Raw genomic sequence first — 144,179 nt, 5'->3', positions numbered from 1 at the left:
GGTGGAAATCTTTATGTGATTTTAGCTCCCTTTGGCCTCCAGACTGCCCTCATCACCTCCCCAAGGCACTGTATGTGCAGCCTCCTCCACTCCCACCCCGATTCCATTCTCACTTTATTGTACAAAACAACTTTGCTTTCCCTTCCTTATTGGTCTTGGACTTGCTTTTGCACTTTCAAAATCTTGTGAACAGGTGACCACATAATCTATCATCCAAACTATGACAGTTTTGAGAATGAAAGGGGACCTAATGATAATTTTGCTGGGACCACAGTTGTACACCAGGAAAGTCCCCAACAAATCAGGGTACCTGGTCATCATACAGCAGTGCTAAAGACAAAGGGTTGCCTGCTCTTGAACTTTCCCATTATCAATAGAAAAGAAGGCAGAGGCTTGGAAATCTTTGTGTTTCCTTCCTACTTTCATCTCCCCTCTCCACTCCAGATGGAATGGAGCCATAGAATAGGTGTTTTCTTCATGATGTGAACCATGTCATCCTCAAAGATGAAAGTGGCTTCCATAAGCTTTGTTTTTAAATGAAATTTTCTTTTCTCCATTGCATTTGCATGCTAAGTTGCTTCAGTCATGTCCAACTCTTTGAGACCCTAGGGACTGTAGCCCACCAGGTTCCTCTGTCCATGGGATTTTCCAGACAAGAATATTGGAGTGGGTTGCCATTCCCTTCTCCAGGGGATCATCCTGACCCAAGCATCAAACCCACATCTCTTGTCTCCTCCATTGGCAGGCAGGTTCTTTACCACTAGTGGATTTTTAACTTATTCATCAGTCCCCAAACTTGTTTGTTCATAGACCTCATCTGCTCTCTTCATCTCTGCTGCTGCTGCTGCTAAGTCGCTTCAGTCATGTCCAACTCTGTGCGACCCCATAGACGGCAGCCCACCAGGCTCCCCCGTCCCTGGGATTCTCCAGGTAAGAACGCTGGTGCAGGTTGCCATTTCTTTCTCCAATGCATGAAAGTGAAAAGTGAAAGTGAAGTTGCTTTTACTCGTGTCTGACTCTTCGCGACCCCATGGACTGCAGCCCACCAAGCTCCTCTGTCCATGGGAGTTTCCAGGCAAGAGCACTGGAGTGGGTCACCAGTGCCTTCTCCCTCTTCATCTCAACACCCTTTAAAACCTCCCATAACTGAAAGAACACACTTTGGGAAATTTTCAACTCAGAGGTAGTGCGGACCACCCACACTGCCACCAAAATAACCTTGGGGGATGACAGGATTAGGGTGGGGCAGAGACTAGGAGTACTCTGTGAATGAGGGGAATATCTGGAGATTAGTAGATATGAGCAACAGGAGTGTAGACAGTGGTATAGCCAGAGGCATGCTCTCCAAAGGACCATTGTATCTATACTCACACTGCATGGAGCATTCTGTGGGAAACACTGCCTTGGAACAATGATTCCCAAACTCAGGTGCTAATTCGTTACACAAGCCTCAGGCCCCCAAACTGCCCCTCCTCACTCCAGACACATTAACATCCTTGATATTCTTGGACCATGTAAAGTATGCTTCCACCTCAGGGCCTTTGCATTTGCTGTTCCTTCTCCCTAACATGCTTTTCCCCATTTATCCTCAGGTCTCACTTTCTCACTTCCTTCAGGTCAAATGTCAGCATGGTTGCACCTGACCTTCTAACACAAAATAGCCATCACTCCCACCTGCTGTTCCCTACCTCCCAAGACTTACTTTATTTTGGTCCACAGCCCATGCTACTGTGTGACAGTCTGTATACTTCTTTGTTTATCTGTTCATTGCCTTGCCCCCCTCTTAGAAGGTAAGTGCCGTGAGAATAAGGTTTTGTCTGTTGTATTGTTGAACACTGCTGTATTCCCAGGGACTAGGACATGGTGGTGCACGTTTTTCAATGGAGGAAAGAAGGAGTGACTCGGTTGCAGAGTTTCAGACATCTTCCAAAGCCTCATGACCAGACCCTGGTCAGCAGTAACATGTACACACTTCCACTGACTGCTTCTTCCCCAGCTCCTATCCCGAGTGGCACTGCATTCTCTGTGGAAGCTTGGCAAGTTTCACTCCTCTAGAAAGAAGCACTTCACACAGACCTGCAACTCCCCCACACCTCCTCCCTCCACACTTGCTGCATGGTCCTGGAAAGCTTCTGTGAAGACATACATGATAATCAGCCAGAGACCTGAGTGTGATGCGTGCATTAACCTCTACAGGGTGTCAGTTCCTTACAGGGCAGAACAGCAGAGACAAAATCCAGGAGCTGGTCCTTGAGTGGGGTGAGCCCTGCTCCTCTGGCCTTATGAGGGGCAGGGGAGAGAAAGGACTCTTCTCTCAGCCAGTCTCTCTCAGGAACCTGCCTCTGGCTCAGAGTGGCTGAAATGACTATGTCCCTTGTCGCTCAGATGTCACTCCTTTCCATTAGAACTGCACCTTGCTTCCAATAAATTAGAAGAAATACCCAGTCATTTACCTCCATAAGAATACATATTACGCATTTTAAGCATGGGTGTGCATACACACACACACACACACGCGCGCATGCAAAGACACGCACATGCATGCACACACACATATCTAGAGCAAAAGCCGATCAGGGTATAGATAGGCACAGGTCTGACTCTCCACTCTGAAGCATCTCACTAGCTTCTCATCAGTGAAATACAATGGAGGCGTATTCCACGTGGTCTGGTGATGTCCTCCTGGGGTAGTTGAAAGGGGGCACGTTGGCATAGACAGCGAAGTCGTCCTCTTTCCTGAGGGCCAGGTTGATCACGTTGGAATATATGGCATCAGCATGGCAGGAAAGCTCCTTTAGAGACAGGATGCAGGTTAGAGACACCAGCAATTCCAAAGACAAAACCAGCTACCGGGGTCCCTACAGGACAGCAAGTGGAACCTTGGGTTCTTGCTGAGCAAGCTTTGATCTTCAAAAACATTTCTTTAAGGGCTGTTCTCTGCCTCATCACCACTATACCTGTGTGGCGCCTGCCAAGGAACAGCATGAAATCCTGGCAGAGATAACCGGGAGGCCCTCTAGGTATGACTCAGCCATTTCCTTACCAAGGATTTGTGGAGAAAGTTGCTCTGATGCTTCTGTTGTTTCTTAAATAGTCCTAGAAGAATCAATAAATTCAGAGTCAGTCTGAGTTGGGGTGGTAGCCATCTTTCTTTGACTGCTGGACTTAGGGTTGAACTTCAGAATGCAAAGCCTCCACGTTCAACCCGCTGGGCCTCCGAGACAGGGCTCAGTGCCCAGGAAGAGACAGGGCTCAGTGCCCAGGAAGAGACAGGGAGAGTGAACACTGCTTTACCCTTTATGATTTTGGTTATTATTTAGATATTACTTGGCATCAAAATTTCTTTTAATTGATGCATTTGAACCATGTCTGTGCAGATTGCTCATGTGTGACTTTTAGCATAAAGAGTTTGTACCATAAACAAATCTTGTTGCTCTGTGCTGAGTCCCTGGCAACTCCAGAGAACAGACCTACAGCCTCCCCTTCTCCCCTCCACCAAGGCTGTCCCAGAGGAAAGACACCCCATTCCTGCCCTCAGTTTCCCCCCCTTTCCTTATACTCAGCTCCAGGGCCAGCTGGTCAACTCACTCTCATGCCTCCATTTTTTCAGAGTCACGGACAAGAGTCCCACCAGGAGCAAGATGAGGGCCACGACACCAATGGAGCCAGAAACAGCTGTGGCCGCCGTGTTGAGGCTGAGGGAAGTGAATGAGAGAACAAGGATACTTCAGTGCCCCGGCTGGCTGTGGGGACCATCCACAAGGTGGTCCTGGGGCCTTCCCACTACTGGGCTTCCACCTCCCTAATAGCCAAGCATCTCCTGCCTCCATGTCGACCCTCTTCCCTCTGCCCCGATCTCCATGCCAAGGTCCCACCCACACCAATTCCCACACGGGGCCAAGCAGACCCCCTTCCAAGATCCCCCATGCTCCTCCAGGGGCCGACCCTTCTTTCACCCACCTGCTGTATAGTGCAGGGCCTGACGTTGAGGTGGTGATGTTCTCTGCAGAAAGGGAAAGGAGATTTGAGAGTAACTCTTTAACACATGCTATAGACTGAATGCTTGTGTCCTGCCATGACTCCTGTGTTAAAATCCTAACCCCCAAGGTGATGGTGTTTGAAGGGAGGGTCTTTGGGAGATGAGTAGGTCAAGAAGGTGGAGCCCACATGAATGGGATTAGTTCTTCTATAAAAGAGACTCCAGAGGGTCTCCTTGCCCACTTCCAGCCTGTGAGGACACAGCAAGAAGACAACCATCTAAGAACTCACCAGAGCAGGCTCTCACCAGACACTGAATGTGCCTTACCTTAGACCTTCTGGCACCCAGAACTATGAGAAATGCCTGTTGCTTACAAACCACCCAAACAGTAATTTGTTATAGCAGCTGGAACTGACCGAGACAACGCATACACAAATGAACTCTATGGGACCCTAAACAGTAATATTAGCTACCTTACCCTGGGGACTTGATATACGCCCGGCACATTCGTTATCTTATTCATTCTTCACAGACAGATAATAAGCTGGAAACAATCACTATACCCACCTTACAGTAAAGAAACCAGCCCACAGAGATCAGACTTGCTCAAGGCCATGGAGCTAGACAGTGGCAGAGATCAGACTTGAACCTGTATCTCTCTGACATGAGTCATACTGCGGTTTGCTATCAGGCTATTGTTGTACTCCTGAGTTCTGCCATTCTTACAAAGGGTTAAAGGTTACCAGCTATGGCAGGATGTCCAGAAAGAAGACAATCAGGAGGATACAGGCGAACATCCCCAGGGAGGGGCATGTGAGGGATGGGGACTTTTCAGGACACTGGGCAGCTGGAATGGAACCAGGCAGAGGTGACAGCTGTTACAGCCTGCCCATGTTTGGTGAGGAGGTGATGGTGTTATCACCCACACTTCAAAAATTTCTCTCATCAAGGGATAGAGACACTAAAGTTATCCCCTCTCCAGCCAGTCTGACCCTGGATTCTCAGAATTAGCTGCTGTTGCTGCTAAGTCACTTCAGTCATGTCCGACTCTGTGTGACCCCATAGACGGAAGCCCACCAGGCTCCCCCGTCCCTGGGATTCTCCAGGCAAGAACACTGGAGTGGGTTGCCATTTCCTTCTCCAATGTGTGAAAGTGAAAGTGAAGTCGCTCAGTCATGTCCGACCCTTAGCGACCCCACGGACTGCAGCCTACCAGGCTCCTCCATCCATGGGATTTTCTAGGCAAGAGTACTGGAGTGGCTTGCCATTGCCTTCTCCATCTCAGAATTAGAGGGAATCTTAAAACACATGTAACCCAACCCTCCTACTGTACAGATCCTCAGGGTCAGTTACTTGCTGCTACTAAGTACTGGAGTCCATGTTTTCAACTCTAAACTCAAAGCTTTCTTGCCTGTACTTAGGCCTCTTCCTCTTCCTTCCCCCTTAAAGTGGAGCTGTGTGGTTCAGCGCAGCTCTCCAGACACGTCTTAGGAGCTGGCTACTTGGATACCCAAATGCAGAGACTGCTGCTGGAGTGGGGAAGAGGGAACCTACTGGATCACTAGGGCAAGCTAATACCCACTGACGATACATAATATCTGAAGGTGGAAGTACTGCATCAAGAATTGCAGCTCCTGGAGCACTAAGGCTGGGTGGATTTGGGTCAGGCACCTCCATGGTTCACTTCCTCTTGGCCTTCTTTCCTGTCCCCCTTCTAAGTATGACAGCTGGCTCACCAAGTTTCTCTTTAACAGACCCTGCCCACTGTCTGGGCAAAGGGTAGGGAGGGGGCTTGGAAGCCAGATCTTTCAGTGCTCACAGCACCAGCAGGGATCACTCAAGATGAGATACCAAGACACAGGACTTGAGTGTGTAGGAGGCGGTGATTGTCACACAAAACCCCAGAGGGATGAGACAGGAGCCCGGGGTACCAGCTGGAGGGTGCTGGCCAGGCAGGGCACATCTATTCTCAGCAAGGAAGACAGACAACAGGAGAGTGTCCATCTATGGCCAGAAAAGGGCAAAGGCCTGTCCTGGGAAGGCCGAGGAAGGTCAGTGGGCATGAGAACAGCATGAAGGATGACATCATGAAAGAGTCTGAGCTTTAGGGTCCAATGACCTGGTCTCAGGTACTTCTAACTGTGTAATCTTAGGACAGTCATGTCACCTCTCCGAGTTTCATTTTCCTCATCTGTGAGATGGCCATAGTGTTGTTCAAGAACTAAATGGTCAAACTATTATTTAATAGTAATTAGTAGCCACTTGCCCAAGGCTGACTTTTTGCTCATCTTACCCAAGCCGAGCAACTGAGTGGTGGTGTCTAGGACTTACCGCTGGAGTCCTGGAACGTATGGTTGGTCAAAGTCATCTTGCCCAGGGGTCCACCCAGAGGTTTTTGTTCCATGTACTGATGTTCCCAGAACAGGGGGTTCCTATTAGCTCAAAGCAGAGTTTCTCAGAGGTCCTTAGCAGCCGCTGGCAGACACAGGCCCCTGGGAGCCAGCAATTCTCTTCTCCTCCCTGTGTTTCATTCCTCCAGAGGAACCTGTCTGATGCAGAGAACGTTAGACTCTCACCGCTGGAAAGGAGGGCCTCAGGGCCCTGAGATAACTTCTCTGTCTTAAAGAGGCCATCTTCAGACAGGTCTTCCCCAAGTGCATGGTCCAAAGTCAGCATCCCAGCTTCTGCCCCATCGCCCTCTGATCTCTTAACTAGAATGTGAATTTACCACAACCACGGATTAGTTTGCTTGCCTCCTGTCAGTCTCTTATCACAAGAACATAAGCTCCACAGGAACAGAAACCTTCCCTGTCGTGGTCATAACCGTGTCCCCGGGGCCTAGAACAGTGCCTCTCCGATTGATAGGTTCAACATACATTCGTTGAGTGAATGAATGAATAAATGCCCAAGATTCCTTCCAAGGACCCCTACCAGGGTCACTCAGCTTCTATCAGAACCTTGGCAAGTCTCTACCACAGACTTTCAATCCCTTAATTGATGGTAAATCTTCATCCTTTGAAGGAGAAGTTGATTTAAGACAGCCCAAAGTCATCTGAACCAACCAAACTGGATGATAAAGTAGGTGATGATTGATCTGGGAAGTGCCGATTGTGGAAGTTGAGGCACTTTTTCTGCAGAACTGAGAGCAGTGTCCCAGCAGAACCTGGAAGAGGCAGCCCCATCTGGGTGCTTGGAGAGCCGAAGGGGCCGATGTGCAGAGGACACTGCCCAAGAGCTGCCATCAAGGCCCCTGCTGTGGGTGGGAAGTGGGGAGAGATGGTGTTTAGCACCAAATGAAAGAGGATCTGTGCCCCTCCCCACCCCACCCACGGTCATACCCCCACAAAGAGAACTGCAGGAGCCATCAGGAAATCCCCTAACAAGGTAGGAGTCGGAGCCTAGAGCCCAAAAGACATAGATGAGTTACTAAGCCTGTCTGGACTCAGTTTCCCCCTTTGGGGAATGGGGCGAGGGTGAAAAGAATAAGGTAGGACTACAAAATGCATCACCAACTCAGTGGACATGAGTTTGAGCAGACTCCAGGAGTTGGCGATGGACAGGGAGGCCTGGCATGCTACAGTCCATGGGGTCGCAAAGAGGTGGACACGACTGAGCGACTGAACTGAACAAAATGACTAGTTCCTCCCCTTCTAGTGTCTTCTTTGGATGTGCCCCCCATGTACATTGTATTTTTTTTAAATAATAATCATCCTAATTGCACAAGTAATACTAAGAACTCCTCTGTGGATAATAGCCTTTCTAGGAGTTAAAAATTGTTTTTATTTTTAATTTTGAAAGAAGGAGGGAACATCATAATTTTTTTTGTTTGGGGCTTCTAAAAGTTTTTATTTTATTAGAAACATTCATATGACTATAAACTTAAAAGGTACAGAAAGATAGTCCTTGAAAAGATGCTTTTCTACTCTTCACCCCAGGCAGCTAGTCCCTCTCTCTGGAGGCAACCAGCATACATAGGGTGTACATGTTTGCTCATGAACACTTTATGTATATGAGCAAACACACACACACACACACACACACACACAGACAAACAGACGCACACATGCAATAGGTTTTTTCCTGTGGATGATAGCGTACTATATATATTAATCTGCCTCTTGCCTTTTCATGTGATACATTTTGGAGTTAATTTGTTATCAATATGTAAAGCTCTTTCTCATTCTTTTTTTCATCTGCCAAGTGTTTTACTCTATGGATGTTCATGGTTTATTTAACTGGTCTCCTTGTTGTGGACATTAAGGTTTTGTTTCCAATTTTTTCTCTTCAGAGGATGGTGCAATTATTAAACATATTCAAACATCATCTTCATGTGTGTGAATATATATGCAGCATTAGGGGAATGTTTGTTAAGGCAGCTTTGAAATCCAAATATTAAGAAGTCAGTGCTACTTTTTAAAAGTCCAAAAATGTAATGTTAGTCAACTAACTACCCACGTAATTCGGCAGATTTCAGTTTATGTCGCCTTTAGCTATTTCCCAAAATCAAAATGCTCCTCAAAGAACAAAAATCTGAAAGCACTAAGGATATTCATCAGAGCTGCCTCATCTTTGGAGGCTGTCCTCTACAAGAACCCAAATGCTATCATCAGAATAAGTGGAGTGTTTCCCAGGGTGACTATGAGGGTGGAGTAACTGTCAATGACACAGATATTTCCAAGTACTACAAACAAGGATTACTGAGACCCAATCCATACTCTGGAGTGCTGCAGTCCATGGGGTCCCAAAGAGGCAGACTTGACTCAGCGACTGAGCGACAATAACCCATAGTCTGCTTAACATAAGGAAACCGATGGGGTCGCGGAGAGTCGGACACGACTGAGCGACTGAACTGAACTGAACTGAACCAATGGTCTAACGCAGAGGCAGTTCCCAAAGTGAGGTCTGGGAATACCCTGGGGGTTATCCTGGGGGTTCCAGAGATCCTTTCTGAGGTTTGGGAGCATAAAAACTCTGTCGTCATAGTGCTAAGAGGCTAGGTGCTATTTTCACTGTGTTTCTCAAGGTCCAGTGGAATTTCCCAGAGGCTGCGAGACATGTGATGTGGCAACAGGCTGATCGCAGAAGCAGATCTGAGAATCTAGCTCTCTTTTACCAAGCTAGATATTAATCATGAGATGGGCAAAAATGTCAAGCAACACCTTTCTTCTCACTAAATTTTTCACGATTTGGAAAATATGGTTAATTTTTCATAGAAGTGTGTTAATTAATTATATTAATACGTAATGGTTATAGTACTTCTTTAAAAACTAGTTAAAAGTTTATTTTTGAACTGTCAGTTTTAATTCCCAATGTGGCAAATGCAGATAGACACAGCCCGCATACACGACAGCTCCTCGGGCTCCTTCATAATTTTTAAGAGTGTAAACGGGCACTGAGCCCGAAAGATCTGAGGGGGGCTGCTCTGGGCCTCTTCTCCACAGGCGGGGTGAGGGCACTTCACCAAGGGCGTGACCACGGAGCACAGCCAAAAGAGGCCGGTGAAGCAGAAACGGGCTTCTTCAGAGAGCCGTGCGTGTCAAGGAGAGCATCTCCTGGGAAAGAGACCTCTCTGGCCTCCTGGCTGGCACCACGGCAGCTGTGTAGACAGACTCTGCCAGAGACTACAGAGCTCTGGTGTGTGCGACAAGCTCCGAGGTGCGGGGACCGCGGAGAGGAAGCAGAGCTCTTGTGCCAGACTAAGCTGCCGACTGCATCCCCCTTGGTTTCCAGGGGTCACCTGTCCTGCCCCAAACAAATCCACACGGCTGGCTAGGGCCTGAAATTCTAACAAAGTGTTTCACTCTCTTGGCCAAAGGCAAATTCAATCCCAAACAACATTAGGTGTTCAAGCTTACACAAATATGGTTATTTAGATGGATTAGAAGGTTGCATTTTATTAAAACAAAAACGTGTATCCATGCCTGGTTTAGGGTAGTTGAGTGAGGGATGGGGGAGGGGAGAGCAGGGTGGAGGGTAGGGAATAAGTCTGGAGACCAAAAGTTATTAAATAAATGGACCATAAGAGCTACGCCTGGACCCATGATGGCAGAGCACCAATAACAGAAGAGTTTGATCAAGCTAATTCTGGGAAATTAAATCAAAGTGTCCAATCCAGCCAAAATTTTTAAAAATTTTATGGTATGCACCAAGCAGAACAAAGCAGGCTACAGGGGTAGAGGGGAATTAGACATGGGCCCTGGGCTCAGAGAGTGGTACCCCCTGTCCTCCCAGCCCAATCTGGCAGGAAAGGTCTCCACTGATCCCCCAACAGGTATGTGGTCAGTGCTCAAGTGATGTACCAACAAAGGGATATTGGATCAGAGAGGAAGGACAAACCATTCCTAACTTGGGCAATGAGGGAAGGCTGCATGGAGGAGGTGGCATTTGTGTTGATTCTGAACAATAGGAAGGCTTTCTATAGACGGTGCTGAGGCTCTGGACATATCAGTGTGCCAGGAAAAAAGGCAGGGCCATTGGAATATGTAGTCATTTCTCCCTTGGTGAACATCTGAAACTATTCATAAGAGGTGAATCCTGGACACCTGAGGCTGAAGGGAAGCTATCACCTAGGATGGTGGAAGGAAAGAGAGACAGAATCTGGGGAAACAGAGTGTGGGAACAGACGAGAACTCAAGAGCCCTTTGTGGACCAAGATCAGGTCTGATCGGACTCAATCAGCCTGTGGCCAGTGCCTGGAACGTAGCAGGCCCAGAGTAAATGCTTACTGAGTGAGGGAAAGATGGGACACACTCCTTTTCTCCAGGCTGGCCAGACATACTGCTGTAATCAAGTGGGGTCATCAGGAAAAGAGAGGGGAGGATGTTCAACCAACGTCCTCCTGGCTTCCTCTGATGTCACTATTCTCACCATTTCTGGGACTTTGACCGCTTTTCTGGTTGTTTTTGCAAATTTTCATTTCTCAAAATAGAAACCCTGTGTCCTCTTGAGGTTTATTACAGAGCCGTTTATTGGATGGGGGTTGCTGTAAAGATCATCTTTAGGTTTTCAGTTTGCTCCGTGGCTTATTTGCAAGCTTCAAACAGTTACCTTAACATTTGGTTTCCTAAGAAAATAAGAATGTTAACCCCTTAGGCTCCTACAGAAGTTCACCACAGGACATGTAAAATCAGCAACTGTCCACAGGTGACTTAACAGAAAATGATTTCAAATTCATTGGACTTACTGTCTTTTACTGGCTCTGCACATGTACGTCATTCGATTTTAAAACAATGCAATTTTTAAGGAAAGCATATTTTATCAAGTACAAAATGGAAACACATCTCTCATACACATCTCATGATTTCATTTACTATTCAGAACTGGGAACATCTCCCAGGCCTCCATGTAGCAGTCTGAAGGATTAGGCATACCAGTTATCCCCATTTGTAGATGAATTGACGAGGATTCCCATGGAGTGAGGAGTGAATTGCCCAATGTGTCTGCGAACCTCAGGAGGAGCATCCAAACACATGTCTCAGGATCACTTAGCCTTTCCTCCATTTCCTACACAGGTTGTTTCTCTGTATGCGGGAGCATTTTATTAGCTGTAACGGCCATAAAAATGTTTAGAGTAGCCAAGGATGGTTGCTCAGGTTGTTTATTGCTCAAGGTCATGACATCTAAGGAGACTACTCCCATCATAGATATCTTTGACTACTGATTCCAAAGATAGGTGATTTATATCCTTGCTACAATAATTTTCTGAAAAATAACAATAAATTATCTAATAAAAATCCATTTATTATGATAATTTTCTGACTGATGGAAATATAAAGACGTTTTCTAACAATGTTGACATTTACTTGCTTTGTAAGTAAAGCAGAATGAGGTTACTTGCTAATTGAAAACAGTTGGTGGGAATGCAAACTAGTGCAGCCACTATGGAGAACAGTGTGGAGATTCCTTAAAAAACTGGAAATAGAACTGCCATATGACCCAGCAATCACACTCCTGGGCATACACACCAAGGAAACCAGAATTGAAAGAGACACGTGTACTCCAGTGTTCATTGCAGCACTGTTTATAATAGCCAGGACATGGAAGCAACCTAGATGTCCATATGGAGATGAATGGATAAGAAAGTTGTGGTACATACACACAATGGAGTATTACTCAGCCACTAAAAAGAATACATTTGAATCAGTTCTAATGAGGTGGATGAAACTGGAGCCTTCACTGGAGTGAAGTAAGCCAGAAAGAAAAACACCAATATAGTGTATTAATGCATATGTATGGAATTTAGAAAGATGATAACAATAACCCTGTATACGAGATAGCAAAAGAGACACAGGTGTATAGAACAGTCTTTGGGACTCTGTGGGAGAGGGTGAGGGTGGGATGATTTGGGAGAATGGCATTGAAACATGTATATTATCATATGTGAAACGAATCACCAGTCCAGGTTCGATGCATGAGACAGGATGCTCGGGGCTGGTGCACTGGGATGACCCAGAGGGAGGATAAGGGGAAGAGGGAGGTGGGAGGGGGGCTCAAGATGGGGAACACATGTACACCCAGGGTGGATTCATGTCAATGTATGGCAAAATCAACCAATATAATGTTGTAAAGTAATTAGCCTTCAAGAAAAAAAAATTTAAAAATTAAAAATAAATGAAAACATCTACAATAACTAGTGCTTCCAAACAAGGAGCTGCTTTTCCAATTGTTGTTTTGATTTTTATCTAAAAATTTTAAAATTCTATGTAAGTATTTGTGTATTGGCTAAATTTAAAATTTTGCCTTATAATTCCTATTGTCCACCTGAAGAGCAGTTCAGAGTTGCTAATTTTAATCTACCAGATTTTAAATATGATATAAGTGACTTTTGCAATAATGAATGCTCATTTCCACTGCATATATACAAAGTAACTGTGTCGGTGCTCAGTCACTCAGTCATGTCTGATTCTTCAAGACCCCATGGACTATAGCCCGTCAGGCTCCTCTGTCCACAGGATTTTCAAGTAAGAATACTGGAGTGGGTTACCATTTCCTCCTCCAGAAGATCTTCCCAATCCAGAGATCGAACCCTTGTCTCTTGCTTTGGCAGGCAGATTCTTTACCACTGAGCTACCTGGGGAGCCCTACAAAGTAATTATGTATATTCATAAATTAGAGATTGCTGTATAATGATTACCATAAAATGGTTACCACAGTAAATTTAGTGAACGTCTATATCTCATACAGATACAAAATTCAAGAAATAGAAAAGAAATCTTCCCTGTGAAAATATCCTAAGTAAATCTTAGGATTTACTTACTCTCTTAACAACTTTCATATGTAACATACAGCAGTGTTAATTATATTTATCGTGTTGTACATTACACTGTAGTACTTATTATTTTATAACTGGACGTTTGTGCCTTTTGACTGCCTCATCCAATCCCCCCTCCTCCACCTCGCTTCTCTGGTAACTATAAATCTGATCTCTTTTTCTGTGTTTGTTTCTGAAGTGTAACTGATCTATAGCATTATGTCAGTCCCTGTCACACAGCACAGTGATTTGATACTTCTATATGTTTCAAAATGATCACAATAAGTCTAGTCACCCTCTGTCCCCAACAAAGATACTACCTGATTATTGACTATATTCCTTATGCCGTTCATTTCATACCCACGACTCATTTACTTTGCAAAGCAAAGGTACTGTGTACCTCTTAATCTCTCTCACCTATTTTTCTCCTCCCCTCCGTCTCACCCCTCCGACAGCCTTTTTGTGTTTGTCCTCCATATCTATGACTCTATTTCTGTTTTGTTATCTTTGTTAATTTGTTTTGTTTTTAGGTTCCGTATGTAAGTGAAACCGTACAGTATTTGTCTTTCTCTGTCTTACATATCTCGCTTAGCATAATACTCTCTAGGTGCATTCATGTTGTTGCAAATGGCAGGATTTCATTCTTTCAGCTGAGATAATAGAATAATAATATTCTATTAATTTCCTTCCTCCCTATATAGAAGAAATTTCTTTAGGACAAAAATTAACTGCAGTTAAATTTCATAGCTTGCTACATAATATTTTTAAGAGTTACACATTCTAAAATAAGAAACTAAGCTCATATATTATTTTTCCCATGATATTGGAAAGAAAAAAGATATCAAACCAAAAAACAGAAATTGAAAACCTGCCTACAGAAGGAAATAAATAAAATGATTTGTGGACTTCCCTGGTGGCACAGTGGATGGGAATCCGCCTGACAACGTAGGGGACACAGGCTCGATCACTGGTCAGGGAAGATTCCGCATGCCATGGAGCAGCTAAGCCCATGAAGCTTACACACTGCAACTGCTAAAGCCCTCGTGCCTAGAGTCTGTGCTCTGCATCAAGCTAAGCCTCCGCACCTGGACCCTCCTTGCTGCAACTAGGGAAAGCCCACGCAGAGCAACAAAGACCCAATGCAGCCAAACAAAGGAAAAAATGGTGTGTATTGTTGAAGAAAGCTAGGGGAAAATAGGTGAAATAGCAAAAGTATACAAATGAGGGTTCAGAGCCATAGATTTCAGGGAATGTGTCCCAGAAACGTGAGCAGGACACGTATCTACATTTTCATTCCATTGTCAACCACAACTGATAGATTTCAAGGAAAACTAGAAAAAAATGCAAAGAACCCAAATAAATAGCCTTGTAGTTTGAATGTGAAACAAAGACTCACTCTTGTTGAAAACTATCCATCTCAGGTAGGAAATGTTTACTTAAGATGATACAGGTTGAAAGTTTAGGGAAATATAATAGACAAAAATTTTTCTAAATGATGAGGAAAAAACACACTGGATTCTGTTTGCATACATGTGTGCTCAGTCACTTCAGACTCTTTGTGACGTCATGGACTGTAGCCCTCTATTCATGGAATTTTCCAGCAAGAATACTGGAGTGGATTGCCATTTCCTTCTCCAGGGAATCATCCCAAAACCCACATTTCCTGCATCTCCTGCATCGGCAGGCGGGTTCTCACTGCACCACCTGGGAAGCCCAGATTCTGGTTACTTTATTACATTTCAAAGGATTTTGCATTTTGCCAACACTTTGAGAATGAAATAAATCACCTGGAAAATAAAAAAGAACACAAAGATTGAGAGCATTTACCACTATTTTTGTGTGTGTGAAGAATCTGAAATGAACATTAATAGTAGTATTGTATATTCAAACTTCAAATCTGGAAAAAAATATGTAATTATTAATGCTGCAAAACAGACTCTCTATGATAAAGAAAATATTGGCATTCTCTTGTTGAACTCATAATAAACACAATTATGTCTTTAGCAAGACATTAGCATTCAGAGGCTCATCCAAGAAAATATATGAGTGTTCAAATGAGATTCTTCATTTACAGAAATCATAAAAGAATAATAATAGCAATAGAGCAGAACATTTATCCAGGATACAAACACCAAATAGCTTACACACTGATTGGTGAATGAAAAAACAAAAGTCAAATAATTAAAAAATAGTAAATTTGTTGACCAAAAGTTTTTTGAATATTCTTAAGAAATGTTAAAAATTAATGATGTTAAGAAATTCTTAACAAATGAATATTGTTAAAAATGCCTCCTGAGAAAACTATATCAGGTCAAGAAAGAACAGGACATGGAACTACGGACTGGTTCAAAATTGGGAAAGGAGTACATCAAGGTTGTATATTGTCATCCTGCTTATTTAACTTATATGCAGAGTACATCATGAGGAACGCTGGGCTGGAAGAAGCACAGGCTGGAATCAAGATTGCCAGGAGAAATATCAACAACCTCAGATAAGTAGATGAAACCACTTTGATGGCAGAAAGTGAAGAGGAAGTAAACAGCCTGTTGATGAAGGTGGAAAAGAAGAGTGAAAAAGCTGGCTTACAACCCAACATTCAAAAACCTAAGATCATGGCATCCAGGCCTATCACATCATGGCAAATAGATGGGGAAATGAAGCAGTGTCATATTTCATTTTCTTGGGCTCCAAAATCAATGCAGTGACTGTAGCCATGAAATGAAAAGATGCTTGCTCCTTGGAAGAAAAGCTATGTCAAACTTAGACAGTGTTTTAAAAAGCAGAGACATAACTTTGCCGACAAATGTCCATATAGTCAAAGCTATGGTTTTTCCAGTAGTCATATATGGATGTGAGAGTTGGACCATAAAGAAAGCTGAGCGCTAAAGAATTGCCGCTTTTGAACCATGATGTTGGAGAAGACTCTTGAGAGTCCCTTGGACTGCAAGGAGATCCAACCAGTCCATCCTAAAGGAAATCAGTCCTGAATATTCACTGGAAGGACTGATGCTAAAGCTGAAGCTCCAATACTTTGGCCATCTGATGCCAAGAGCTGACCCATCGGAAAAGACACTGATGCCGGGAAAGACTGAGGGCAAAAGGAGAAGAGGGTGACAGAGGATGAGTTGAATGGCATCACTAACTCAATGGACACGAGTATAAGCAAACTCAGGGAGACAGTGATGGATAGAGAAACCTGGCGTGCAGGAGTTCATGGGGCTGCAAAGAGTCAGACACGGCTGAGCAACTGAACAGCAACAGCAAGAAATGCTAAATGTTACGCAGTTAAACAACTAAGACATATCTCTTAATGTGAGCCATGTGAAACACTTTATTTTTAGATTTGTAAATGTTCAGAATGCCAATATATCTATATGACATTAAAGAAATTTTTTTCCACAGTAAATTATATAGCTAGAGGAAGATTTTTAGTAGACCATCAACACCATAACAAGAAAACACTGAATCTAGGCCATAATAATAATTGAGGGGCAGATATAACAATGACAAAAAAGTTATGACAAACTTAATGGATTTCAACATAAAATCCCCCAAAAGTTCTAAGGCTGCCCATTATTTAAGCCTAGTACTAAGTAATATAGTAAAAGTTCTTTCAACATTGTCAAATGCTGTTATATTATCCAAGAACTGTGAGACTTCAGAGAAACATTGAAGAGCATTGAAAACAGCGTAATCAAACACAAATTTGAGACAACCATCAAATAAGTGATGAAAATGTCAATTGAAAACATTGTGACTTGAAAAACTCAATTAGAAGCTTTATGGAAAAGTCTTTTAGAAATCATTGATATTAATAAAATTATAGATTTTAAAATACAAGCCAAAGCTATGCTCTTGAAAACATATTTTTAAAGATATATTTGTTCAACACTAATTTGGCATAAAATTCATGACAACATAAATATGAAAAAAGCAAAACTTAATGTACACAATATATTTGAAAACATCACAGGGATTTAAAAATGCTTTAAAAAAAAACACAGTTTAACCCAATTCATTAAACAATTAATGAAATATATATTATTGATGCCAAACAAATTGTAGTCTTTTGACATTGATGTCAACTTCTCCAAAGTAGAAAATATTAAATAAGACAAAGAGAAGACTCATTTTATCTGTGAACCTAGGACAAGTCCTTTTACAATCCAAAGGTCAACATCAAAATAAAAAATTCTCTTCTATTAAAATAGTGGAAACAGCAATAGCTCTTTAAAAGATGCAGTAATCTAGACAACGTGTATAATTTGAAAAAAATTATGAAAAGTATGAGCTTCTACAACCATTAAAAATACATGATTAAGGGAATTCTCTGGCAGGCCAGCAGGTAGGACTCTATGCTTCCACTGCTGAGGGCCTGGATTCTATCCCTGGTCAAGGAATAAGATCCAACAAGCCACACAGCACAGCCAAAGCCAAAAAAAAACAGATCAAAGTGGAGGACCATGGTAGCAAATGTGATAATGATGAGACATTGATGTTAGAAAAGTCTAATTGACTCACATGAAATGCCTCAATGTATTTGCATCAGTAATATATTGGGCACACTTTACTAACACCAATGTAGCTCTCAGGATATAATAACCTCGGCAATATCAGTCACCAGTGGAAAACATAGTTTCTCACAATGAAAATTAGTAGAAAACTACTTAACATCTGTCACTACTTTCACTTAACATCCACAGTGTCACAAGGAACACTGTCAAATCTAGTGACCAAGATACTGAAACGAGCAAGGATTGACGTTATCACAGAAAGTATTATTGTTGTTATCGGACATAAATCTGCTTGCTAACGGTCAGTGCCTCCCAGCGACTGCCAGCATATCATCCAAAGGCCTTATGCAGGCATGTGACGCCGGTCACCATCTGGCTGCCCACATCTCCAGTCTTGTCGCTTAGCAGTTTCCTTTATACTCGATACTACTACCAAACTGATCTTCATTTCCCAGACCCTGGGTCATCCTTCCCCGTACGTAGGCCCCTGGACATCTTCCCTGTCTTCTATTCTTCCACCAGGACTAAAGTTAGCTGTCCCTTCCTCCAGGAAGCCTTCTTTCTCACCAATCTCTACCCCTCAAGGTCACTAGGCCAAGAGACTCTCCTACACAGCATCTCAGACCACAGCACTCGTCACATACAGCTGAAGTCTTCTGTAACCTTGTCTGGCCTCCCCACCAGACTGAGACCCCTCCCCAAAGGATCCAGGACTCACCAATCCTTGCATGCTGCTGGAAACTCAGACTCGGGCACCTACCTCATGCTCAAAAGATGTTTAGACAAACATGCTTGCAAACGGCCAGTTGCATATATCTTTGAATAAGTACTATCTCACTAACAAATGAAGTAAGTTAAAAGCATATTTTTTAAAAATGAAAATTCTCAGTCTTGGCAAGTGTTCTGGACACTCTCTGGCAGATGGGCAAATTGTTACAATCTTTGTGAAGAACAATTTGGTGATGTGTATCAGAAAGTCCTGGAAATGACCATACTTCTTTGACCCAGCAACTCCACTTAGAGGAATTTATCCTGAGAAAATTGCCAAGGAAGTGTGCAGAGATTCAGCCCTTAAGACAGGTGACTGCTAAACCATTTACAAGGGCAGCAGTGAAGAAACATCCTTGATACTCAGGGATGGTGGATTTTTGTGTCAATTTTGGGACATCCATAAATTGGAATAAGATTTAACCATTGAAGTGTTCTGTGAAAAGATGCTCACATCGTATTGTTGAGTCAACCGAAGGCAGATAAACACAACAGAATGTCAAACACGCCTCATCAAAATGAATACATTGTGTGTGTGGGTCTGCATGTGTGCACTGCGTATTCTTCATTTCCCCACCTAGCAGTATATTATGGCCATCTTTCCAGGTTCACATCAGGGAAAGATAAACACCCAAAGTGCTAATGATGATTTTCTCTGGGTGATGAGCTTCCTCATGACTTCATAGTTTCCTTTCTCACTTCTCTGTGCTTTCTAACTTCTCTGCAGTAAACGTACATTCTGTTGAAAGAGAAGAGCAGGAAAAATACAGAAGAGGAGAGAGCTTCCCCCACTCCCCAAAGTATCAGGCCCTCACAGGGGTGATGATAAAAGGTAAGAGAGTTGGAATTAGGAGAGTTGGGTTGGGGGCCAGATGAGTGGAAAACTCCAAGGCCTCCAGTACCATGATAACAGAAACTTTGGGAAGTGAAGGTAGTTCTTTAAAAGAAGTGTTCAGAAGCGAATGGAATGCACAAAAGCAGCCTGAGCATAATTGAAGTTGCCTATGAACCCAGCAGCTGGAGAAAAAAAATTCTCCTGACAGTAGAACTTCTTTTCACAACCCCTAGTTTTCCCCTTCTATTTATGGAGCATCTCTCCTTGCATCTAACAAAGCTCTAATTTATCTTGCGGTTCTGACCTCTTTCTAGTAACATCTGCTACTTCTAATGTAGGTCAGTGAAGCAGTTTGCAGTGAACCTGTTTTTCTGCCAGGAATATATTTTGATATGTGATGAGCAAGGGTTAGACCATCTTCATTTTCCTGGGATCTGTTTTAAAACACATTTCAGTAAATGTCACATTAATCTAGTGCACCCAGCGCCTGAGCATCCCTGCAGTCAGTTTATTTATCTCATTTTGAAATCCAAAGCCATATGCAGAGGAGATGTTAAGTAAATACCTGTCGTGAAGCAGGAGGGACCACTGTGAAACAGGGAGCCAGGGAGGGAGCCAGGCAGAGCTCCATCAGTGGCTTGGGAAAACTCTGCTGCTGGAGCAAGGACTCGGGTTCTAGCTCCCGATCCTCCAGGCCTCCACCTCCATCATCCACCAGACACCCTGCCAGCTTTCCTGGCTCTTTCATCTCTGTGTGCATCCCAGAGGAAGGACTTGCCACATCACTGGTGCGTTGTTGGGGAGGGGGCGTCAGGATCCTACCAGGACCCCCTGAAGGCCTCGTGGCACCTCCAGCATCACCCTCCTGGGTGCTGCCTCTCTCCATCCCCCTTCTCACTGCCTCCCTCATCTTTATCCCCACCCGGCACGCCCAAGGGCACACTTGCCAGGATTTCAAGGTGCATTCAACTAGAGATGTGGCTGAGTCCCTAGAAAGGGGCGTTGACTTTCTCCCCATCGCTCTGTGGACCCCTGAACGGGCACGTGTGTGCCTCACTCCTTTCTTCCCTGTCTTTGAGGACGGAGAGCTCTTCCGTCAGCTTTAGGAGCAGGTGAGAGGGCTGAAAGTGGCAAGTCGGCAAAGAGGTGCCGCCCTGCCACATCTAGACCATTCAGCACTAAAGGAGCACCAACCATGCGCTCCCGGCCTTGAAAGACTCTCGCCCAGTGAAAAGCACACAGAAACTTCCCTCCGTGTTTTCTGAATCTGCCAAACTGCTCCCTGGAGGTAATGACATGCCCTTGTAGCCTTGCTAAGATTAAGCCTTGTCACTTTTGCCTTTGTTTTTTCATCCATTTTTCCCATTTCTGAAGGTTGCAGTCTTTTAAGGGCGCCCTGGTCTCGGACGGTAAAGCGTCTGCCTACAATGCGGGAGACCAGGGTTCAATCCCTGGGTCAGGAAGATCTCCTGGAGAAGAAAATGACACCCCACTCCAGTACTCTTGCCTGGAAAATCCAATGGACGGAGGAGCCTGGTAGGCTATAGTCCATGGGGCCGCCAAGAGTCGGACACAACTGAGCGACTTCAAAAAAATAATAATAATTAGCTTCAGCAAAAGTGAAAAACATCTTTATCTTGTTCTTCCCATCAAAGCTGCTGCCTCACAAGTTTAGGTTACGTACCCATGGTCTTTTCTTATGGATTCTTACAGAAACACTTAACTTGAAGGTAACTTTGACCAACTCCATTGTCAACATGCAGAAAGATGTTTTTTAAAAGCGAGTTTGTGATTTGTTTTCCAGAAGTAATTTATTAAACTTTTGCTCACATAAAATGTTTCCCTCCTTTAATTTACAGCCTCACAATGTTAGTAAAGGGTCCTGAACTGTGGGTCCCTGGAATATGTTGCGCAATAGACAAATCACTTGCTGCTAATAATTGCACTTAAGAAGGAAATGGGTTTTATTATTTCAAAAAGACACATAGCAACCCAGTGTTCATAGTGGCATAGTGACATTATTTACAATTGCCAAGATAGGGAAGCAACCTAAGTGTCCATCAACAGATGAACAGGTAAAGAAGATATATATGATATATAATAAACATATATAATGGAATATGACTCAGTCACACAAAAGAACAAAAGTTTGCAATTTGCAGCAGCATGGATGGACTTGAAGGCACCATGCTAAGTGAAATAAGTCAGACAGAGAAAGACCAGTACTGTACAGTATCACTTATATGTGGAATCAAAAAAATACAGCAAATGAGAGGCTGTAACAGAAAGAAAGCAGACTCAGAGATACAGAGAACAAAATAGAAGTTACCAGTGGGGAGAGGAAGAGGGTAACGTGAAGGCAGGAGAGTGGGAGGCACAAATTGCTGAGTATAAGGTACCCAACAAAGGCTCGTTACACAATGTGCTGTACAATGTGGGGAATATAGCCAGTATTTTGTAATAGCTGTAAATGGAAAGTAACCCTTAAAAAATCAAATAAGAATTTTTAAAAATAAAAAAAAATAAAAAGAAGTAGATTTTGAAATCCTTCCTAACAGTTCTTTCTGTCCCTTTTTCCCACCCCACCTTGGAACTCCAAAGCCAAGTTTCAAAGGGGTTTAAACAAAGGATTTATTCCCTGGCTCATTTTTTTCAAATGTCGAGGCTTCAAAGACTGTCAGTGAATTAATTTAATCTTCTGCCAAGTTGGAAAGATATTCACCCTGAAATCCATTTAGAAGAACTACCTACTGCAGGACAATTCAATTTACCCTTCAGAGACTGGGAACAAGAAATGGCAACTCGTTTGGAAAATTAGCCTTCCTAGGCCTTCTTGCAATGGCAAGCCACTCCAGTACTCTTGCCTAGAAAATCCCATGGATGGAGGAGCCTGGTAGGCTGCAGTCCGTGGGGTCGCTAAGGGTCGGACACGACTGAGCGACTTCACTTTCACTTTTCACTTTCCACTTTCATACATTGGAGAAGGAAATGGCAACCCACTCCAGTGTTCTTGCCTGGAGAATCCCAGGGAAGGGGGAGCCTGGTGGGCTTCCGTCTATGGGGTCACACAGAGTCGGACACGACTGAAGTGACTTAGCAGCAGCAGCAGCAGGCCTTCTTAGCAGCAATCAGAGGGCACTGAATAAAGAGGTTTGAGTAAGTCCTGAGTCGGGGGTTGGGGGCTTAGGAAGCTTAGCTGCCTAAGCTAAGCTTAGGGGAGCATCAGAGCTGCAGCTGGCCGAGCCCCGGGCTGGACCTGACTCACTCCTTATGATCAGCTCTGACAGGAGAGATGCTGTTGTCAAGAGGCCTAAAGGGAGACCTCCTCGGGGCACCTGGCTTTGATGCTGTTCTCATAAAACAGCTTTCCAGGGAGAACTAATAAGCAGGTTTTGGAGAGACTGGCATTCCTCTCTGATCTGCTAAACAGATAATGAGGATTTCTAGTCATTAGAGCAATGATACCAGATCAAAATTCCCCCATGACACGCACCAGCATGAAACCACTAGGAAAATGCCGGCCGTGTGGGAGGGCATCAAAAGCCCCCTGATCCTTGAAAATAATTTGAGGTTTCCTGCTCACCCACACAACGTGGATTCCCCATCCAGGTTTTAATTTTCAGCATATTCAACAGAAATTTGCACATGAGGGAGAAAAAAGAAATTTACACATGAGGAATTAAGAGTCTCTCAGACTGTTGGAAAAAAATTTTATTTAGAAAAAAGTCCTCTAATTTCATCAGTGATTAACTGACAAAGGCAGCCCAATTCTATTTCCCTGGGTAGCGGACCTAGGATCACAGGTGTAAAGGTCCTCTCGTTTTACAGAGGCAAAAGCCACTTAGGAAGTCAGGAGTTGATGAATCCAGGTGTTCAGAGGCCCAGTCCTGGGCTGGTTCCTCGCACCACCTAGAAATCTATGATAACGCATCATCCAGGGTCTTGTTAGTGAGTCCCTTTCAAGTTCAGGCAGGACCCACAGGTAGTGGGGAAACCCCTGTAGTTTCATTTTAAACGAGGCAAAAATGAAGCTTGTGCTACTGGTCAGGATAGTGTCTTGCACTTGAGCCAGACACACCAGGTTTCAACTTATGACTCTTCACCTCCTACTAGGTGGGTAATCTCGGGCAACTTACCAGAGCTCTCTAAGCCTCAGTTCCTTTATCTGAAAAAGTAAATATCTCCACCCCACAGAGCTGGCTGGAAACTAAGTTTAAAGGCAGTAACGTTAATGAAGCTGGTAGCCCTGAAGCCTAATAAAAGTTCACCCCCCTGCTACTTGCTGCCACCTGAATCCCTTTATCCTAGAACCAGGGGTCTGTTACAGACTGCATGCATGAGCAAAGCATTGCTAAGTGTAATCAGTGACTTAACAACTGAAAATACACAGAAGATCCTACTCTGGCCAAAAATAGATTCTGAAGACTTTAGTTTCCCAGGACAAAGGACATCTCTAGTCTGATTAGAGAGTTGAGGGGAAAAGGAAAAGGTGGGAGAAGGGAGACCAGGGCAGTACAGACCAGAGATGTCCAATAGAAATACAACACCAGCCATTTGTGTATTTCCAAATGTTCTGGTAGCCACATTAAAAAAGTAAAAAGAAGCAGATGGCATTCATCTTAATGGTACATTTCCTGAACCTAATATATCCAAAATAGGATCATTTCAACTTGTACCGATACAAAAATTATGAATATGTTATGGCTTTTTTCCTACAAAGTCTTTCAAATTAGTGTGCACATTACAGGAACAGCCCATCTCAGTTCAGACTAGCTGCATTTCAAGAGCTCACCATATTGGACCATGCAGGTGTAGACAAACGTCCAGGTGCCAACCACTGTGCTAGGTGAATAGGTCTAAGATTGGAGCATGGCTCCTGCCCTCAAGGGGCTTGCTGTCTAGTTTAGGATCCAGGACAAAAAGGGGAAATTTGTACCCAACAATATATATTTGCCTGCAGGTTCCCAAACTATTTACCATAAGGCACTAAACCTGCAGCTCAAACCTCGTCCTAAGAGACTTAGACGTGCTCTAACCCCTGGATGGTATTCCTTCCCATTGTCCACGGAAACAGCTGTCAGGTTACACATCTGATTTGGAAGTTTGGGGCGCACAGTACTCTAGGGAGCAGCGTCAGGGAAGCAGGAGGTGCCTTGATCTCTAATCCCTTTAGGCTATACAGTGCCCATGTTATTCTTGTGGAGCCCAGACGCCAGACCAGTGGGAAATGGAAAGCAGTCCCAGCCCTCCGAGAGCAGGTTACCTGTGTCCCAGGCCAGCAGCAGCAACGCGAGGAGCCATCCATGTCACAGGGCAGCTGCACTCACCACCCGCTCTCCCCACTCCTCCCTGGCCCCTGGGCCTTGCCCCTCCCTAGAGTGCCTCTTCATTTCCTCCACCGCCTGGCTGGGCTCAGAGGGAGACACGCCAACTGCTGCTTGCAGAGCTATCTTCATGCTGTGCTGGGGTGGGCCTCAGCAAAACCACAAAGAGATTTGCTTTAGATTCTCTAGCATTCTTTTTTTTTTTTTTAAGCTCATCCTCTCTGTAACTCCATCCTTGCTCCCATCCTGAGGCCCTTCCTCAACTATTCCTGCTGACAAACTAATTCATACCAAGCAGTTAACAGCTCAGTGAGCCATCTTGCCCAGCTGTATTTGCTGAAGGACCACATATTAATAAAAAGAATAGCTGAAATTGATCGAGTGCTTGCTAGCACCAGAGTGCTTAAAAGGATCTCTGGCTGGCTCAGCATCACTAATCATCATGAAAATGCAAATCAAAACCTAAACCTGACACCTGTCAGAATAATACACAAATATGAAATCTAGAAGAATGGTACCGATGAATCTATTTGCGGAGTAGGACAGAGACATAGGTGTAGAGAATGGACTTGTGGACACAGCAGGGAAAGGAGAGGGTGGAACAAATTGAGAGTGTAGCCCTGAAATACATATATTCCCACGTGTAAAACAGGTAGTTAGTGGGAAGTTACTGTATCACACAAGGAGCTCAGCCTGTGCTCTGTGACAACTTAGAGGGGAGAGATGGTTGTAGGGGTGAGGGAGGCTCCAGAGGGAGGGAATATATGCTTACTGATGGCTGATTCATGTTGTTATAGGGCAGAAACCAACACAACATTGTAAAGCGATTATCCTCCAGTTATATATTTTGTTTAAAAAAAAAGTCAACAAATAACAAGCATTGATGAGGATGTGGAGAAACGGGAACTCTTCTGCACTGTCAGTGGGAATGTAAGCTGGGGGAGACACTGTGCAAAACAGAACGGAGGCTCCTCGACAAATAGAACTACCATACGATCCAGCAACGCCAGTCCTGGACATGTGTCCAGAGAGAGTGACAACACTGATTAGGAAAGGGACATGCACTCCTGTGTTCATTGCAGCACTATTTACAGTCAGCAAGATACGGAAGCAACCTAAGTGCCTGTCATTAGATGAATGGATGAAATAGACGTGGTATATATACCTTCAATGGAACATGTGTGCCTGCGTGCTAAGTCACTTCAGTCGGGTTCGACTCTTTGTGACCCTACAGACAGTAGCCCGCCAGGCTGCTCTGTCCATGGGATTCTCCAGAAAAGAATACTGGAGTGGGTTGCCATGCCCTCCTCCAGGGGATCTTCCTGACCCAGGAATTGAACCCTCATCTCTTATGTCTCCTGCATTGACAGGCGGGTTCTTTACCACTGGCACCACCTGGGAAGCCCACAGCGGAATATACTCACCCATAAAAAAGAACGAACTCTTGCCACATGCAACAGGAATGGACTTAGTGAAATAATACGTCAGACAGAGAAAGACAAATACTATACGATTTTACTTATATGTGGAATGTAAAAAACAAATGAACAAACATGAAGTAGAAACAGAGCCACGGATATAGAGGACAAACAGGTGGTTACTGGAGGAGAACAGACAAATAAAGGAGGGATACTGAGGTACACATTTCCAGTTACAAAGTAAATGAATCATAGGTATGGAATACAGTGTGGGGAATACGCTTGTATATACGATCTTCGTATGGTAACAGAGGGTAACTATATTTATTGTGGTGATCATTTTGAAATGTATAGAAATATCAAATCACTGTGCTATGTCATGGGCTTCCCTGGAAGCTCAGCTGTAAAAATATCCGCCTGCAATGCAGGAGACCCCAGTTCTATTCCTGGGCTGAGAGGATCCCCAGGAGAAGGGATAGGCTACCCACTCCAGTATTCTTGGGCTTCCCTGGTGGCTCAGCTGGTAAAGAATCTGCCTGCAGTGCGGGAGACCTGGGTTCGATCCCTGGGTTGTGATATCCCCTGGAGGAGGGTGGCAACCTACTCCAGCATTCTTGCCTGGAGGAGACTGTTGGGCTATAATCCATGGAGATGCCAAGAGTCGGACATGACTGAGCGACTAAGTACACAGCATGTGCTATGTGACAGGAACTAACATAGTACTGTAGGTCAGTTATATTTCAAAAACAAACTCAGAAAGAGGTAAGATTTGTAATTACCAGAGGCAGTGGGGTGTAGGGTGGGGATTGGATGAGGGCAGTCAAAAAATGCAAACTTTCAGTTATAAGAGACATAAATGCTAGGAAAGTAACTTACAAAATGATAAATATAGTTAACACTGCTGTATGTTATAATTAGAGAAGGAAATTGCAACCTGCTGCAGTATTCTTGTCTGGAAATGTCCATGGATGGAGGAGCCTGGTGGGCTAAGTCCATGGGATTGCAAAGAGTTGGGCGTGGCTGAAATCATACACACACACACACACACACACACGTGTGTTATAATACATATGAAGGTTGTTACAAGAGTAAGTAAATCCTAAGTTTTCATCACAAGTTTGTTTCTATTTCTTTCATTTTGTATCTATATAAGATGATGGCTATTCACTAAACTTACTATGGTAATAATTTCATGATGTACACGGCAGATCATTATGCTGTATACCTGAAATTTACACAGTGATGCATGTCACCTCTATCTTGATAGAACTGGAAGGAGTATAAAGGACCTCTGGCCGTGGTCAGAGGGAGACCTGGCCATAAAAGAACGTCAGAGACACGCACCTTTGCTGGCTTTGAAGAGGATGGAAGGGGCCCTGAGCCCAAGAATGTGGGCAGCCTCTAGATGTTGGAAGAGCAGGCTAACAGATTCTCCTCCAGAGCCTCTAGAGAGGAACACAGCCCTTCTGACACCTGGCTTTTAACCCAGAGAAACCCAGATCAAACCTCAGGTATACAGAGCTATAACAAATTTGGCTTGTAATTTTAAGCCACTGCACCTGTGGCCATTTGTTACAGCAGCAATTGAAAACTAATAAAGTAACATAGTCGCATGATTCAAAATTCAAAAAGTACCAGAAGATGTACAATGACAAGCCTCCTTCTCACCCTGCCCCTACTTATCCAGTTCCCCTTCCAAAAAGCACCCAGTGCTACTGGTCTTGGGTGACACTGGCCTGCAGGGCTTGAAGCAGGATTTCAGTTTTCCTCCCAGAAGTTGAAGTCGCGATACGGCTGTGAGAGCACTGAATCCTAACCACTAAAGCACCAGGGACCAGTGACCATTGACAAGAAATAAATTTACACAAAGAGAAGGAAAGTAGTGAAGCGTTTCTCAGGAGGAAAAGGGGTGTGTGTGGATAGAAACACAGGTAGGCTCAGAGAGAGAGTTGCACCCTTGTGGTAGTTAGAATCACTCATGAAGAGCATTTCTTCCATGTTTTCTTTGGCCAATCATCTTGCTTTGCCTGGTTCTGAGTCCATATTTGGTTTATTTCAGGATTCTCTCATGTGTGTGCATGCATCTCTTAGCTAAGATGGATTCTAGCAAAGACAATTATGGGTAATTGACTACTTTTTGACTCTTTTTGACCTCCAAGGAGACTTTCTGTGCATGCATAGTCGGGAAGGACTCCTTGACCTCAAGAATGAGAAATACATGGCCTCTGTCTTTTATCTGTGTAGGGCTCAGCTCATCTCTCACTCCTGCTGTTTGGGTGGATCTGTCCTCAGGGAACAAACTCTGGCTGCTCACCCTGGGGCCCGTCCATCTCCTGCTTCACCACCAACTTTCTGGTATATTCTTCCAGAGGTATTTTATGCATATATAAACAAATGGGACTATATGTATCTTCCCCCTTTTATTATATAGCAATGGTAGTATACTGTGAGTACTGTTAAGGCATTTTTTTAACCCAAAAATATATACTAGAGATTTTTCTTTGGCGTTTTTTCATTGTTTTATTCTGGTTCCACAGCATTCCATTGCATAGATATACCATAATTATTCAGACACTCTCTTTTTGATGCCTGCTCCCAAGCTTTCAGATCACAAACAATGCTCAATGGAAAAAACAAAAACAAAAAACCTCGAACCAGCTGCACTGTGCACAGAACTAAGTAGGTTTGTCAATTTTATTTACCCTCTCAAAGAACCAGCTTTTGGCTTTGTTGATTTTTGCTATGATCTCTTTTGTTTCTTTTGTATTTATTTCTACCCTAATTTTTAAGATCTCTTTTCTTCTACTGACCCTAGGGTTCTTCATTTCTTCCTTTTCGAGTTGCTTTAGGTGTTCAGTTCAGTTCAGTCACTCAGTCGTCTCCAATTCTCCGTGACCCCATGAATCACAGCATGCCAGGTCTCCCTGTCCATCACCAACTCCCGGAGTTCACTCAAACTCATGTCCACAGAGTCGATGATGCCATCCAGCCATCTCATTCTCTGTCGTCCCCTTCTCCTCCTGCCCCCAACCTTTCCCAGCATCAGAGTTGCTTTAGGTGTAGAGTTAGGTTATTTAGTTGGTTTTTTTCTTGTTTCTTGAGGTAGGCCTGTATTGCTATGAACCTTCCCCTTAGCACTGCTTTTACAGTGTCCCACAGGTTTTGGGTTGTTGTGTTTTCATTTTCATTCATTTCTATGCATACTTTGATTTCTTTTTTGATTTCTTCTATGATTTGTTCATTATTCAGCAGCGTGTTGTTCAGCCTCCATATGTTGGAATTTTTAATAGTTTTTCTCCTGTAATTGAGATCTAGTCTTATTGCATTGCACTCCAGAGAGAAGAAATCCAGCTCTGCCCACCAGAACACTGACACAAGCTTCCCTAACCAGGGAACCTTGACAAGCCTCCCGTCCAACCTCATCCATAGCAAGGAAACTCCACATTTCATTTGCTACTTTGCTATTAGCAAATTTCATTTGCTATTAGAAACTCCACAATAAAGAGAACACTCCCTAACACCATACACAAAAATTAACTCAAAATGGATTAAAGATCTAAATGTAAGACCAGAAACTATAAAAATCCTAGAGGAGAACATAGGCAAAACACTCTCCGAAATAAATCACAGCAGGATCCTCCATGACCCACCTCCCAGAATATTGGAAATAAAAGCAAAAATAAACAAATGGGACCTAATTAAAATTAAAAGCTTCTGCACAGCAAAGGAAACTATAAGCAAGGTGAAAAGACAGCCTTCAGAATGGGAGAAAATAATAGCAAATGAAGCAACTGACAAAGGATTAATCTCAAAAATATACAAGCAACTCCTGCAGCTCAATTCCAGAAAAATAAACGACCTAATCAAAAAATGGGCCAAAGAACTAAACAGACATTTCTCCAGAGAAGACATACAGATGGCTAACAAACACATGAAAAGATGCTCAACATCACTCATAATCAGAGAAATGCAAATCAAAACCACAATGAGGTACCATTTCACGCCAGTCAGAATGGCTGCTATCCAAAAGTCTACATGCAATAAATGCTGGAGAGGGTGTGGGGAAAAGGGAACCCTCTTACACTGTTGGTGGGAATGCAAACTAGTACAGCCACTATGGAGAACAGTGTGGAGATTCCTTAAAAAACTGGAATTAGAACTGCCATACGACCCAGCAATGGCACTCCTGGGCATACACACCGAGGAAACCAGAATTGAAAGAGACACATGTACTCCAATGTTCAATGCAGCACTGTTTATAATAGCCAGGACATGGAAGCAACCTAGATGTCCATCTGCAGATGAATGGATAAGAAAGCTTTAGTACATATACACAATGGAGTATTACTCAGCCATTAAAAAGAATACATTTAAAAGAATTAGTTCTAATGAGGTGGATGAAACTGGAGCCTATTATACAGAGTGAAGTAAGCCAGAAACAAAAACATTAATACAGTATATTAACGCATATATATGGAATATAGCAAGAGGATAACGATAACCCTGTGTACGAGACAATAGCAGAGACTTGGATGTGCGAAGCAGTCTTTTGGACTCTGTGGGAGAGGGCGAGGGTAGGATAATTTGGGAGAATGGATTGAAACATGTATATTATCATATATGAAACGAATCTGACGTGGTTGGGGGTTCCCCACCTCAACACTCTGTGGATTTAGGAGGCCTTTCCTTCCGGAAGTGTATAAATTAGCCTGGGATAGAACCTGCACGCTGAATTTACTAATTAAGAAATGAGAAACCAGAACTATAAAGGTGGCATAGAAATACAAGAAACTATTCTTAAGTAATCTTTTAAAACTTTGAACAGAGTTACAGATTTTACCATTTGTTATAAACTGGTATATATAATTTAACCAGAACCATAAGAAAATTAGTATTGTGTGAGTTCTGAAGCACATTCAAAATGTTGTAGGAATAATGTGGACTTTCTTGAGTTTTACACATTCATAAGTGAATGGTCTGTATCTCGTGCCTTTGTTGGTTTTCTGTGAGCTGTAGTTTCTGGGAAATGAGCAGCTCTCATTCCTCTAACTCTTGTAATCCAGTCATTCGTGTGCCTCCTTCATGAGGATTCAGTGTGGCTGTGGTGCTGTTATCCCTCTGATAGGAACTCTAACTCGGTGTAAAGCCCCAAAGTTCTGTTACTTATTTTTATTTTATATTGTACTATATTTTATTTACAGTGTTGTGTTTGTTTCAGGTGTATAGCAAAGTGATAGAGTCATATATATATATATATATATATATATGAATTAACAAAAGCAGTCCCCGTCTTTTGATGGGGTGCTCATGGTTTATAACATAAATGGCATTATTTTGAGAGAGGGATAACTTAGATATGGTATTGGGTTTTTTTTTTTTTCTTTTTGCAGCTTGAGGCAGTTGTAAAATAACTTAATATAGCTTTTTACAACTGTGTATTCTATAGTATTTTTTTATTTGGTGAAATTTTAACTGTTAATGTTTTCAGCATTGTGCTTTGTACCATTTATTAAATAAAAATTAAAAAAAAAAGAACTAAGTAGGTCTGTGCTACAAATCCCAGGAGTCGTCCTAGTTGCTCCCTTTTCTCCATCCCCATCGAGTTCAGTGTCACATCCTGCGAGTTCTGTCTCCACTCCTTTCCTAGTGCTCCGTCTTCCTCTGTCCCAAGTCACTGTCATCTGGGCCAGCACAGTGGGAGTTAGGCACGGAAGACCCTCCACTCCTCAGCTTGCATCTTGCCCTCTGGGGGAAGAGCTCTCTAAGGGCCCTGATTTCTTGTCTCTGAAAGAGGGTCAGTAGGACTGGGTGTCCTGATTTTTGTGTGGATAAATGAACGGTGTTTGCCAAGACTTTTGTGATAGGGCTCTTCTTGGAGGCTCTCAGATAAAAGAAGCTTGTTACACCTGAAAGGAAGATTAGACAAGCATCTTTTTTTATGTATAGCTTTATTTATTTTTGGCTGTGTTGGATTTTGGTGCTGGGTGCAGGCTTTTCTCTAGTGGCAGTGAACTACTCTCTAGTTGCAATGCTCTGGCTTCTCATTGAAGTGGCTTCTGTTTATTTTAATATTTTCTTAATGTATGTATTTTATTGAAGTATAGCTGATGTACAGTGTTTCAGGTGTACAGCAAGGTGATTCAGTTATACATACACACATTTATTATTTTTGAAGTTATTTTCCATTATAGGGTATTATGGGACTTCCCTATAGCTCGGATGGTAAAGAATCTGCCTGCAGTACAGGAGACCCAGGCTCCATCCCTGGAGAAGGAAATGGCAGTCCACTTCAGTATTCTTGCCTGGAGAATCCCACGGACAGAAGAACCTGTCAGGCTACAGTCTGTGGGTTCACAAAGAGTCAGACACGACTAAGTGACTGACACACATAGGTTATTACAAGATATTGACTGTAGTTGCCTGTGCTATGCTATACAGTAAACCTTTGTTGCCTGTTGCATATCTATTTTTTTTAACTGGAAATCTAGCATTTTATTTAAGTAAAAAAACTGAAATAAAAGTGTCATAAATATTTTAGCTAGGCAAAAACTCTTAAGTTTTCTAAAATATATACATTAAATACACTATTTACATATGTATACAAAAGCTTTTCTGCTGTGCTTGATAAAGACTTGAGAAAGGACATTTTAAAAAGGGAAAGAAATTGGAAAACATAAACTAAATGAAATGGGGATATTAAATGTGAAATAAAATAAGTGAAACAAACTATATAAAAGTAAAAGATCATCATATAATCCAGTTGTTTTTAGACATGGGTGCTCATTAGAAATACATTTGGAGATGTGGAGAAAAAAACAATACCTGGGCATTTGTATTTTTCAAAAAAGTCCAATATAATTTTGATACGCATCTGAATTTTAAAAAGTGATTACAGGTTTTTCTATTAAATGTTAGTTTTAGTGATATAGAATTCTATCATTTTCTGTTGAACAATCATGATACAATGGTATTAACTGAATAATAGTTACATAATCACAATAGTAAAAGATGTTTATCATTTGATAGGGGACACGTGTACACCCATGGCTGATTCATGTCAATTTATGACAAAAACCACTACAATATTGTAATTAGCCTCCAATTAAAATAAATAAATTAATTTTTAAAAAAGAAAGATAATTATAATTGTAGGCCATTATGGAAAGATGATTAACCTAACAATATAAAATAATTACATACAACTTAGGGGGTTAAGTGTAGTGGTGTGGTAAGTGGCAGTGCATACATGCACGTTTTCATCTACCCAGCAACTCTGTGTCTTTTGGTTGGTGCATTTAATCCACTTCAGTTCAGTTCAGTCGCTCAGTCGTGTCTGACTCTCTGCGACCCCATGAATCACAGCACGCCAGGCCTCCCTGTCCATCACCAACTCCTGGAGTTCACTCAAACTCATGTCCACAGAGTCAGTGATGCCATCCAGCCATCTCATTCTCTGTCGTCCCCTTCTCCTCCTGCCCCCAACCTTCCCCAGCATCAGAGTCTTTTCCAGTGAGTCAACTCATCACATGAGGTGGCCAAAGTATTGCAGCTTCAGCTTTAGCATCAGTCCTTCCACTATTACCATTTTCTTAATTGTTCTGAGTTTATTTTGTGTAGATCTTTTCCTTCTCTTGTATTTCCTGTCTAGAGAAGTTCCTTTAGCATTTGTTGTAAAGTTGGTCTGGTGGTGCTGAATTCTCTCAACTTTTGCTTGTCTGGAAAGCTTTTGATTTCTCCATCAAATCTGAAATAGAGTCTTGCTGGGTAGAATATTCTTGGTTGTAGGTTCTTCCCTTTCATCACTGTAAACGTATGATGCCTTTCCTTTCTGGTTTGAAGAGTCTCTGTTGAAAAGTCAGCTGATAGCCTTATGGGAGTTCCCTTGTATGTTATTTGTCATTTTTCCCTTGTTGCTTTTAATATTTTATCTTCGCCTTTCATTTTTGTCAGTTTGATTACTATATGGCTCAGGGTGTTCCTCCTTGGGTTTATCCTTCCCAGACTTAGGTGACTATTTCCTTTCCCATGTTTGGGAAGTTTTCAGCTATTATCCCTTCAAATATTTTCTCAGGTCCTTTCTCTCTCTCTCTTCTCCTTCTGAGACCCCTATAATGCAAATGTTGCTGCATTTGATGTTGTTCCAGAGGTCTCTTAGGCTGTCTTCATTTCTTTTCATTCTTTTTTCTACATTCTGTTCTATGGTTTTTCTATTCTGTTCCATGGAGTGACTTCCACCATTCCATCCTTCAGGTCACTTATCCTTTCTTCTACTTCAGCTATTCTGTTATTGATTCCTTCTTGTGTATTATTCATCTCTGGTTGTTGGTCCTTTAATTCTTGTAATTCTGATTGTAATGCTTTAATTCTTGTAGTTCTTGTAATTCTTGTAAAATGTTCTTGGCAAACACTTCTTGCATCTTCTCCATTGTTTTCCCAAGATCCTGGATCATTTCACTATAAATATTCTGAATTCTTTTTCTAGAAGATTGCCTGTGTCCACTTCATTTAGTTTTTTCTGGGGGTTCATCTTGTCCCTTCATCTGTGACATAACTCTCTGCTTTTTCATCCTCACTGAATTTCTGTAACATAGTTTTTGGTCTAGCTACTGTGGGATTGTGGTTCATCTCACTTCTTCTGTCTGCACTCTGTTGGATGAAGCTAAGAGGCTTGTGTAAGCTTCCTAATGAGAGAGACTGGTTGGGGAAAACTGGGTCTTGTTCCGGTGGGCAGGACCTTGCCCAAAATAAAGCTTAATCTAATCATCTGCTGATGGGTGGGGTTGGGCTCCCTCCCTGTTAGCTGTTTGTCCTGAGGTGACGCAGCCCTGGGGTCTTTAGGGCTCTATGGTAGGGTTAGTGGAAACCTCTGAAGGGACTTCGGCCAGGAGGCGCCTTCCAGGACTGCTGCTGCCAGCGCCTCTGTCCCTGCGTGAGCCACTGCCAACCCTCACCTCCACAGGAGGCCCTCTAACACTAGCAGGCAGGTCTGATTCAGTCTCCCGTGGAGCCACTGTTTCTTTTCCCTGGATCTTGGTATGCACAAGGTTTTGTTTGTGTCCTCCAAGACTGGAGTCTCTGCTTCCCCCAGCCCTGTTGGAGTCCTCTAATCAAATCCCACTGGCCTTCAAGGTCAGATCCCCAGGCTTGGAAGCATGTTGTGAGGTGTCAGGGAATGTTTAACAGGAGGGTTCCTACGTGCTGTTTCTCCTGAATCCTCTGTTCCTTATTAGTTTCTGTTGTCAGAAACCAGTGGAGTGGCAAGCCGCTCCCAGGACTGAGGTCATGATATGAGACAGGCTTGAGCTCCTTCAGTAAACATTCTCCTTATGACAAAACTGCTTAGTCTCGATCCTCTTTCTTGAGATGTGGATTGTCTCCTGACCTTGTGACCATTATTAATCCCTTGTTCCCTTGGTAATGGTTGCTGTACGTTTGGTTTTCTGATCTTTATTATTGTCGAAAGAAATTTCTTGTACAACAGCCTATATGTGCTCACAGAAAGATCATTAAAGCACCTTTGCTCCATCAGGGCTTGGGTCCCCGTGTCTTTCTTTCTCTCTCTCTCCCCCTCCCTCCGGCTCTCTCTTTCATTTTCTTATCATTGACTCCAGACCACCAGGTTCCGGTCCATTAAAGGACCCCAACAAGTGGCACCTGAACAGGGACTCTAGTATACATGGCATTTCAGACGGAGTGACTCAAGGCCTATTGAGGTTGGGACCTATTGAGGTCAGTAAGTACTAAGACATGGCTGGAAAACCCCTACATTTCTCTACTTTACTTCACCATTTGTTTAAAGCTCAGGGACTTTTGGTCTTGTGCCAATGAATAGAGGCTTGCTTTCAAACAGTGGTTAAATGTAATCCTTGGTTCCCTGATAGAGGCATTTTGATTTACAAATTTGGCCCCAGGTCAAAGAAAATGTTGAACGAGCTGCCAGGCAAGGAAAAAAATATTCCAGTTGATTTCTGGCCCCTATGGGCTCTCAGTAAAGCTGCAATTCTACCATTTCAATGTAATTTCTAGCCTTCCCAATATTTGACAACAAACAGAAAACTTGTTACATGAATATAAATTAAATGATAAAATTTTACAAAAGGCCCAATTTAAACAACATAAAATATTTCAAAAATTTCCTACTAATCCTACCCTGGCTACTCCAAATGCTCCTCCTCTGCCAACAGGTGCAACTCCAAAAGTCTCTCCTTTGCTAGAACCTAATGTGAAGTCAAGTGGGCCTTAGAAAGCATCACTACGAACAAAGCTAGTGGTGGTGATGGAATTCCAGTTGAGCTATTTCAAGTCTTGAAAGATGATGCTGTGAAAGTGCTGCACTCAATATGCCAGCAGATTTGGAAAACTCAGCAGTGGCCACAGGACTGGAAGAGGTCAGTCTTCATTCCAATCCCAAAGAAAGGCAATGCCAAAGAATGCTCAAACTACCGCACAATTGCACTCATCTCACACGCTAGTAAAGTCATGCTCAAAATTCTCCAAGCCAGGCTTCAGCAGTATGTAAACCGTGAACTCCCAGATGTTCAAGCAGGTTTTAGAAAAGGCAGAGGCACCAGAGATCAAATTGCCAACATCCGCTGGATCATGGAGAAAGCAAGAGAGTTTCAGAAAAACATCTATTTCTGCTTCATTGACTATGCCAAAGCCTTTGACTGTGTGGATCACAATAAACTGTGGAACATTCTGAAAGAGATGGGAATCCCAGACCACCTGACCTGCCTCTTGAGAAACCTGTATGCAGGTCAGGAAGCAACAGTTAGAACCGGTCATGGAACAACAGACTGGTTCCAAATAGGAAAAGGAGTGCGTCAAGGTTGTATATTGTCACCTTGCTTATTTAACTTATATGCAGAGTACATCATGAGGAACGCTGGGCTGGAAGAAGCACAAGCTGGAATCAAGATTGCTGGGAGAAATATCAATAACCTCAGATATGCAGATGACACTACCCTTATGGCAGAAAGTGAAGAGGAACTCAAAAGCCTCTTGATGAAAGTGAAAGAGGAGAGTGAAAAGGTTGGCTTGAAGCTCAACATTCAGAAAACAAAGATCATGGCATCTGGTCCCATCACTTCATGGGAAATAGATGGAAAAACAGTGGAAACAGTGTCAGACTTTGTTTTTTTGGGCTCCAAAATCACTGCAGATGCTGATTGCAGCCATGAAATTAAAAGACGCTTGCTCCTTGGAAGGAAAGTTATGACCAACCTTGATAGTATATTAAAAAGCAGAGACATTACTTTGCCGACCAAGGTCCGTCTAGTCAAGGCAATGGTTTTTCCCGTGGTCATGTATGGATGTGAGAGTTGGACTGTGAAGAAAGCTGATCGCCGAAGAATCGATGCTTTTGAACTGTGGTGTTGGAGAAGACTCTTGAGAGTCCCTTATACTGCAAGGAGATCCAACCAGTCCATTCTAAAGGAGATCAATCCTGGATGTTCATTGGAGGGACTGATGCTAAAGCTGAAACTCCAATACTTTGGCCACCTCATGAGACGAGTTGACTCACTGGAAAAGACTCTGATGCTGAGAAAGGTTGGGGGCGGGAGGAGAAGGGGACGACGGAGAATGAGATGGCTGGATGGCATCACCGACTCTGTGGACATGAGTTTGAGTGTACTCCGGGAGTTGGTGATGGACAGGGAGGCCTGGCGTGCTGTGATTCATGGGGTCGCGGAGAGTCGGACACGACTGAGCGACTGAACTGAACTGAATAATTCTGATAACGACTCTCCTGAGACACCTTTTGACACCAAAACCTGCAATACTTTTTAAAATAATAATGATAAGTCCTTAACACAGACTCATTTGCAAAAAATCGGCACTAACTCGCTCTCCTCCACGATAGAGACTCTCTGAATTACTGGCTTTATCACAAGTTTCTGACGCCAATGCTTTCTACGTCTTTCCAGTTTTAAGAAATCCTGATGCTCATGGGCACATAATACCTCAATATGATGGTATTAATCTTTTTTACATGCAACAAATGAAAAGGCTATAACTATGTATGGCCCACATTCGCCTTTTACTAAAGAGTTTCTAAATGTTGTGGCATCTTCTATTGGAAACTTTACTCCTTATGATTGACAAATTTTAGTAAAAGCTCTCCTTAAACCAAGAAAATATCTTCAGTGGACAATGTGATTTCATGATATAGCCAGAGATCATACTAACAAGAATGCTCAAGCTGACACGCCCCAAAACCAAATTACTTTTGAAATGCTAACTGACATCGGACGATTTGACTCCATAAAAGCTCAAATACGATGCCCTTCTTTGTTGCATGAACAATTAAAAACAGTGGCCCATGAAGCTTGGGATTGAATTACTCCTCAAGGAGAGCCTACAGGTAGCTACACTAAAATATTACAAGAACCTAATGAAAGTTATGCTGATTTTTTAGCTAGATTAAGTAAGTGAAGTCACTCAGTCATGTCTGACTCTTTGTGACCCCGTGGACTGTAGCCTACCAGGCTTCTCCGTCCATGGGATTCTCCAGGCAAGAATACTGGAGTGGGTTACCATTTCCTTTTCCAGGGGATCTTCCCGACCCAGGGATCGAACCCAGGTCTCCCGCATTGGAGGCAGATGCTTTAACCTCTGAGCCACCAGGGAAGCCCTTAGCTAGATTAGAAACTGCTATTTCCCATACTGTATTCAGAGAAGAAACCAAAAAACAGCTAGAGAAATTACTTGCTTATGAGAATGCAAATCAGGAATGTCAAAAATCTATCGCTCCAATTCATGAGACTAGGACTATTATTGATTATTTGAAGGCTTGTCGCAATCTAGGATCAGAAACTCAAAAGATGCAAATGCTAACTGAGACAACTGCTGCTGCCTTTATTTATTTATTTATTTTTGTTAGGTTCTTGTTTTTTTTGTTTGTTTGTTTTTTGTTTTAATTTATTTTATTGGAGGCAAATTACCTTACATTAATATATTGGTTGGTTTTGCCATACATAGACACAAATCCGCCCCTGGTGTACATGTGTTCCCTTTCTTGAACCCCCCTCTTACCTCCCTCTTCCCCATATCTTCCAGACCAGGTCATCCCCATGCACCAGCCAAAAGCATCCTGTATCATGCGTCGAACCTGGACTGGTCACATATGATAATATACATGCTACAATGCCATTCTCCCCAAACATCCCACCTTCACCCTCTCCCACAGAGTCCCAAAGATTGTTCTATATACCTATGTCTCTTTTGCAGTCTCGTATACATGGTTAAGGTTACCATCTCTCTAAATTCCATATATATGCGTTAGTATACTGTATTGATGTTTTTCTTTCTGGCTTACTTCACTCTGTATAATAGGCTCCAATTTCATCCACCTCATTAAAACTGATTCAAATGCATTCTTTTTGATGGCTGAAAAATACTCCATTATGTATATGTACCAAAGCTTTCTTATCCATTCGTCTGCAGATGGACATCTAGGTTGCTTCCATGTCCTGGCTATTATAAACAGTGCTGCAATGAACATTGGAGTACATGTGTCTCTTTCAATTCTGGTTTTCTCGGTGTGAATGCCCAGGAGTGTGATTGCTGGGTCGTATGGCAGTTCTATTTCTAGTTTATTGAGGAATCTCCACACTGTTCTCCACAGTGGCTGTACTAGTTTGCATTCCCACCAACAGTGTAAGAGGGTTCCCTTTTCTCCACACCCTCTCCAGCATTTATTGCATGTAGACCTTTGGATAGCAGCCATTCTGACTGGTGTGAAATGGTATCTCATTGTGGTTTTGATTTGCATTTCTCTGATGATGAGGGATGTTGAGCATTTTTTCATGTGTTTGTTAGCCATCTTTATGTCTTCTTTTGTTTTTTTTTTCTTGTTTTAATTTTATTTATTTATTTATTTGCATTACAATAGTTTAATATGAACAATCAGAACTAATTAACAGTATAACAATATTTTACAACTGAAATAATTAAAATAAACTATAAAATTACTACATAAAACAGGTCTGATCTAGCTTATTTACTTTCTATAATCTCTTCAGTGCTGCAAAACCATTTATTTCTTTTTTTTTTTTTCATGTTTTAATAAACACTTCGTCTTTTTGTATTGCTTTTTTTTTCATCACAATAATAGAAATATAACATCATATATCACTGTAAAACACATTTCCACATAAATGCTGATAAGCACAAAATATTTTTCATCATTTACATTTTAACTGTAATAATATATGGCAGAATTAAAGCTGCATCCATCATGAGTCTAACTCACCTTGCTGTAATGAATTTTTAAATGTAATGGTTTCTGTCGCAAAGTAAAATCGTACATAATGTCTAGTGACACAGTACGCTGGTGGATGGGTGGATTTGGAAAATGGAAATGCAACTTCATTTTTAATTAGATTTATAAACTTCACCACCTCCACCTCCAGCCAGCTTCCCAACCCTCCCTCCCACCACCATTATTTATTTATTTTTTTAAAATGAGGCTTTTAATTAATGTTTGACAGAGCTGATTCAGGTTGAATAGACTAAATTTCTTTAAACAAACTTACTTATACTCCAGAGTCCTTTAAAAACTTAATAGCATTTATACATTGAAGGTATTTGATTTTCTTGTAACTAGCACTTCAAATGCAACAAGCATTTGAAGCAATAAGCATTTGACCCAACAAGTAAAACTTTCTACAGTTCATAACTTTTATAAATAAAATAAATTAAATGTACAGTGAATAAGTTCTCTGAAATATTTCAATATTTCTGCAGGTTTAGTAACATCGTAAAATACATTTCAACTAAAATTCACAAATCTAAAAACCTGTTAGGCATTTTTAGGCGTTTTAAGTTGGAAATGAAGACCAATGTTACATCATAATATGCTAATTACAAATAGCACTTCAAATAGCAAATACTACAGTTTGTCCCAAACTTTAAAAACTATTCATGAACTCAACACTGAACTATTGATGGCTATGAGAATTGTTTCCTAGCCTTTTTGAAAATTTCAACCCATTTACGTTTAAGGTAATTATTGATAAGTACGATCCCGTAGCCATTTTCTTTATTACTTTGGGTTCAAGTTTATACACTCTTTCTGTGTTTCCTGTCTAGAGAAGATCCTTTAGCATTTGTTGGAGAGCTGGTTTGGTGATGCTGAATTCCCTCAGCTTTTGCTTGTCTGTAAAGCTTTTGATTTCTCCTACATATTTGAATGAGATCCTTGCTGGGTATAGTAATCTGGGCTGTAGGGTATTTTCTTTCATCACTTTAAGTATGTCTTGCCACTCCCTTCTGGCCTGAAGAGTTTCTGTTGAAAGATCAGCTGTTATCCTTATGGGAATCCCCTTATGTGTTATTTGCTGCTTTTCCCTTGCTGCTTTTAATATTTGTTCTTTGTGTTTGATCTTTGTTAATTTGATTAATATGTGTCTTGGAGTATTTCGCCTTGGGTTTATCCTGTTGGGGATTCTCTGGGTTTCTTGGACTTGGGTGATTATTTCTTTCCCTATTTTAGGGAAGTTTTCAACTATTATCTCCTCAAGTATTCTCTCATGGTCTTTCTTTTTGTCTTCTTCTTCTGGGACTCCTATGATTCGAATGTTGGAGCGTTTAACATTGTCCCAGAGGGCTCTAATATTGTCCTCATTTCTTTTAATTCGTTTTTCTTTTTTCCTCTCTGTTTCATTTATTTCTACAATTTTATCTTCTAGTTCGCTAATCCTGTCTTCTGCCTCTGTTATTCTATTGTTTGTTCCCTCCAGAGTGTTTCTGATCTCATCTATTGCATTATTCATTGTATATTGACTCTTTTTTATTTCTTCTAAGTCCTTATTAAATCTTTCTTGCAACTTCTCAATCCTTTTCTCCAGGTTATTTATCTGTAACTCCATTTTGCTTTCAAGATTTTGAATCATTTTCACCATCAAAATTTGAAATTCTTTATCAGGTAGATTCCCTATATCTTCTTCTTTTGTTTGTGTTGGTGGGCAATTATCTTGTTCCTTTACTTGCTGGGTATTTCTCTGCCTCTTCATCTTGCTTATATTGCTTTGCTTGGGGTGGCCTTTCCCTCTTCTTGCAGTTTGTGGAGTTCTCTTTATTATGTAGTTTCCTCGCTGTGTGTGGGGTTGGATGGGTGACTTGTCCGGGTTCCCTGGTTAGGGAGGCATGTGTCAGTGTTCTGGTGGGTGGAGCTGGATTTCTTCTCTTTCCTTTAGAAGACAATGGCTGCTTTTCTGGGAGCCTGATGTCCTCTGCCAGTATTCAGAAGTTGTTTTGTGGACTTTACTCCGCATTCAAATGTTCTTTTGATGAATTTGTGGGGAAGAAAGTGGTCTCGCCGTCTTATCTCTCCGCCATCTTGTTCCTTCCTCCCCAGAACACTGGATTCTTATATTCCACTTGATCGTGGAGTACCTCTTCCCAGCTGCTCCAGCAAGGCGCAGCCGCTGTACCTTACCTTGGACGAGGGGTATCTCCTCAAGGCCGCCCCTCCTGCTTTGAATGTGGATCAGCTCCTCTCGGCCCTCCGGTGCCCAAGCAGCCACCGCCTCCTGGACGTGGTACAGCTCCTCTCGGCCACCGCCCTAACCCTGGGTGCGGGGCAGCTCCTCTCAGCCACGATTCTGCACGTGGTCGGTTGCGCCGGGAGCCGGGCGTCTCTCGCGTCTGCGCCGCCGGGAGCCGGGCGTCTCTCGCGTCTGCGCCGCCGGGAGCCGGGCGTCTCTCGCGTCTGCGCCGCCGGGAGCCGGGCGTCTCTCGCGTCTGCCCATCTTTATGTCTTCTTTGGAGAAATGTCTGTTTAGTTCTTTGGCCCATTTTTTGATTGGGTCATTTATTTTTCTGGAATTGAGCTGCAGGAGCTGCTTGTATATTTTGGAGATTAATCCTTTATCAGTTGCTTCATTTGTTATTATTTTCTCCCATTCTGAAGGCTGTCTTTTCACCTTGCTTATAGTTTCCTTTGCTGTGCAGAAGCTTTTGATTTTAATTAGGTCCCATTTGTTTATTTTTGCTTTTATTCCCAATATTCTGGGAGGTGGGTCTTGGAGGATCCTGCTGTGATTTATGTCGGAGAGTGTTTTGCCTACGTTCTCCTCTAGGAGTTTTATAGAATCTGGTCTTACATTTAGCTCTCTAATCCATTTTGAGTTTATTTTGGTGTATGGTGTTAGGAAGTGTTCTAGTTTCATTCTTTTACAAGTGGTTGACCAGTTTTCCCAGCACCACTTGTTAAAGAGACTGTCTTTTGTCCATTTTATACTCTTGCCTCCTTTGTCGAAGATAAGGTGTCCATAGGTGTGAGGATTTATCTCTGGGCTTTCTATTTTGTTGTGGACACTGTAAAAGCAGTGCTAAGGGGGAAGTTCATAGCAATACAGGCAAACCTCAAGAAACAAGAAAAAAGTCAACTAAATGACCTAACTCTACACCTAAAGAAACTAGAAAAGGAAGAAATGAAGAACCCCAAGGTTAGTAGAAGGAAAGAAACCTTAAAAATTAGGGAAGAAATAAATGCAAAAGAAACAAAAGAGACCATAGCAAAAATCAACAAAGCCAAAAGCTGGTTCTTTGAGAAGGTAAATAAAATTGACAAACCACTAGCCAGACTCATCAAGAAACAAAGGGCGAAGAACCAAATCAATAAAGTTAGAAATGAAAATGGAGAGATCACAACTGACAACACAGAAATACAAAGGATTATTAGAGAATACTATCAACAATTATATGGCAATAAAACGAATAACTTGGAAGAAATGGACAAATTCCTAGAAAAGTACACCTTGCCAAAACTGAACCAGGAAGAAATAGAAAATCTGAATAGACCCATCACAAGCACGGAACTAGAGGAAGTAATCGGAAATCTTCCAGCAAACAAAAGCCCAGGTCCAGACGGCTTCACAGCTGAATTTTACCAAAAATTTAGAGAAGAGCTAACACCTATTCTACTCAAACTCTTCCAGAAAATTGCAGAGGAAGGAGAACTTCCAAACTCATTCTATGAGGCCACCATCACCCTAATCCCAAAACCTGGTAAAGATCCCACACAAAAAAAGAAAACTACAGGCCAATATCACTGATGAACATAGATGCAAAAATCCTTAACAAAATTCTAGCAATCAGAATCCAACAACACATTACGAAGATCATACATCATGACCAAGTGAGCTTTATCCCAGGAATGCAAGGATTCTTCAATATCCGCAAATCAATCAACGTAATACACCACATTAACAAACTGAAAAATAAAAATCATATGATTATCTCAATAGATGCAGAGAAAGCCTTCGACAAAATACAACATCCATTTATGATAAAACCTCTCCAGAAAGTGGGAATAGAAGGGACATATCTCAACATAATAAAAGCTATCTATGACAAACCCACAGCAAACATTATCCTCAATGGTGAAAAACTGAAAGCATTTCCCCTAAAATCAGGAACAAGACAAGGGTGCCCACTCTCACCACTACTATTCAACATAGTTCTGGAAGTTTTGGCTATAGCAATCAGAGCAGAAAAAGACATAAAAGGAATACAAATTGGAAAAGAAGAAGCAAAACTTTCACTGTTCATTGATGACATGATCCTCTACACAGAAAACCCTAAAGACTCTACCAGAAAACTACTAGAGCTAATCAATGAATACAGTAAAGTTGCAGGATATAAAATCAACACACAGAAATCCCTTGCATTCCTATACACTAATAATGAGAAAATAGAAAGAGAAATTAAGGAAACTATTCCATTCACTGTTGCAACGAAAAGAATTAAATACTTAGGAATATATCTACCTAAGAAAACAAAAGACTTGTACATAGAAAACTATAAAACACTAGTGAAAGTAATTAAAGAGGACACTAATAGATGGAGAAATATACCGTGTTCATGGATTGGAAGAATAAACATTGTGAAAATGAGTATACTACCCAAAGTAATTTATACATTCAATGCAATCCCTATCAAGCTACCAACAATATTTTTGACAGAACTAGAACAAATAATCTCACAATTTGTATGGAAATACAAAAAACCTCGAATAGCCAAAGCAATCTTGAAGAAGAAGAATGGAACTGGAGGAATTAACCTGCCAGACTTCAGGCTCTACTACAAAGCCACAGTCATCAAGACAGTATGGTACTGGCATAAAGACAGAAATATAGATCAACGGCTCCTGCCTTTAGAAAGGGAAATGAAGGATGCTTTACATGTGGAGATAAAAACCATTTAAAAAGGGACTGCCCTAAGAAGGCTAATAAAACTTCCAAGAATCTACCCTTGCTGCCGTAGAGGAATGCATTGGGCCAAAGATTGTAAATCTAAATTTGATATTGAAGGAAAACCTATTCCAGGAAACTCCAAGCAGGGGACGCCCCCAGGTCCCCTTCAACAAAAACCAGGGGCAAATTCTATCTTTTCCCTCAAACTCTCAACATCCAGCAGTGCTGCCATCGATATATCAGCCCTAAATGATTTTTTCCTTTACCCTCAAGCAGTTCCTTCCAGAGTACCTACGGGACTTTTTAGACCCCTGCCCCCACAAACCTTTGGTCTTTTACTTCGCTGATCTAATTTGACTTCTAAAGAAATTGCTGCTCACCCCAAAGTAATTAATTCAGATTATAAAGGAAAAATTCAAATTATGATGTCACCTCAGATTCTATGGCAATTCAGAAAGGGGGACAAAATTGCTCAATTACTTCTTCTGCCTTACATTTCTATTAGCTCCTCTAATGTTGTACGGACAGGCAGATTCAACAGTACAGATCAAAAACAATCCTTATGGACATCATTGGTATCTGAATATGCGTGATGAAATATAAATATCAAAATTAATGGTAAAAGATTTTCTGGTCTCCTCGACATTAGATCTGATATTACTATTATTTCCAAACACTTATGGCCCAAATCCTGGCCTATACAAAAAATCTCTTGCCAAATTGCAGGAATTTCTCAAACCAAAATACAAGAAATTTATCAAAATGTTCAAATCTACCCATATGAGGGATAAGAAGGCCAGCCTGCAAGATTAAGACCTTATGTGATAGATGCACCCCTTAATCTAATAGGAAGGGACTTACTTATGCTATGGAAATCTCAGATATACATTCCACATTTTTCCTAAGGGCCACTGCTCATTTAACAAACAAATGAATTATTAAAGTAACTTGGAAGAATGATGAGCCTATTTGGACAGAGCAATGGCCCCTTACGAAAGAAAAATTACAGGCTACTAAAGAACTTATAGACACACAATTAGAATTAAACATATTGAGGAATCTTGATCTCCTTGGAACTCTCCTATTTTTGTTATTAAAAAAGAAATCTAACAAATGGCATCTCATAACAGACCTTAGAAAAGTTAATGCATCTGTGAAACCTATGGGTGCATTACAACCAGGGATCCCATCACCTACTACTATTCCTCAAAACTGACACATTATTATTACTGATTTACAAGATTGCTTTTTTCTAATATACCTTTACACCCTTTAGACCGAGAGAGATTCACTTTCTCTCTCCCTTTTCCTAATCACATCAGGCCTCATAAAAGATTTCAATAGACTGTGTTACCTCAAGATATGCTTAACAGTCCTACTATTTGTCAAAATTTTGTAGCCAAGGCTTTACATCCAATGTAACAGCAATTCCCTCATGCATATATCATTAATAATATACTGTAACTACAAAAAGGAGAAATGATATTTTTGACACTGAATGGCCATGATATTCTTTAGACTCCAGAGAAAACTGATTAAAATAAAATCTTTTCTAAAATTGCAAAACCAGTTCTTCTTCCACATGCAGTTAGGAAAAGGTTAACTTGTTAAAATACTTTTTTAGAGCTCCAAGTCTGCCTGGGAAACAAAAACAGGCCTAAGAAAAAACCTAAAGTTAACTCTTATCATGTCCTTGGGATACACAGCCCACTCTATCTGGGACTCCAGCCATAAACAAATTGGTAGAACTCAAAAAAAAAAAATTTTTTTAAATCTCAAGCAGAAAACTATGTCTGTCTCTCTATCTAAAATTATTTATGTCTCAATGTATGTTTTTGTTTTTGGATAATATGAAGTTAATGAGCTCTATTTAAATTCAAGTTCACATGAACTAAAAAATATTCAATATTAAATATAATGTTTATTTAAATATAAATATAATTTAAATATAACTTTGCTAATCTAATTAAGACATGTCTTAAATCATCAACATATATAATACTTTTATTGTGCCTAGATTTAAGGTGAACTAAATTTGTCAACAAAAAAATAACTCTTTATATATATATAAATATATAAATGAGATGAAAACTTTTAGATAAACTCTATTAAAAATAATTATTTTTTGATAGAATAATCTATTATTATAATCTGAAATAATCTCTTAGGATTGGGGTAACTTAAATTTCTAGAGAGGTACTAAACTAAACAATAAAAGTTTATTAAATAGCTAGGTCATTTCCAAATAAAATAGGATTTTAAAACATTAATTACTGAACATTAACTTCCTCTTACAAAAAGTTTTTCTTACAGAAAAACTAAAGAGATTTTGGACTATTAATAAAAATATACATAATATAAATATATTCACCAACCTATAAAATGTTAATATACAACACACTTCATAGCTGCTAAAGAAAAGTAAGATGTTTGTTTTTAATAAAAAGATATAAGAAATAGCAAATACAATGATGAATATAAAAATATAAAAAATGTTTATGACAAGTGGAAGAGAATTTTATGAAAAATGGATATAACTCATTGCCCTGAACTTTCTTCCTCTTCCTTCTTACATGTCTCAATCAATACAAAATCTTCTTTTAAATGGGCCACACCTCTCCGAGGTGAAACTACATGACATATAACCCACCTGTTAACTTACTTTGCAATAATGAGAACAGCTGATTCTATAAAAACAGACAATGGCCCTGCCTATATTTCTAAGCAATTCAAACAATTTTTACATTCATTCTCTATTAAACAGATTACAGACACTTCTTATAATACACAAACACAAGACATAATTAAACAAACACATAACATACTGAAACTACAAATAAAAATTAAATAAGGGGGAATACACAGGAACACTTTTATCTTCCTTATTCAGAGCAAACTTTACTAGATTCCAACACAATATATTCTTTAAGCCTATAATTATTTTTAATATTCAGTTCAGCTCAGTTCAGTTGCTCAGTCATGTCCAACTCTTCGCGACCCCATGAATCACAGCACGCCAGGCCTCCCTGTCCATCACCAACTCCCGGAGTTCACTCAAACTCATGTCCATCGAGTCGGTGATGCCATCCAGCCATCTCATTCTCTGTCGTCCCCTTCTCCTTCTTCCCCCAATCCTTCCCAGCATCAGAGTCTTTTCCAGTGAGTCAACTCGTCACATGAGGTGGCCAAAGTATTGGAGTTTCAGCTTTAGCATCAGTCCTTCCAATGAACACCCAGGATTGAGCTCCTTTAGAATGGACTGGACTCTCAAGAGTCTTCTCCAGCACCACAGTTCAAAAGCATCAATTCTTCGATGATCAGCTTCCTTCACAGTCCAACTCTCATATCCATACGTGACCACGGGAAAAACCATAGCCTTGACTAGACGGACCTTGGTTGGCAAAGTAATGTCTCCGTTTTATAATATGCTGTCTAGGTTGGTCACAACTTTCCTTCCAAGGAGTAATCGTCTTTTAATTTCCTGGCTGCTTTATTTGTTTTAAATTTTTCACTTTTATTTATTTTTTAATTAATCAATTTATTTATTTTACTTTACAATATTGTAGTGGTTTTGCCATAAAACTTACCGCAAGGAGATATTTTGACAAAAGCAGAAAAACATTCTGAGACATTGAAGGACGCCTTCCTTCCTTTGCCCATTTGGTATCAAGACGGGTTAACTAATCAATGAAATTCTAGGAAACTAATCTTACAGGGAAAGGGGTATGCTTCTATTTCTCCAGATAGATCCAGCAAAGTCACATGGCTTCCTCTTCGGAAGACTTGACCTAAGGGGGCCCCCCAGCATTCAAACTAGAGATGAAACAACAAAAACCCCAAGAAGAAGGAATTCCAATACAAGCCATGGCGGCTTTAAAGGTTTCCAAAATGGCCACACTCAACGTCATCGACCTTATGATCTCCCTACTTGGGGACAGATAAAACCCTTACTAATCAAGCTGAAAATCTGATTTCTCAACAGGGAATGCCTCAGAATCCTGAAAATATGTTGTCGCTATGCTTGCTTTGCTTGCTTTTGCTTCCCCCTCTCAGGCTGACTTGATTGATCACACTTCTTGGGCTTATATACCTAACACCCCCTTTTGTTGTAGGTTATAGAAAGGACAGATACAGGACCAATCGCATCCACTAATGACTCGACACATATGCCCCCTCTTTGGAGCTTGGAGGGGCCCTCTCATCCTGAGAAAGAAGGAAGACTAATTAACATTTCTCTAGGCTATGAAACCCTTCCTTTATGCATGGGCCCAACAAAATTATGTATTAATGTTAGTCAACAAACATGGACTTTCATCCTGCCTCCAAAAAGGAACTTCTACACATTGCTTGGACTGTTTACTGCCCTGTCCTTTTATAAAAACCATGTCAATACTACCAAAACTCTAGGAAAAAGACAAAAGTTAAAATGTAAGGGGTTTACTTATAAAGACTTTAAATACACTCCTATTTATTGAGATAGATGTCAAGCTAAATCAGGGAAATAAGTGTTTATGGCCAATTACACCATTGTTGATTGGCAACCCCAGGGAACATCTGCTCAGATGATATTAATAGCACTATATATGACTTTGCTACTCAAGTAGCATAAAAGATTACTAACACTACAATGGATCATTACCATGATAAAGGACTTCTTGGGAGGACTGACGATGAAATGGCCTCCCCTCATCCTCAAATTGTCCTCGATAAACAGATTGGGCCTGAACAATGGGACATCTGGGAACTTGCTGCGAGCACTGAAGAACTCGGGACTCGGACTGGACATTTCCAGTCCGTTACAGGGACCAATAGTAGTCATAGAAACTATTTCTTTCGTTATAATCAATCATATTTTATATAAGCCTGTGTTCTACTTCCTTTTGTTGCAGCTATAGGAAATTTACTATTCAATAAGACTTTATGTTCTGTAACTTGCATAAATTGAAAATTATATACTTGTCTTAACTCCTCTATTTCCTAGAGAAATGACTCCCTTTTGATTCTTCGATCTTGACATAGTCTGTGGTTATGAATAAATCTCCAGCGGCCCTGGGAAGAAGGTCCCATGGCTGATTTGCTTCCCGGTTACTTACTAAATTCCTCTGGTGATCTAAATGATTCATTGGATGGCTGATTTTTGGCATTTTGGGATTCATAGCTATTTGCACCATTGCTGCTGTCACTGATGTTCCTTTACAAACCTCAATTTAAACACATAATTTTATCCAAACTTGGACTAAAGATGCTCATACTATGTGGGCCACCCAGGCTCAGATAGATGAAGATATTCAAGACGAAATACAGGAACTAAAAACAGCCATCACATGGGTTGGAGATCAATTAATAGATGTATAAAAACAGGTGATACTAAAATGTGATAGGAATTCTACTCAATTTTGTGTTACTCCTATTCAATTCAATAATAGTGCCTACAACTGGGAACAAATCAAATTTCATTTACAAAACATACATGATAATTCCTCTCTGAATGTACAATTATTACAAAAAGAAATCTTTGAAGCCTTTTCTAAAAATCTGTCCTCTTCTACTAATTTGAAAACTTTAGCTGAACAACTAGCTGATCAATTATCTGGGCTAGACCCACAAGGATGGTTTCAAAGCATTACTCACAGCATGGGGCCTGGAACTGTAATTTTGGTGATTGTCTTGACAATTATATTAATTGTTTACCATTGTCTTCATGCAAAAGTTGTTAAAACTACAAACTCAAATGGTCAGAACATTTTTTTACAAATATCATAAATAAATAAGGGGGAATTATCAGGGAATGTTTAACAGGAGGGTTCCTACGTGCTGTTTCTCCTAAATCCTCTGTTCCTTATTAGTTTCTGTTGTTAGAAACCAATGGAGTGGCAAGCCGCTCCCAGGACTGAGGTCATAGGATGAGACAGGCTTGAATCTCCTTCAGTAAACATTCTCCTTATGACAAAACTGCTTAGTCTCGATCCTCTTTCTTGAGATGTGGATTGTCTCCTGACCTTGCGACCATTATTAATCCCTTGTTCCCTTGGTAATGGTTGCTATACGTTTGGTTTTCTGATCTTTATCATTGTTGAAAGAAATTTCTTGTACAACAGCCTGTATGTGCTCACAGATCATTAAAGCACCTTTGCTCCATCAGGGCTTGGGTCCCCGTGTCTTTCTTTCTCTCTCTCTCTCCCTCCCTCCGGCTCTCTCTTTCACTGTCTTATCGTCGACTCCAGACCACCAGGTTCCGGTCCATTAAAGGACCCCAACAGTGAGGCTCAGAACCTTCATAATAATGGGAGAACTTCTTCAGTAATTTGTTCTCCAGTTTGTGGGTTGCCCACCCAGAGGGTATTGGATTTGATGTTATTATGATTGCAACCTTTCTACCATCTCATTGTGACTTCTATTCTGTCTTTGGACAAGAAAGTGAAAGGAAAAATTGCTCAGTTGTGTCCAACTCTTTGCAGCCCCATGGACTATACAGTCTATGAAATTCTCCAGGCCAGAATACTGGTGTGGGAAGCCTTTCCTTTCTCCAGGGAATCTTCCCAAACCAGGGATCGAACCCAGATTTCCCACATTGCAGGCGGATTCTTTCCCAACTGAGCCACAAGGGAAGTTCAACAATACTAGAGTGTGTAGCCTATCCCTTCTCTAGCAAATCTTCCTGATCCAGGAATAAAACTGGGGTCTCTTGCACTGCAGGTGGATTCTTTACCAACTGAAATATCAGGGAAGCCCATAAAGTGAAAGTGAAAATCACTCAGTCGTGTCCAACTCTTTGTGATCCCATGGACTGTGGTCTGTGGAATTCTCCAGGCCAGAATACTGGAGTGGGAAGCCTTTCCCTTCTCCAGGGGATCTCCCCAACCCAGGGATTGAACCCAGGTCTCCCACATTGCAGGCAGATTCTTTACCAGTTGAGCCATGATCATGTATGCCTTTCGACATGGGATATCCTTTTTCGGTGGATTCTAGTGTCTTTCTGTCGGTGGTTGTTCAATAGCTAGTTAGATTTTGGTGCTCTTGCAGGAGGAGAACAGTGCATGTCCTTCTACTCCATCTTCTTGAACCAGAAGCCAAATTCTGCCTTTATTTTATTTAGCTACAGCCTAAGCCCTAAGCTGTTGAGAAAGGATAGTTGAGAAAATTCCAGGATGGGAGCTGGTTCAGAGGCTCTAGCAGTCCTGATAGAAAAAATGAAAGCATTCAAGAAAGGATTAGTGCTGAAGTGAGGCCCCTGTCACTAGGAAGATGAAAATGAAAACCCAGGAAGATAACAAAGGAAGGCACAGATTTAATTGTTTACTGTGTGTTTTCACATTTTCACAAATGCTTTTATTTAATCTTCCTAACAACCCCATTTTCCCATTTTACAGATAAGGAAACTAAGGGTCAGGGAGCATTTTCATTTTCTAAACTGTAAATGGGCTTCCTAGTTGGCACTACAGGTAAAGACCTGCCTGCCAGTGCAGGAGACATGAGAGACACACTTTTGATCCTTGTGTCAGGAAGATGCCCTGGAGGAGGAAATGGCAACCCACTCCAGTACTCTTGCTTGGAGAATCCCGTGAACAGAGGAGCCTGGAGGTCTACAGTCCATGGGGTCACAAAGAGTTGGACAAAACTGAAGCAACTTAGCACAGCACAGACTTTAAATGGTTGATCCTTTGATCACATAGTAAAAACTAAGAACACATGGAAACCTTGATAACACCTTTGAACAATTAAAATTGTCTGATTTCTACAATGAATTTTAGTCCATTAAAATGTATAGCATTATGGTACATATATGCTCCAGATAGCAGCCTAGTGTTGCGGAAGATCACAGGCTCTATAGTGAGACTTCCCAGGTTCCAGCCTGGTTCCATCATTATCAGCTGTTTGGCCTTGGACAAATGCCTTTACCCCTTTGAGACTGGGGCTTTCCAGGTGGCTTAGAGGGTAAAGCATCTGCCAGCAATGCGGGAGACCCAGGTTTGATCCAAGGCCCGGGTTGGAAAGATCCCCTGGAGAAGAAAATGGCACCCACTCCAGTATTCTTGCCTGAAAAATCCCATGGACCAAGGAGCCTAGAAGGTTACAGTCCATGGGGTCACAAACAGTTGGACATGACTGAGCGACTTCACTTTTCACTTTTACTTTTTTTGAGACTATTTACCTCATGGGGTTGTTGAAGGATTACATGAGTAAAGTCATTGAGAGAATAGCATTGAAACATGTATATTACCATATGTGAAGTGGATCGCCAGTCCAGGTTTGATTCATGAGGCAGGGCGCTCAAGGCTGGTGCACTGGGATGACCCTGAGGGATGGGATGGGGAGGGACATAGGAGGGAGGTTCAGCGTGGGGAACACATGTACACCCGTGGCTGAGTCATGTCAATGTATGGCAAAAACCACTGCAATATTGTAAAGTAATCAGCCTCCAATTAAAACAAACAAAAAATTTTAAAATAAATAAAAAAAGAAAGCACTTAGAGCAGAATGTGGCATTAAATGGGCACTCACTCAGTGCTGGGTGCCTGTCCTGATTCACATGGTTTAGCCAGAGTATCAGTACTGAGTGCTTACGCAGGGTCAAGCAAGGGACTGAACAACACATAGAAAACCCCCATCCTGAGGATGGTCTCTTGGAATCTTCGTATCATCCAAGGAATTCTTCCTGTTCTGTAATAGAGGAATCTGAAACTCCAAAACAACTCCACTGTCACGCAATGTCACACAAATGGCAGCGCTAGAATCCAAACCCTGTTTCATCTGCTTTAGAAATCTGGGCTCGGTGACAAGCACAGAAGCTGGTGGTGTTGGTGTGTGTCCTGTTCTCTGGAAAATCTGAGACATGATCTTTTCCTGCCTCAGGCACAGGGACCTGTACACATGCATCCGCACCCGCCCACACACGCAGTATTCCAATGAGAAGCTTCCCCAGTGCCTGTGCCCTTGGCTGACTCTCCACCCAACGATTTCTAGTCAGAAAGGCACTTTCCCGGAAGAGAGCTGATAGTGGTTTTTGAAATGACTCCAACTAATTGAATTCTTGAATAGTGAGATGTTAGTGACTTTGGATCCTTCTTCTTTCCAGTTGCACAAAAGCAGGAGGCTTTGCCAAATCAAAGCAGATCAAGCCATGAGGGAGAGTACCCATTCAGTGCCAGATGCTCTTCAAAGCAGTAAACCAGTAGTTTGAATGCCTTAAACTTACAGTTTTCATAATTCAGTGTCTGGATTGGGGCTGGGGGCAGGTAAAAAGCAGAGGAGTGCATGGGGGGATGTTTTGCACCTGTCAGAAATACAATAATGATTCTGCCTGAGAAGTCCCTTGAAGCAAAACAGAAAACGTTTGCAAAAAGTAAACAGTGACAAGATTTCTCATCATACAGCTCCTTACCACCATACTCCACCCTGCACACACCCTTCACTCTTCTAACAGTTAGAAGGCCCCAACATTTCCACCATGTAGGAAATCAGTCTCCCTTCCTCTCTCTTTATCTCTTCCTCCCTCCCATCTTCTCTCTGTTTTTCTCTTCCAGGAAGAAATTCTTGAATGTGAAACCTAGGGATTATCTAATACAGACTGTCAAGTTTAAAATCAGGAAAAATCTGGATTTGAAACCTGGGTTTAAATTGCACATTATGAGTGGGAGACTTTAATACCCCATTCGCACCTATGGGTAGATCAACTAAACAGAAAATTAACAAGGAAACACAAACTTTAAATGATACAATAGACCAGTTAGACCCAATAGGTTAGACCTAATAGGACATTTCACCTACAAACAATGAATTTCACCTTCTTCTCAAGTGCACACGGAACCTTCTCCAGGATAGATTACATCCTGGACCATAAATCTAGCCTTGGTAAATTTTAAAAAATTGAAATCATTCCAAGCATATTTTCTGACCACAATACAGTAAGACTAGATCTCAATTACAGGAGAAAAACTATTAAAAATTCCAACATATGGAGGCTGAAAAACACGCTGCTGAATAATGAACAAATAATAGAAGAAATCAAAAAAGAAATAAAAATATGCATAGAAATGAATGAAAATGAAAACACAACAACCCAAAACCTGTGGGACACTGTAAAAGCAGTGCTAAGGGGAAGGTTCATAGCAACACAGGCAAACCTCAAGAAACAAGAAAAAATCCAACTAAATAACCTAACTCTACACCTAAAGAAACTAGAAAAGGAAGAAATGAAGAACACCAGGGTTAGCAGAAAGAAAGAACCCTTAAAAATTAGGGAAGAAATAAATGCAAAAGGAACAAAAGAGAACACAGCAAAAATCAACAAAGCCAAAAGCTGGTTCTTTGAGAAGGTAAATAAAATTGACAAACCACTAGCCAGACTCATCAAGAAACAAAGGGAGAAAAACCAAATCAATAAAATTAGAAATGAGAAGGGAGAGATCACAACAGACAACACAGAAATACAAAGGATCATAAGAGACTACTATCAGCAATTATATGCCAATAAAATGGACAACTTGGAAGAAATGCACAAATTTTTAGAAAAGTACAATTTTCCAAAATTGAACCAGGAAGAAATAGAAAATCTTAACAGACCCATCACAAGCACGGAAATTGAAACTGTAATCAGAAATCTTCCAGCAAACAAAAGCCCAGGTCCAGACGGCTTCACGGATGAATTCTACCAAAAATTTAGAGAAGAGCTAACACCTATTCTACTCAAACTCTTCCAGAAAATTGCAGAGGAAGGGAAACTTCCAAACTCATTCTATGAGGCCACCATCACCCTAATCCCAAAACCTGGTAAAGATCCCACAAAAAAAGAAAACTACAGGCCAATATCACAGATGAACATAGACGCAAAAATCCTTAACAAAATTCTAGCAATCAGAATCCAACAACATATTAAAAAGATCATACATCATGACCAAGTGGGCTTTATCCCAGGGATGCAAGGATTCTTCAATATCCACAAATCAATCAATGTAATACACCACATTAACAAATTGAAAAATAAAAACCATATGATTATCTCAATAGATGCAGAGAAAATCTTTGACAAAATTCAACATCCATTTATGATCAAAACTCTCCAGAAGGCAGGAATAGAAGGAACATTCCTCAACATAATAAAAGCTATATATGACAAACCCACAGCAAACATTATCCTCAATGGTGAAAAACTGAAAGCATTTCCCCTAAAATCAGGAACAAGACAAGGGTGCCCACTCTCACCACTACTATTCAACATAGTTCTGGAAGTTTTGGCTACAGCAATCAGAGCAGAAAAAGACATAAAAGGAATCCAAATCGGAAAAGAAGTAAAACTCTCACTGTTTGCAGATGACATGATCCTCTACACAGAAAACCCTAAAGACTCTACCAGAAAATTACTAGAGTTAATCAATGAATATAGTAAAGTTGCAGGATATAAAGTCAACACACAGAAATCCCTTGCATTCCTATACACTAATAATGAGAAAATAGAAAGAGAAATTAAGGAAACAATTCCCTTCAACGTTGCAACAAAAAGAATAAAATAATTAGGAATATATCTACTTAAAGAAACAAAAGACCTATATATAGAAAACTATAAAACACTGGTGAAAGAAATCAGAGAGGACACTAATAGATGGAGAAATATACTGTGTTCATGGATTGGAAGAATAAACATTGTGAAAATGAATATATTACCCAAAGTAATTTATACATTCAATGCAATCCCTATCAAGCTACCAACGGTGTTTTTCACAGAGGTAGAACAAATAATTTCACAATTTGTATGGAAATACAAAAAGCCTCGAATAGCCAAAGAAATCTTGAGAAAGAAGAATGGAACTGGGGCAATCAACCTGCTGGACGCCAGGCTCTACTACAAAGCCACAGTCATCAAGACAGTATGGTACTGCCATAAAGACAGAAATATAGATCAATGGAACAAAATAGAAAGCCCGGAGATAAATCCATGCACCCATGGACACCTTATCTTTGACAAGGGAGGCAAGAATATTCAATAGAGAAAAGACAATCTCTTTAACAAGTGGTGTTGGGAAAACTGGTCAACCACTTGTAAAAGAATAAAATTAGAACACTCCCTAACACCATACACAAAAATTAACTCAAAATGGATTAAAGATCTAAATGTAAGACCAGAAACTATAAAAATCCTACAGGAGAACATAGGCAAAACTCTCTCCGACATAAATCACAGTAGGATCCTCCATGACCCCCCTCCCAGAATATTGGAAATAAAAGCAAAAATAAACAAATGGGACCTAATTAAAATTAAAAGCTTCTGCACAGCAAAGGAAACTATAAGCAGGGTGAAAAGACAGCCTTCAGAATGGGAGAAAATAATAGCAAATGAAGCAACTGACAAAGGATTAATCTCAAAATTATACAAGCAACTCCTGCAGCTCAATTGCAGAAAAATAAACGACCCAATCAAAAAATGGGCCAAAGAACTAAACAGACATTTCTCCAAAGAAGACATACAGATGGCTAACAAACACATGAAAAGATGCTCAACATCACTTATAATCAGAGAGATGCAAATCAAAACCACAATGAGATACCATTTCACACCAGTCAGAATGGCTGCTATCCAAAAGTCTACATGCAATAAATGCTGGAGAGGGTGTGGGGAAAAGGGAACCCTCTTACACTGTTGGTGGGAATGCAAACTAGTACAGCCACTATGGAGAACAGTGTGGAGATTCCTCAAAAAACTGGAAATAGAACTGCCATATGACCCAGCAATCGCACTCCTGGGCATACATACCGAGGAAACCAGAATTGAAAGAGACACATGTACTCCAATGTTCATCGCAACACTGTTTATAATAGCTAGGACATGGAAGCAACCTAGATGTCCATCTGCAGACAATGGATAAGAAAGCTTTGGTACATTTACACAATGGAGTATTACTCAGCCATTAAAAAGAATACATTTGAATTAGTTCTAATGAGTTGGATGAAACTGGAGCCTATTATACAGAGTGAAGTAAACCAGAAAGAAAAACACCAATACAGTATACTAACACATATATATGGAATTTAGAAAGATGATAACGATAACCCTGTATGCTGCTGCTGCTGCTGCTAAGTCGCTTCAGTCGTGTCCGACTCAGTGCGACCCCATAGACGGCAGCCGATCAGGCTCCACCATCCCTGGGATTCTCCAGGCAAGAACACTGGAGTGGGTTGCCATTTCCTTCTCCAGCATACGAGACAGCAAAAGAGACACAGATGTATAAAACAGTCTTTTGGACTCTGTGGGATGGAGGAGTGTGGGATGATTTGGGAGAATGGCATTGAAACATGTATATTATCATATGTGAAATGAATCGCCAGTCCAGGTTTGATGCATGATACAGGATGCTTGGGGCTGGTGTACTGGGATGAACCAGAGGGATGGGATGGGGAGGGAGGTGGGAGGGGGGTTCAAGATGGGGAACATATGTACACCCGGGGCAGATTCATGTCAATGTATGGCAAAACCAATACAATAATGTAAAGTAATTAGCCTCCAATTAAAATAAATAAATTTAAAAATAAACAAATAAATGGCACATTATGCAAGTGACTTAAACCCTCTCTGCCTTAGTTATCTCATCTGTAAAATGGGCTTTAAAATAATACCTGATAGGACTGGTTTGAGTATTGAATGAGCTAATGCTTGTAAAGTCCTTAGGGCAAAGCCTGGCACATAACCTATGCACCAAAATGTTCCTTGTTATTATCACCCAATCCATCAACTTCATTTTATAAAGAAGGAAACTGGATTTAGAGGAAAATGATCTATCCAAAGCCATGTATCAAGTGAGTGGCAGAGCCAAGTCTTGATCCAGGCACCCCATCCAGGCCCTCTTCCTGCTATACCACACACAGTATAGTAGATTCACCTTCAGTCACCAACTTCAACAACATGAGGTTGGGATGTTTTCCAGTTGGTCACGTCCATGCTGAGCTGATGAACTAGGGCCAAGAGAATCCTGGGTTTCTGCTCATGTGGTGGTCAGGAGCCCACTGAGCGGGAAGGGAAGGGCAGCTTATATCTTACAGTGGCACACAGTCTCTGGGGTTATCAAGCCCCAGTAAAGCCAGTTTCCATAGAGTCCTGAGTAACTGTCCTCCTATTATTAATTTACCTTCTGGAAGCTGAAGCTCCAGAAAGAAGTTGATTGGGTAGTGTCACCACTCTCAGCTTTCAAATGTTTTAGTAACAGACAAAACCTGTCTCCAATCCCCATCCCCGAGGCCTGAGGGTTTCTCTCTCTCCCCTCTCCCAGTGCTGAGACCGCTGAGGCTGGATCACTGCCTATACTACAGCCTGGTTTTGCCCACACGGTACCGTTTCACCCCAGTGCTCTCCCCTCTCCCTTTTTGTAAAGAGCACACACACACGCGCACATACACGCACGCACGCATATCATCCACATGCCCAGGGGCTTTTGTTCCCTAGGGAAAGTGTTCACATCTTCCACAACAGTATTTGGTTCCAGCCTAGGAGGGTGAGAAACCTGCAGGAGCAGCTCCAAGTGTTTCCAGAGATAACAGACTCCCAGGTTTTGACAAACGGTCCCAGACTCCTACCTCTAACCTCTGCCACACCTTCCAAATCCACCAGAGCCTGGAGCTCCTCACACACCACCCAGGATGAGTTTGATCTGGTCAGTGGCCAGATGGTCCACGGCTGCACAGACCAACAAATTTCTTCTCTCATCTGATCCTACCAAACCTGCCACTTGCAACAAACAGAGTTAAGGGGACAGGGGAACTAATTGGCCTGGAAGATGGGAGGAGAGGGAGGGATCATGGTGAACATGATGACAATTCTGAAACAGAAAGATCAGGCCTGGCTCCTAATCCTGGCCACCGAGTGAAGTGCACGCCCTTGGGTCAGTCACTTGGCCCCTCTGCGCCTTGGTGTTCTCACCTGCTACAGAAGTGGGCTTGCCTGGGGCATCTGGAGGGAGTGTCTCAGGGATAGGTTTCTATAGTGACTGCCTTTAGTCCTGATGGCACGTATGGGTGATTAGGGGCAAACCATGGCAGATTCAGTGCTAAAACAAATTTTCCATATCCGGCCACTTCCAACTCATGCTTTCTCCCTAATGTCAAAGACTCCTGGGAAGTTGGTAAAGGCCAAAGAGGCTTTGGTCCCTTGAGGACAGGGGTCAAGGATCCAGGCTGGCCCCCAAATCCCTTTTGTGTCCTTTTTTAACATTTTTGGAGCCCAAGGCAGGGCCCAACTTGTCTCCAAGCTCTAAGTCCATCCGCCTCTAGGGCTTCAGAGATGGAAAGCAGAGCTCATGGCAGCACTGAAGAGACTTTCTAGATTTCTGGCTGGTCAGGGCAGAGCTGACCTCGTCCCAGGCCCCCTGCTCCTACTCCAGAGCTAGGAAGTGTTGGCATGTGAGCCAGTGGTGGCCTCTGTGTCAGACAGTGTACCTTGTGCTGCAGGCCCCTCATCATGGAGACTCAGAGGCAGTGAGAAAACTGGAGGACTGAACTCACCCTTCTTTTCCCACTTGACATCTGTCTTCCCTTGCTGGCTGCCCACACTGCAGACCTGAGGCTATAGCACCAGGGCAGAAGCAACATCCTACAGTCCTCTGTTAGTCAACACCTACAGCTGCAGAGAGTCAAAAATCTGGAATGCAATCCTTTCTACATACAGCTCCTAATGACTCTGTTCCCTTATAAAACCTTGACTGATGCAGATAACGAAGGTATGACAAAAATATGTCAAAATTTGTGGATGCACCTAATGCAGTCCTTCAAGAAACAACTATAGTCTGAAATATGTGTATTAGAAAAACTGAAAATCAATGATCTCAGAATCTATTTCAAGCAACAAATAATTAAGAAAACAGGAGAACAGATAAAGAAGAGCAAATCAAACCCAAAGACAGCAGAAGAAGGGAAATAATAACAGGAAGAGTGGAGCGTTCATAAAATAGAAAACTCACACAATAGAGAAAAATCAGCAAAGCCAAGAATGAACTCTTTACAAAGATCAATCAAACTGGTAGTCAAAGTATTAGTCGCTCAGTCGTATCTGACTCTTTGTGACCCCACGAACTGTAGCCCACCCAGCTCTTCTGTCCAGGGGATTTCCCAGCAAGAATACTGGAGTGGGTTGCCATTTCCTTCTACACGGGATCTTCCCAACCCAGGGATCATCTAAACTGTTCAAGAAAAAAAAAAAAGAAAACACACTAAACAATATTAGACATAAAATGTAATACATTACTAAAGACCCTACATTACTAAAGACCCTAACATTAAAATGATAATAAGAGGATATCAAGGATAATTTTGTTTCTACAAATTTGATAATTTTTAAAAATTGGCAAATGCCTTGAAAAATAGAGCCTATCAAAACTGACACAAGAGAAAAATTAGAAAATATGAATACTGCAATAGCTATTTTAGCATTGAATGGATACTGCAATATCTACCTAAACATTGACTCTACTATTTAAAATATTTCCACAAAGAAAACTCCAGGTCCAGGTAGCCTCACTGGTAAATTCCTTCAAACGTTTAAGGAAGAAATAGCACCAGTCTTACACAAACTCTTCCAGATAATTGATAAATAAGGGACATTTCAAAGCTCATTTTATGAGGCCAGCAAAAGACATCATAAGAAATGACAATTACAGATCAGTCTCTTTCTCACAAATATAGACAAAAAGTTTTAAACAAAATATTAACAAACAGAAACTGTATTTGTTTGTCAAAAATCGCTGAACCGTACACTTAAAAGGGTGAATTTTAATGTGTATACATCATATCTCAATAAATCTGACTTCTAAGAAAGAAAAAAATGAATCAACTCACCTGTTATCAAACTTCCAACAGATTGTAGATATATATACATGTGAAAAGTGAAACAATAAAGTTTTAGAAAAAAACAGAACAATGTTTTGATGACCCTGAAGTAGGCAAAAATTTCTGTAACAAGTTTTAAAAACTACTAAATATTAATATAAGAGGAAAAATTGATAAATTTGACTATGTTGAAATTCATATATTCTGTTCATAAAAAAAAAAAACCACCATTAAGAAAGTAAAAACACCAACCACAGTCTGGGAGAAGATGATTATAATCCATATATCCAACAAAGCGCTTGACTCAGAATGGAGAGCTCCTACTAATCAGTAAGATTCTTGGAGATAACCCACTTCACAAGAGAGAATATCCAAATGACCAATTTATTAGTCATCTGGAAGCACAAACTACAACCTCAATGCTGCCCACTGCATTTCCACTAAAAGACTGAAGGGGGAAAGACAGGCAATATCCAGTACTGGTGAGGATATGGATCAACTGAACCTTTCAAAACATTGCAAATTGGAAACATCAATTGATACAATCACTATGGAAAACTCTGTCATATTCACTCAAGCAAAACACCTGCAAACCCTATCATCTAGCAGTTTTACTCCTAGCCATATATCTAACGGTAATATGTACACAGGCATGCGTGCTCAGTTGCTCTATCATGTCCCACCCTTTGCGACTCTGTAGCCTGACAGACTCTGTCCATGGGATTTTCCCAGTGAGAATACTGGAGTGGGTTGTCATTTCCTCCTCTAGGGGAATCTTCCAGACCCAGGGATCAAACTGGCATCTTCTGCATTGGCAGGCAGATTCTTTACCACTAAGTCACCTGGGAAGCATGTTCACCAAAAGACAAGCAGCACCGTTAGCAATAGTCAAACACAGGAAACACCTCAAATATCCATTGATGGTAGAATGGATAAATAATGATGATATATTCATACCATGGAGTACTAAAGACAACGAAAATTCAACAGCATGCAATAACATCATGTTGAGTAACAAAAGCTAGATACAAAAGAATTCATACCGTATGATTCCATTCATATAAAATTCAAAACTAGGCAAAGACAGTATAAGCTGTTAGAAGCCAGGACGTTACTGGCTTCTAACAGCCAGTAGTAACTGGTTACTCTTAAGGAAAATCACAATTGTAGGGGTGCATGATGAGCCTTCTGGGGAGGGAGTTGTAACATCTTGTTTCTCAATTTAGGAGCTTGATTATATGTGTGTATAGTTTATGAAACTTCACTGTAGTGTATACTTGTAATTTCTGTATTATCAGTTCAGTTCAGTTCAGTCAGTCGTGTCCGACTCTTTGCGACCCCATGAATCACAGCAGGCCAGGCCTCCCTGTCCATCACCAACTCCCAGAGTTCAATCAAACTCATGTCCATCCGAGTTGGTGATGCCATCCAGCCATCTCATTCTCTGTCGTCCCCGTCTCCTCCTGCCCCCAATCCCTCCCAGCATCAGAGTCTCTTCCAATGAGTCAACTCTTCGCATGAGGTGGCCAGAGTATTAGAGTTATACTTCAATAAAAAATGTTTACATAGAAAAGTGAATGGAAACATGGAGAAAACATTTAATCAAGGGAAGCTGAGTAGGGGAAGAATTCGCTTTAGCCACAGAGGAAGACTGCACTGTTGGCCAGAGATCTCCTGTGTGGTTCTCCTTCAGGCTTCACCGTTACGTAGGACTGGCTGCGGTCGGCCAGCAGTTTGAGAGAGTGTCACAGGGTAACCACGTATGCAGAGTCTGATGGGATTCGGGGCCTGGGATACCCCTGCTTGGCAGTGGAAGGGGTGACCCTGGCGTTCAACATGACAGCTGAGAAGCTGGTGAATCAATCTATCTGTGTTTGCTATGTGAACAGGGAAGGCCTGTGAGGCTTACCAGATTAAGGTTACAACCACAGGAAAACAGCATGTCTAGACTCAGCAGTCACAACTCCTGGGCTAGAGCTCTGGCTTGGGCTAGTACCAGCTGTGTGATTTGGGGTCAAACATAGTCTCTCTGAGTATTGAGAAAATGGGGTTTGCCTCATAAAGTTGTTGAGAAAAGGACTTTGTAACCAGTACCACACTAGACTAATTGAAGAAATCCCCAGGATTAGACATTTATTTATACAGTGAATAAATATTTATCAAGTCCCAATTGTGTGCTGACCATGTTGCTAGGCACTGGGAACACAGTGCAACAAGGAGGACTGTCCCTGACCTCAAAAAGCTTAATTCCAATGGGAGAAAGTGGGGAAAAATTCAGAAGCTAGCTGACAGTAAAACAATTGCACATTAATGGATGGAATAACAAAGAGTAATATACATACAACAGAATATTGGGCTTCCCTAGTGGCTCAGTGGTAAGGGATCCGCCTGCAATGCAGGAGACAAGGAGCCGAGGGTTTGATTCCTGGGTCAGGAAGATCCCCTGGGAAAGGAAATGGCAACCCACTCCAGTACTCTTGCATGGAGAATCCCATGGTCAGAGGAGCCTGGAGGACTACAGTCCACGGGGTTGCAAAGAGTCAAACACGAATAAAGCAACTTAGAACACACAATAGAATATTATTCAACCCGAAAGAGGAAGAAAATTCTAACAGTACGAGACAAACTTGTCACCAAAAACAAAAACGAAAAAAAATGAGGACTGTAGCATTTCACTTATCACACCCCAAGTAGTGAAAGTAGAGATGGAAAGTAGAATGGTGGCCTCCAGAGACCAGGGAAGGGACAAGCGGGAAGTTATTGAATGGGTGTAGAGTTTCAGTTTTACAGGATGAAAAGCTTCTGGGGATTGGTTGCACAACCATGTGAGTATGCTTAACACTACTGAACTGTACCCTCAAAAATGGCTTGATTTTATATGTGCTTTGCCAATTTATACAATTTTTAAATTGCATGTTGTAGCTGGAAAAGGTCATGAGACTCACCTGTCTCTGGGCACTCTTACCTGGGGTCCCAGGAAGGTCAGGGAGAGATTTTTGACCTCTGACTGCTACCCAGGGAGACTTGTCCTGAGCTTATCCTATTTCAGCAGAAACCCAGTTCCCCCTCTCACCTCTCCCATTTGGAGAGCCTTAAAACTCCTTATTCATTCCAATATTCATTGGAAGGACTGATGTTGAAGCTGAAACTCCAGTACTCTGGTCACCTGATGCGAAGAGCTGACGCATTGGAGAAGACCCTGATTCTGGGAAAGGTTGAAGGCGGGAGGAGAAGGGGATGACAGAGGATGAGATGGTTGGATGGCATCACCAACTCAATGGACATGAGTTTGAGTAAACTCTGGGAGTTGGTGATGGACAGGGAGGCCTGGCCTGCTGCAGTCCACGGAGTCTCAAAGAGTCGGACGCGACTGAGTAACTGAACTGAACTGAATTGAAAACTCCTTAAAACAGCTTCCTCTCCAGCCTGGCTGCAGTGGGGACCATTTCTGAGCAGAACTGGGAGTAAGAGGGCAGGTTGTCTGGACACCTCCACTTTCTCCTTTCAGAGATTCCTGCTCCCTTTCAGCCTAGAACAAAGTAAACTGTGATGGAAAATAGCAAAGACTTTGCAGTCAGACTGACCTGGACTTAAAGCCCCCAGCATACATTAATTCATCTCCCTGAGCCTCATTTTCCTCAAATGGACACTAGGTTGACATGAGAATTAATAAGATTAGGCAGGGAACATTCCTAGCATGGTGCCTTGCATAAAGGCCATCAACAAAAGTCAGTTCATCCACTCTCGAACCTCTAAAACCACTTTCCTTAGTTTTCCACAAATGCCCATTTCCCCTGCCCCTTTACTGCTCTACATATAGGGCCCCAAGTTTTGTATTTCATTGATCCTTTTCTTCCTGAAAACAAAGCAGTTTTAGGTCCTATTTCCCCAGGATCCTGCTAGGTGGTGGACCATATTCTGAAAAATAGACACAATATTAATAAATGTTCAGGCTCCAATGAGTCGTGCTGATTTCAAATGGCATTTTTGCCTAACACAAAGGAGTGAGTAATGTGGACACTCCAGGCACCACTGCAAGAGCGGGGAGATATCTGGAGCAAAGTGGAATTGGGGCACGCCACACATCACATGGCGAAGGCACACCCCAGGAGCAAAGTGGTACTGGGGGCACGCAACATGACACATGGCGAAGGCACATCCTGGGATGGCGCTGCCCTTGATCCTACATGAGTTTGGCATGACCAGACCTGAGTTTCCATTTTTCACCTTCCTACGCATCTGATTGATAGAGTGCCTGATGAACTCTGGACGGAGGTTCGTGACATTGTACAGGAGACAGGGACCAAGACCATCCCCATGGAAAAGAAATGCAAAAGAGCGAAATGGCTGTCTGAGGAGGCCTTACAAATAGCTGTGAAAAGAAGAGAGGCGAAAACCAAAGGAGAAAAGGAAAGATATAAGCATCTGAATGCAGAGTTCCAAAGAATAGCAAGGAGAGATAAGAAAGCCTTCCTCAGTGATCAATGCAAAGAAATAGAGGAAAACAACAGAATAGGAAAAACAAGAGACCTCTTCAAGAAAATTAGAGATTCCAAGGGAACATTTCATGCAAAGATGGGCTCGATAAAGGACAGAAATGGTATGGACCTAACAGAAGCAGAAGATATTAAGAAGAGGTGGCAGGAATACACAGAAGAACTGTACAAAAAAGATCTTCACGACCAAGATAGTCACGATAACGTGATCACTGACCTAGAGCCAGACATCTTGGAATGTGAAGTCAAGTGGGCCTAACAAAGCTAGTGGTGGTGATGGAATTCCAGTTGAGCTATTTCAAGTCTTGAAAGATGATGCTGTGAAAGTGCTGCACTCAATATGCCAGCAGATTTGGAAAACTCAGCAGTGGCCACAGGACTGGAAGAGGTCAGTCTTCATTCCAATCCCAAAGAAAGGCAATGCCAAAGAATGCTCAAACTACCGCACAATTGCACTCATCTCACACGCTAGTAAAGTCATGCTCAAAATTCTCCAAGCCAGGCTTCAGCAGTATGTAAACCGTGAACTCCCAGATGTTCAAGCAGGTTTTAGAAAAGGCAGAGGCACCAGAGATCAAATTGCCAACATCCGCTGGATCATGGAGAAAGCAAGAGAGTTTCAGAAAAACATCTATTTCTGCTTCATTGACTATGCCAAAGCCTTTGACTGTGTGGATCACAATAAACTGTGGAACATTCTGAAAGAGATGGGAATCCCAGACCACCTGACCTGCCTCTTGAGAAACCTGTATGCAGGTCAGGAAGCAACAGTTAGAACTGGACATGGAACAACAGACTGGTTCCAAATAGGGAAAGGTGTACGTCAAGGTTGTATACTGTCACCTTGCTTATTTAACTTATATGCAGAGTACATCATGAGGAACGCTGGGCTGGAAGAAGCACAAGCTGGAATCAAGATTGCTGGGAGAAATATCAATAACCTCAGATATGCAGATGACACTACCCTTATGGCAGAAAGTGAAGAGGAACTCAAAAGCCTCTTGATGAAAGGGAAAGAGGAGAGTGAAAAGGCTGGCTTGAAGCTCAACACTCAGAAAACAAAGATCATGGCATCTGGTCCCATCACTTCATGGGAAATAGATGGAAAAACAGTGGAAACAGTGTCAGACTTTATTTTTTTGGGCTCCAAAATCACTGCAGATGCTGATTGCAGCCATGAAATTAAAAGGCGCTTGCTCCTTGGAAGGAAAGTTATGACCAACCTTGATAATATATTAAAAAGCAGAGACATTACTTTGCCAACCAAGGTCCGTCTAGTCAAGGCAATGGTTTTTCCCGTGGTCATGTATGGATGTGAGAGTTGGACTGTGAAGAAAGCTGATCGCCGAAGAATCGATGCTTTTGAAGTGTGGTGTTGGAGAAGACTCTTGAGAGTCCCTTATACTGCAAGGAGATCCAACCAGTCCATTCTAAGGGAGATCAATCCTGGATGTTCATTGGAGGGACTGATGCTAAAGCTGAAGCTGCAATACTTTGGCCACCTCATGTGACGAGTTGACTCACTGGAAAAGACTCTGATGCTGGGAAAGGTTGGGGGCGGGAGGAGAAGGGGATGACAGAGAATGAGATGGCTGGATGGCATCACCGACTCTGTGGGCATGAGTCTGAGTGTACTCCGGGAATTGGTGTTGGACAGGGAGGCCTGGCGTGCTGTGATTCATGGGGTCGCGGAGAGTCGGACATGACTGAGCGACTGAACTGAACTGAACTGAACGCATCTATCAGAGAAACAGGAGGATATTCACAAATCACTGAGCAGAGCTGTTCCTTTTTCTTTTTTTTTGCCCTCAAAGGTTCAGGCTAATCAGCTTACAGCTGTCAGTTGTAACTTGTCAACTTACAGCTGTTAGAAGCCGTTGTCTCAAAGGACAGGCTGACATTTCTGCCTGTCTCGGTACTTGCTGTGAGTGACCAAACCAAGAAGCAGAGGTCTGGCTGAGGCTCAGCCCTCAGGTTTTCCAGAGGCCCTTCCTCAACAATCTGCCCTCCTTTCCATGTGGTGACATGGAGGTGTTTCAGGGAGTGAGCTGATTTTCAGAGGCTATGACCACTCTTGTCTGGGAACCTAAATTGGGTCCTAGTCACCAAGCAAGGGCTTCCCAGGTGGCTCAGTAGTAAAGAATCCACCTGTCAATGGAGGAGACTCAGGTTCGATCCCTGGGTCGGGAAGATCTCCTGGAGAAGGAAATGGCAACCCACTTTGCCTGGGAAATCCCACGGACAGAGTTACCTGGTGGGCTATAGTACATGGGGTTGCAAAGAGTTGGACATGACTTAGCGACTAAATGACAACACGACCAAGCAAGGCTACTGGCAGATTGTAGTGGACACATAAGTGTCCTCCACAGAGTGGTTACCGTATAAGGGAAGAACACAGAGCAGGCAAAACTCAAATTTGATGAACTGAGTTGACTTGAATGAAACTACTGGTCACTGGGGAGGATTTCAGAAGCTGGTTGTGTGAGGCTAGAGGTGAGGAGATGTGAGCAGAGGTGCAGGACAGGACAGCAGGCACACGGTCCCAACTCTCAGCTCCTTCCCTATACGTGTGGTGCATCTTTAACTCAAGAGACAGGAAATACCAACACTCAGCCAACTACTCACTCAACATAAATGAACGTGTAAGACAGGGGCTCAGTGCCCTGGGGGTGCAGAAATAAGCTGGACTTGGATTTTGCCTTCGTAAAGCAGAGCAGAAGATGAAACTCACGCACAAACTGCTGCTGTGCAGAGTGGAAGGATGGCCGCAAAGCGACCCGAAGGAGAGGGCAAGTCTGCTTCTCTCGGAAGAACTCCTCAAGGGCTTCATGGAGGGGGTGGCATCGACCGAACTTTCATACACACACACACCCTCAGAGGCACGGAACAACCGAGAGAAGTGGGGGTAGATTCCTGCCACACAAGTGGCACTATTCCAGACAAGGCAGGAATTCAAAGAAGCATAATTCAAGGTTCAGTTCAGCTGGGGATAAGTTCCTGAGAGAGAACAGGCATGTGCTTGGCACAGAGACACAAAAGCCAAAAAGGCTCCAGTGTTTACTGTCTACTGAGGGTTTTTCAAACGGAAACGATTTATCCATTGTCCCAGGGTCATGACCTACATTTTTTTACTGGAATGGGTGCCGTCATTGAAATGAAGATATTGGAGTGATATGAACATCCTAAGTATGTTTCATGAAATTTTTATTGTGCGTGCATGTGTGTGTGTGTCCTAGGTTGAAAAGTAAATGTATTTCCAGAATGCTATAGATCTCAGCCAAAAATAATAATAATAATAATAATTGAGAAACCCTCATGTAGTGAGAGAGACCAAAATGGAATTTATTCATGTGCTTCAATGGATTAGAGAATCCGCAGGGAATGAGAGTTGCTGGGGGCCAGGGAAGCTTAGGAGGAGACAAGAGAAGCAAGGGGAAGGAGTGGCTGATGATGCTTCCTTTGCCCTCAGAATCCTGGCGGAAGGTACCAAGATGTTTGGCTGCGTGGGCTACCAGGTCACTGGGGACCCAGGGACCTCTATCATGACAGGCCCCTCGGACAGTAGCAAGCAGCTGCACAGGCCATGAGGGCAGTGCCCAGCATGGAGAAGTGAGTGCCTGCCTGCGGTGGGGAGGGGCTGGCAATAGGAGAGTGAGAATGGAGACGCATCTGAGCGGGTCCTCGGCGCTGTGTTGTCGTACACTGCAGAGTACGTCAACATCCATGCCTTACCGGAAGTCACCTTTACCATCCAGAGTCCCCTACGCCCTCCAACCAACTGCCTACACTCTGCTGGTGAGAACTACTTCCCTATTCTGCAAGTCACAGGCCATCCTCACCCTCCTGCCACTTCCCCTTTTCAAACAGTCACCAGCCCTCAGGATACCCTCTCCCATCAGACCCAGTTTGCAGGCATTCCCTCTGCCAGGGGCCCAGCTGCCCGGGGTGGGAAGGCCGCGGGGCTGCCTCTAATTTGCTGTTCTGTAGTGAAGCGGCAGCCAACCTTGCACAAGCCATTTAATGAGGTTTCCTGACATTGTTAGGGGGGACTTTTCAGCTGACAAAGTTTAATCCCTCAACCACCAAGTCAGACCAGGATCCTTTCATCCCATTTTATAGATGAGGGAACAGAGACTCAGACAGTTAAGTGATTCAAGATATGAGCTGCTGGGGTAGGGGTGGGGATACAGAATAAGGTTATATCTCTTCTAACATTCAAGCTAACATTCTCCTTAAACAAGAAAATGCTTGTTCCAGGAGACTGGTAGATTTGGAGAGTGAGGTAAAAAGGGAACTGCCAGGAGTTTTGGAAATCTGTGACCCCCATTTCTTTGGCAACACACTCTAATACACTGGCTTTGCTCAAGAGTTACATGTGGCATCAGGGTCGCTGCACCAGGCTGGAAGCAGTGAGGTGTGAATGAGGGGCTTTGCCTACCCCCACACTGACCTCCTTTAACCCCTTCTCAAAGCCATCAGGTATAAACAGGCAGAGCAAATGAAAATGAACGTTTGGCTTTAAAACACATCTCCGTGTCAAGCCCGCTAAGCTCCTCCAACAAAGGAATTCGGGAGCTGTCACTGTGAACACCACGCTGAGGGGAAACTAGACATTTCAACTGCGCTCAGTTCATCAGCCTACCCTTCCCCATGCAGTGCCCCACACTCTCTCGTGGCCACCCTGTATGAGTCCCCGCTCACCCACACACCTTCCCTGGACCATTATGGTGCCGTTGTCCTTTTATGCCAGCAGTTTCCAATCACAGCCACCTCAGTCCATCAAGGATGCTGTCATAAATCTGCATCTTTATCTCCTGCTTCTCCGGAAGATTCTTGAAGCCCTCAGTGAATTTTCCCAAACCCTCATTGGCAACCTCAAATTTCAAATGGTTGTTGAAACGACAACTCCTACTTATTAGACCTCAAATTTTCACCAAATCAAAAAGCAGGTTCGAGGAGGTCACACTCTTCTCATGGAAAAATGGATGCCTACTTGCCTTAAAGCCAGAAGAAGCCACTCAAATGATTCTTCCCAGAAAATCAACAAGAGAATAGCAGTGGTGACTCACTTACAGAGCAATACCTCTACTTTAACAAATTAAGTTGAGCTTTGCTGGAAAATAAAGAAACCAGAATTCAAGCCAAGATCTTCCAACGCAAACCTTTTGCTGTTCCAGCCATGCAATAAGGTTTGAGTTTTCCCAGTTGTAAAATGGGGGTGTATAACATGAACAATTATCAAAACTGTTATAACTGTTTTATAACTGTATATAATATCAAAACTGTTATAACATGAACGATTATCAAAACTTAGAAGCTGAGACCTACATATACGAAACTGTGCAAACACTTGATTGAGTGAACATGGATAGGTCTCGGGTTGCCCCAGCCTGCAGCAGATGAAGCAGGGTTTCCGTTCCCAGCCAGAGATTGTAGTCAGGCCAAGGCTGTGCGAGCACTGAGTCTTGGCCGTTAGACCACCAGGGACCAGTCGCCAGTGGCAAGGCCCTGGCCCATCAGCTGTGTAGGAGCGAATTTCCACATAGAGATGGGAAGTAGTAAAGCAAGTAAAATGTTTATTAGGAGGAAAAAAAGTCTGTGTGGATAGACACATGGACGGGCTCAGAGAGAGTCAAACTCTCATGGCAGTTCGAAGCACGTTTACGGGACGTTTCTTCTGGCTTTCCTTTGGCCAGTCATCTTGCTCTGCCTGGTTCTGAGTCCGTATTTGGTGTATTTTAGGGTCCTCCTATGTGTGCACGCATATATCTTGGCCAAGATGGATTCTAGCGAAGAGGCCCATGGGTAGCTGATATCACTTCCTGTGGGGTGGCGCCTCCTCCCTTTTTGACCTCCAGAGAGCTTTTCTGCCTGTATGTAGTCTGGAGGTCTCCTTAACTTCAAGAATAAGGAAGCTGCAGTCTTTTGTCTCCTGCCTGGGCAGGGCCCAGCCTGTTTCTCTGTTTTGCAGTATCTGAGCACCGGGAGAACCTGTTCACCTTGGGACTTATCCGTCACCCGCCTCAGAATGCACCAGCCACAGCTGTGAAGCAGCTTCACAGCTGCCAACACCACACAGCACAGCCTCTAGTCAGCACTACTCCTTCTTCCCCTGTATTTACATCCTTCTTTCCAGCTCCAGAAATTCATGGCTGGAATGAAGCTTTGAGTCAGTGGCTTTCAAGATTCTGACATCCAACCTCCAGCTGGGTCCTTCTGGATACTTCCTTAGATGCTTTTTCTCTGTCTTTGCCCAAGGGAATGCCCATGTGGGGCTGGCCCCAGCGGTCCCCCAAGCAGAGGCCTTGTATCTGTGCCTGCCCCCTTGGAAATTCAGCTAGGTATTCCTCACAGCTGTCAAAAAGTCATTCTCAATAGAATGCAGGTGTTCCAGAGCTGCAACCAAATTAGAGTGAAACTGTGAGAACATACACACCAACACACACTCACACACACTTCATCCATACCCACACACACACCAACTCCACCTCCATGATGCAAGAACTAAGCTGTATGCCCATACTTTTTATTGCTTTTTGCTAATGGTGGAAATCTGGCCTGGGAAGACTTCTTACCAGAGCTGCTGCGCTCTCTCCCTGTCCACAGGATAGTAGAATAACTCTGAGGTCCTAGGAGATGTGGGACCCATGACCACAAGCACAATCCTAAGGGATGTGGGAAACTTTTAATGCTTTACTGCTTTTTGTCTTATGATGGAAATCTCCAAACATGTGCCTAAGTGGAGATCACAATACAATAAATCCCTGTGCACCCCAACTCAATTTTTACGACACAGCCACACAGGGCCAGGCCTGTTTTATCTTGTACCACCAGCCACTCCTCTCCCCAGCCCCACATACCTGGATTATTTTGAAGCAAATTCTTAGCATTATATTATAAATCATCACATCAAAAATTTATCCATAAACCCTTCTAACACAGGTATCCCCTGCTTTTCAAAAGTTCACTTTATACCACTTAGATTTGAAAGACATACATTAGTATCTGGACTTCCCAGGTGGTGCTAATGGTAAAGAACCTGCCTGCCAATGCAAGAGACGTAAGAGACGAGGGTTCAGTCCTTGGGTCAGGACGATCCCCTGGAGGAGGGCATGGCAACCCACCCCATTACTCTTGCCCGGAGAATCCCATCAACAGAGGAGCCTGGCAGACGACAGTCCATACTGTGGCAGAGTCAGACATGAGCAAAGTAACTTAGCATACAGGTACGCACACACCAAAAAAGTTCATGGTTACACATATATGCACACACTTTTTTGGTTTTGTTTTTCATCATTTTTGCCTATATATATATATATTTATATTTAACAAAATTTTTGCTTTCAGAGTGAATTGAGAATAATCTGATCCAAATAAACCAAAAGCAGCGTAAGCAATTTCTTGCCTGGGAAATTCCGTGGACGGAGGAGCCTGGCAGGCTACAATCCACAGGGTTGCAAAGAGTCAGACACCACTGAATGACTTCACTGTAGGCTTCCCTGATAGCTCAGTTGGTAAAGAATCCTCCTGCAATACAGGAGACCCCGGTTCGATTCCTGGGTCGGGAAGATCTGCTGGATAAGGGATAGACTATCCACTCTGGTATTCTTGGGCTTCCCTTGTGGCTCAGCTGGTAAAGAATCTGCTTTCAATGCAGGAGACCTGGGTTCGATTCCTGGGTTAGGAAGATCACGTGGAAAAGCGAAAGATTACCCACTCCAGTATTCTGGCCTGGAGAATTTGCAAAGAGTGGGACACAACTCAGCGCCTTTCACTTCACTTAGCATGCTGCTGCTGCTAAGTCACTTCAGTCGTGTCTGACTCTGTGTGACCCCAAGACGGCAGCCCACCAGACTCCCCGGTCCTTGGGATTCTCCAGGCAAGAACACTGGAGTAGGTTGCCATTTCCTTCTCCAATGTGTGAAAGTGAAAAGTGAAAGTGAAGTCCCTCAGTCGTGTCCGACCCTTAGCGACCCCACGGACTGCAGCCCACCAGGCTCCTCCATCCATGGGATTTTCCAGGCAATAGTACTAGAGTGGCTTGCCATTGCCTTCTCCGTCACTTAGCATAATAAAGGGGTTAACAACACAAGCTCTGTGGAGACGGGAGCCAACGTTTAGAGAACACCCCCCCAGTCTTTCTCCTCAAGGATGATTTCTACGCGGGCAGCTACGCTGGTGTGCCCGCCTGGTACCTGTGGTTCCAGGAGCCTGAGTGGCAGAGCTGAGTGTGGAGGTGATGCTTCAGTCACATCTTAGGAAGTGAAAGCGCGCTGTCTCGAGACTGCCCTCACCCGGTTCTGTTCTGAGCACTCGCCCTTCGAGGCAGAAGTGATGCTTTCGGTCAATGTGGACTCAACTCCTGCTGCCTGTGTAAACCTACTTAGCCCGAATAGGTGCTTTGGGTTTTCCACAACTGACTTTGGCTCCTTGTGACCTTCACCTCTGAAATCCAGGACCCTGTTCCATGTCTGATACTAGGTCACCACCTCTCAAGGACGGGCCAAGAGCTTTGGCCAAGCTTCACCGCGTCCTGGGAAGGATGCTGCATTCATTTCCTAGGGCTGCCACAGCCAGGCACCACAAAGTGAGTGGCCTGAGGCACAGGGATCTATTGCCTCACAGTTCTGGAGGCTAGAAACCAAGAGGGGTGGTGTCAGCAAGGCCACACTCCTCCTTGGAATCACAGGGAGGAATCCTTGCTCACCTGAGCCAGCTTGCGGTGGCGGCTGGAACCCTCGCCGTCCTAGGCTTGCGGCTGTGTTGCTCCAGGGTCTGCTTCCCTCATCACCTGATTCTATTCCCGTGTGTCTCTGTCTCTTCCTTCTTATAAGGACACCAGTCATATCAGATGAAGGGCCCACCCTACTCTAGAATGACCTCACCTCAATTTTAATTGCACTTTCAACAATCCTATTTCCAAATAGGTTCATTCTGAGATATAGGGCTTCAGACTCTGACCTATCTTTCAGGAGAACAAAATTCAAGCCAGAGCAAATGCTCTGATAACTAACTGCTCTTAGAAGGACCCCTAAAGTCCTCATAGGGGTTTTTGGTGTTTTGTTCTTCTTTTCTTTTCTTTCTCTTTTTTCCCTCACAAAAATTCTGTAAATTAGGCAGAGGAGGTTTTCTTACCTCGCTTTGTTAGTGGGGAAATTGGAGTATAAAACAGTGACATGATTTGTCAAAAATAGAGATAAAAATAGGATGCATGTCTCGCAGCTCCTCACCCACGGCTTCTGATTCATGCTCCTCCCCGGCTCGGGTAACTAGCAGTTCAGGATATGTCAAAGGTAAGGATGAAAGATCCATTCTTGCCAGTCTCCCTAACAATGTTTTCTTATTAAAATAAAAATGTATAAGCTGCTGAAAGATTAGTGGTTGCTGACTCCCCCAAGGAATCCAAACACCTTCCTCCTGCCTTCTCCTTAATGGAGATAAGATCCTGCCAAGAGGATTCCAGGGAACCCGCTATTGTTTCTGGGGGGAGAGGAGGCATCACTTCCTTTGAGGCATCGTCCTCCACCTATTCAAGTCCTATAGCCTCTCCTGGGGGGCCCAGGGTTCCCTTCATCACCACCGACACGATAGGAAGAACACAGGCCTCAAGTCACCCCTGTCAGAGGCTCTCACCTGGGAATCTTGAGTGGGACCCCACAGAGGGGAGGGGCGCCTGGCACTGAGTCATGCATGGCAGCTCCTGAGTCCTCAGTGATGAGGTCGCCAGGGCTTCTCTGCTCTGTCCTTCCTGCTGTGTCTACTGTTCTCAGCTAAAGAGCTCTGGCACGTGCGTATCACCATGGAAGAGAGGCTGGGATGACTGCCCTGCGTGGACATCAGTGTCCTCGGGAGCACGGCTCAGTGACTTTGGCTAGGGAGCTCTTAAAAGAACTCGTGCTTATGAGAGGAGGTGTGTGAGAACTCAGCCAACATCCACACAAACCTGGGGAGTGTGGAAGACATCAGGGTTGAGAGCCACAAGGCCAGGCCTCAGGACCATAGTGTGTTCCACTCCTCAGCTTCAGCATCTGCCCTCGTCTTTTCCACACTTGCTAGGTTGTGACATAACGCTAGCTTCTTTAACGGAGAACCCCCCAGTCAAGTGACTTAACCCAATCGAAGTGTATTCCTCACTCATGGAGAGGCCAGGTGAAAAGACAATGTTTCAAAACCTGACTCCGTGTGCTTGTGGTTCCCGCCACCCTTGGACCTCAGAGTTATTCTGCTACCCTGTGGACAGGGAGAGAGTGCAGCAGCTCTGCTAGGAAGTCTTCCCAGGCCAGGTTTGAAAGAGGCCCAGGTACCAGCGGGACACTTCTCTAGACTTATTGGACTTGAGCTCTGCAGGAGCAGGCGCTCTGCCTTGTTCATCCTTCTGTCCATCAGCTAAAATGTGGTCCACGGCTACACCTGTCTACAGCAGCTGGGAACTGGCAGAGAGCTGTGGCCTGGCAGCCACAACCAGTATTGAATGAACACTGGCCGTCTCTGCCTCACCAGGCCTCTTGCTAGGATCCCTTCTTTTCTCCTGCTTCTTAAATGTGAGTGTGTCTTGCCTTCTGCCTCAGCCTCTTTTCTCTGTCCCATTTCCACCACTCTGGGATGGGGCGTCTCTGCTGGGCGTGGCCTATGGAGACAGCCCCCGAGTCGACAGACAATCTCTAAACCTGTGACTTTTTCAAATTAGCTCCTGTATCTTTGTTTCTCATCCTGCACTAGTCTGGGCATACAATTCTTTCATTTGCCCAGCAAATATTTATGGAGCCCTACCTTAGGCCTGTTTCCCTAAGGGGAAATTTTTTTGAAATGCCTGAGTCAGAAGCTTATATTTAACTTTTTATTGGGAAGTTCCATTCCAAGGAAGCAAGAAAGCAGAAAAGGGAAGTGAGAAAGACAGAGAAGGGGAATAGATACAAGGAGGTGAGCTCAGAATGGACCATTGGCAGGATGGTGTGAGGGCCGTGAGTGAGTTAGGACTCCTATCTGCCGGCATCTTTCTTCTCCTGGATCTGTTGCTCAGAGCCTTTCTTGGGGGATTTGGTCCCTACATGTCCGACTTGTAATTCCGGCCTCTCTAGGAAACTCCTGGGACCCAGGGCTCCTGCTATCCCCCCAGCCTGGGAGGAGGCCCAGCACCCTGTCCTCGGTCAGCACCCTGCCTGCAGGCTCCTTGACCCAGGTGGTTGTGTTCACAGGTCTGAGACCAGGGAACCGGCAGGAGCCCTCCCCAGTACTGCTCTGGCCAGAAACAAGATGGGGAGCGGGGACGAGGCAGGCCTAGCCCAGAGCAAGTGCCGGGCACTGTCACTGTGGCCTAGGCACAGAAGCATGCACCAGACACGTACAGTCTGACCTCACGGAGCCTAACTGGGGTCAGGAAGACGTCCCGCTGACAGGAGCCCCTGTACCCGCCGCCAATCTCATTGTCTCCCCCCAAGGTGAGCAGCATCACACCCTGAGCCCCCAGGCTGCGGCCTCGTCTACAGAGCCAGCCGCTCCCCGGCCCCTCACACCCCCTCCAACCCCTGAGCAGTCCTCAGGTCCAGTCAGCATTCGTAAGCGACCTCCCAGTGCCAGAAGGGAGGGCAGGCAGCGTCTCACTCCCCACCGAGTAGGGGCACGCAGCCACACGCGCTGCCACGGCGTCTGCCGGGTGGGTGATGGCGCCAGGCCACGGCTTAACTCCATGACAGCCCCGGCGTGTCTGTCACAAGATCACTTCAGCCACTTGTTCCCTTGTGCCCCAGTCACTGCCTTTCACCAGGACTATCTCCAGAGCATCCCAACGATCTGACCGGGTCTCTCCTCCTCCCAGACACATTTCGGAAGCCCGGCTCTAACCACATTTTGCCCCTGCTCCGGCTTCCCAGCAGCTCCTCACGGCTCACCTCAAACCCAGGCCTGGCCTCCATCTCACCTCCTCCCTCCACTCCTGTGTCTTCTACCCTGGACCAAACAGGGCCACCTCCATTTCCTCAGCTTTGTAGTTTTACTCCCAAGATTCTTTCTTCCCTGTTCACCAGAGGAGCACAGTCCCCAGAAGGACTCCTTTTCAACAAGTGTTGACACTATGTAGCCCTGAGATATTAGACCCAGTGCCACAAAAATCCAGGTTGGCGTCTCAGCCCTGTGGGGTGCGCCTGTGAAATGGTCAGCCCTGACAGGCACCTTTTTTGTGCCATCTTTCTTCTGCCAAACAGATCAGCCTCTCCTCTTGAAACCAAGGGGGGCCCTGTGGGGCTCCTGTGAGGCCCTTTCCCCCTCATTTCTTATAGGCAAGACTCCAGCCTCCGTGACCTTCCTTGAGGTCTAAAGGGCAGATGTGAACAGTTGCTAATCAAGGGAGGAGCCACCAAGACCCACCTGAGGCAAAGATTAAAGGGCCCAGAGGATTAGGAGACTCTGCACACACCCTCTCTTGCCTGGAAAATCCCATGGAGGGAGGACCCTGGAAAGCTGTGGTCCATGGGGTCGCAAAGAGTCGGATACGACTGAGCGACTTAACTTTCACTTTTCACTTTCATGCATTCATTGGAGAAGGAAATGGCAACCCATTCCAGTATTCTTGCCTGGAGAATCCCAGGGATGGGGGAGCCTGGTGGGCTGCCGTCTATGGGGTCACACAGGGTCGGACACAACTGAAGCGACGTAGCAGCAGCAGCATACACCCTCATCTCGTCAGCAAGCCCACTCTTGGGAAGTATTGTTACAAAGCTTCTCATCAAGTCCTCCTGTGGGGGACACTTAGCTTTCCAAGGCGGGCGTCTGCTGTGTCACCCTTTGCCAGGCAAAGGAATAAAGCTGTCCTTTGCTATTTCACCCGAAACTCTGACTCTGAGACTCCATTCAGCACCAGTGTGCAGAGAAGCTGAGCTTTCAGCATCACTCTCCCTGCCACCCAGGGCCCACGCCGTTCCCCCCACCCTCCAAGACCACTTCTCATAGAGAACCCTGGCCACATACCACACATCTGCACATGTTCCCAAGGCTATGCATCCTCCAATGAAAATCCATCCTCTCCACAAAGCTTTTCTGTTTGACATCCTTTAAATCTCCACAACCCTTTAGCTGTGTTTCTTATACCATTATTTGCACCATGTCTTATTCCCACTGATAAAATGCAAGTATTCATTTTGTGTCCCCACGAAGGGTCTGACTGTAGAATGAATGTGTGCAAGAGAAAGAAAGGAAGGAAATTCAATGAACATATAGTCAGGGCTTCCCCCACAGAGCAGAGGCTGAATGCCATTTTCCAGTGGAGCCTGTGCCAGGGGGAGAGAGGGGAAGCTGCTGACTTTTGATCCATGTGGACAGAGGAAGCAGAGACTAGAGCCCAAAGGTGCTTGGTGACTTGGCTTCCCAAGGCGTTAAGGGCAGTTCTGCAATCATCTCCTGAAAGTTTAAGTTTCAGTCTCACGTTCAAAACCAGCTGAGAACAGTCCACTTCCCCTACTCACAAGCACCCACAGCAGCCAGGGGGCCCGTGATCACTTCTACATGCTCTCTAAAGAGGCTCAAAAGTACTTCTATAACTTTACAGATACCTGTCTGTCCCCTCCCCCAACACACATGTGTCATTTAAAACCAGGTCTCAGAAAAGGAGAAGAATAGGGGGGTGGGGGATTCCCAAGGGCACCCATTTAAAAGCAAATTGGCTGTCAGAAACTAATTTGACAACCAATTTGGTTGTCCTGAGGGTGAACTGATACACCCTTTCAGTTCAAGTAGACCAAGAAGAATTTGCCCTGGAATTTTTCCAACTTTAATGTAGCTGTTCAAGTATTACACTTCATGGAAATCACTGCACCTTCCCTCCAGGCATGTTTGCCAGTGAAACAAAGAAATGAGTTTCAACTAGAGCTTTTGTTCCATCAAACACTCCTTTCCAGGCCCTGTATCTGTGGCCAAGGGTGGGTTAGAGGATATTAAGTCCACGCTTAAGAAAGGTATAGTCTAGCTGACCAAACAGACCTAGACAGCAAGCAGCGATGAAGCTGTATTGGAGACTCAGACTGAAAGAAGAGCTCCCTAACAGTGAGGATTATTAAAGAAAGCATGGACCTCATGAGGGAAAAATCCCAGCTCAGGAGGAATACGGGGATGGGAGGCACATACATCCCCAGTGTATAAATCTATTATAAGCCTTAGAGGGGTTCCTTGGGATCTGGTGACTCACCTCATTTGCAAGTGTCTAAACTCACTGGAATCAAGATTGCCGGGAGAAATAGCAATCACCTCAGATATGCAGATGACACCACCCTTATGGCAGAAAGTGAAGAGGAACTCAAAACCCTCTTGGTGAAAGTGAAAGAGGAGAGTGAAAAAGTTGGCTTGAAGCTCAACATTCAGAAAACAAAGATCATGGCATCTGGTCCCATCACTTCATGGCAAATAGATGGGGAAACAGTGGAAACAGTGTCAGACTTTATTTTTTGGGCTCCAAAATCACTGCGGATGCTGATGTGCAGCCATGAAATTAAAGGACGCTTACTCCTTGGAAGTAAAGTTATGACCAACCTAGATAGTATATTAAAAAGCAGAGACATTACTTTGCCAACAAAGGTCTGTCTAGTCAAGGCTATCATTTTTCCAGTGGTCATGCATGGATGTGAGAGTTGGACTGTGAAGAAAGCTGATCGCCGAAGAATTGATGCTTTTGAACTGTGGTGCTGGAGAAGACTCTTGAGAGTCCCTTGGACTGCAAGGAGATCCAACCAGTTCATTCTAAAGGAGATCAATCCTGGGTGTTCATTGGAAGGACTGATGCTAAAGCTGAAACTCCAATACTTTGGCCCGCTAAAGCTGAAACTCCAATACTTTGGCCACCTCGTGCAACGAGTTGACTCATTGGAAAAGACTCTGATGCTGGGAAGGATTGGGAGCAGGAGGAGAAGGGGACGACAGAGAATGAGATGGCTGGATGGCATCACCGACTCAATGGACATGAATTTGAGTGAACTCCGGGAGTTGGTGATGGACAGGGAGGCCTGGCGTGCTGTGATTCATGGGGTCGCAAAGAGTCGGACACGACTGAGCGACTGAACTGAACTGAAACTCACTTTATTCCCCTTTAATCTGCCAACCACAGTTACCCAAGGCATAGTTAGAGGCAGCTCAAATGAACCTCACACTGATGATTCTGAGCAGGACCCTGTGGGGCTCTAGGGTGAGAGGGAGAGAGTCAACAAAGTAGATGATTGAACGGTTAACCCCACTAGGGAGTTGTCAGTTAAAACTATGGGATACCCCTATAAGTTAATGATTACTCAAGAAAGCAGGTTTGCTTAACCACAAAACCAAGCAGGCTTGCTTAGCAACAAAACCATGCAACAGAAACACGTGACACCCCCCAAACAATGAAACAATGGTGGCATGAGACCCATGCACTGCCCAGTGAGCTCAGTACGTTAATGATCCCTAGGACATGCTCTCTGCACACATAAAAAACAGTAAGTGTGGACCTAGCTTGAGCGCGTAGGGATGAAAAACTCCCCGACTCAACCTGGAGGAGTTGGTGATGGAAACATGATGTCTACTCAAGAAAGTCAAAGAAGTTCTTCTCCTGCTCCTGCTAAGTCACTTCAGTCGTGTCCGACTCTGTGTGACCCCATAGGTGGAAGCCCACCAGGCTCCCCCATCCCTGGGATTCTCCAGGCAAGAACACTGGAGTGGGTTGCCATTTCCTTCTCCAATGTGTGAAAGTGAAAAGTGAAAGTGAAGTCGCTCAGTCGTGTCCGACCCTTAGCGACCCCACGGACTGCAGCCTAGCAGGCTCCTCCATCCATGGGATTTTCTAGGCAAGAGTACTGGAGTGGCTTGCCATTGCCTTCTCTGTCTCCTGCTCCTACTTTTCCTTTAATTATAAAACTGTAGTACACTAAGTTCTCAGGTGCGGCATTTCTCACCTGCCACCTGTAAGCCTCACCTGCATCCTATTCTAATAAATAACTTCTTATCTGTCATTTTGCTGCCACTGAACTCTTCTCTGCACTGGGACATAAAGGACTGTGGCACAAGCTCTTCGGAGGCTGTGGAAATGACACCTGATGGCTTCAAGGGCACAGAATCTTTCTGTGTCCTTCATTTCTTTGATCATAGGAAAAAGCCTTCATTCAGCCTCTGTGACCTTCTCTGAGAGCCAATGGGCAGTTTCAAGGAGTTGTTAGTTAGGGAAGGGAGGGGATGCAAGACAAGGGAGAAGCAATGCAGACCAGCCTTGGGGCAAGGTCCTGTTTCCCCATCAACACAACACTATCTTTAAGCTATTCTGCAGGTACTGAAACCCCCTCCAGGTGAAAGAAGTTAAGGATTATCAATGGTATGCTGCCCACAGGCATGCAGACCTCAGACCAGTTGGACCTGAAGGATGACTTCTACTTACCTTATCCAAGAATGTCCACGAGCTGATCACACCTTCTTTGGACAATTACTATAAAACCGCTCACTGTCTTCTTAGGTTGGGACACACAATTTTGAGGACATTAGCCCGCTGTGGTCCCCCTTTACCTGGCAAGGTAATAAAGCTATCCTTTTCTGCTTCACCCCAAAGTCTGTCTCTGGGATTTGATTTGGCACTGGTGTACAGAGAAGTTGAGCTTTAGGGAACACTAACATTTTAACTCACTGCAGGTTCCTAAGAACTTCAGGTTGGGTCACATGCTCTTACCCGAGAAGCCTAGGGAGATGTCAGGGCTTGCCTCCCATCTCACGAGGCTTGTTCTGTGAGTGTGTGTGTCGGGGGTGGGGGGTGGTGAGGAGGGAGGTATTGATGTGGTGTGCGTGTGCAGCGTAAGAGTGAGGGCAAGGTGTGGGGACCAGAGCCTCTCCCCAGCAGGCTGACGGCAGGACACATGTGAGTCTGACAATTCAACCAACAGAAGGGCAGCTTTACTGGCTGGCTTCCAGCAGCAGATGCAGAAGTTCCTAAAAACAGCCAGAGGCTTTTTATGGTAACAGACCCTCTGAGTCACAGACTCAGACCCTCATGCCTCTCCTGCCTCATCCCTGCCATCCACCCCGCCCGCCCTGCCTCAGGGCCCAGAGTCTCTGTAAACTCAGTTCTCAGATCCAGTCTTCTGGGAAGCCCAGCTTTCCATCCTCCCCACCCACTCCACCCACACAGCTGAGGTCACACCGGCCCAGCCTCTTTTGCAACTTTCCCAAGTTTGTGCATAAAGAGAAAGGAGGAAAACTCAGAAGGAAGTGACTTGGCCTCAACAAGTTTGCTCCCAAAGCCTTTTTCCTCTGATCTAGCTGAGACTGCTGTTCTAAGAGGAGTCCCGCAGACTCAGAGAGAACCCCCCACCTGCCATCGGAGGCTGAAAAGGCTCTGGAAGCTTTTCCTGGTTCTTGTCTGTTCCAGCAACCCCAGAGGTATTTGGGTTTGTGGGTGTGGGGAGGAGTGGAGGACAGGGAGGGTTCGAATCTGGCAGCTGCGGAGCATAGATCCAGCCCAGAGACCCCTCCACGCCTGAGCAGCTCCAAGGGGGTGGCAGCAAGCCAAGGCAGAAAGGACTCCTTGCCCAGCCCAGGGAGCTGGGGCCTGCTTGGGACTCTGCATGGCCGCAGGCAGGGGGCAGGATGGTGCGGCTGGCCACACAGTCAGAGGAGGGCAGAGAGAGAGCCGGGCGGGGCTGGATCCTTCAGCACCCATCACACGGACAGGGCACCTTCTGGGATGGAACCGGGTCAACCCAAGGGTCTCGTGGGGGAACAGGAACCTGCTGGAGTAGGAAAGTGTCCCTCTTGTTCTAAATCGTAAATATTCCCCAGCATAGCTCTGCAGGGCTCGGGGAGTCAATGAACAGAGTTGAACAGACTCAGAGCTTAGTCTCGCAAGCTAGTTGTTCCCAACTCTGGAGCCCGCTGGGCTGTGATGGCGTTTTGTTAGCTGCAAAATGTCGTATAATTGCTACACATTGTATGTTAATAAAAATAAATGCTTTGGACTGGCTGATCAATTCCCTACCACAAAGTGCCGTGGAGATAGTGATTGATCTATATCTTTGACCTCCATCGTACTGATGTGTGATAGGCAAGCAGTACATATCCTGAAAGATGGATGGATGGATAGATGACTATTTATTGAAGACTCAATATTCTTGGCATGGGTCAGCCTCTTTAGAGGGATTGAAAGGTGTGAGGCATTGTCCTGCCCTCTAGGCACTGACAGTCTACTTGGGGAGATAAGACTAATACCCCCAAAGAACTTAAAGAACAGGAATGCTGAGCCTCCTGAAACAAGACTGCGGGTACACTTCCCCGGGGGAGCAGGTCTAAGCCTGCTAGGATTTGGGTGGGTGAGGTGGACTTGCAAGCCTTCCTGAGAGGCAATAAAGACTCGTGTTCTCTTAATAGCCTCTTTTCAAAGACAAACTTGCTCCCAAGATTGTAAACCCCATTTATGTGTTAGGGTGGATACCTCTGTGATTTGCCAAGGCGTGGGAGCAGAGCGGGGAGGCACTGCCACAGGACAGGAGGCGGGGGCAGGCTTTGCCAGCTTCCGAATGCCCGTCTGCCCCTGCTCGCTGCCTCTCATCCCTCCTCCTTGTCGGCAGCAATGACCCCTCGCCCAACACCAAGGAGGCAGAAGCTTGTTTCTGGGTCCTGGTTGGGGCCAGAAGGGCAGAGAGAGAAGGAAAGTGGGCGGGTAAAAGCAGAGTAGGTCCAAGAGTTCTTAGGAGATTGGCTTTAAAAAACTTGTGTGGAGGGGGTGGGGTGGGTTGCGTGGGGAGGTATAGCTCTGTCATTCTTACTCTCTGGGCAATGAAAAATCCGTAGCTTTAGCAGATGGGCAAGGCCAAGTCCTGCCAGGCAAGAGAATAGTTTCCGGCAGACTCTGCTCTGTGTGGGCCTGGGCTGGCTGAACAGGGGCCCTGCTTTCCAAACCTGCTTTTCTTTGTTATTTAACAGTGGAGGGTGATGACTCAGTCTGGCCTCTAGGAGGATGCACTGGTTTAAAGCATCTGAGTCAGCTGGGTTGGGAGGGAGGAGGCTTAAAAGGACAGCCACTGCCAAAGCCCAGCCAAGGGCAGAACCCGGAGGATATGGGAAGAGCCTTCAGCACATGCTTCCCTGGTGAGCTCAGCCAGTGTCTACCCACAGGCCACCTTCTGCCACCACGGATGCAGTCTGGTCACCCTCCTACTGCTAGTTATCCTGGAGCCAAGGACAAGGCTGTTTTATTTTATTTTTCAAATAGAAGGACTCACACATTTACTACTGAACCACCCTGCTGCTGCTGCTAAGTCACTTCAGTCATGTCCGGCTCTGTGTGACTCCACAGACAGCAGCCTACTAGGTTCCTCTGTCCCTGGGATTCTCCAGGCAAGAATGCTGGAGTGGGTTGCCATTTCCTTCTCCAATGCATGAAAGTGAAGTCGCTCAGTTGTGCCAGACTTTTAGTGATCCCATGGACTGCAGCCCACCAGGCTCCTCAATTCCATGGGATTTTCCAGGCAAGAGCACTGAACCACCCTACCAATGCATAACACAGAAACGAAGAGAAAAAACATTTTTTCCCAGTAGAACGTGCCCCGTTGTCCAGATAGTGGTGATGTTTTCAGCTACGTATGATAAACAGCAGTGACCTTTATACCAGATCAACATGGGACCCTCTCACATGGGATTCCTTACAGACCCAGCTGGGTTCTTCTCCAAGGTCTCTTCTTGGAGTTGTACCTGATCTTATTACCAACTGTCATGTGAATCCATTGGGTGAATGGGATATTCAGATAACTTCTGCTTTTGTTTCTTGGCCAGGAATTGCTTGATCCTGAAAGTCTTGTGAGAAGGCATGGTGAGGAACGGGGTCAACCACACACACGGAGGTGGTGGAGCAGTGGGGGGAAGACATGCTGCTGTAAATAACCCCCGCAGCAAATCCCTGCCATTCCGGGGGGTGGGGGGTAGAACTGCCTGGCAGCACACTTTGAGGGCACATTAGGGGAAGGACCAGGTGGTAGTAGGTGAGGGAGCTCAGAGTAGAAGCTGAGGTGAGCTAGAATCTGGAGAAGAAAAGACTCAAATAAAACTCCCACCCTATGAATCTCAGGAGGGCTGGCGTGGAGCAGAGGAGCTGGGCCTTCTTTCTGTGGCTTCTGGGGGAAATCCACCCCTCATGGAGGGAAGCTCTTTGGGGGCACATCTGGCTCCATCTCTCCATGAATATGCTGGAGGTGTGGGAGGTTGGACCAGGTGAACTTCGGGGTCCTTCTCTATTGTACTGGAGCAGGATCTACACTGGTGACTTGAAATCAGCCATGGTGGGAGTCTTTACACCACAGAAAGCAGCAGGCGCTACAGATCAGGTCTCTGTCCCCCGCCACGGTTAACCATCTAACTGGGTCATTTCTGTTTGCTGTAAGAACAAGACACACTTGCTACCCTGCAGAATCAGCCTCAGCCATGAAAGATGTCCATTTTACCCACAAGGGAACAGACTCACCAAGGTTAAGACACTCTCCCAAGGTCACAAGCGTATGGAGGTGGGATGAAAATCCTGACTCTGAATCTCATGATCATGCCATGGTCCCTGGCGGCCTCTTTCCTACCCCAGACACAAACATGACTATCCTGTCAGATGACCTTGTGCTGCCATCCATCCATCCACCTGCTCTTTTCAAAGGAACACTATCTTTATCGGATATTTTTAATTACAATAACTTAGACTTGTGTAACAAATTTTAACAAGATGTATATAAAATAAAACAATAGCTCCTAGCCTTTAATCTACATTTCCCAACCTCCTGTTAATCATTCAGTATGTATCTATCCATAGTTTTCTGTGTAGTGCAAAGAAAGAAAGAGAGTGAAATAGCTCAGTTGTGTCTGAATCTTTGCGTCCCCTTGGACTGTAGCCTACCAGGCTCCTCCGTCCATGGAATTTTCCTGGCAAGAATACTGGAGTGGGTTGCCATTTTCTTCTCCAAGGGATCTTCCCGACTCAGGAATCGAACCCAGGCCTCCTGAATTGTGGGTAGATGCTTTACCATCTGAGTCACCTGGGAAGCCCAAAATTGGACCCTGAGGGAAGTCCCCACAAGTGTCTTAAGAGCATGGTTGAGGGTAACACTGGAGCCATTATAATTCAGCATTTCTATGGAGAATTTCTTCAGACAAGAATATTGCAGTGGGTTGCCATTTTCTTCTCTAGGGGATCTTCCCAACACAGAGACTGAACCTAGGTCTCCTGCATTGCAGGCATATTCTTTCCCGACTGAGCTATGAGGGAAGCCTCTGTGTATTGCAGGACAAGGCAGGTTTTTTTTTTTTTAAGGAGTGAATTAATAAAGTGTCTGTGTATTGCAGAACAAGCATAAATATAATATTAAATATATGATCACATACTTAGGGCTGTTGTTTGTTTTTATACAATTGGGGTCATACTATAGAAAATGTTCAGTGATTTTATTTTACTTAAATCATCATCCTTTTCCACTTCATTAACTGACTCCTTTGAAAACTGCCTAGAATCCCAGAGGATGAATGATCATAATTTATGCCACAGTCTCTTACTGATAGACGTTTAGGTTACAGTGTTCTTCAGTGATCACCTTTACAAAAATGTGTTTTTGAGCATATGTGTATTTCTGTTGGATACACTTCTAGAATTAGAATCTAGGGTATGTCCCTATTAAATGTTGTTACTGTCAAATTGCCCTTCAAAAAGATGGTGCCAGTTCATAGTCTATTGGCAGGAAACAAGAGTTTTTCCCCACGCATTTGTCAATACTAATTTTTTTTTACTGTCAGTTTTTTTTAATTTGTTTATTTTTTTAACTGAAGGATAATTGCTTTACAGAATTTTGTTGTTTTCTGTCAAACCTCAACATGAATCAGCCATAGGTATACATATATCCCCTCCCTTTGAACCTCCCTCCCATCTCCCTCCCCACCCCCACCCCCAGGTTGGTTCAGAGCGCCTTTATGAGTTTCTTGAGCCATACAGAAAATTCCCATTGGCTATCTACCTTACTTACGGTAACATGAGTTTTCATTTATTCTTCCCATATATCTTACCCTCTCCTCCCCTCTCCCTATGTTATTATCAGTCTTTTTATCATTACTTAGCTAGCTATGTGGCTGTGCCAGGTGAGAGCTGTGGCACGCAGGCCCTTCGCCGCCTGGTGCAGGATCCCTCATTGCAGCTCACGGACTCTCCAGTTCTGGGGTGCAGGTTCAGTAGTTGCGGCATACAGGTTGTTCCATGGTTTGTGGGATCTCAGTTCCCTGACCAGGAGTTGAACCCACATCCCCTGCATGGCAAGGCAGATGTTTCACCACTGGACCACCAGGGAAGTCCCTATCATCAATCTTCTTAATTTTTTGTGGGTGAAAAAAGTAGTATTTTTTAACTTTGCATATCCTCAAAAAGCGGTAAGTTTGAGTACCGCTCAAAACTTACTATTTATCATTTATAAGATTTCTGCTGGTTACTTATTCTTTGCTCACTTTTATGTTCTGTGTTGTCTTTGATTGTCGTCTGTAGAGTGCTTTACACAGAGTGGATACTGATCTTCTGTTATATACATACGCTTTCTACCTCCCTTGCCCTCAACCCCAGCTCTGTTGCACCTTGTCAATCCCAAACCATCCAGCCCCCAAGACTCTGACAGGGGCACCAAGAGGGTGTGTGATCCTCATTGCAGATTCACAGAAGGCAGTAGGTAGGGCTTAGCAGTTAAGAGTGTGTTCTCTGAAGCTAGGCCTGGATTTAAATCCCAGCAACTATTAACGTAGGCTCTGCCACTCACAGACTGCTTCTAGAGGTAAACTACATACCTGGCTCCTCTAAACACCTGCTTCTTCAGTGGAGAACAGATGATAGTAGCATCAATCCCCCAGGCTATTTTTGGGTACAAATAATAGCCATCAGATAGCTAACATTTCTTGAGCCGTTAATTTGTGCCATAAATGCTTTACAATCATGTATTATGTGTCACCGGAAGAAGCACAAGCTGGAATCAAGATTGCTGGGAGAAATATCAATAACCTCAGATATGCAGATGACACCACCCTTAAGGCAGAAAGTGAAGAGGAACTAAAGGGCATCTTGATGAAAGTGAAAGAGGAGAGTGAAAAGGTTGGCTTGAAGCTCAATATTCAGAAAACAAAGATCATGGCATCTGGTCCCATCACTTCATGGCAAATAGATGGGGAAACAGTGGAAACAGTGTCAGACTTTATTTTTTTGGGCTCCAAAATCACTGCAGATGCTGATTGCAGCCATGAAATTAAGACACTTACTCCTTAGAAGGAAAGTTATGACCAGCCTAGATAGCATATTAAAAAGCAGAGACATTACTTTGCCAACCAAGGTCCATCTAGTCAAGGCTATGGTTTTTCCCGTGGTCATGTATGGATGTGAGAGTTGGACTGTGAAGAAAGCTGATCGCCGAAGAATTGATGCTTTTGAACTGTGGTGCTGGAGAAGACTCTTGAGAGTCCCTTGGACTGCAAGGAGACCCAACCAGTCCATTCTAGAGGAGATCAATCCTGGGTGTTATTGGAAGGACTGATGCTGAAGCTGAAACTCCAATACTTTGGCCACCTCATGCGACGAGTTGACTCACTGGAAAAGACTCTGATGCTGGGAGGGATTGGGGGTGGAAGGAGAAGGGGACGACAGAGAATGAGATGGCTGGATGGCATCACCGACTCGATGGACATGAGTTTGAGTGAACTCCGGGAGTTGGTGATGGACAGGGAGGCCTGGCGTGCTATGATTCATAGGGTCGCAAAGAGTCGGACACGACTGAGCGACTGAACTGAACTGAACTGAACCTCACGATTATATGCATATGATTTGCATATTCACACAGTGCTCCACATAACACCAGGCAAGTAAGCCTCAGCCTAGAGTGAGTGTGATGGCTCTGTGCGTTGACATGTCCCCCTCCTCTGCTCAGGACGCTCACGGCCCCCTGTGGTCAGTCTGCACACCAGAGCTCCTGTCTGGCAGCCCATTCCCTCTGCTTCTGCTGTGCCTCTTACTGATTTGGGTGCTTTTCTCTCAGTCCCCTGCAGCTCTACCAAGATTTGGCTGGGGTTTACCAGATCTAGTCGAATAGCCTAGATGCAACGCACACAGATTCTACAGATTCTAACTCAGGAGGTCAGGGGGCAACACGCACAGAGCAGCCTCTCTGGCCTCCGGCTCACAAATGAGCTCATCCATACACTGCGTGTGAGGCCTTAGATGAGTTATGAGTGACTTGCCTTCCCTGAGCCCCCCTTGTACTCATCTCGTAGCTCAGGATTCTCTAAGTTCTACGGAGCAAGCCCTGTGGATGCTCAGCCAGTGCTGGTTCCCTTCCCACACCCCCGCCCCACTGTTTTCTGACTCCCCAGGGCTCTGTGCTGGCTTTTGAGGCTAAGTTAGCAGGTTATACCAAAGCCTTTAAGTAGAAGCCCACCCTTGCTCCCTGAGTGGTGACTGATGCTTAGAGACATGTGCCCTCAGGAGCTTCTGAGTCACTTATCCTGCAGCTGGTTTCCTGGTGGGCAGTGACCCCATTACAACATAGCAGCCCTGCTTAATACATTGACTTCCCTTCCTCTGCCTGTCTGAAGTGTGGGAAACGTATGACAAATGAGTAAATAGATTCTTGGCCTGATGGTCGTGACCCTTCTTAACCTTGCATCCTGCGTATGCTTTTCTCTCTCCACATTCTCACCCTTCCTGAGGCAAACCATCCACGGCCTCCACTCACCTAACCCCAGAGCTTGATTATTGCATTCTCTCCTCTGAAATATTCCCCCAACCTCATGTGTCATCTCTGCAGGGCCAGGTGGATTGCCGGCTACCACAAACTCACATAAACAACCCCTCAGAGCACTTTCTCCAGACTTCGGTCAGGACAGTTTCCACTTTCTCCCTGCTGTAATCGCTCACCAAGTCCTGTCTCCCCTGAAGACTCCCCGCAGTGGGCTCCCATTTGCTTTGTCTTTTGCTCCTCCCAGTGTCCAGGGCAAGTCTCTCGTGGCCCAGCGACTTACAACTCCAATAGATAAAGCATTTTTCAACTAGAAGGGGCCTTTGGTCACTGGGTCCCAGATGGCTCTTTCTGTAATCAGAAAGCCAAGACTCAAAGACAGGAAGTAACCGGCCCCAGCAGCAAAGTGAAAACTAGAACCAAAACCTCAGGACGTCCAATGGAGAGCTTTTCCTAGTACCAGGGAAGCTCAAGTTGGCCAACTTTTGATACCTCAACCAGGCAAAGTCAGATCAAGGTTAACTCACATACATCTAGTGCATCCAAGATTAGAAGCCCCAGGAGTTGGGAATAGTATATATGAAGAAAGCTGATCACCGAAGAATTGATGCTTTTGAACTGTGGTGCTGGAGAAGACTCTTGAGAGTCCCTTGGACTGCAAGGAGATCCAACCAGTCCATTCTAAAGGAGATCAATCCTGGGTGTTCATTGGAAGGACTGATGCTAAAGCTGAAACTCCAATACTTTGGCCACCTCATGCAAAGAGTTGACTCACTGGAAAAGACTGATGCTGGGAAGGACTGGGGGCGGGAGGAGAAGGGGACGACAGAGAATGAGATGGCTGGATGGCATCACTGACTCGATGGACATGAGTTTGAGTGAACTCCGGGAGTTGGTGATGGACAGGGAGGCCTGGTGTGCTGTGATTCATGGGGTCGCAAAGGGTTGGACACGACTGAGTGAATGAACTGAACTGAACTGTGTGTACATAGGGGTAGAATGAAAGAGCTAATTAAGCACAATTCCCTGAAACAGTTTTGCTTTATCATCTTAAAAATAATAATTATATATGCATAAATATATAATTTGTAGGTATATATGTATGAACATGAGGCTTCCCAGGTGGCGCTAGTAGTCAAGAACCCATCTGTCAAGGCAGGACATGTAAGAGATGCAGGTTTCATCCCTGGGTCAGGAAGATCTCCTCAAGGAGAACATGGCAACCCACTCCAGTTTTCTTGCCTGGAGAAGCCCGTGGACAGAGGAGGCTGGCGGGCTACCGTCCATAGAGGCACAAAGAGCTGGACCCAACTGAAGTAGTTTCACATGCATGCATTTATATAAACATGCGGATAGGGGACAAAATTAAAATCATGTAGTTTTCTACCACCTAGAATGAATCACTTACATTTTTTACATATTTCCTTCTAGAACTTTTTCCATGCAGGTAGGAATTCATTTCAGGCTTCCCTGGTAGCTCAGCTGGTAAAGAATCCGCCTGCAATGCAGGAGACCCTGGTTTGATTCCTGGGTTGGGAAGATCCCTTGGAGAAGGGATAAGCTACCCACTAGTATTCTTGGGCTTCCCTGGTGGCTCAGATGGTAAAGAATCTGCCTGCAATGCAGGAGACCTGGGTTCGATCCCTGGGTTAGGAAGATCCCCTGAAGGATGGCATAGCAGTCCCCTCCAGTATTCTTGCCTGGAGAATCCCATGGACAGAGGAGCCTGGTGGGCTACAGTGCATGGGGTTCCAAAGAATTGGACACGACTGAGAACTGAGCACAGCACAGGACTTCATTTCAGTACTGGGGGTGGGGGGTATGGTTTCCACAGTTCAGTGTCTTTTGTTTTCCATTTAGATCCCATGGCATAAGCATTTCCCCACATTATTATGACACGCTCACAAACTCCATTGTAATGACTGCTTAAGAGTTCCCTCTGTGCCATAATTTTTTAAACCATTTCTTGATTGTTGGATGTTTATAAATGACACTGGGGAAGAACATTCTTGAACAAGAGCCTTTGCCCTCATTTCAGACAATTTTTTTAGAACAAATTCCTAGAAGTGGAGGGCAGGGACTTTTTTAAGGCTCTCCATACTTGCTGCCAAGCAGCTTTCCAGAAACATGTACCAATTACACCCCCAGCAGCTGCATGAGAGAAGAGCCTTTTGATTCTGCCCAGGCGGCAGCACCTCAGGCTGGGGGAGGGCACCGTTCCACTAGAGGCCTCTCTGCGGCCTGAACAACGGGCTCCTTGTCCCGCCCCCACTCCTTTTCCCGCACTGCCCTCCATCCCGGCTCCGGGCTTGTCTGTCTGCAAGGCCTCTGTTCAGTCCAGTCCAGCCTTGGTGCTCCAGGCTGCTGCCTCCAAGAGCAAGGAGGGTAAGAGGTGAGGGCAAAGGTGAGAGGAGAGCCTGTCCCGGGGGGCCACCATCCTTCCAGCCCCAGGGAGACCCCCAGGAGAAGTGAGGGCAGGGGTGTGTCAGGTTGCTCAGTCATCTGCCTCCTTCGCAGAACAAGCACACCCAAGCCCCTGGTAGTGGTCTGCACATGGCAGGGGAGGGGAGAGGCCAGCCCCAGTGACAAAGGCCACCGGGGCCTCTGGCCAGCTTGGGGACGACTTCTGTTTCCCTGCAGATTCAGAAGCCCCTCCATGAATCCTCGGAAGAAGGTGGACCTCAAGCTCATCATCATCGGAGCCCTGGGGTAAGCCAAGTTCAGCTCAGGGTCTGGGGGCTGGGAAGCAGCCTCTCCCACGGACAGTGAGACATGCAGGATGTGCTGCCCGCTTCCACGGGTCCCTTTCTGATTCCGAGTGGCACCAGGGAGGGCGTTCCACCCCAAGGAAGGGAGCCGAGGTGGGAGAAAGAGGCCGGGAGCCGGACTACCTGGTTTCTGGCCACAGTAACTGGGTGTGTGAACTAGGCAAGCCACTTAGCATGTCTGCCTTCCTGCGTCTCGCCACATACAGGAAAGGGAGGCACTCAGCTCTCTGCAAACTTCTCTGCTCACTTTGGTCCCTATTTCTAGAGTCCATTCCCTAGTCCCTTGCTACCCAAACTGCAAATGTTAGAAATTCAAAGTCTCATAGAAACAGTGCTGAGTGGGGCAAGATGCTGAGAGTGGTATGGGGGTGTGTTCACGTGTCCTGGTTTTCTCTCTCAGTGTCGGAAAGACCTCCCTCCTCCACCGATATGTACACAAGACATTTTACGAAGACTATCAGACCACACTGGGGGCCAGCATCCTCTCCAAGATTATCGTACTGGATGACACAACCTTGAAGCTACAGGTGAGCAGCCCTGCCATCCCCTCTTCAACATGCATGCCCGAAAGTCACCCCACAGTTCCCGGACAGGCACTCGCACAGCAATGTGCACCCAGAAATAGAATAGTCTAGGGCATAGATCAGCAAACTTCAACTCATGGACCAAATCTGGTCCTCCATCTGCTTTTGAAACTAAAGTTTTAATGGGATACAGTCCTGCCTATTTGTTTCCTCGTGATCTTATGGCTGCTGTCACACTACATCAGCAGGATTGAGCAGCAGCAGCATTCAGGAGGACTCTCACATCTGACCCGGGAGAAAATGAGGGCTCAGATGTGAAAGTCCTTGTAAAAGTGTTAGTTGCTCAGTCGTGTCTCACTCTTTTCAACCCCATGGACTGTAACCCGTCAGGCTCCTCTGTCCATTGGATTCTCCAGGCCAGAATACTGGAGTGGGTAGCCATTCCCTTCTCCAGGGGATATTCCAGACTCAGGGATCAAACCTGGGGCTCCTGCATTACAGGTAGATTCTTTACCATCTGAGCCATCAGGGAAGCTAAATATTAGTGCAGAGATTCTGTAGTGTACATGAATGACAGAGAGTCATGTCCATGTATGAAAGGACCACATGCACCTTTACCAGGGCTATCTGCCCCCTACCCAGAAAGGAAGCTTTGACATGAGGTGGCCTGGTTGAACATCCCTTCAGCCACTCATCACAGCCCCACGGGGCCACTGCTCTTCCCCTTCCAGATCTGGGACACAGGCGGCCAGGAGCGATTCCGCTCCATGGTGTCTACATTCTACAAAGGCTCTGATGGCTGTGTCCTGGCTTTTGATGTCACTGACCTGGAGTCCTTCGAAGCCCTGGAAACCTGGCGGGGTGATGTTCTGGCCAAAACCATTCCAATGGAGCAGTCCTACCCCATGGTGGTGCTGGGGAACAAGATCGATCTGGCAGAACGGCAGGTACCATCAGCTCACTCATCCATTCACCAAACATGTGAGGGCCATGCCAGGCACTGGGCTAAGTCCCACACATACAGAGCTGAAGCAGGCATAGTCCTTACCTTAAGAATTTCACAGTCTAGTAATGGATGCATTTTAAAGATAATTATGATGCAATATGGTAAATCATGAGCAATCTCAGAGAAGACCTTGGGGACCACAGTGAAAGGGCATCTATCCACTCAAACCCAGGGTGTAGAAAGGGCTTCCTAGAGGAAGTGGGTTCCAGGCTGAAGAAACAGCATGAGCAAAGGTAAGAAACAGCATCATGATATGAGCTGAGAACCGAAGGCAATTCTGTCTAGAGACAGGGAATGAAAGAATGAAGGCCTAAGAAGAAGGCAGGTGGGATTTGAATTAACCTGTAGAATAATATTTCTTTTTTTTTTGGTAGAATAGAATAGAATAGTCTCTTTTTTTTTCTACCCAAGGTCAGATACGGAGTCTGTAGTTATAAATCCTTGAATTTTCAAATATTCTGAGAACGTAGTAATATGTATTTTTATTAGCTTAAGCATATTCTACATCATCTGGCCAACCACTTAACAAATGATCTGCTTGCTCCATGATGGCAGTAACCACGTTTATGTAGGTATTTACTTATTGCAGTGGCACTGAGTCAAGCTCTGTTCATCATTGCCTACTAATAAGAAAAGAGTAAAAGTAATTTATAAAAGATGCTCTTGTGCCAAACAAAACCCAAAAGACACCACCAACAGTGTTTGAACGAGTTGTCTCAGTGTTTCAAATAGAGAAAATAAATGGGGAACTGAGTCATTATATTTGAACCACATTTTCAAAGGGGTTCAAGTAAAAAGTGGGAGGAGAACTGAGGCATCATTTGGAAGGATGAAGGTGCTCCCAGCTAAGCCATCGCCTCCATGAGGAAGAGCCTCCTGTTTAGAGAGAAAGGTGAGTTTGGATTTGACATGCTGAGTTTGAGGAGCTTGTAGAACAACTGATTGAGGATGATCAGTAGGCTTTAGAACACATAAGAATGAAACTTCAAAGGAGAAGTCTGTGTTGGAAATAGAAATATAGAAGTCATCAGTTCTCAGTTACTTCAGGCTTCATATTTAGTGTCAGTTCTCTAATTACAAATACTCAATCTCAAATAAGGGTCAAAGTCCTAAGTTCACAGCCAAGTAGTCTCGAGTTTTCACACTGGGGCCAGCAGCAGGTGAGAACACGGTGGTCTAGGAGGCATATCCCACTGCCAACTTCACGTGTCCACATGTCCCCCCCCCCTTCTCAGGATAATTCTGGTTGCAGGCTCTGTTAGGAGTGAAGCAGAAAGAGGGAGAAGTGGTCAGAAGGGCAGGAAAATCTTTATTTGATTTTCTGGTACTGTCTTGAGATAGTTTGTGCACTCCAGTGGATATTTCAAGCTGTTTCTTGGTGGGTGACTCCTTTGGGTCCTAAGAAGCCCCCACTGGAGCATTTAAATGACTAAGGTCTTGCATATTCTTCCCCTCTCTCTTCATTTCCTAATTTAGGAGTTTAAGAGCCATCCTCCGTCCTACAGCTTCTGCAGATGCTCTCCTGACGGGGTTTATAACAACTCCAGGCTGGCGAGCTCTCTGGGGTGCCCACCTCTCCTTCACAGGGCGCACCGGTGCGTGCTGGCTGCCCTGACGAGCCTGGGGTCATTCATTCTCAGGGCACCGTCCTCTCTCTGCCCCAATGCCTTTCACCTTAAATCCCACAGGTGCAGTTAGATACCAGTCCACTGTAGCCACCAACTGTCAGGTGGCCTCCTTGAAGCCCTCTTTTGGTCAGAGTTGAACTTTACACGATCTCCCTCTTGTGGGGGTGTTCCTCCAACACAGTTCTCTGAAAAAAAATATCCTTTCTAAACCCTCCTTTTTACTCTTTTTCCATCCATGCCAGAGGCCTTGGAGTCATTCAGCAGATTCTTGTTCATCAACCTTCGGGAATGTGCACAGTCCCATGGGTGGGCTGTCTCCCAACCAACCTGATGTCCAGGATCTATCCGATGGTAGTATCTCTGCCACAACTTCTATTTTAGTGTCTTGCTTCTGTAGGTCGTGGGGTGGGAGGTCAGGAGTGTTCAAAACTGAGAGTCTGACTTTCCCTCAGTGAAATAAGAGGCACCATCTTCTGTTGAGGGAGGAGGAAGGGAGGTAAGAAGGAGTCTTAAGACTCATGGTGAGGCTGTCCCAGGTAGTCTGGAGAGAAACAGGTGAAGGAGTTGGCCAAGGACGAAGTCTGGAACTGATGGTGGACAGCAAGGGCTCCGCTGAGGGAGGAGACCAGGAGACCAGCTGAGCGGAGTCCGGATTGTGGTCTTCTTCAACAGCAGTCATGGGGTGAAGGCCAGGGACCTGATGGAAGGTTTTCCCAGACAAGAGCAGCTGAAGAACAGAGCCGTGAGGGCACCGAGCCCCATGGAGGGAAGAGGAGAGACCAGGAGAGGCTGAAGAACCAGGGGGCTGTCAGAGGTTGAAGAGCAGGGCAAAAGGAGGAAAGGGAAAGGAGACTAGTGTAAAGGTTCACGGAGGCCCTGGGCTGGGCCTGGAGGGGCAGGCGGAATGGGGAGGATGTGGAGACGGTGGGAGGGGAAGGAAGTGCGAGGCTCGGGGCTGCGCGGAAAGGAAGCTTCACCAGATCACAAGTGTCTAAGGAATGAGGGTACCTGATGGGAGGCGTAAGTGATGACTCAGAGGGGTAGAGGCATCCAATTCCAGCCGCGGGGGCATGAGCTTTGTTCTGCAGAGAGAGGAAGAATAAAGGTTTGAAAGAAGCAGTGAAGCCTCAGGCAAGCCCAACTCCGTCTCTGGGATCTGTGCTGAACAGGGTGTGGAAAGAGCCTCCGGGGGCATGAGCTTTGTTCTGCAGAGAGAGGAAGAATAAAGGTTTGAAAGAAGCAGTGAAGCCTCAGGCAAGCCCAACTCCGTCTCTGGGATCTGTGCTGAACAGGGTGTGGAAAGAGCCTCCCAACTGGAGAAGGCGACAGGATTTGGAGGGGGGCAAGCTGGAGGAAGAGAGGTGAGGAAGTGCTCACAGGGAAGTGCAGAGGAGGAGCTGGGAGTGGGGCGCGCAGAGGGACTTTGATCCAGAGACCCGGGATGGGGAGCCAGAGGTGAGGCTGGGAGGCGGCCACCCTCCAAGGGCACAGACCCAGCAGAGGATGCCGCTAACCCTGAGAGGCGAAGCCTGGGCTTGGAGAGCAGGCTGCAGATAGTCCTCACTCACACAGGGCTGAGTGGATAAGGACCCCGAAGGACCACCTTCTCTGAGCTCAAATTCATGTGTGTCTTTGGCCAGTTCCAGCTTCTTTATGAAATGGACACAGATTTCATGAGGTTATTTGAGGCTCAGAGGCAATGATGCCTATAAAGCGCATGGCAATCTTAATACATGAAAGAGATTGTTACCCACCTTAATTTCATATCTCCAATGTGTGGGTTGGAAATATAGGGAAGTTCTTCCTATTTAACAAAAAGAAAATGAATATTTAAAACGTATATGCTAGATACGGCATGATGAAATGTCCAACTCTTCGCAACCCCATGGAGTGTGACCCATGGACTGTACCCTGCCAAGCTCCTCTGTCCATGGGATTCTCCAGGCGAGAATACTGGAGTGAGTTGCCATTCCTTTCTCCAGGGGATCTTCCCCACCCAGGGATTGAACCTGGGTCTCCTGCACCGCAGGCAGATTCTTTACTGACTGAGCTGGGGGAATGAGCATTGATGACGGTTGCACGACGATGTGAGTGTACTGACGCTACTGAGCTGGATGCTTCAGTACAGTCAAAATGATCCGTTTTATATTTATATAAAATATATAAATAATTACATTAAATATATAACTGTATAAAGTATATTATACTTATATAAAATTTATATTTTATATTTATCTATTATATATATTTATATTTTATAAGTATATTTTACCACAATCTATCAATGAATATCTCACCAGGATAATTGTAAAGGAATTCCTGACTTAGGTTTATTTCTTAAAGTCTCTACCTGTTTTACAGAGGTGAAAGTGAAAAAAAAAATTGTTAAAAAAAAAAACAGCTCTGCTAAACATCTATGCTATGAGGAATTTATTCACTAGGATGTAAATTCTTTGCTCTCACATAGACAGTTTCTGATTTACTGCTGATCCATAACATTGGGATTATGTTTTCTGAAGATATTGTTATTTTTTATTGGTTTAAGATGTATCTGACCTATCGCAAGACACACTAATTCATCATTTTAGATGCATATAAGATGGAGAAGCACCATAGATAAACGTCAGCAAAATGGACAAGTTTTGTCAAACATTTGGCTGCTGATGAAAAGTAAAATGTTAATAGTATGTGGGCATGCTAAGTCACCTCAGTTATGTTCTACTCTTTGTGACCCTATGGACTGTAGCCCACCAGGCTCCTCTGTTCATGGGATTCTCCAGGCAAGAATACCAGAGTGGGTTACCATGCCCCCCTCAGGATCTTCCAGACCCAGGGATCAGACCCACATCTCTTATGATGTTTCCTGTTTTTGGCAGTTGGGTTCTTTACCAGTAGCACCACCTGGGAAGCCTGTTAACAGTATATTGTCATGGACAGAGGAGCCTGGTGGGCTACAGCCCATAGGGTAGCAAAGAGTCAGCCATGACTGAAGCAACTTAGCATGCACACACGTCAGCCAAAACAAAAATCAATGGAAGTAACACTTCCAAAGTTTTCACCCTTCCCGTGTCTCCATGTACCACAACCTGAGTTTATGTCTACAGTCAGAGCCTAAGTTATATATAACTGTTATTTTATAAATAAAAGACAACAAGATTTTAAAAATCATGAAGCTGGTACTAGAATTGAAAAGGAAAAGTGAAAAGTGCCGTGTGGGTCATTTTTTCCCCGTGGCGACTTTCTGAGGTTGACTGGAAGAGGTGAGGGGATTATAAAAAGAACATTAATTCTCAACACAATCTCAACTGATATTCTGGAGTAGGTATTTAACCACTCCGTAAAAACTGGACAGAGAACGAGCAGGGAGAAATGAGATAAATGCCTGTCACGCTAGGCAGCGGACAGGGTTGTTCACTGTCCATGGCAGAGAAGGAAAAAGATACGAAAAGAGATACGAAAAAGCTCCCTGCCTCCTGGAGAAGCAGAGGCGCTTGAGTTCATTTCAATTAGCTTCCATTTTTACTGCAACTCCTAAGGACCAACAGTGTGCCCAGAAAGATGCTTGTCACCTGGTTGGGGGGGTGGGGGTGGGTAGGATATAAAGAAGCAGGGAACAACAAGAAAAGTAAGTCCAGTCCTTGCCCTAGAGTGTTTTTAAGGACTTTAAAAGATACAAAGCCCTTTTCATTCCTGAGATGCCATCAACGTACCCCAACATGTTAATTTCTCATGGTCGATTATGTGTGTGTTACTAGCGAGGACAATGATAATCAGCAACCTGGCCATCCTTGATGCTCCATCTACATAGCTTAGGATTTTGCCCGAGCTGTGAGGTGTCTTGGTTGTCTGCCTGGTCAGGGGCGCTTATGCTCGAGGGGAGGGGGCGTCCTGGTCGGCTGGGGAGCCCCTCGCACCGCGAGGCAGCAGGACTTTAGAGACCAGAGGCCGAGACCAGCGCCAGGGCCGCTCCCTGCTCTGCTTCAGCCCAGCAGCTCCTGGGAGGCTGCGGAAGGAAGTGGGTGTGGGGGTGCCAACCGGATGCCCCAGAGGGCAAGCCGCTCATACCCCACTGCCTGGACCTGCGGCCAGAACAGCAAGGACCAAAGAGAAGGCAACAATGGAACTCCTTTAACCCCAGGAAGACAGAATTTCCAGAACCTGCAGGAGACAAAGGATAGTCTCAGATCTCCCCCTGGCTGCCCTGCGTTCAGGAAAAGGAGCTGAGTCATTCTTTGTTATGAGAAAAACCTTGGCTCCCTTAAATAAAATGAAATAATGGTTATAAAGTACCAGGCACAGCAAATATCAACATATGGTCATTCCCTATTCCCCGAAATAACTGCTTAGACTAAACTCAGCAGAACCAATGGTCTTTGGAAGTAACCCGCAGAGTTGCTAGAGCCTTCTCCAAGCCAACGTCCTCAAACTGTGATTGGCATTTGCATTTGGGTGGAGGTGTATTCATTCAGCCTGTAGAGTAGCTTATCGCACCAGGCCAAGAGCTAAAAAGTCCTGACTCTGAGCTCTTGGCTCAGACAGTAAAGCATATGCCTGAAGTGTGGGAGACCCGGGTTCAATCCCTGGGTTGGGAAGATCCCCTGGAGAAGGAAATGGCAACCCACTCCAGTATTCTTGCCTGGAGGATCCCATGGACAGAGGAGCCTGGCGGGCTACAGTCCATGGGGTCGCAAAGGGTTGGACATGACTGAGCTACTTCGCTTTCACTTTCTTTGTTTCTTTCTGAGCTCAAGAAAGCTAGAGTCCAGTGGGAGAGACATAACAGAAGCACAGTTCCTTCCTAGGGCCGGGCAGAGGGCAGTGCAGGTGGCATGGGAGCACGGGGCTGGGGCTGCCTCCGACCTCTGCCTTTCTTAGCTGTGTGATCTGAGGCAAGCTGCTAAAACTCTGAGCCTCAGGGGTCTTACCTACAAGTGAGTGAAAGTCACTCAGGCGTGTCCAACTCTTTGCAACCCATGGACTATACAGTCCATGGAATTCTCCAGGCAAGGATATTGGATAATAAGGCCTTTCCCTTCTCCAGGGGATCTTCCCAACCCAGGGATTGAACCCAGGTCTCCTGCATTCCAGGCAGATTCTTTACCAACTGAACTATCAGGGAAGCCCTCTTACCTATAAGTTCAGTTCAGTTCAGTTCAGTCGCTTAGTCATGTCCGACTCTTGCAACCCCATGAACCACAGCACGCCAGGCCTCCCTGTCCATCACCAACTCCCGGAGTTCACTCAAACTCATGTCCACAGAGTCGGTGATGCCATCCAGCCATCTCATTCTCCGTCGTCCCCTTCTCCTCCTGCTCCCAACCTTTCCCAGCATCAGAATCTTTTCCAGTGAGTCAACTCGTCGCATGAGGTGGCCAAAGTATTGCAGTTTCAGCTTTAGCATCAGTCCTTCCAATGAACACCCAGGATTGATCTCCTTTAGAATGGACTGGTTGGGTCTCCTTGCAGTCCAAGAGACTCTCAAGAGTCTTCTCCAGCACCACAGTTCAAAAGCATCAATTCTTCGGCGATCAGCTTTCTTCATAGTCCAACTCTCACATCCATACATGACCACGGAAAAACCATAGCCTTGACTAGACGGACCTTGGTTGGCAAAGTAATGTCTCTGCTTTTTAATATGCTATCTAGGCTGGTCATAACTTTCCTTCCAAGGAGCAAGCGTCTTTTAATTTCATGGCTGCAATCAGCATCCGAAGTGATTTTGGAGCCCAAAAAAATAAAGTCTGACACTGTTTCCACTGTTTTTCCATCTATTTCCCATGAAGTGATGGGACCAGATGCCATGATCTTTGTTTTCTGAATGTTGAGCTTCAAGCCAACCTTTTCACTCTCCTCTTTCACTTTCATCAAAAGGCCTTTGAATTCCTCTTCACTTTCTGCCATAAGGGTGGTGTCATCTGCATATCTGAGGTTACTGATATTTCTCCTGGCAATCTTGATTCCAGCTTGTGCTTCTTCCAGCCCAGCGTTCCTCATGATGTACTCTGCATAGAAGTTAAATAGGCAGGGTGACAATATACAACCTTGACATACTCCTTTTCCTATTTGGAACCAGTCTGTTGTTCCATGTCCAGTTCTGACTGTTGCTTCCTGACCTGCATGCAGGTTTCTCAAGAGGCAGGTCAGGTGGTCTGGGATTCCCATCTCTTTCAGAATGTTCCACAGTTTATTGTGATCCACACAGTCAAAGGCTTTGGCATAGTCAATGAAGCAGAAATAGATGTTTTCTGGAACTCTCTTGCTTTCTCCATGATCCAGCGGATGTTGGCAATTTGATCTCTGGTGCCTCTGCCTTTTCTAAAACCTGCTTGAACATCTGGAAGTTCACGATTCACATATTGCTGAAGCCTGGCTTGGAGAATTTTGAGCATGACTTTACTAGCGTGTGAGATGAGTGCAATTGTGCAGTAGTTTGAGCATTCTTTGGCATTGCCTTTCTTTGGGATTAGAGTGAAGACTGACCTTTTCCAGTCCTGTGGCCATTGCTGAGTTTTCCAAATTTGCTGGCATATTGAGTGCAGCACTTTCACAGCATCATCTTTCAGGATTTGAAATAGCTCAACTGGAATTCCATCACCTCCACTAGCTTTGTTCATAGTGATGATCTCTAAGGCCCACTTGACTTCACATTCCAAGATGTCTGGTTCCAGGTGAGTGATCACGCCATCGTGATTATCTTCACGTGAAGATCTTTTTTGTATAGTTCTTCTGTGTATTCTTGCCACCTCTTCTTAATATCTTCTGCTTCTGTTAGGTCCATACCATTTCTGTCCTTTATCGAGCCCATCTTTGCATGAAATGTTCCCTTGATATCTCTAATTTTCTTGAAAAGATCTCTTGTTTTTCCTATTCTGTGGTTTTCCTCTATTTCTTTGCATTGATCACTGAGGAAGGCTTTCTGATCTCTCCTTGCTATTCTTTGGAACTCTGCATTCAGATGCTTATATCTTTCCTTTCCTCCTTTGCTTTTTGCTTCTCTTATATTCACAGCTATTTGTAAGGCCTCCTCAGACAGCCATTTTGCTTTTTTGCATTTCTTTTCCATGGGGATGGTCTTGGTTCCTGTCTCCTGTACAATGTCACGAACCTCCGTCCAGAGTTCATCAGGCACTCTGTCTATCAGATCTAGACCCTTAAATCTATTTCTTACTTCCACTGTATAATCATAAGGGGATTTAGGTCATATCTGAATGGTCTAATGGTTTTCCCTACTTTCTTCAATTTAAGTCTGAATTTGGCAATAAGGAGTTCATGATCTGAGCCACAGTCAGCTCCTGGTCTTGTTTTTGCTGACTGTATACAGCTTCTCCATCTTTGGCTGCAAAGAATATAATCAATCTGATTTCGGTGTTGACCATCTGGTGATGTCCATGTGTAGAGTCTTCTCTTGTGTTGGTGGAAGAGGGTGTTTGCTATGACCAGTGCGTTCTCTTGGCAAAACTCTATTAGCCTTTGCCCTGCTTCATTCCATGCTCCAAGGCCAAATTTGCCTGTTACTCCAGGTGTTTCTTGACTTCCTACTTTTGCATTCCAGTCCCCTATGATGAAAAGGACATCTTTTTTGGGTGTTAGTTCTAAAAGGTCTTGTAGGTCTTCATAGAACTGTTCAACTTCGGCTTCTTCAGCGTTACTGGTTGGGGCATAGACTTGGATTCCTGTAATATTGAATGGTTTGCCTTGGAAAGGAACAGAAATCATTCTGTCGTTTTTAAGATTGCATCCAAGTACTGCATTTCGGACTTTTTTGTTGACCATGATGGCTACTCCATTTCTTCTAAGGGATTCCTGCCCACAGTGGTAGATATAATGGTCATCTGAGTTAAATTCACCCATTCCAGAGCATTTTTGTTCACTGATTCCTAGAATGTCGACGTTCACTCTTGCCATCTCCTGTTTGACCACTTCCAATTTGCCTTGATTAAAGTGCAGCTAAAAAGACCCATTTCACAAGGTTGTTAGAGGATTAAGTGAGTTAGCATGGTCAGACGTCTAATCCAGCATGTGGCCCAGAGTAGAAGCTTACCAGCTGCTCCCAGGACATTCCCCTGGGAAAGAAAGGTTAGCAGGGACCCAAGTCTCTGCCCGGCAGCACGGGCCTGTTAAGCCAGCTCAGGAGAATGGGGTCCTCCCTTTCAGGTCCTGGCTGGTGTCTGTTGCGTCCACCTGCCTTTGAAGGCACTGAGGAAGGAGCTGGTGGCAAGAAGCCGCTCCCAGTGTAGGCCTTAGGAAGATGCTGTAGAGCAGAGGCTTTAATTCTTCCGAGTCTGTGTTCAAATCCTGCTCAGCCCTACACTTACCAGTCCTCAGTCTCCTCGTGTGTGAAATGGAGCTAACAATAGCCACCTCATTGGCTTATGTTAAAAAAAAAAAAAGCACATGTAAGCTTACAGCCACATGGAAGGTTCTCAGTATATGGGAGTGGCGGTGGGGAAGGTGGGGCTTGGATGATGGTGATGACCGTGGTGGGGACGTGATGACGGCAGGGATGATGGTGACGACGATACAGGAATGGGGGTCATTTCTTCCCCTCGTGCAGGTTCCGCAAGAGGTAGCCCAAGGCTGGTGTAAAGAGAAGGATATTCCCTATTTTGAAGTCAGTGCCAAGAATGACATCAACGTGGTACAAGCCTTCGAGATGCTGGCCAGTCGGGCTCTGTCAAGGGTGAGTGGCACACACCAGGGCTGACCCCTAGGATGGGCGGGCTCAGAAGCATCTAGAAAAGTACATGGTAGGCACAGGGAGGGATGTCTGGGACAGGACTGCTCATTACCTTAGTTAATTAGTTGCTGAAAGAGCTCAACAGTACTCTAATTCTGGAACCACAGAATTCCAGAGGCATAAAACTTCCTTAGCTTTATGGGGGGTTCATTATTGGTGGTCCCTCAATCTGACTGATTATCATTTGTGGAGTTTCTATAAAATACAGTCCTGTACCTCACCCCTGGAGATTCGAATTCAGTAAGAGTCTGAGAAGGGATGAGCTAGTTCAGTCCTCACTGATGGGAGAGCAGCCCCGTGGTGTTAAGTATTGGTCCAGGAGGAGTGATCAAGCCTGGAGAATTTGCTGACATCCTCCAATCAAGACAATGGATAGATGTAGACCCCTTGGTGTGGTTTTGCAGAAAACAGGTCTTGAGTGCACCATTTGCGCTGGGCCCCTCACTCTTGTAAGAAGACAGGTCCACACGGGAGTGGCTGCAGCGCAGGCTTTGCACAGTGGACAAGGATGGGTGAGGGGGCCCAGAGGAAGGGCACAGAGCCCGCACTGCGGAAGGGAGGCAGGAGAGAGGAGAGGAAGCTCAGGGCAGGCTGCCCGGCAGCATTAGCAGGGTTTCAATGCCATCCTGTGTGGAGTCTGGAAACTGTGAAGAGGGTCCACGAGAGACTGGCACTGGGAGGGGTTCAGCACGTTTCACTATTCTGCCACATCCAGCCAAGGTGGGCTTCTTAGAAGCAGGGAGAAGGCCATCACGGCAGTGATTTTTAATCTTTAAGGAAAAGAGCAGATGAGGACAGGCGATTGGAGGGCTGCCCTCTGCAGAGGAGCCCTCTGTCACCAGTCTGCCTGGCACTGTCCATCATGGGGAGGGCCAGCAGCCACCCCAAGAAGCTGCCCACGGAGAGTGGTCAAGCTCGCCATCTTCATACCCCATTGCCTTAACCTTAGGGTTTGTCCTCGTGGGCTATTCTTAATACATCCCCTCCAGGCCACCCGCCCTCACCGTCTCCCTTAGTGGGAAGCAGGGGCTGACTATCTTCAGCACTTGGTCCAGTGCAGCTCTGCCACCCAGTCGGTAATACAGATGTGCCTGCTCAGGCCTTTCCCTGGAAGGTGCGGGAAGCTGTTTGACCTTGTAGGGTGACGCGTGATCACTGATCCACCACAAACATGGTGCTGTGATCACCGAATGCTTACTCACGGGGAAGCTCCATCAGCTCCACCAGCCACTGTCTGTGTGTGGTTAGATCTGTCCTTTCTGGAGAAGGCATGTCCTTCATTCCTGAAGCCATGTCCTTCCTGCTGTGTCACTGTCGTGATGCAGCGGGGTTAGTAGATGGTAGCTTGTTTTTTTGTTATTTCCCAGTGGCCTTACTTGTCAAAAGAACGGATTGGCAGCCCCATGTCACTCCCTTATGGTGATGGGGGAAATTTACGACAAGAAGTCTAGAGGTAACAGGTGTGATATCCACAGTCAGACTGACCTCGGTTGGATCCTGGCCTTATGCTTTCAGGTGGACTCCTGGGCAAGACATGTGACTTCTCTGAGCCTCAGTTTCCTCATCGATGAAATAGAAATAATTCCATCCCATAAATATTCTTGAGATGTCAGGCTAGGGCTAGAGATGTAGACCTCATGGCCCGTGGTCAGGTAGAGGATTAGGCATCCAGAATAGATGGTCAGGAGGTGAGGAAAGTGCCGTGGGGGTGGGGGTGGGGGCACGGCCAAGGCATCAAAGTAACTGAGAGGTGCTGGTGGCAAGGTCGGTTGGGGCGCCTACCCAGAGAAGGGCTGTTGGTTGGATGCTGAAAGTGACATACAGTCTGCAGGTGATGGCTAGGCTAGTGAGGGTGTGAGCAGCAGCTGCAGAAGGGCAGAGAGAAGGACATGACAGAGGCCCAGGTGTGAGTGCACGGGGCTCATGTGAGGGACCACCACGGGCTCCCTGTACAAGGGGGAAATGTGGCTGGAGGGAACTGGGGGCGTTGGGCCAAGGTGAGCAGCGAGGCTCTCAAGGTCAACAGCAGCAGATCATGGAGGCCTGGTGAGCCCCGACCAGACCTCAGACTGCATACGATGGGCCCCTCGTTGCTAGACCCACTGCCAGACCCCTGGGCCACACAGGGGCCCACCTGGGACCTGAAAACCAGAAGGGTGTGTCCTCCTGCCATGTCTCTTTTATTGAGAAATTTAGAGGAGAAACATTTTGCACTAAAACAAACATACGTACACGGACACAGAATGCAAAAACACATGTGGGTTTTTAAGGTGAAGCTGGAGTTTGCAAAACTATGTTTTAAGGTCAAAGAGGAGCTTTCAAGGACATTTCCTTCAAGGGCCTGTCCCTCCTTCCCATGTGCTCATTCACAGCAGCCCAGAATCCTTGGAGAGGAGGATGTGAGGGGTGCTGCTAGAATAAGGAGGGAGCCCAGCCTGGGGTGGGAAGAGCTGGGCTCTGAAGTCAGCAGATCTGGATTTCGATCCTGCCTCTACCTCCTACTCACTGTGTCCTTGACAAGTCATATGCCTCCCTAAGCCATCGCTTCCCTCCCTTTACAGTACAAGTAATAGTATCTTCCTCATGGGGCTGTTGCCAGGGCTAGATAAAACAATATGGTAGTACAGAGAAGGCTTTAAATAGAAGGTAGCTGTTTTTATTTATTTATTTTGGCTGCACTGGGTCTTCTTTGGGGCACCTGGACTCAGTAGTTACATCATGTGGGTTTCGCTGCCCCGAGGTATGTGACTCTTAGATCAAACCTGCATTCTTAATCACTGGACCACCAGAGAAGCCCCTAAAAGGTAGCTATTTTTAAATGAAAGCACAGGGCAGTTCCATGCTACAGGGAAGATGAGCTTGATGGGTGGTTCTGAAGGTACAGGCATGAGAGGATGGGAATGGCAAGGATGCGGTGGATTTAGGAGACTTTGGAGGGAGTGCTGTTGACAGTTGATGATGATCAAATGGAGGAGAGAAGGAATCAGGAGCTGCTGAGGTGGACGGCGAGGTTCCTAGCTTGCCGAACGGAGGAATGATTGATTAGTGATGCTATCGACCAAGACAAAAAAGAGAGGAGGGAAAACAGAAGCCTCACAATAGGAGGAACAACGTGGTCCTCTGGGGCACACGGCATTTGGGCTTCCTTGGAACGTCTGAGCTCTGCAGTGAGCTCTGCATGGAAGGAGCAATTCATAGGCAGAATACCAGAAGAGGCGCTCAGTTCACATTCTGAAAGGAGAGAAGGTAGGTGGTTACTTTAGTGTCCCGATCTGGCCACTTTGAAGGATCAGGTGTTTAGCTGTTCACGGTTAAGAAAGCCCTCATAGAACAGCATTGAAACATGTATATTACCACATGTGAAACAGATCGCCAGTCCAGGTTCGATGCATGAGAAGGGCGCTCAGGGCTGGTGCACTGGGATGACCCTGAGGGATGGGATGGGCAGGGAGGTGGGAGGGGGGTTCAGGATGGGAACACATGTACACCCATGGCTGAGTCATGTCAATGTATGGCAAAAACCACCACAATATTGTAAAGTAATAGCCTCCAATTAAAATTAATTAATTAATTTTTAAAAAAGAATGCCCTCATAATCAAAGGGAAACCTGCCTGCTTTGGGGGATTTGGGCTGACAGAATTTTGCTCTTACCAAGTTGGCAATATCACCCCTGCTGGGCCGGTCAGGCCTGGCATGGGCCACAGCACAGAGGCCCAGTTCCTTTTGGGTTAATTAGAGAAAGACATAATTACCATGTCCAGGAGAAGGCAGGCTGACTAACAGCTAAGCTTAGTGAAATTACAGGAATTTTTAAGGTCCTTGGGGTTCAGGATATAAAGGCAGGGTCATGAGGTGACCAGGCTTGGAGAGACAGACTCACAGCCACATCCTCACCAAAATGGTGTGTTAGGATTCTAGGTGTTATGTTACTCGGCATGCACAAACTTGCCAAGAGGACTGCGGTCCGAATTTCACAGGGAGCCTAATTGTGGCCTGCCGGTGACTTGGAAGCTCTGTAGGAAACCTGAGGATTGAGATGATGCTGTTGTCGAGTGAAGCGATGTCATGAACAAAAAGAGCTCAGGGCTGACGTGACGCTGGGGAGGCCGCCTAAAGACCTCAGTCTTTACCTGTGTAGCGGATGAGCAGGCTTCTCACATCTTCCGAAGCATCCTGTTTGTTCTGCAAAGTGCAGGGCAGCTCGGAAGGCACGCAGCTGCTCCGGCAGCTCAGACTCTCCTCCCGAAGTCTGGCACTGAGGCCAAGGCCCAGGCTCTGCTCGTGGTCTCAACCGGCCTGGATGTGAGGCTGGGGCACTCTTGGGGTGGTGAAGCAGCAGGCCCAGCCTCCTGGTCCAACAGGTCCAAGAAGAAACGTTCTGATTCCAGCCAAGGTGTCTTTGTTTTTCCCAGTGAGAGGGGGACTGACAAAGCACCAAAATAAGAAGCTCCTTTCAAAAGCCTGTCTTTCTGGAAGCAGTGGCTCGGTCAGCCTAAACAGTAACGCTCGGCTCCTCCTTGCCCCTCTCTGTGAAGCTCAGAAGGGTCAGGCTTTTAACCACAGTCGGCGCAGTGGCGCGCACAGGCCCTACAGAAGGACTGGCTGCAGGGCTGGGCGGTGTCCCAAGCCGTGCAGACCCCGGCCCGCACACCAGGCCTTGGCGGTGCTGGGAGAAGGAGCTTTTTGAGCCATTTTCTCTGCTTGGGCACCTCTGGGTAGGAATCTGCTTTCTCGGGGTGAGGAGCTGGGGAAATCTGGGGTGTGCTGGGCTGGGTCTACAAGCAGTGGGCTAGGATCCTCCCCAGCAGAGGGGGATGCAGGGCTGGGGTGTTGAGACATCCCTGGAGGGACAGGCTTTCATTGGGAGACTCTGGCCCCCACTCCCCGAAACTGATACTTGATATATATGTGTATATATATATATGACAAGGCTTCCCAGGTGGCGCTAGTGCTAAAGAACCCACCTGCCAGTGCATGAGATGTAAGAGACGTGGGTTCCATCCCCAAGTGGGGAAGATTCCCTGGAGGAGGGCATGGCAACCCACTCCAGTATTCTTGCCCAGAGAATCCCATGGACAGAGGAGCCTAGAGGGCTACAGTCCATAGGGTCGCAAAGAGTCAGACACAGTTGAAGGGACTTTTGCATGCACATATGCGTATATGACAAAGAAAATTCTAATTTCCCCAGAGAATTTGCTGAGGGCTACTCCAGGCCCATCATTCAGGCTAAGGGTAGCTATGCTTTGCTGACCGGGACACCCTACCAGGGAGCAGCTGAGAGATGGGGGCTCTGCAAGAAGCAGACACATGAACAAGGGCTGGGTCCCAGACCTGGTGCCCTGAGCTCTGGGCCATCAGGCTGAACTACTGCTCAGCCCGGGGGTGGCAGCAAGCGGCGGGGCATCAGAGGACCTTCTCGTGCATCTTGGGGGCCACCATCATGAGGGCGAAGCAGCCTCCTGGGATCCAGAATCAAGGGCACTAAGGGTTTGGTTGACATTCCCCAGCTGGGACCCACAGAGGAAGTAAAGGCACAGACATCATTCTGGATATTGTCCCCTCGGAGGGGCACTTGAGACAGACAGCCGCGTGGAGGGGGCTGCTTCCCAGTTCAGGTCCACACCGGCTTAGCCACTCACTCACTCACCATCACACACACAACACCCGCCGCGGGAGGAGCGTGAGCATGAGCAGGGAAAGGGACAGGGTCCCTCTAAGAAGAGGCCCATCTCCTGCGGGAGGACGGCCTCCCCTTCTCACCCCTGCGCCAAGAAGGGTGGCTCATGGCAGAGGGGTGGCCAGCGGGGTGGGCAGAGGCTTGTCAGGCTGACCTTGCTGGGACAGGAGACTTTGGGAGGGTGGGCAGAGAAGCAAAAAGGCCCAGTAGAAACATTGAGCCTGTTTTGGGAGGGCTCTCTGGACGTGGAAGGGACAGAGGATCGAGGGGAGGTTGGGAGCTGGACACAGAAGGTTGGGGTGTGGGGATGTCCTCAGGGATGTCTTCTGCAGACATGAGCAGCGGGCTGGACTCTGTCACCTGAGGTCAGACGTCCCCTGGGTTGTCCTCTCTGCAGAATGGTGAGTTAGGGGACCCGGTTGGAGGTCAGGAGACCTGGGCCGCTTGTGCAGCCGCCCGGCTCCTCTGGGCTCCGGGGAAGGAGCTGGAGAAGGAGCTGAGGCAGGAGGGAGCAGGGAAGACCTCCCCAGGCCTCAGTTTCCCAGCTGCACAAGGCGAGCGAACAGAAAGCCCGACCACCACCGGCCATTGAGAAATAGAGGGCAGGGGGAGCTCGGCCCGCCGGGAGGCGAACGCTGACGCCTCTTTTCCTTCCGCAGTATCGAAGCATCTTAGAGAGTTACCTCACAGACTCCATCAAGCTCTCACCGGAAGACCAGCCCAAGAGCAGATGCTGCTGACCCTCCGGACCCCCGCTCTGCGCGCCCAAGGACGGAGCGTGCGCCGAGCTGGCCGCCCGCGCTCAGACGGCTGCCAGGCTCCAGACCAGCCCCGCCTCAGGCGGAGTGCAGACAGTGAGGGCGGAACCGGGACGTACCAGCCGAGTCCCGGAGGAGTCACGGCCCCCTCGCTGGCCCGGCTTTCCTGCCCTGCGCCCTCCCCGGACACCTCCTGCTCTGGAAGGCGCATCCCTGCACGCAAGCCTCTGCGTGTGGAGGCAATGGAGCGGCCTTCCTCAGCGCGCCCACCGCACCCCATCCCCTTAGAGCGGCCGCACAGCTGTGGACCAGGGTACCTGCAACCAGGGCCGGGGAGGAGGTCCCCCTCAACCCCTGGCAGCAGCTGTTCAGGCCTGGGACACCGTCTGTCTGTACCCCCGGAGCGCAGGACAGAGGGAGCGCAGGAAGACCCCCCCAGGACCGCACATGTCTTCTTGATGGTGCTCAGGCTACGGCCCTAGCTGGTTCGTCTGTCACACGAGGGTGGCACGTGCCCTGCCCACATCCTGTGGCTCTTAAGGACCAGAAGCTCGGCTTCAATCCCAGGCGCCCTGTGGAGACACATTTGCCATTCTTTCAACAAGTCCTTTTGTGTATCTACTATGTATGATGCCTTAAGGTCCAGGGATGCGTGTAACAAAGACCTCTCCTGCGTCTGACGTTCTAGAGAGGGAGGGAGGCAGCAAACCCAGAATTCAACCAGATGTTTTCAATTAGCAGGTAAGTGCTTGAACCAAGCAAGGTAATGGGAGAGAGGAGGATGGAGTGTGGGGTTAGGTGCTGTTTCAGGTGTTTCAGACAAAGTAGCCCAGGAGGGCTTCCCTGGGGAAGCGGCATTGGCCCAAAGACTGGAGAATGAGAAAAGGGCTGCCATCTGGACTGGACGAAGAGTGTTCTGAGGACAAGCAGAAGCAAGGGTCAAAGACAAGCTTGTTTTGTTCCAGAGACAGTGAAAAGACACTCATTAACCTGGGAACTCAAAGCTGCTATTCCAGAGACAAGGTGGACCCCCCGACCCCCGGAAGACTCCTTGCCAGCCGGCCACCAGAGGGCAGCAGTGCGCCTCCCAGCAGAGCAGGAAAGGGCGGCTCCATGGACGCTGGAAGGGCCAGCAGTTTTCCTCTGCTGGATGCTCAGAGCTCGTTCTTTGGCTCCGGGCATTTTCAGTCCTTCGAGATTTGTGAGGCAGAAACATCCCAATTTCTTAAGCCTACTGAGAGATGGGCAAAAACTGCAGCGTCAGTGATTCAGGCAAGAAATCAGCATCGGCGATAAATACTGAAAAGCTGGGGAGTCTGTTCCTGCAGATGCTACAACCATAATCTTCTTTTTCTGCTGGTGATGAGCAGCATTTACATAGCCCAACCTGAAGGAAGTAGGCGAGATGACCGACCGCCCCCCAGGGTTTCCGCGGCCACATCCATGCCCACCACAGAAGTCTCCTGTCTACACAGAAGTACCCTTCCCTGAATGTTAGTTCAGGACTTCCAAGCATCACCTGACACTAAAGATTTGCCCAGAGGTAGAGGAAAGGGGAGGTGAGGGTTCAGTAAGAGTTTGGGGAACCCCTTCTCCCCACAGGAACAGGCAGCCCAGCGCATATCTCTGTCTCTGTGTCCCGCGTGGGGGAGGCACTCTGCATGTCATGCGGGCTCTCCTGGGGGGCAGTGGCACTATGGACTGGACGCGTGGTGTGGTGTGTGGAATGTGTGCCACAGCTCGTGCACTTCAGTGGGCATAGGGACCATTCTAAAAGTGCGCAGCAGATAATAAATGTCTTTCTCCGTTTTAATCCTTTGTGGTATTTGGCTTTTAAAGTCTTTTTTTCTATATCTGCGTAGTTCAAAATTCAAAAGGTACTAAAAGGGAAGACACAGACAACAAAAAGTAAAATGGGACCATAATGGTCAGTGCCCACTGCAAAATGAAAGTGCCTTGTGCTTGTCCGTTTTCCAAAAATCAGGACAAGCTCCAAGGGCGACGCTGGACCATTAAAACAAGCATGGGGTCCTTCTGAGCGTAGGTACCACGTGCCTAAGAAGTCATGACTGAGGAAGCATATGTTCTCAGGGCTTTCCAGAATGACAGACCCTGGCCAGGCCCACCTGAGCCACTTGGAGATAAAAGGTTCTGCCTTTGCAAAAGTCACGTGGAGATTCAACCCCAGGCCCAAACCACACATTCTGAGTCTTGTCTGGTCAGGGGCCAGGACCAAATGTTCGTGGAGTGGAGAGTGGGGACCGCGGCCCACAGCCTCACTCCTATCATGACTAAGGGACATGCTAGTGACCAGTCTCAAGATGGAACCGAGCTGAAACACTGTGGGCCCTTCCTCACTCCTAGCCCCACGGCTGAGTCAGGCTGGCCCTCATTTCCCACCCCGCAGGGGCAGGTATCATTGGCAGAGAGAGGCAAGGTGTGGGGGCTCTAACTTCAGACCCCGGAGAGCCCCCAGAGCCTGCAGGGGGGTGGGACAGCAAGGTAACATCAATGTCCCTTCAGAGAGGGGACCCAGCCAACAAGACTGGGTGACCAGGCTCTTCCTTGACCCACCACAGCCCTGCTCCGAGGGGCGGCTGCAGGCTGCTCGTGAGTAATCGAGAGAATCCAGCCCAGGGCTCTGTGTGGCACACGTCCATAACGTGTGAAAGTGAAAGTCATTCAGTTGTGTCCCACTCTTAGCGACCCCACGGACTGTACAGTTCATGGAGTTTTCTTCAGGCCAGAATACTGGAGTGGGTAGCCTTCCCTTCTCCAGAGGATCTTCCCAACCCAGGGATCAAACCCAGATCTCCCACATTGCAGGTGGATTCTTTACCAACTGAGCCACAAGGTAAGTTCAAGAATACTGGAGTGGGTAGCCTATCCCTTCTCCAGGGGATCTTACTGACCCAGGAATTGAACCAGGGTCTCCTGCTTTGCAGGTGGATTCTTTACCAGCTGAGCCACAAGGGAAGTTCACACATGCCCATGGGGCTTGGAAAAGAAAACAAATTTTATTGCCAAACAACCCTGGCTGGGCCCCACTGGGTGCCCCACCGCCCATTGGGTTTGGGGGAAATGCTGTTTCCGTGTTTGCTCCTCCTCAGAGGCTCCCACTGCCCCCTCCACCGCCAGGGGCAGGTCCTGCTGCTGGGTACCAGCAGGCACCCACAATGTGGTCCTATTCCCAGGAGTGCAGTCCAGGGGCAGCCATGCTCGCCGCGGCGACACCCAAGACCCACTGCCATGCACAGCAGACCCAGCTGCAAGAGTGGACCGGTATGAGACCAGACCCGGCATGCACACCCGGAGGCTCCCCCTGAGGTGAAAGCTGGAAGCAGGGTCAGGCACAGCGGGAAGTTTAGTTCCATTAGAGGGCAGCGGCCTGCACCGCGTACCAGGACCAGTGCGTGCCTGTATGTGTGTGTGTCGGGTGGAGGGGGTGGGGAGCAAGGGATTAGAAGATCAGAAGGTGGATTTCCCTTGCTGAAGTACAGACAAAGCATAAATAAGCTCGTAGGCTTGGAGGGGAGCAAAAAAACCATGGAAAGCAGTGTTGGCAGTGCAGGGACAGAAACGCTGCTGAGAGCCTTCCTCACACCAGTGAAGCCCCAGAACACCCCATGGAGGGAGGCCTTGGCCTCATCTTCCAGAGGCTTCCCCTCCTCCCCTCACATCCCACCACGTCCCATCAATACCACCTCCTCCTTCTCTTGGAATCATTCCCTTCTCCCCTCATCCTCTGCTCCAGCAGGTCCAGCCGGCCACATGCCTCGCCTGGACCACACTGCCCTCGCCTGGAGCCCACCGTCTTCCCACTGATCCCTTTCCTGGCCACTCCACACAGCAGCCAGTGCAGTGGCATCCGCAGGACAGTTCCTGGGATCTGCAAGGGCTGCCCCCACCAGCCACGGCCTGCTCATCAGGGCTCAGCTCTGGCCACAGCCTCTCTCATGGCTGCAAACAAAGGACCTTCTCTCAGTCCCCAGACATGCCTCTCACCTTCCTGCCATGTCTGGCAGGGGGACCTCTGTTGGAAGCACTGGTTCCTCTCTGGCCCTTCACCGATCTAATTCCTCCTTAGCTACTAGTATCACTAAATCATTATTTCCTTCAGTAAGGATTCCCTGATCCCAAGACCAAATGAGGGGCCCCACCATGTACATCCCCAAGCCCCCTGTGAACACAGTGCCAGAGCTTCAGTTCCACCAGGATGGAAGTGCCACAGGGCAGGCATTTTCATCGGTTTTATTCACCGTCTTCTCCCCTGTGCCCAGAGCAATGCCTGACAAGTGGTTGGGGCTAGAGAGATACTTTTGGAAGGAACTGCTCCTCCAGTATTTTATCATAGTTGTTTGTCCATTTGCCTAGACTGTAGTATCCCTGAAGGCAGGGCCTGTTTTGATTAACACTTTAACCCAGCACTCAGCATGGAGACTAGTGCATAGTAGATAACAAATATTGTGAAATAGAATAGAATACTACACAGGTATTTTTAAAATGACAATTGAATGTTTTATGTAATGACCTGGAATAGATATCTGAGATGCACTGTTACATTAAAAAGCAATGCAGAATCATGGGAATAATATGCTATATCTTCTATAACAGGAGACTCAAATAGGACTTTACATTCATTTTTGCTTGTACATAAAGAAAACTCTAGAAGAATGCATGAGAAGTGGATAAAAGTGATTACCTTTCAGAGAGGGACTGGGCAAACACAAGCCAGGAGAGACAACAAGGCTCTTCTTTGTATAATTTTGCAATTCAAATTTTGAATTCTTTGAATGTATTATATAATCAATAACTTAAAAAAGGAAAATGAGTATTGGTGGAAAAAAAGAACAAACAGGGAGAGAAGCAAAATTCCAACCAGGATCTGCCTGCTTCCAATCAGTCACATCCCATGGCCTTGAATCCAAGGCTGACAAAGGTAGATTCTGCCACCAGAGAGTACACACTTAAGAGATCCTCCCAGCCCACATGCTCTGGCCAAGATGCCAAGTCCTCTGGGATGTGGTGAGAGCCCCTCAGGTTCTCTTGGTTCTCCTGTGTCCTGGAGGAAGATCCTCTTTACTGGGATGTTAGCTAGTAACTGAATGAGTGTTTCCAGTCTCAGAAACTCAGCTCTGGAGATAAACTATCAAGTCTGTGCACTGCTTTGTGAATTACCATGTAATGCCTACACTTAGGAATTTCCCAAGGCTAATCTCAGGGCTTACCAGTTTGTCAACACCCTGGAAACCCCTTTCCTAACTGAAACATTGACCCCTGAAAAGGTGCTGCTCTAGCTTATAAGCTCCAAATTAAGCTGGTGCAATTATTTTGGGGCTATATTGAGTAAGGAACCACATACAGTCCCTCCAATCCTACAGTTCTGCCCCTGCATAGGCACAGACCTTCCTGGTGCACCAGAGGACGTAATCAAGAATTTTCTCCCATGGCCAACATAATAAATAGTAAAAGTCTGAAAGCCTTCCCACTAAAGGCTTCTGGAACAAGACAAGGTCGCTCACTTTCACCGCTTCTATTTGACATAGTACTGGAAGTCCTAGCCACAGCAATCAGACAAGAAAAAGAAACGAAAGGTATCCAAATCAGAAGGATGAAGTAAAATTCTCATTATACGCAGATAACGTGATACACTACATAGAAAACCCTAAAGACTCCACACCAAAACTATTAGAACTGATAAATGGGTTCAGCAGGGAGCAGGGCATAAATTAATAAATAGAAATCTGTGGTATTCTTTATACTAACAATGAAATATCATAAAGTAAAAACAAAAATCCTGTTTAAATTTGTACCAAAAAAATAAAATTCCTAGGATTAAGTCTAACCAAGTGGTAAAAGACTTACACACTAAGAAATATAAAAATTAATAAAGGAAATCAAAGAAGATTCAAGGAAATGGGACATGCATATCCTGTGCGCTTGGGTTGGAAGAATCAATATAGCTAAAATGGTCATACTAACCAAAACAATCTACAGATTTAAAGTGCTCCCTATCAAACGATCAATGGTATTTTCCCCAGAACGAGAACAAATAATCCTAAAATTTATATTGAACCACAAAAGATCTAGAATTGCCAAAGAAATCCCAAGGAAGAAGAACAGAGCTAGAGATATAACCCTCCCAGACTTCATACAATAGCTACAGTAATCAAAATAGCGTGGTATTGCACAAAAACAGACATACAGATCAATGGAGCAGAATAGAGAGCCTAGAAATAAACCCACACACCTGGGTCAAAGGAAGCAAGACTATACAATGGAGAAAAAACAGTCTCTTCAACGAGTGGTACTGGGAAAGCTGGACAGCCACATGTAAATCAATGAAGTTAGAACACTCCTTCACACCACACATAAACAAAATGAAAAGAGAACCTACAGGATGGGAGAAAATATTTGCATATGAAGCAGCCAACAAGGGCTTTATTCCCAAAATATAGAAATAGCCTCAGACAACTCAACAAAAACAACAACAAAACAAACAGCTCAATCAAAAAATGGGCAGAAGACCGAAATAGATAGTCCTCCAAAAAGACATAACAGATGGTCAACAGGCACTCCTCAATATCACTACTTATTAAAGAAATGCAAGTCAAAACTAGAGTGAGGGATCACCTCACTCCAGTCAGAATGGCCACCATCAAGCGGTCCACAAACCATACATGCTGAAGAAGGTGCAGAGAGAAGGGGACCCTTCTACTGCTCGTAGGTGTGTAAATCGGTGCAGCCATTATGGAGAACACTGTAGAGGGTCCTTTAAAGTATATAAATAAAGCTACCATTGTTGTAGTTGTTCAGTCACCCAGTCATGTCCAACTCTCTGCAACCCCATGGATTGCAACATGCCAGGCCTCCCTGTCCCTTACCGTCTCCCGGAGTTTGCCCAAGGTCATGTCCATTGCATTGGTGATACTGTCCAGCCATCTCATCCTCTAATGCCCTCTTCTTCCACCCTCAGTCTTTCCCAGCATGAGGGACTTTTCCAATGAGTCAGTTTTTCAAATCAGTTGACCAAAATACTGGAGTTGCAGCTTCAGCATCAGTTCTTCCAGTGAGTATCAGGGTTGATTTCCCTTAAGATTGACTGGTTTGATCTCCTTGCTGTCCTTGCCATCCAAGGGACTCAGGAGTTACCTGGGTAAATGTCTGGAGAAAACCATAATTCAAAAAGATACATGCTCTCCAATGTTCATAACAGCACTATTTACAATAGACAAGACATGAAAGCAACCTAAGTGTCCATCAACAGATGAATGGATAAGGACATATGGTATATATATATATAAAGAATGTATACTTTGCTGTACACCTGAGCCTAACACAATATTGTGAATTAACTAAACGTCAATTTTCCATTATATACAATGGCAAATTCTCAGCCATTGAAAAAGAACGAAATAAATGCCATTTGCAGCAACATGAATGGACCTAGAGGTTGTCACACCAAGTGACGTAAGTCAGACAAAAACACATATTGTATGATATCACTTCTTTGTGGAATCTAAAGAATAGTACAAAGGAACTTAATTACAAAACAAACAAACTCACAGATATAGAAAGCAAATTTATGGTTACCTAAGAGAGAAGGGGAGGGGAGGGATGGGGATAAATTAGGAATGTGGGATTAACAGATATATATATAAAATTGGGCTTCCCTAGTGGCTCAGATGGTAAAGAATCTGCCTACAATGCTGGAGACCTGTGTTTGATCCCTGGATCAGAAAGATCCCCTGATAAACAATAAGGGTTTACTGTATAGCACAGGGAACTATATTCAGGATCTTGTAATAACCTATAATGCAAAAGAAAATAACCAAATCACTTTCCTGTACACCTGAGCCTAACACAATATTGTGAATTAACTAAACTTCAATTTTATCTCAATTTTAAAAAGGAATTTTTTTAAAAAAATTGCTTATTTCTTGTGGCACACAGGATCTTTGATGCTCGTTGTGGCATGCAGGATCTTCATTTTTGGTTGCAGCATGTGGGATGTAGTTCCCTGACTAGGGATTGAACCCAGAACCCCTGCATTGGAAGCATGGAAACTTAGCCACTGGACCACCTGGGAAGTCTCCCCCAAAAGAACTTTTTGCTGTATTGTTTGTAATAGCAAAAATAACTTTTTTTTAAGAAACCAAAAATGATCTAGACATCTGCCAAGAAATCAGATAAATAAAATGTGGTATATTCAAACAGTGGCACTTCCCAGCACTGGAAATAAATAAAGCCGCATACATCAACTGGGTGAAACTCAGAAGCTCTGGAAGATAGCAAGCCATAGAAGACATATGGTAAACCATTTATGTAAAGTTTAAAACTTAACAGCTTATCTTCATACATATTTATCATAAATGCATGTGGCAAAACAAGAGAAAGCAATAAGAGGCAAGCAAACAAGGGAAACCTGGACCCCAAATTTAGACTGTGTTTACCTTTGACAGGGTCAGGGTCAGGGGAGGCAGGACTGCAACAGGGGCCAGACACTCAAGGCTCCAGGACAACACTGGAAGACTTCTATTTCTCCAGTTTGTTGAGGCCACAGGCAGTCATACTGTTATTACACTTTGTATCTTCGGTGTTTGCTACATATATTACATGTATTTTAACCACTCAGGGATTCAGTTTTAAGTATTTTAGCCACAGTCTGAGCCTTGGCATCAGGCCCTCCCGGGTGTGAAGCCTGACTTTCTTTTCCATAGCTGTGTGAACGTGTGCCTATCCCCCAACCTCTCAGAGCATCCTCGGTCTCATCTGTACATAGGGGTAATAGTGTTTACCTCCAAGGGTTATGTGTGTGCTGTGCCTGCTTGTAGTAGATGCTCAGTGCGTGCTCAGTTGCTTCAGCCGTATCTGACTCTTTGTGACCTCATGGACTGCAGCCTGCCAGGCTCCTCTGTCCATGTGATTCCCCAGGCAAAAATACTAGAGTGGGTTGCAATGTCCTCCTCCAGGGGATCTTCCTGACCCAGGGATTGAACCCAAGTGTCCTTCGTCTTCTGGATTGCAGGCAGATTCTTTACCCAGTGAGTCACCTGGGAAGCTCATAATTACTAATAGCGTGTCCCATAGTATGTTAAGTATTCTCCATCATTTCTGTTCATTTGGTCCTTTCCTGTAATATTTTATTGGCATGTCACAAAATGAACATTACATTATCACTTTAGTCCCTGAAATAATATGTCCTAACATGTCTCTGTCTTTGGTGACCAGGGTGATCAGGAAGGAAAACTAGGAGAAAGAATGGTGATCCCTAGAAGACAGGCTTTGTTGGGGTTTCTGCAGGAAAGGCAAGGCAGGGTTGAGTAAAAAGCTTAGGATTGGCTGGTTTAAGTAATTTCCACAGGCTCTGGGGCAAGTGACTCTTTACCTAGTCGCCTGGTTCCTGGCCCTGGTTTGATTTAGGACAGGAGAAACATTTATGTGGTGTGTGAAAGTCGAAAGTGGCAGAGGCTTGGGTCTACACTTGAAAGGTGTGCTCCAGGCAGGCTACTTGCAGGAGAGACATAAACAACTCTAGCTCTGAGGTTGGCCCTGTGATTAGTTACTGCCAAACTGACAGATACAGAATCTAAGAAAGCACAGTTAGAGAAGTAGAGAAGGACCACAGGTCCAAGTGAAAGTTTTCACAGGACGGCCCGTAACTAGGTTTACTGCTCTTTATGGCATTAGCCAAGAAAACAGATCTGAAATTTGGGGGGGGTCTCTATTATCTTGGTAGAGTTGTAAAGTGTATAAAAAGTGTGAGACCTGTAATAAATCTCGGTTTATGTCTCAGGGGAAGGTGGTAGGCCCAGCAATAAATGGTGGTTATTCTTGGTGAGGAAGTTTCAGCAGGATTGGCTTAAATCTCTTTGTGAATAAAGGTTATCAGATTCTTTAACTTACCTTTGTTAAGCTAAGGGTGCAATTAAATGAACGAATGAACTGAAAGAATGAATGAGTGAGAGAAAACACAGAAGTCATTCATCCTGTTCACACCTCCTCGTCTCCTTCCCTCCCTGACTTCTGGGACTCAAGCTGCCTGGCTAGCCTTGTGGTCACTTGTAAAAGCAAAACCCAGTTCTCACACCTATCCAGAGTGTCTGCAAGCAGGCGGCTGGCACGTTTAGCCCTAGGAAGACTCTGCCTGCACCCTCCAAACTGGACCAGAGAGAGGACATCGTGGGCGGAACTCACTGTGTCCTCCCTGCCACCATGCCCCAGCACGGTCCTGAGCCCATGGCCTCTGTTTTGGGAAGACAGGTCTTTGGTCAGCAGGGAGCTCCCCAGACATCTGTAGCCTTGGATCCATTGCTCTTGAATTTCTGGGAGATTTCCTTGCCCATAAAGTCTCAGAAACATCTGTTCTATATGCAGTAACAGTCCATGATTGGAGAAAATTAAGTGCATTTCAAAACTCTGAAAACAGGAGAGACTGGTGTTTATAAGACTTCTGAGAATCTCTGCCAGTCTCTGATTTGATTTTTTTCCTGTTTCAGGCTACATCTAGGGGAGAGAATTACCTGTGGAATCAGAGACAGGGCCATAGATTTGAAGTCATGTGATTTTAACCAAGTTTTTGTGTGATATTGAGCTAGTATTATTTCTAGCCTCAGTTTTCTCTTCTGTACAATGAGAACAATAATAGTTTCCTGAGGATTTCCCTGGCAGTCCAGTGGTTAGATTCTGAGCTTCCACAGCAGAGGGCACAGGTTCCACCAAAGGTCAGAGAACTAAGAGTTTGCATGCCATGAGGCACTGCCAAAAAGTAGTTATTATTATTATTTCTTGCTAATTTCACAGGGTAAGATAGAAAAATGATAGATAACATAAAATCATATATATGTTAGTCATTTGAAAACTATACAGCTCTGCATAACATGGTGTAGGGAGAGAATGCTGAATTCAAAATATCTTGGTTGGTTGGTGGGTGGGTTGCTTATTTTTAACACAACACATATTAATGCCACAGGTGTTAGTTTCTGCAAAAATCCCCTGGTCAATAATGTGTTAGATGATCAAATATATATTGAGGCTTATTATGTACTAGGCACTGTTCTGAGCAGTTTATGAATGTTAACTCTTTTAGTTCTCACAACAGTCCTATGAGCTAGGTGTTATATTATCATCCACATTAGACATATGGGGAAACTGAGGCACAGTTCAGTTCAGTTCAATCACTCAGTCATGTCCAATTCTTTGCGACCCCATGGACTGCAGTATGCCAGGCTTCCCTGTCCATCACCAACTCCCAAAGCTTGCTCAAACTCATGTCCATCGAGTCAGTGATGCCATCCAACCATCACATCCTGGGTCATCCCCTTCTCCTCCTGCCTTCAATCTTTCCCAGCATCAGGGTCTTTTCTAATGAGTCAGCTCTTCACATCAGGTGGCCAAACTACTGAAGTTTCAGCTTCAACCTTAGTCCTTCCAATGAATATTCAGGACTGATTTCCTTTAGAATTGACTTGTTTGATCTCCTTGCAGTCCAAGGGACTCTCAAGAGTCTTCTCCAATACCACAATTCAAAAGCATCAACTTCGGCGCTCAGCTTTCTTTATAGTCCAACTTTCACATCCATACATGACCACGGGAAAAACCACAGCTTTGACTAGATGGACCTTTGTCGGCAAAGTAATGTCTCTGCTTTTTAATATGCTATCTAGGTTGGTCATAGCTTTTCTTTCAAGAAGCAAACCTCTTTTAATTTCATGGTTGCAGTCACCATCTGCAGTGATTTTGGAGCCCAGAAAAATAAAGTCTGCCACTGTTTCTGTTGTTTCCCCATCTACTTGCCATGAAGTGATGTGGCCAGATGCCATGATCTTAGTTTTTGTAATGTTGAGTTTTAAGCCACCTTTTTTACTCTCCTCTTTCGCTTTCATCAAGAGGTTCTTTAGTTCTTTACTTTCTGCCAAAAGGGTGGTGTCATCTGCATACCTGAGGTTATTGATATTTCTCCCGGCAATCTTGATTCCAGCTTGTGAGTCATCCAGCCTGGCATTTCACATGATGTACTCTGCATATAAGCTAAATAAGCAGGGTGACAATATGCAGCCTTGACATACTCCTTTCCCAATTTGTAACCAGTCCATTGTTCTATGTCCAGTTCTAACTGTTGCTTCTTGAACTGCACACAGATTTCTCAGGAGGCAGGTAAGGTGGTCTGGTATTCCCATCTCTTAAAGAATTTTCCACAGTTTGTTGTGATCCACATGGTCAAAAGCTTTGGCATAATCAACAAAGCCGAAGTAGATGTTTTTCAATCATTCTCTTGCTTTTTCTATGATCCAACAGATGTTGGCAATTTGATCTCTGGTTTCTCTGCCTTTTCTAAATCCAGCTTAAACATCTGGAAGTTCACAGTTCACGTACTGATGAAGCCTAGCTTGCAGAATTTTGAGCATTACTTTGCTAGTGTGTGAGATGAATGCAATTGTGTGGTAGTTTGAACATTCTTTGGCATTGCCTTTCTTTGGGATTGGAATGAAAACTGACCTTTTCCAGTCCTGTGACCACTGCTGAGTTTTCCAAAGTTGCTGGCATATTGAGTGCAGCTCTTTGATAGCATCATCTTTTAGGATTTGAAATAGCTCGACTGGAATTCCATCATCTCCACTAGCTTTGTTCATAGTAATGCTTCCTAAGGCCCACTTGGTTTTACATTCCAGGATGTCTGGCTCTAGGTGAGGGATCACACCGTCTTGGTTATCTGGGTCATGAGGATCTTTTTTGTATCATTTTTCTATGTATTCTAGCCACCTCTTCTTGATATCTTCTGCTTCTGTTGGGTCCATAGCATTTCTGTCCTTTATTGTACCCATCTTTGCATGAAATGTTCCCTTGGTATCTCCAATTTCTTGAAGAGATCTCCAGTCCTTCCTACTCTATTGTTTTCCACTATTTCTTTACACTGATCACTGAGGAAGGATTTCTTATCTCTCCTTGATATTCTTTGGAATGCTGCATTCAAATGGGTATATCTTTCCTTTTTGCCTTTAGCTTCTCTTCTTTTCTCAGCTATTTGTAAGGCCTCCTCAGATAACAATTCTGCCTTTTTGCATTTCTTTTCCTTGGGGATGGTCTTGATCACTGCCTCCTGTACAATGTCACAAACTTCCATCCATAGTTCTTCAGGCACTCTATCAAATCTAATCCCTGATTCTATTTGTCACTTCTACTGTATAATCATAAAGAATTTGATCCAGGTCATACCTGAATGGTCTAGTGGTTTTCCCTACTTTCTTCAATTTAAGTCTGAATTTGGCAATAAGGAGTTCATGATCTGAGCCACAGTCAGGTCCCAGTCTTGTTTTGGCTGACTGTATAGAGCTTCTCCATCTTTGGCTGCAAATAATATAATCAATTTGATTTCGGTATCGACCATCTGGTGAAGTCCATGTATAGAGAGGTCTCTCGTGTTATTGGAAAATGCACTGTGAATGTACTATGATCAGTGCATTCTCTTGGCCAAACTCTGTCAGCCTTTGCCCTGCTTCATTCTGTACTCCAAGGCCAAACTTGCCTGTTACTCCAGGGATCTCTTGACTTCCTACTTTTGCATTCCAGTCCCTTGTGATGAAAAGGACATTTTGGGATGGGGGGGTTTAGGTGTCTAGAGGGTCTTGTAGGTCTTCATAGAACCGTTCAAACTCATCTTCTTCAGCATTACTGGTTGGAGCATAGACATGGATTATTGTGATATTGAATGGCTTGTCTTGGAAATGAACAGAGATGATTCTTTCATTTTTGAGACTGCACCCAAGTACTGCATTTTGGACTCTTTTGTTGACTATGAGGGCTACTCCATTTCTCCTAAGGGATTCTTGCCCACAGTTGTAGATATAATGGTCATCTGAATTAAATTTGCCCATTCTAGTCCATTTTAGTTCACTGGTTCCCAAAATGTCGATATTCACTCTTGCCATCTCCTGTTTGACCACTTCTAATTTATCTCGATTCATGAACATAACATTCCAGGTTCCTCTTGATGAAAGTGAAAGAGGAGAGTGAAAAGGTTGGCTTGAAGCTCAACATTCAGAAAACAAAGATCATGGCATCTGGTCCCATCACTTCATGGGAAATAGATGGAAAAACAGTGGAAACAGTGTCAGACTTTATTTTTTTGGGCTCCAAAATCACTGCAGATGCTGATTGCAGCCAGGAAATTAAAAGACGCTTACTCCTTGGAAGGAAAGTTATGACCAACCCAGACAGCATATTTAAAAGCAGAGACATTACTTTGCCAACAAAGGTCCGCCTAGTCAAGGCTATGGTTTTTCCCGTGGTCATGCATGGATGTGAGAGTTGGACTGTGAAGAAAGCTGATCACCGAAGAATTGTTGCTTTTGAACTGTGGTGCTGGAGAAGACTCTTGAGCGTCCTTTGGACTGCAAGGTGATCCAACCAGTCCATTCTAAAGGAGATCAGTCCTGAGTGTTCATTGGAAGGACTGATGCTAAAGCTGAAACTCCAATACTTTGGCCACCTCATGCAACGAGTTGACTCTCTGGAAAAGACTCTGATGCTGGGAGGGATTGGGGGTGGGAGGAGACAGGGACGACAGAGAATGAGATGGCTGGATGGCATCACTGACTCGATGGACATGAGTTTGAGTGAACTCCTGGAGTTGGTGATGGACAGGGAGGCCTGGCGTGCTGTGATTCATGGGGTCGCAAAGAGTCGGACACGACTGAGCGACTGAACTGAACTGAACTGAACTGATGCAATGATATTCTTTATGGCTTCAGACTTGACTTCCATCACCAGTCACATCCACAACTGAGCACTGTTTTTGCTTTGGCTCTGTATCTTCAGTTTTTCTGAAAGTTATTTCTCCATTCTTCTCCAGTAGCATATTGGGCACCTACCGACCTGGGGAGTTCACCTTTCAGTGTCATATCTTTTTGCCTTTTCATACTGTTCATGGGGTTCTCAAGGCAAGAATACTGAAGTGGCTTGCCATTCTCTTCTCCAGTGGACCACATTCTTTCAGAACTCTCCACCACGACCCATCCATCTTGGGTGGCCCTACAGCTTCTTTGAGTTAGACAAGGTCCATGTGATCAGTTTGGTTAGTTTTCTGTTGTTGTGGTTTTCAACTGAGGCACAGAGAGGTTAAATCACTTGTCCATTTTGTACACTGCTGCTGCTACAGCTGCAAAGTCACGTAGTATGTGACAAAGCTGAAACCCAAACCCAGGCCGTCAAGCTCTAGAAGCCGAGCTGTTAGCTATTATTTCCCCTCCTTGAGAGATCTGAAGCCTACACCTGGCTTTCACTAATTCTGTCTTCTAACTTCCATTCATTGATTCCATTTATATTTATTGGGTGACTATGAGATGGCTGGATGGCATCACTGACTCTGTGGACATGAGTTTGAGTGAACTCCGGGAGTTGGTGATGGACAGGGAGGCCTGGCGTGCTGTGATTCATGGGGTCACAGAGAGTCGGACACGACTGAGCAACTGAACTGAACTATGTGTTGGGCACTGTTCTAGGGATGGAGCAGTGAACAAAACATACTGTTATGGAGTTTGTATTCTAACATGAAAAACGGACCATAGACAGATAATCACATAAGGTGTCCAGAAGAGTGAGTGCAATGGATGAAGAACAGGGTGGGTGTCTGAGTCTGTTCAGGCTACAGGAACAAAATGCCAGACCAGGTAGCTAATAAACACCATAAATTATTTCTCACGGGTCTAGAGGCTGAAAGCCCAAGACCTGGGTACCAGTACAGTCAGGTTCTGCTGAGGACCCTCTTCTGGGTTTCAGATGGCCAGATTCTTACTGTGTCCTCACAGGGTAGTAGGGACAAGCTTGTTCTCCAGAGTCTCTTTTATAAGGGCACTAATCCCATTCATGAAGGCTCCACCCTCATGACCCAACCACCTCCCAAAGACTCCACCTCCTAATACCATGAGTTTGGGGTATTAAGGAGGAATATGTATGAATAAGTGAGGAGTACAAATAGCATTGTATGAATTTTGGAGGAATACAAATAGCAGTGCAAGGGAATATAATGTGAATATGGGTCACGTGATGTAAGTCCTCTTGAAGGAGGTCGCCATTAGCTTCACCATAAAGCTGTGAGCAGACGACCCACAAACCACAGAACAATTATACCAAAGAAATTCTCAGACTGTTAAGAAAGTTCTAGGACCCACAACAGATTTCCCAACCTGGGGATCCAGTAAAGGGACTGAGAACCCCTGGAGAATTTGACTTTGGAGGCCAGTGGGGTTTGATTACAGAACTTCCACAGGACTGGGAAAATAGATGCTTGGAGGGTACAAAGAAAACCTTGTGTGCACCAGGAGCCACGAAAAAGGAATAGTGTCCCCACAAAAGACTGAGCCAGACTTGCCTGTGAGTGTCCAGGAGTCTCCAGCAGAGAGGCACGAGTCTTCAGTGGCCTGCTGCAGGGTCGGGGCACTGAAAACAATAGTGCAGGTTTAGGTCTTTTAGAAGAAGATCACCATTAGTGTCATTACTCCTACCATAGTTTGGCCTAGGGCCAAACAACAGGGAAGGAACACAGCCCCTTTAATCAACAGAAAATTTGATTAAAGATTTACTGAGCATGGCCCTGCCCATCAGAACAAGACCCAGATTCCCCCACAGTCAGTCTCTCCCATCAGGAAGCTTCCACGAGCCTCTTATCAGAGGCAGATAGAATGAAAACCACAATCACAGAAAACTAGCCAAACTGACCACATGGATCACAGCTTTGTCTAATTCAATGAAACTATGAGCCATGCCCTGTAGGGCCACCGAAGACAGACGGGTCATGGTGGAGAGTTCTGACAAAGCATGTTCCACTGGAGAAGAGAATGGCAAACCACTTCAGCATTCTTGCCTTGAGAACTCCATGAATAGTATGAAAAAGCAAAAAGATATGACACTGAAAGGTGAACTCCCCAGGTTGGTAGGTGCCCAATACGCTACTCGAGAAGAGTGGAGAAATAACGCCAGAAAGAAAGAAAAGACAGAGCCAAAGTTAAAACAGTATCCAGTTGTGAATGTGACTGGTGATGGAAGTAAAGTCTGATGCTGTAAAGAATAATATTGCATAAGAACGTGGTGTTGTAGCCACACGTTCTGGGAAACAAACTCAGAAGGACAATGCAGATAGTGGAGTGCAGTTTATTACACCAGCAGGCCCAAGGCAGAGTTTCCTCTTAGCCAAGGACCCCGACCAGTTTTTGTGAAAACCTTATATACCCTAAGTGTACGTGCCCAAACCTGCCTTCCCAAATTTCCTGAACCTAATCTGGACAAGGTAAACGAGAGATACAATCAAAGTTAACCCATGATTCATGTGTCACAAGACAAGGGAAACAGTGGATATTTATCAATAGGCCTGTGGTCATATCCCGATAAACATAATGGAATTTACCACTGTGTTCTGCTACAGAGATAATCAGCATATTCTTTTAGGCAATGGAGAGTCCAAGTACAAGTCCTGAGGCTCTTTTATCCGGGAGGTCTGGTTTTCCAATCGTATGCCATTTCTATAGACACCGGGCACAATGTTCCGAGTCCATTGGAAGGGTGACCATGCGTGTAGACTAATGTTTGCAGCCTGACCTAAGATGGAGCCCAGCTCTGCCTGTTTCCTCCTTCACTCCCCGCTCTTGATGCTCTTAACTCATATTATGAGCATCACTCATAGGGATATATTGCACCCTGGCTCTCCGACTGCCAATTTGGGAGAATGACACAGACCTTTGGGTTACAAAGTTCATAATACATTGTAAGATGCAGGGTTCACAAAGCAGAACTATCAAGGCAACTATAACCATGGTAAATATAGTTTTCCACCAATCACCCTTCACCCAAGATAGGACCGAAGTCCAGAAAGGAATGTTTTCATTTGACATTGCTTTTACCTGGTTTTTCAAGTCATCTAAAGCAGTTGATACATTGCCAGATAAGTCAGGAATGCATTCACAACATTCAACCTTAATTATAGCACAGGTCCCTCCTTGAGCATTTGTGAGTATGTCCAAAGCCATTCTATTTTGAATTACCACTTTTCTCATTTGGATTTGCTCTTCATTTAAGGCTTGGATGGCTTTTGTTCTATCTAGGAGGGCCTGTTTTGTGAAATTAATCAAGGCCTCTACTTTAATCATAATATCTGTTGTCCCTATAGAGGGTACGAATAAGGCAACAATATACTCATACCATTGAAACACAGATCTTGTCCACCTAGCAGGTAAATAAGGTAGATTTACTGGGGCTTGTTGTAGGTTAGGCTTTTGTTACACTGGCATTTATATCAAATGTAACCCTATGACCCGAGTGTATTGGCTTACACCCAGAGAACAGGGAGAGATTATGATTGTGTCCCAGGAAAGAGCAGAGTGGTTTAAAGTCTCCTTGGCAGAGCAGTGACAGCCACCAGGGAAGTCCATCCATCACAGACAGAGGCATAGCCCCACATACCCAACAGTTGGAGGTATTGTGGAAGCTGGCGTAGGAATGTACACGTTGATGAGACCAAGCAGCAGGAGTTGATTATGCGGCTTCATCCTCAAGGGGCTCATCCGGGATCTTCTTTTCCTTCTTCTTAAGGATGGTCTTAGTCTCTTGAGGGTCAGTGGGGTCCCTCTGTGCAGTCCACTCAGCGTTTTCTGGGTCTGCGGGGTATGCTCTCTTCACCCTCGTATGATGGATCCAAGGGGCAATACCTGCAACTTTAACTGCAGTAGGGGTAATTAGAATAACAGTATAAGGGCCCTTCCACCAAGGGGCTAGTAAATCAAGTTTCCAATCTCTGACCCATGCTTGGTCACCAAGCGTAAACTCATGAATCTGTTCCCCAAGGGGGAACGGCACTCTTTCTTGTACAAACTTAATTACCCGATTTATTACCTTACCCAGTTCCATCTGCTGTGAAATCCTATCTCCCCTTACCTGAGGCAAATTTGTTGACACCTGTTTTATTATGGGAGGGGGCCTCCCATAAACAATTTTGTATGGAGAATAGCCTTGGGACTATGGGGTCATCCTGAGTCTGAGCAGAGCCGTCGGAAGCAAGTCCACCTAGGAGCAGTCAGTCTCTATGATCTACTTGGAGAGTCTCTTTAATGTACGGTTGGTTCATTCCACCATCTCAGAACTCTGGGCCTATATGCAGTGTGCAGTTTCCATTTGATGTTTAAAGTTTTGCTTACTTGTTGTACTAAATCAGCTACAAAAGCAGGGCCATTGTCTGATCCAATGCTGGTAGGAAGTCCAGATCTGGGAACTATTTCCCTAGGCAGGCACCGGGTTACTTCTGATGTTCTTTCAGTCCAGGTAGGAAAAGCTTCTACCCATCCCGAGGACATACATACCATGACCAGCAGGTAACGGTAGTGTCGGTGAGGTTTCATTTCACTGAAGTCCACTCCCCGGTGTTCAAGGGGCAGCGTGCCTTTCAGCTGAATACCCGGAGGTTTTTGTCTGTGCCAAGAGGCAGCATTAATCTGTGAGCAGGCAGCATGGCCTAGGTGGGTCGCTTGGTGTGTTTGGCTTACCAGATTATGTTCCAGCTCCTCCAGTACCAATAATTTGCCACTTGGCAATTCCCACCATCCCTTTTCAGTCTTGATGGCCCCTTCCGCTTTGGCTAACCTAACAGCCGTGTCCTTGTTTTATCAGGCTAGTGCCATCAGTATATGGGACCCAATTAGGGTCTGGAACCTTGTGCCCTTCTTTAAAACAAACCCCAGATACCTTACCTCCTCTTTGTAGATCTGTGCCTTCTTCTTCAACACCCGGTAACCTGCTTCCATCAGCAGCTGGAGCAGTATTTTTGTCCCTTCCCAACATTTTTTCTTGGTCTCAGCAGCCAGCAGCAGGTCATCCACGTATTGTAGAAGCCAACATCCTTACTCTTTCTGATGGAATGAGTCCAGGTCAGAAACCAAGGCTTCCCCAAGATGGTTGTGGAATTCTTAAACCCTTGTGGGAGAGTCCAGGTGAGCTGTTGTTTGGTGCCCCCGACTGGATCTTCCCATTCAAAGGCAAAGATGGGCTGTGACGCTGGGGCAAGGTGTATGCAGAAGAAGGCATCCTTGAGATCTAGGCAAGTATAAACTTTAGTCCTCGGCAGGAGGAGGCTAAGTAAGGTATAGGGGTTTGGAACAGTGGGTGTAAAGTCACAGTAACCTGGTTGACTAGCCTGAGATCTTGTACAGGCCTATAGTCCTGTCCTTCTTTCTTTTTGACTGGCAGGATCGGCATATCCCAAGCTGACTGGCACTCTACTAGAATGCCCGCTTGTTTCAATCTATTGATGTGGGGCAGTATGCCAGCCCAGGCCTCTATCGGTAGCGGGTACTGGCGCTGTCTAACCAGGATGGTGCCTGGTTTGAGTTCTATTATCACTGGGACTTGATGTTTAGCCAGCCCTGGGGGGAGTTGTCTTCAGCCCAGATCTCAGGGAATGATTGAGTTAGCTCTCATGCTCTTCTGGCCCACCAGTTCTTCCTTCGGAGGCAACCTCCACTCATCTTGGGGGGATACTGAGAGAGAGAGCAAATAAGTCAGAGTGCCATCCGGAAGGTGGACCTCTCCTCAGGGGAGAGAGTCACTTGCGCTCCTAGTTTGGAGAGCAAGTCTCTTCCCAACAGGGGTACTGGGCACTCAGGAATGTACAGGAATTCATGAGTCACTTGGTGCCCCCCCATCTGACATTTTCTGGGCTGGCAAAACGATTTAATTGTCTCTTCTCCCAATACCCCAGTTACAGTGGTAGTCTTTTTGGACAGTGGTGTCACAGGTTTTGTTACTACTGACATTTCTGCTCCTGTATCCACCATGAAGTCAGTGTTTTGGTCCCCCAGTTTTAAGGTTACCATGGGCTCTCGGGGACCTGATATCTCTGAGCCCCGGCAGCCCTATTTAATTTCCAAGTCAGCAAGCCCCACAACTGCAGGAGCTTCCTCTTCCTTCCTTGCCTTAGGGCATTCATTCTTCCAGTGGCCAAAACCTTGGCACCGGGCACACCGGTTTGGCTGTAATGGGGCCCAGGGCCTCCATTGGGACCGGTTGAAGGACTGTCCTGTCCCTGGGGTAGATGAGGTTTTCCGGAGGGCCCAAGACAGACTTTCCCAGAGCAGCAACTAGCATTGTAAATCTCTTGTCTGTTCTCTGTCGTCCCCTCCAGCTCTGGTAGAGCGCAGTCTCTGTTTAATTCCAACGTCTCCCTCCCCTTCTTGTCAGTACTCACCAGGAGAGGCAGGTATAGCTTGGGCAGTTCAGCTGGAGCTGGATCCTGGAAGTGTTGGCCAGCGGCTTCTGTCACCGGGATCAGAGCCTGCCGAGGTGGCGGCTCTACGACCTCCGGGAGAGCTGGTGGAGGAGCAGCGGCTGCTGCAGGAACTTCACCTGGCCCTGGATCGGGCATTAAGGCGGCCTCCGGTCCTGGTGGAGCACTGGGCGGCGGGCGCGTCATCATCCAGTATGGGGGAGGGGCAGGTCATACTCGTCCAAATCCTGCCAGATCCCAAAGGGAGAAGGGGGACAGGCGTGTCTTCACCTGCTGGTCAGCAAGGCCAAACCAGAACACCACGTGGTCCAAGACTGTTTCTCCTTTAAAGTCCGTTCCACCTTGGTGGGCTTGATCAGGTGCGGATAAAAACAGATGGGTTAAATATCCCATGTCGCACACAGGCCATCTCTGGAAAAGCCAGTTCATACTCACTTATGTATCCCCCTCCTTCTAGCCTGACAATTCCGAGGGGGTCAAGAATTTCACAGCAGACGGGACACCTCCTGGGGGAGGACAGAATATGAACATACAAGGACCAGTTTCCTATCCTAAAAATCCCCTGGCGATCACTGGTAATAATTTTCCCTGAGACGGCATGAACACACCTCCTAAATGACCTTCGCAAATTCCCTTCCTAAGCCCTAGCACCCTCGTCGACCTGTGTACCAAGCAATCGCCGCCTGCCCATTCCAGGCTCCTGTGGGTCCCCGCTCCTTCTAGTCCCTCCCAGGGGGGTGATCAGCCCTGCCGGGTGGGCTCCTCCTCACCTGAGCGCTCAGTTCCCCTGCTCCCATCCACTACCTGCTAACGTGAAAGGTCTGGGCGTTGAGAAGCAGAATCCTTCCAAAAGGGCGAGGCGCCTTTCCCCCCGAGAAGATTCAAGCCACAAGGCCTCGGCGTAGTCCCAAATGGGACTTGTCTCTTCAAAGTGAGGAGTTTCCCAGCCAACGCACCAAATGTTGTAGCCATGCGTTCCGGGAAACAAACTCACTCAGAAGGACAATGCAGATAGTGGAGTGCAGTTTATTACACCGGCAGACTCAAGGCAGAGTCTCCTCTTAGCCAAGGACCCCGACCAGTTTTTGTGAAAACCTTATATACCCTAAGTGTACGTGCCCAAACCCGCCTTCCCAAATTCCCTGAGACTAATCTGGACAAGGTAAATGAGAGATACAATCAAAGTTAACCCATGAGTCACGTGTCACAAGACTAGATAAACAGTGGATATTTATCAATAGGCCTGTGGTCATATCCTGATAAACATAATGGAATTTACCACTTTGTTCTGTTACAGAGATAATCAGCATATTCTTTTAGGCAATGGAGAGTCCAAGTCCAAGTCCTGAGGCTCTTTTATCCAGGGGGTCTGGTTTTCCATTGATATGTCATTTCTATAGACACCGGGCACAAAGTTCAGAGTCTATTGGAAGGGTGACCATGCATGTAGCCTAATGTTTGCAGCCTGGCCTAAGATGGAGTCCAGCTCTGTCTGTTTCCTCCTTCAGTGGTATATTAGGTTCATGAATCAAGGTAAATTAGAAGTGGTCAAATAGGAAATGGCAAGAGTAAACATCAACATTTTAGGAACCAGTGAACTAAAATGGACCGGAATGGGCAAATTTAATTCAGATGACCATTATATCTATGATTGTGGGCAAGAAGCCCTTAGGAGAAATGGAGTAGCCCTCACAGTCAACAAAGACTCTGAAATGCAGCACCTGGGTGCAGTCTCAAAAGTGACAGAATGATCTCTGAACTTTTCCAAGGCATACCATTCAGTACCACAGTAATTTAAGCCTATGTCCCCACCACTAATGCCGAAGAAGCTGAAGCTGAATGGTTCTATGATGACCTAAAAGACTCTCTAGAACTAACACACAAAAAAGATGTCCTTTTCATCACAGGAGACTAGAATGCAAAAGTAGCAATTCAAGAGATATCTGGAGTAACAGGCAAGTTTATCCTTGGAGTACAAAATGAAGCAGGGCAAAGGCCAACAGTTTGGCCAAGAGAATGCACTGGTCACAGCAAACACCCTTTCCCAATAGCACGAGAGACCTCTCTACACACGGACATCACCAGATGGTCAATACCAAATTCAGATTGATTATATCCTTTATAGCCAAAGATGGAGAAGTTCTATATGTCAGCAAGAGCAAGACTGGGAGCTGACTGAGGCTCTGATCATGAACTCCTTATTGCCAAATTCAGACTTAAATTGAAGAAAGTAGGGAAAACCACTACACCAGTCAGGTATGACCTGAATCAAATCCTTTATGATTATACAGTGACAAATAGAGTCAGGGATTAGATTTGATAGAGTGCCTGAAGAACTATGGATGGAGGTCGTGACTTTGTACAGGAGGCAGTGATCGAGACCATCCCAAGGAAAAGAAATGCAAAAAGGCAAAATGGCTGTCTGAGGACGGCTTAAAATAGCTGAGAAAAGAAGAGATGCTAACGGCAAAGGAGAAAAGGAAACATACACCCATTTGAATGCAGCATTCCAAAGAATATCAAGGAGAGATAAGAAAGCCTTCCTCAGCAATCAATGCAAAGAAACAGAGGAAAACGATAGAATGGGAAGGACTGGAGATCTCTTCAAGAAAATTAGAGATACTAAGGGAACATTTCATGCAAAGATGGGCACAATAAAGGACAGAAATGCTATGGACCTAACAGAACAGAAGATATTAAGAAGAGGTGGCAAGAATACACAGAAGAATGATACAAAAAAGATCCTCATGACCCAGATAACCACGATGGTGTGATCACTCACCTAGAGCCAGACATCCTGGAATGTGAAGTCAAGTGGGCCTTAGGAAGTATTACTGTAAACAAAACTAGTGGAGGTGATGGAATTCCAGTTGAGCTATTTCAAATCTTAAAAGATGATGCTATTGAAGAGCTGCACTCAATATGCCAGCAAATTTGGAAATCTCAGCAATGGTCACAGGACTGGAAAAGGTCAGTTTTCATTCCAATCCCAAGGAAAGGCAAAGCCAAATAATATTCAAACTACCGCACAGTTGTACTCACCTCAACATGCTAGTAAAGAAATGCTCAAAATTCTCCAAGCCAGGCTTCAACAGTACGTGAACTGTGAAAATCCAGATGTTCAAGCTGGATTTAGTAAAGGCAGAGGAACCAGAGATGAAACTGCCAATATCCGTTGTATCATGGAAAAAGCAAGAAAGTTTCAGAAAAGCATCTACTTCTGCTTTATTGACTACTAGTCAAAGGCCAAAGCCTTTGACTGTGCAGATTACAACAAACTGTGGAAAATTCTTCAAGAGATGGGAATACCAGACCACCTTACCTGCCTCCTGAGAAATCTGCATGCAGTTCTAGAAGCAACATTTAGAACTGGACATGAAACAATGGACTGGTTCCAAATTAGGAAAAGAGTACATCAAAGCTGTATATTGTCACCCTGCTTATTTAACTTATATGCAGAGTACATCATGCAAAATGCCAGACTGGATGAAGCACAGGCTGGAATCAAGATTGCCAGGAGAAATATCAATAACCTCAGATATGCAGATGACACCACCCTTTTGGCAGAAAGTGAAGAAGAACTAAAGAGCCTCTTGATGAAAGTGAAAGAGGAGAGTGAAAAAGGTGGCTTAAAATTCAACTTTACAAAAACTGAGATCATGGCATCCGGTCCCATCACTTCATGGCAAAAAGATGGGGAAACAATGGAAACAGTAACAGCCTTTATTTTCTTGGTCACCAAAATCACTTTCGATGGTGACTGCAGCCATATAATCAAAGACGTTTGATTCTTGGAAGAAAAGCTATGACCAACCTAGACAGCATATTAAAAGCAGAGACGTTATTTTGCTGACAAAGGTCCATCTAGTCAAAGCTATGATTTTCTTAGTAGTCATGTATGGATGTGAGAGTTTAACTATAAAGAAACCTGGGCACCAAAGAATTGATGTTTTTGAACTGTGCTGTTGGAGAAGACATTTGAGAATCCCTTGCACTGCAAGGAGATCAAACCAAGCAATCCTAAAGGAAATCAGTCCTGAATATTCATTGGGAGGTCTGAGGCTGAAGCTGAAACTCCAGTACTTTGGCCACCTGATGCGAAGAACTGACTCCTTGGAAAAGACCCTGATGCTAGGAAAGATTGAAGGTAGGAGAATTGGATGACAGAGAATGAGATGGCTGGATGGCGTCATTGACTCGATGGACATGAGTTTGAGCAAGCTCCGGAAGTTGGTGATGGACAGGGAAGCCTAGTGTGCTGCGATTCATGGGCTCACAAAGAGTCGGACACAACTGAGCAACTGAACTGAACTGAGCTGATGGGTCAATAATGTTATCTCTTTGAGCCTCAAATCTCTTATTGTAAAATTGAGATACTGAGTCCTTGCCTACTCCAAAAGTTTAGGGGTCAGTCAAATAAACCGCAGAAGTGTCCGTGGTACGCAAACTGTAAAGTGCTATTCCAGTGCAGGCATTTTAGACTTGGTTGTTCATGCCTCCGTTCCTGTGGCACTTGGTTCACATCTCTGTACGTTCACCTTGTTTCATGGTTGGCCATGCAGGTCTCTGTGTCTCTCCAAAAACTGAATCTTTGAGGGCAGCAACAGATTTACATTCAGAGTAAGTGTGAAATAAAGGTGCAATTATCTACATGAACAATGTCTATCCAATGAACCCCTACTAGTGCCGCACACTTCACCTTCATATTATCTCTATTGCCAGAAGAGACTCAGAGAGGTGAGTACCCTGCCCACAGCCTTTCACCAGAGAGTGACAAAACCCTGATGAGAGCTCTCATCTCCCTGACTCCAACACCTGTGATCTGTCACCAACCCCAAGCTATCACCTGATTTTCCATCACACAACAAAATATTTCATGAGCACCTGGTATGTTCTAAGTGCTTTCCCAGGTGCTGGAGGCATGGAGATGGATAAGGCAGGTGTGCTCTTGTCCACATAGAAGACAGAACCGATACCTTAACAAAGAACTCAGAGAGGCCCACTTTGACATGCTGGGAGGCCTATCCAGGTTGAGAGAAGGAAAGCCTACTTGAGGCAGGGGCTGCAGAGCTGAACCCTGAAAAATGAAAAAAAGCTGACTTTCAGAAGATCTTGGAGGAAGGGCCAACAAAGAAAACAAGCTGAAGTGTGAATGAGCAGGGAACGTTCTCCAAGCAGCAGGGCAGTGAGTCGGCCTGAAGAGTCATGAGAAAGTAAGAGGTGAGGTAGGAAAGGAAGTCTGGATCTGCACCGGAGCAGGACCTCAGAGACTGTGGAGAGGAGCGTGGGGACCTTCAGAGGTTTCCCAGTGGAAAAGTGATGTGATCTGATGTATGTTTCAGAAGAGACATTATTAGCAGTAGTTTAAATACAATTGAGGTTTGCTAATACTAATTATAACAATGTTTTAAAAAACATGTTTAGAAGACAAGAGACGGGCAAAAAGAGTAGGGACGATAGTTCAGCAAATGATTTTTGCAGGTGTTTCCCTACATCTGAACTTCAGCAGAATTAAGCCTCATTTATTTTATATATAATAATAATGGGCTGTAAATGGAAAAAAACTAAATAGATTTCCAGAGCTCTGCTGTGAGAGGGATCAGATTTCTTCCCTTTTCTCTTCCCACTCCCAAGGAGAGAGGTTGGCCTAGTACCCCAGGGCTGAGAGGATCTATCTGCTGCTGTCTGGAGCGAGCAGGGTTATCTGTTTAGCAGCTTCCCTGGTGGCTCAGATGATAAAGAATCTGCCTGTAAGGCAGGAGACCCAGATCCAGTTTTCTTGCCTGGAGAATCCCATGGACAGAGAAGCCTGGCAGGCCACAGTCCATGGGGTCACAAAGAGTCAGACACAACTGAGCAATGGCTTCCCTGGTGGCTCAGATGGTAAAGAATCTGCCTGCAATGCAGGAGACCCAGGTAGCACTCTGGAGAATGCTTCTTAAGACCATTCCCTTCTCCCCAGGAGCAAGGCTCTTAAGTTCTAGATACAGTTCAGTCTTGGCCAGATTGTGGCCTGGGAGTCGCGGTTCTTATTGTACAGCCTTGGCTGTCTTCCTGGAAACAGGCAGACAGCCCAGCCTCATCCCTGCTCTACTGCTGTGAATTTGTGAGTAGAGAGATAATCCCACAGAGTGGGAACAACAGAAAGGGGAGACAGAAAGCAGAGGCCTCAGATGTCTACACCACTCCTTCTCCGGTTCAGATGTCTACACTGCCTGTCTTCTGCTCCCCATCCCCTTTTCCATGCTCCTACCCAGTCCTCTCCAAGAAGCAGAAGAAAATTCATGCTGAGGTTTGACAGAAAGCAGCCAAGTTCTGTAGAGCAATTATCCTTCTGTTAAAAAGTAAATAAATTTAAATTTAAAAAAAAAAAGAAGAAGTGAAAGAAAGAAAACTCCAAGAAAGAAAAACTTGTAAGAAGCAAAAAAAGATTGAATTTGAACATTTCTGGACAACTGAGTAATCTCACCCATGCAAATTACATCGGGTTATGCTAATTGTAGTGTAGATCAGCACACTGTTACGTCTCCTCTTCTATTTCCAACCTCAGCTTTTTGTACCCTAGAGGTGTTTGGGCTGAGGGGATCCTGGCAGAACCCCCTGTGCTGGTGCAGAGCTTGCAGAGTTGAGTTTTCCACTCCCAGAACCACAGACTTTATTCAGTTCTGCTTCCCTCCACTCTGGCCACAAGGCTTCTTCCAAAGGGACCCATGCCCACCTCCCCAAAACACCGTTTGTCCTAGTGCCTGGACAGAATATTTATGTACCATATTTAGAGATGATGGGGCCAGTTGGAAGGAGGGAAGGGCTTAAAATAGATTAATGAAAATAGAACTCCTTTATGCTAATGATATGTAAATACCACTGTTTTCTTTTCTTGGCCCCCAGGAGCCAAGAAATGACTTGTCTATGTGCAGTGGACCAAAAAGAGGTGCGGAGAGAAAGCTAGAGAGCAGGAAAGTAAGAAAGAGTGGCCTGAGAACCCTGGCTGACACGCCACCACCCCCTGCCACACACACACACAGCCTACCCACCACCACCACCTCCCTGCCCAGCCTAGACGCCTCTGAGCTCTGGGCAAAGGACTCAGACAAGGCTGCCCAGGCCTCCAGGAGGAAGCACAGAGCTCAGAGGGCGGGGGTAGGGGAGTATCACCTGGGCTCTGAGCTTCCAGGACAGGTGCTTCCCCTTCCTCCCCGCTGGGAGTGCCTCTCACCGCATCCCTCCACCTGTGGAGAGACTGTCTCTCTCTGCTATTATCTCCTGTATTTGCTCGTAAATGACAACACCCCCCCAGCGGCTCGCCCAGCACTTGAACCCCTTCTGGCCAGGCGGCTTGCCCGAGGATTAGCTCCTCTTTGGAGAGTCCACAATGGCCCTCCACAGCCTTTGTGCCTCTGTTTGCTGCAAATATTGAAGCTCTCTCCTGAAACTCATTACAGGCCATCAGGACAAAGGCTTTCCACGGGTCTCCAGGACGGAGCCAGCGCCAGGATGCTCCTCAATACTGTGCTTGCTGCCTCACCTGCCGCTTCTTCTCCAGTTACCCCTGAAGGGAAACGACCCACATTCACACCAGCCATCTCTGCTCCAAGGCGGTGGGCGGGCGGAGGCCGTGATGCCCACTTCCAGGCTTGCCCATCCGAGGGGAAGGGTAGGGCTGGGCATTCTGGGGGTGAACAGGGGTCACAGGCGGTTGGGAGATGGAAGGATCTAGGGCGAGGGAAACAGATGGAGCTGAGCACCATCAGGCGTCCTTCACCTCGGCCTGGAACATTCCTCCCTTCCTCTCCTCAGCCTCACTTTCAGGGGCTGGTTTTACTTATCCCTCTGGTCTCACCCTAGACTTTGCTCATCACCTCCTCCAGGAAGCCTTCCCTGCTTCCCAAATTTAGGTGTCCTTCCTCAGTGCTCACACCGGGTATCATAGCTGCTTGCTCACTCTCTGCTCCCCTCGTCCCTCCAACACCCAGGCCTCTGAGGCCTCCAAGGCAGCTCACCGTTGACCCTCACGCCACACAGCCCTCAGAGCGTGACGACTGAATACGGCTGAGCAAGTGAACAACTGAACAAATTAAATCAGACGTGAGCCAGGCCTGGTCCTGAGTCCCTGGAACTCTGCTTTCGCGCCACGAAGGGGCCTGGGGAGGAAAGGACCAAGAATCGCTTGCTGCCCTCTGTGGAGACTCCTCGTTCACTGAGAAGCACGGGACTGAGCGCCCAGGAGACGCTGGGTGAGTCTCTGGTCTCAGAGCCTCCGTCCCCTCGTCTAGCAAACGGGAAAGATGACACTGGGAAGGCGAAGCGGGAGGAGGCGCCAAACACGGCGACAGAACTGAGGGGTGAGCGCTACCGGGGAGGCAGGGGCTGTGAGGCCTGGCGTGGGGCCGGGGAGGGTTTGGTGCGGACCGTCTCTCGAGAGGAAACAGGGCTCTTCAGGCCGGTGCCCAGAGGTCCCTGTGGACTAGCGGCCGGGCTGGGGACGAGGCGCCTGCCCGCAGGTCAGGGGGCAGCGTGTGCGCCTCTGGGACTGGGACCGTCGGGAGGCAACCCCGGAGCCTCAAAGGCAGCCGCTCTGCGCTTGCACCCGCCCTCTGCTCACCCTGGCCAGACGGCAGGGGCTGAGTACAGCCCCTCAGCGGGCAAGCTGTTCGCTGCTCTGTGCTCCGATTTCCTCCTCTGTGAGGCAGGGGCAGAAACGGTGCCACCTCGCAGGCTCGCTGGGAAGCCTGGACGAGATGGCTGTGGAAAGGCCGAGCGCTGCTCTCAGCGCCTCACGAGCACCCCAGAAACGCGGCCGCTGTTCCTGCCTCTCGCTGTCTCAGCTCACCTTGCTTCGGGGAAGCCCGGAGGTCATCCTCCCGTTTTACGGAAGACGATCCCAGAGTGCTTCCGGAACTTACGAAAAGTTCCCAGTGACTCAGGGAAGGCTGACGGAGACCTGGGCTGTCCCAGTTTCTACTCCCATTTCCTCGTGGTTGGGAGCGTGACTCACTCTCTCATTACTTCGCGTGTATAAATCCAGGCCACCCCGTGGGGCAACAGCAGAGGTTTCCCCTGTGTCTCTTACCCCCTTGGTAGTGCTGAGCTACAGACACCTTCGAAAAACAGTGCAATGGCTCACATACTGAGAGACGGACAGCAAAGCCGAAACGGTTCCCCAATCCCCTCGGGCTCCTCAGAGAAGCTGACCAAGGGTATCTGGGAGTCCAGATGTCCAGGGGTGGACAGCAATGCCCAGGTGACTCTGGCAGCTGCAGGACGGTTCCTGACAGGCCTGGCAAGCAGGGCCAGGGGCACTGGTTCTGATCAGGACTGCCAGGCATGGGGGCAGCCTAGGCTGCTCACTTTTCGATAGGCCTTTAGTCATATGGAAGGAGGCTTCTGTGGAAGTGTGGCGACATGCTGGACAGCTGGCAGCCAGTCAGCTCTCTGGCTGTTTCCTGACAGGAGCAGGGGGCAGCTGTCAGGAGACGGGGCCTGCCACCCAGGAGTCTGCCCTCGATGCGGTTGCTTCACGAGGAGAAAGGCTTTCCAGACAGGAGGGACTCTCCCCCCAACCTCGTGAATGAGGGCCCCCTCGTTCATGGTTCTTCCCCTTTGCAGAGCAAGGGCCAGGCCCACAGGAAACACCAAAACATACCCGAGGGACGACTGCATGAACTGTCCTCATAAAACACCAGGATGGAGCCTTTCACAGCCTCTTCCTGGACCATGTCAGGCCCTCAGGAGTCCGGTCCTCTCATCTCACTCCGGACCTTGAAGCTGCCACTGAATCTCCGATTGTTGGGTCAAGAGTCTAATAAGAAAGCCTCTCCAAGCTCTTGGATGGTGATAAGGTGCCTCCTCAGCCTTTTCTGGAATAAGTAATCCTAAAAATATCTTTCATCACTTCCTTGGCTCTCCGCTGGGCCCATCTCCAAGCCCTTCCTCAGATTTCCTGCTTGGACCCAAAGTCGCACATTCCTCTGCTGGGGAGAGAGCTCTCGTGTGAAGAAGCCCGAGGCGGGGGGTGAGCACCCGGAGGTGAGAACAGTCTTCCGCTTCAAGGGCCCGCAGCCAGGGCACTGCCTCCCTGCCTGGTCTCTGAAACTCTGCTCATTCAACCAGTCTTATCTTAGCACCACCAACCCAGCCTCCTTCCCGGAACGCCGAGAGACGACCCCTTCCTGGGAGGGTACGGCGTGATGAGCTCAGGCCCTTTACCATTCCTCAGAATTCCTCAAGGTGGCCTATTCAGAACACAGTTACCCGAGCCCCGTCCTCAACAGCTATGATTCCGAGGATCTGGGGTGAGACCCAACCAGCTCCTTTTTAGCAAGCCCCCCAGATGCTGGTGGCCTAGGAATACTGCTCACAGACTGTCTCCCCAGGAGACCTGAGACATGGGTGGCTCCTACAAGGAGCACAGACCTGGTCTCGGTGCCCATGCCAGGCTTGAGACAAATGGTGAGGTGGGGCCGGATAGCAACCAGGACCTCGGAGCTGGTCCTGGCGGAGAAAAGTG

General features: G+C 45.3%; 2 protein-coding genes, 1 long non-coding RNA gene and 1 pseudogene across 7 annotated transcripts in view; 1 reads left to right on the top strand and 3 right to left on the bottom strand.

Annotated features, from left to right (window-relative positions):
* LOC148775045 (uncharacterized) overlaps window positions 1-24,747 on the bottom strand; it is a 25,149-nt gene extending 402 nt beyond the window's left edge. Inside the window, exons 1-6 of one of the 3 annotated variants that reach the window (XM_088845146.1) lie at window positions 24,610-24,747; window positions 6,311-6,528; window positions 3,961-4,003; window positions 3,589-3,695; window positions 3,044-3,096; window positions 1-2,792 (exon numbers count right to left, since the gene is read on the bottom strand). The exon at window positions 1-2,792 is cut by the window's left edge and continues 402 nt beyond it. In XM_088845146.1, coding sequence (XP_088701272.1) covers window positions 2,634-2,792; window positions 3,044-3,096; window positions 3,589-3,695; window positions 3,961-4,003; window positions 6,311-6,383 — 435 coding nt within the window. In that variant the 5' untranslated portion in view covers window positions 6,384-6,528; window positions 24,610-24,747 and the 3' untranslated portion in view covers window positions 1-2,633. Of the gene's footprint in view, window positions 2,793-3,043; window positions 3,097-3,588; window positions 3,696-3,960; window positions 4,004-6,310; window positions 7,233-24,609 lie in introns of all 3 variants that reach the window. The other 2 variants (XM_088845145.1, XM_088845147.1) reach the window with 2 other exon arrangements.
* A 59,011-nt stretch (window positions 24,748-83,758) lies between these two features.
* Window positions 83,759-114,232, top strand: RAB7B (RAB7B, member RAS oncogene family). Of its 3 annotated transcripts, XM_055420009.2 has the most exons (7): window positions 83,759-83,965; window positions 86,354-86,390; window positions 93,949-94,017; window positions 94,477-94,603; window positions 95,332-95,547; window positions 105,789-105,914; window positions 112,309-114,232. In XM_055420009.2, exons 3-7 carry the CDS (start codon window positions 93,965-93,967, stop codon window positions 112,387-112,389), a joined length of 603 nt encoding a protein of 200 aa, XP_055275984.1. In that variant the 5' UTR covers window positions 83,759-83,965; window positions 86,354-86,390; window positions 93,949-93,964; the 3' UTR covers window positions 112,390-114,232. The 3 variants fall into 3 exon arrangements, with proteins under 3 accessions (XP_055275984.1, XP_055275983.1, XP_088701270.1); XM_055420008.2 differs by lacking the exon at window positions 86,354-86,390; XM_088845144.1 differs by lacking the exons at window positions 83,759-83,965; window positions 86,354-86,390 and adding an exon at window positions 90,223-93,700.
* LOC148775044 (large ribosomal subunit protein eL39-like) lies at window positions 86,224-86,389 on the bottom strand (annotated as a pseudogene).
* A 1,539-nt stretch (window positions 114,233-115,771) lies between the features above and the next one.
* Window positions 115,772-143,628, bottom strand: LOC129551745 (uncharacterized). The gene is made up of 3 exons (XR_008685129.2): window positions 143,316-143,628; window positions 130,861-131,117; window positions 115,772-128,844 (listed from the first exon to the last, which is right to left on the bottom strand). It is a non-coding gene; the product is annotated as an uncharacterized LOC129551745 (long non-coding RNA).
* Between the last annotated feature and the right edge of the window lie 551 nt (window positions 143,629-144,179).

Source organism: Moschus berezovskii, chromosome 17 (genome assembly GCF_049115385.1).
Source record: "Moschus berezovskii isolate FMDL1 chromosome 17, NW_MosBer_1.0, whole genome shotgun sequence".
Lineage (NCBI taxonomy): Eukaryota > Metazoa > Chordata > Mammalia > Artiodactyla > Moschidae > Moschus > Moschus berezovskii.
The sequence above is the reverse complement of the archived record's forward strand: the minus strand, read 5'-3'. Positions and strand labels throughout refer to the sequence as shown.

Bases quoted from the DNA above. Each gene is read 5' to 3' on its own strand.
- RAB7B (XM_055420008.2), top strand. From the start codon at position 93,965: ATGAATCCTCGGAAGAAGGTGGACCTCAAGCTCATCATCATCGGAGCC. The intron at 94,604-95,331 runs GTGAGCAGCCCT...TTCCCCTTCCAG, and splicing joins ACACAACCTTGAAGCTACAG to ATCTGGGACACAGGCGGCCA. The intron at 95,548-105,788 runs GTACCATCAGCT...CCCCTCGTGCAG, and splicing joins TCGATCTGGCAGAACGGCAG to GTTCCGCAAGAGGTAGCCCA.